The sequence below is a fragment of the Mangifera indica genome, chromosome 2, assembly GCF_011075055.1.
Source record: "Mangifera indica cultivar Alphonso chromosome 2, CATAS_Mindica_2.1, whole genome shotgun sequence".
Classification (NCBI taxonomy): Eukaryota; Viridiplantae; Streptophyta; class Magnoliopsida; order Sapindales; family Anacardiaceae; genus Mangifera; species Mangifera indica.
In genome coordinates, this window is record NC_058138.1 from 14,475,977 (window position 1) to 14,618,727 (window position 142,751).

The 142,751-nt window shown below is 31.3% G+C and overlaps 15 protein-coding genes and 2 long non-coding RNA genes across 34 annotated transcripts; 7 read left to right on the forward strand and 10 right to left on the reverse strand.

Annotated features, from left to right (window-relative positions):
• Positions 1-12,686: 12,686 nt before the first annotated feature.
• Positions 12,687-14,658, reverse strand: LOC123197898 (phospholipase A1-Igamma3, chloroplastic-like). The gene has a single exon (XM_044612405.1). It carries the CDS (start codon positions 14,490-14,492, stop codon positions 12,918-12,920), a length of 1,575 nt encoding a protein of 524 aa, XP_044468340.1. The 5' UTR covers positions 14,493-14,658; the 3' UTR covers positions 12,687-12,917.
• Positions 14,659-21,059: 6,401 nt separating this feature from the next.
• Positions 21,060-25,379, forward strand: LOC123209300 (phenylacetaldehyde reductase-like). Its single transcript, XM_044627289.1, has 6 exons — positions 21,060-21,246; positions 22,078-22,247; positions 22,354-22,545; positions 23,318-23,480; positions 24,244-24,430; positions 25,101-25,379. Exons 1-6 carry the CDS (start codon positions 21,126-21,128, stop codon positions 25,243-25,245), a joined length of 978 nt encoding a protein of 325 aa, XP_044483224.1. The 5' UTR covers positions 21,060-21,125; the 3' UTR covers positions 25,246-25,379.
• Positions 25,380-29,234: 3,855 nt separating this feature from the next.
• On the forward strand, positions 29,235-32,063 carry LOC123209298 (fatty acyl-CoA reductase 1-like). 2 transcript variants are annotated; one of them, XM_044627287.1, is made up of 10 exons: positions 29,235-29,330; positions 29,399-29,502; positions 29,622-29,824; positions 30,019-30,119; positions 30,278-30,470; positions 30,553-30,714; positions 30,834-30,915; positions 31,134-31,400; positions 31,562-31,686; positions 31,800-32,063. In XM_044627287.1, exons 1-10 carry the CDS (start codon positions 29,252-29,254, stop codon positions 31,954-31,956), a joined length of 1,473 nt encoding a protein of 490 aa, XP_044483222.1. In that variant the 5' UTR covers positions 29,235-29,251; the 3' UTR covers positions 31,957-32,063. The 2 variants fall into 2 exon arrangements, with proteins under 2 accessions (XP_044483222.1, XP_044483223.1); XM_044627288.1 differs by lacking the exon at positions 29,399-29,502 and having other exon boundaries at positions 29,272-29,330; positions 29,524-29,824.
• A 4,133-nt stretch (positions 32,064-36,196) lies between these two features.
• Positions 36,197-39,785, forward strand: LOC123208581 (phenylacetaldehyde reductase-like). The gene is made up of 4 exons (XM_044626117.1): positions 36,197-36,355; positions 38,268-38,343; positions 38,530-38,716; positions 39,626-39,785. Exons 1-4 carry the CDS (start codon positions 36,197-36,199, stop codon positions 39,783-39,785), a joined length of 582 nt encoding a protein of 193 aa, XP_044482052.1.
• Positions 39,786-43,231: 3,446 nt separating this feature from the next.
• On the forward strand, positions 43,232-47,439 carry LOC123208582 (probable fatty acyl-CoA reductase 4). Its single transcript, XM_044626118.1, has 9 exons — positions 43,232-43,310; positions 43,379-43,482; positions 43,856-44,058; positions 45,498-45,598; positions 45,756-45,948; positions 46,012-46,173; positions 46,290-46,371; positions 46,577-46,863; positions 47,286-47,439. The coding sequence occupies exons 1-9, from the start codon at positions 43,232-43,234 to the stop codon at positions 47,437-47,439; spliced, it is 1,365 nt and encodes a 454-aa protein (XP_044482053.1).
• Positions 47,440-49,608: 2,169 nt separating this feature from the next.
• Positions 49,609-52,590, reverse strand: LOC123209297 (probable fatty acyl-CoA reductase 4). The gene is made up of 10 exons (XM_044627286.1): positions 52,462-52,590; positions 52,290-52,393; positions 51,968-52,170; positions 51,673-51,773; positions 51,322-51,514; positions 50,974-51,135; positions 50,782-50,863; positions 50,297-50,563; positions 50,006-50,130; positions 49,609-49,892 (listed from the first exon to the last, which is right to left on the reverse strand). Exons 1-10 carry the CDS (start codon positions 52,538-52,540, stop codon positions 49,736-49,738), a joined length of 1,473 nt encoding a protein of 490 aa, XP_044483221.1. The 5' UTR covers positions 52,541-52,590; the 3' UTR covers positions 49,609-49,735.
• A 6,564-nt stretch (positions 52,591-59,154) lies between these two features.
• LOC123196432 (translin-associated protein X) lies at positions 59,155-61,011 on the reverse strand. 2 transcript variants are annotated; one of them, XM_044610465.1, is made up of 3 exons: positions 60,840-61,009; positions 60,171-60,212; positions 59,155-60,063 (listed from the first exon to the last, which is right to left on the reverse strand). In XM_044610465.1, exons 1-3 carry the CDS (start codon positions 60,881-60,883, stop codon positions 59,229-59,231), a joined length of 921 nt encoding a protein of 306 aa, XP_044466400.1. In that variant the 5' UTR covers positions 60,884-61,009; the 3' UTR covers positions 59,155-59,228. The 2 variants fall into 2 exon arrangements, with proteins under 2 accessions (XP_044466400.1, XP_044466409.1); XM_044610474.1 differs by lacking the exon at positions 60,171-60,212 and having other exon boundaries at positions 60,840-61,011.
• A 2,486-nt stretch (positions 61,012-63,497) lies between these two features.
• On the reverse strand, positions 63,498-65,983 carry LOC123201982. Its single transcript, XM_044617674.1, has 3 exons — positions 65,830-65,983; positions 63,914-64,014; positions 63,498-63,827 (listed from the first exon to the last, which is right to left on the reverse strand). The coding sequence occupies exons 2-3, from the start codon at positions 64,005-64,007 to the stop codon at positions 63,685-63,687; spliced, it is 237 nt and encodes a 78-aa protein (XP_044473609.1). The 5' UTR covers positions 64,008-64,014; positions 65,830-65,983; the 3' UTR covers positions 63,498-63,684.
• Positions 65,984-66,615: 632 nt separating this feature from the next.
• LOC123203455 (plectin-like) lies at positions 66,616-69,730 on the reverse strand. Its single transcript, XM_044619811.1, has 5 exons — positions 68,649-69,730; positions 67,931-68,227; positions 67,680-67,847; positions 67,376-67,594; positions 66,616-67,285 (listed from the first exon to the last, which is right to left on the reverse strand). The coding sequence occupies exons 1-5, from the start codon at positions 69,093-69,095 to the stop codon at positions 66,899-66,901; spliced, it is 1,518 nt and encodes a 505-aa protein (XP_044475746.1). The 5' UTR covers positions 69,096-69,730; the 3' UTR covers positions 66,616-66,898.
• A 6,713-nt stretch (positions 69,731-76,443) lies between these two features.
• On the forward strand, positions 76,444-79,890 carry LOC123198104 (aspartic proteinase Asp1-like). 2 transcript variants are annotated; one of them, XM_044612691.1, is made up of 9 exons: positions 76,444-76,811; positions 77,634-77,751; positions 77,845-78,071; positions 78,342-78,575; positions 78,684-78,822; positions 78,927-79,115; positions 79,211-79,283; positions 79,380-79,467; positions 79,562-79,890. In XM_044612691.1, the coding sequence occupies exons 1-9, from the start codon at positions 76,621-76,623 to the stop codon at positions 79,683-79,685; spliced, it is 1,383 nt and encodes a 460-aa protein (XP_044468626.1). In that variant the 5' UTR covers positions 76,444-76,620; the 3' UTR covers positions 79,686-79,890. The 2 variants fall into 2 exon arrangements, with proteins under 2 accessions (XP_044468626.1, XP_044468637.1); XM_044612702.1 differs by having other exon boundaries at positions 76,445-76,811; positions 79,380-79,890.
• A 1,878-nt stretch (positions 79,891-81,768) lies between these two features.
• LOC123208336 (sulfite reductase [ferredoxin], chloroplastic-like) lies at positions 81,769-86,729 on the reverse strand. Its single transcript, XM_044625789.1, has 9 exons — positions 86,402-86,729; positions 84,414-85,190; positions 84,040-84,336; positions 83,649-83,846; positions 82,987-83,121; positions 82,749-82,865; positions 82,500-82,661; positions 82,220-82,418; positions 81,769-82,011 (listed from the first exon to the last, which is right to left on the reverse strand). Exons 1-9 carry the CDS (start codon positions 86,591-86,593, stop codon positions 82,004-82,006), a joined length of 2,085 nt encoding a protein of 694 aa, XP_044481724.1. The 5' UTR covers positions 86,594-86,729; the 3' UTR covers positions 81,769-82,003.
• Positions 86,730-89,370: 2,641 nt separating this feature from the next.
• On the reverse strand, positions 89,371-95,083 carry LOC123207429. 12 transcript variants are annotated; one of them, XM_044624853.1, is made up of 4 exons: positions 93,982-95,083; positions 93,787-93,819; positions 93,654-93,677; positions 89,371-91,554 (listed from the first exon to the last, which is right to left on the reverse strand). In XM_044624853.1, the coding sequence occupies exon 4, from the start codon at positions 91,549-91,551 to the stop codon at positions 89,638-89,640; it is 1,914 nt and encodes a 637-aa protein (XP_044480788.1). In that variant the 5' UTR covers positions 91,552-91,554; positions 93,654-93,677; positions 93,787-93,819; positions 93,982-95,083; the 3' UTR covers positions 89,371-89,637. The 12 variants fall into 12 exon arrangements, with proteins under 12 accessions (XP_044480788.1, XP_044480841.1, XP_044480782.1 ...); XM_044624906.1 differs by having other exon boundaries at positions 89,371-91,559; XM_044624847.1 differs by having other exon boundaries at positions 93,927-95,083.
• A 3,327-nt stretch (positions 95,084-98,410) lies between these two features.
• Positions 98,411-107,567, forward strand: LOC123198182. The gene is made up of 3 exons (XR_006497982.1): positions 98,411-98,598; positions 98,903-99,017; positions 107,118-107,567. It is a non-coding gene; the product is annotated as an uncharacterized LOC123198182 (long non-coding RNA).
• Positions 102,443-109,399, reverse strand: LOC123198187. Its single transcript, XR_006497984.1, has 2 exons — positions 107,876-109,399; positions 102,443-102,902 (listed from the first exon to the last, which is right to left on the reverse strand). It is a non-coding gene; the product is annotated as an uncharacterized LOC123198187 (long non-coding RNA).
• A 2,529-nt stretch (positions 109,400-111,928) lies between these two features.
• LOC123198172 (calcium-dependent protein kinase 7-like) lies at positions 111,929-116,791 on the reverse strand. Of its 2 annotated transcripts, XM_044612825.1 has the most exons (10): positions 116,508-116,791; positions 116,376-116,437; positions 115,593-116,133; positions 114,777-114,900; positions 114,489-114,632; positions 114,048-114,200; positions 113,807-113,922; positions 113,493-113,660; positions 112,981-113,211; positions 111,929-112,409 (listed from the first exon to the last, which is right to left on the reverse strand). In XM_044612825.1, the coding sequence occupies exons 3-10, from the start codon at positions 116,100-116,102 to the stop codon at positions 112,263-112,265; spliced, it is 1,593 nt and encodes a 530-aa protein (XP_044468760.1). In that variant the 5' UTR covers positions 116,103-116,133; positions 116,376-116,437; positions 116,508-116,791; the 3' UTR covers positions 111,929-112,262. The 2 variants fall into 2 exon arrangements, with proteins under 2 accessions (XP_044468760.1, XP_044468752.1); XM_044612817.1 differs by lacking the exon at positions 116,376-116,437 and having other exon boundaries at positions 116,508-116,790.
• An 8,357-nt stretch (positions 116,792-125,148) lies between these two features.
• Positions 125,149-129,438, forward strand: LOC123206075. The gene is made up of 5 exons (XM_044623188.1): positions 125,149-125,306; positions 126,382-126,696; positions 127,508-127,709; positions 128,422-128,650; positions 129,064-129,438. The coding sequence occupies exons 1-5, from the start codon at positions 125,208-125,210 to the stop codon at positions 129,329-129,331; spliced, it is 1,113 nt and encodes a 370-aa protein (XP_044479123.1). The 5' UTR covers positions 125,149-125,207; the 3' UTR covers positions 129,332-129,438.
• Positions 129,439-129,723: 285 nt separating this feature from the next.
• Positions 129,724-135,842, reverse strand: LOC123206081 (nuclear transcription factor Y subunit A-1-like). Of its 3 annotated transcripts, none has more exons than XM_044623210.1 (6): positions 135,709-135,842; positions 134,114-134,426; positions 132,400-132,506; positions 132,147-132,218; positions 130,837-131,001; positions 129,724-130,536 (listed from the first exon to the last, which is right to left on the reverse strand). In XM_044623210.1, exons 2-6 carry the CDS (start codon positions 134,379-134,381, stop codon positions 130,129-130,131), a joined length of 1,020 nt encoding a protein of 339 aa, XP_044479145.1. In that variant the 5' UTR covers positions 134,382-134,426; positions 135,709-135,842; the 3' UTR covers positions 129,724-130,128. The 3 variants fall into 3 exon arrangements, with proteins under 3 accessions (XP_044479145.1, XP_044479135.1, XP_044479153.1); XM_044623200.1 differs by having other exon boundaries at positions 134,114-134,422; positions 135,709-135,836; XM_044623218.1 differs by lacking the exon at positions 132,147-132,218 and having other exon boundaries at positions 134,114-134,422; positions 135,709-135,836.
• Between the last annotated feature and the right edge of the window lie 6,909 nt (positions 135,843-142,751).

A 142,751-nucleotide genomic window follows, 5' to 3' on the forward strand; every position in this document is an offset into this window, starting at 1 on the left:
AATTAAATTATATTTTTACTTTTAACCATAACTACATGTCAATTGGATCTACCCAAACAGAGGCTCGCCCCAAAACATTAATTTAAAGCCTACCCAATAAGGCCTAGCCTAACACTGTAGCATGTCAGGTCTAGCCTATAAGTCTTTCAGACTGGGCATGGGCTTTAATATTAAGCCTATAGGTAAGGGTGGACCAATTTGTTACTATTTAAAAAAATAAAAATTTAAAAAAATTCGAGTAGAACGGAGCTCTCTTGCCAAAGCATAATCCTTTAAGTTTAATTTTTAAAATTATTTATTTATTTATTTTTCTCTATATAAACCAATCAAACTTTTCTTCAGTTTTAATTTCTCTTAATCTCAATTCTTTCATTATATTCTCATTTTCATTTTCTTTCATCAACTATCTTTCGGAAACCATCTAAATTTGCAAATAATAATTCTGTGTGTTTATAATTTCATTTTTATTCCAATTTTATTATTATAAAATAGTATAAATTGATCCAATGTCAAAACAATTCAGAGATTTGGATGTTGAAGATGAGTAGATAAACGGTATAGTATATATATTTTATTTATATTTATAATTTATACAGTATGTAAATTAATTTATTTATATCATATTATAAACTTATAATATTTTTTATCATGTAACTATAATACTCCTCAGTCACAAATGAAATATTTTAAATAAAATGCGAGATACTGTCTTCGGTCTTAATAATTGAAAAAATAATTTGTATTTAAAATTTTAAGTGAATTTTAAAAAAATTGTTTAACTAAGCTGGCCCACAGGTTAGTCCATTTAAGTCCTAGCCCCGACCGACCCTCTATATACAAGACTAGGTTTTGGGCTTTCAAAAATATATAGGTCAATCCGACCTGAAGACCTATTATTGTATGGGTCTAGGCTCAGCCCAACCTATAAACCCAATGGGCTGAGCTAAAGCCGATTTGATCCATTGCCAATCCAATTAAAAAATATTTAGGTTTTTGAAATTTCATAAATAAAAGTTTGGAATTTGAGCAATCATTCGGTGAGAGTAAGTCTTTCGGCCAAAATTTTAGCTAACCGGAGTGCGTCTATGATAATATATTTTTTTTATTATTATATTTATAGGTTGAATTAAAATACCTTTTTATTTTTCTTATAATGACAGAAAGTGTAGCACACGCTCTTGAGCCCGCGTAAGAAGAGAAAAAATCTTTGTGGGGTAGCGGCGGTGGGTTGGTGAGAGAACACAGTAACCTAATATTGCAGTGTGCAACACGCGCACAGCGTGTTTGATTTACTTTATAGAATCTGTTTCCCATTAAAAAATAATCAAATCAAAAAGAATATTAATTATATATAGAATCTTGTACACTATAATTAGAAAATAATTTGTTGACCTCATGAAAAATGACTAAATTATATATTGTTTTTATATTATTTTATGTTATTTTTCGCCATTATTTGTCCATTTTAATGTAATTTTTAATTTTTTATCATGAAAAATGACTAAATTATATATTGTTTTTATATTATTTTACTTTATTTTTTTACCATAATTTGTCTATTTTTAATGTAATTTTTTATTTACATTAAAAAATTTGAGATGTGTGGTCTTTTTAAAAAATTAAAAAATAATTATTTACGTTACTAATTAATTTTAACAAAATAAAAAATTTTACCTAGTTAACTAGCGTATTAAATAATCAATATATTGTAACATATTTAATATAACTTATATAATTTAGCTTATTAGATTAAACAATCATTTATAGTATATTTATAATAATACATGTAATTAATTATTTTTATATTAATAATTTCATATTATCTCTCTAGTAATGCTCTTTAACATTAAGAGCAATGTTTTATATATTCAATTTTAAATATTTAATAAATTACTTGTATAAAGTTAAAAAATTTATTTTCATCCACAAATTATTTTTTTCTCAAGTTTTCATCATTTATCTTTTAAAAACTCAAATATTTATTTTTCTATTGAATTTTGCTATAAGGGACTTAGAATTAAAAATAAAAATATTATTTAACTAAAATATTAAAAAAGAAATCTTATCACATTCCCTCCCTTTAGATTAAAAATATAATAATTTTCTCTCACCTAAAATTTGAAAAATGATAAATTCTCCTTTAGAGTTTTGAAACTATCACAAAAAAGGACAAAATTCATCATCTCCAACTGTCTTCGTCCATAGTTTCTCTCCCTCCCTCCCAAATCGTCTTTATCTCTGATAAAAACAACTGACGATGGAGAGAGATAGATCGAGAGAGAGAGAATACAGTTGGAGATAGCGAACTTCTCTATCTCTAATGACAGTTTCAAAACCTTAGAGGGAATTTATCGCTTTTCAAACTTTAGGTAGAAGAAAATTGTTAAAATTTAAATTAAGAGGGGAAATGTTATAGGCTTTGGTTTTTTTTAATATTTTTAGCTAAATGATATTTTTATTCTAATCCTAATAATAAAATTTAATAGATAAGTGGATATTTTAGTTTTTAAATGAAAAGACATGAAAAATTAGGAAAAAAAGTAATATTTGGATGAGAATAAATCTTTTAACTTTTATACAATATATCATTATGTGATTAAGTGTTATTTTATCTTTAATTTAAAAATATTTAATCACAAATAACATATCATATGGGTATCAATTAAGTAATTAAAACTAAATATATATAATTTTATTATTAATTTTAATCAAATACCAGGGAAAAGAAATACCCCAAATTTCTTAAGTATGAAACACCATAGACAGTAACCTAAATTTGTAGCTACATTCACTTAATACAGATAGTGACCAAAGCACGAGTTCCATAAATCAAATTGCTTTGACTCTTCATCAACACCATTTTTCAAAGTTTCAAATGCCATACTTTTGAATTTGAAGGTGAAATTTTCAAAATTAAACTTAAAAAAGGTATTTATACCTATAGAATATTGACGTTAATATTGAGTATTACTAATATTATGTTGTTTATTATCTTTAACAAATTAACCATAATCATCGAGCTTGGGTTATAAAATAAAATCATATTTATTACTTTGGATTTTAAATTTATAAAGTAATATTCCTCTAAGTAATTATGTAGTGTGTTATAAAGTTAGGCCAATTAATGTATTTTTTTATTGGTGAGTAATTTATTAATATGAACATCCCACGACCCCGACTCCTACCACCTACCCCACATCCATGTGCTTTGGTACATCTAGATCTAATCAACTACTTCTACCATCATATAATGAGAACTCGCCAAAATTTGAAAGGCCAAAAGACTTGTTTCCACCCAAGGTTAGGTGTAAATCCCATCTCACACCCTCTAGCTTTCAAAAATTTAAAATCCCATTTATAAGTAAAATTTTATTAAAATTCTCAATTAAAATTAGAAGTAAAATTGTTATTTAATAAAAAAATTTTAAAAACTAAAGTTTTATTATTTTTTTTCTCACAGTTTGAAAATTTAACAATTTTTTTTTAATTTAAGGTTTGAAAAGTCACTATTAAAATGACATTTTTACCTTTAATTGTAACAGTAAATTTTAACAAAATGATGAGTGTTTAAATTTTTGAAAATTAGTAAGTATGAGTTTGAAAATGCATCAAACCTTGGGTGGGAATAAGTCTTTTGGCCAAATTGAAATAAAGATGACAAAAGAATGTAAATAATTCTATGTTTTTGTATTTATTTAATTATCTTTAGAACAACATTTTAATATAAAGTCTTAGATAGAAAATACATAATTTAATAAACAAAAGGGAAATAAAATAATTTTTTTTCTTTTTTTCTCTCGAAAAAATCTTAACCCACGAACTTGAAATTTGAAAGTCAAATTGGTTGAAAAGAATCAAAACAATATTAAAATAATATTATATTGTCATATATAAGTAATGTTTATTACCGGTTCAAACGAATCAAAACATTATAACAATATTATCAAAACACTAGCAAATAAAGTTGAAAGATTTTATTTATATTATAAATAATGTTATATATATAATTTTAGTATATAAATAATAATATATTATTATATAATTTAATAATTAAAAAAAATTAGTTATATTATAATAAGTTATTATTCATATATAAAATTATAAATATAATTTTATTACTTAATTAAAGAGGTGCAATTATGTAAAGAAATAATACTGAAAATAAAACGACTATGAACGGTGAAGATCTGATTTGCTTTTCCGAAAACTGGGGAATTCTTAGTCAAACCTATGTTCATTATTTTTTTATTAATATTGTACATATAACATAGACAGAAACAAATTTGACTGCCGCCCAAAAAGACATGATGGGCATTTTGACAAAGGCTTGTTTCTCAATTTGTGGACTCTGACTTTGTCCCTGATTTGTTGTTGAAAAGCCAAATAATAAAGAAAGCAAAGAACAGTGACCAAAAAACACAGAGAAAGAATATTCAAAGAATCATGAAAAAGTGCCTAAAAAATAAACTACTAAATTCTCTTTTAATTGTTTGTATAATAAGTTGTATGATTGAGCTGCTTTTATACTTGTCCCTGTTCAAAAAATGTAGATATTTACATGAACTGCGCTGTACATAAAAAATCTCTTGGCGAAGAATGTCCTGGAAGTTCCCTAAAAATATCTACATTGCTTAGAAAATTGGTTAAAATTTGGGTTGCCTCTTCTCTTCACTGTGTGGGTTAGAGACTAGATAACAATTTGATTTGCCAAATCAGACACTTGGCCCGCCCTTCCCAAAATGGAGAAAAAAATTTTTAATAGAAATGAAGACGATGATAAAAATGAAATAGGGATGTGGATTGATGTATTTTTAACTTGTTCTTTTCTTGACTTCTCTCCTTTTTTATATATCCTTTAAATCTTTAAATATTAAAATACTTTTAAATATTTTGAATTATTACAATACACCCTAACATATAATATGTGTTTTATTATTTTTCTAACAGAGATAGAGAAAGAGAAGGTAAGGGAATTTTTCCCGCAATGATGGAGACAGGGAGGGGAAGAGGTTTCCTTTATGGGGATGGGTTTTTTTAGGGTATTCAACCATTTCCCATATTGTTGTCATCTTTACTAGACACTAGAAAATGGAGTCTGTCTTAGACTAGAGCATGGGTTGTGTATCAAGCCTTGGACAGTCCATTGGCTTGGACAGAAACTAAGTACTCCTTATATCCTAAAGAAGACTTAAGCCTCGATATGAATATGCATTCTAGGATTTTTAATTTTTTTCACTTTGTTGTCTTTCGAAGTGGTGATGGTTGTGGGAGCCCTTATTGATTCACCCTTACTCAAGTCTTCCTTGTCAACATATGACTTCAAAAAACTCACATGGAATGTGGGGTAGATCTCTAAGCATGTTGGCATTGGCATAGATTATTTGAGTTTTATGAGAGATTTTCCCCTTAGCCATGAGAGCAAGGCGTAATACCAAGAGTTTTACAAATTCAACGAACACCTAAGGATTGTAGCAAAAGGGCACTTGCGAGAGTCTTCATGAAAATGCCAATAGTAGGGCACACCCGCAGGTGGGTCTTACAACAGTGCACTCATGTTTTTGTATGCATAAAAATGAAGACTGAAAGTTTGTGTTACTCACATAGTCAGAATATCAAATTTCTGTCTCAAACTAGTATGATCATATAACAAGTAAAATAAAGAAAGTTTTTAGAAAAAGTTATATAAATATTTTCACAAGTTTTAAAATGATTTTTAACATATCTTGTAAATCATGTCATCAGAGTTATAGATATTAGTGATTATCTTATATAATGAGAATTATGTGGAAAAGATATCCAAGTCAAGAAAGGAAGCCAAGTATGACGAGAACAAATAAAGACTCTTAAATGGTCTTTTATTTATTGAACATTTATCACTCATTCTTTCCTTTTCTTAGTTTAATTTGTAGGTAGGAGTTTAGCAATGGTTGCACCGGAACTTTGGTAGTGGGGGAGAGGCATAAGAAGGATTTTATCATGATTAACATTAATTATGTTTTCTACACAATATTTTCAGTACAATTTTATTATGTTTATGTTATAACACATTTTGGATAATGTTTTTATTTAAAAATTGAATATTTAAGTTTTAAATAAATGTTTGAGATTTTTGCAAAAGTTTTCGTTTATGATATAAATCAATTAGTTTTGTGTAATACAAGTTTTGATTTTCATATTTACAGACTCAATATATTCCGACATAGTATTAAAGCTCAAAACCTAATAGATGAGTCTAACAGGATAAAATGATTTGGATCTAACAGTCTAACGTGATCTTGGTACCAAATGGTAACACACTTTACCAAACGATAGATCTAATAGTTTATGATAGTTACACTTGAGTAAGAGTATTGAAGACTAAATAAAAGTTTCATATATAATAAAAACAATATAAGTGAGTAATATATAAATATGGTAAATTAGATATTAACACAAATTAATTGATTTTGTGTAATATGAGTTTCAATCTTTATACTTATATGTTCAATATATTCTAAAAATATCCAAGAAAATAACACTTTATCTTCACACATGTATTCTTCTCAAAGAATAACTGTCTAGAAAGGGGTGTTATACTGCCGCCCCCCTTCCTATGTGAAGGCTAATCTTGCCAGAACTCGCCATCTTCGTGTTGACACTAATTGTAGTCAAATTGATCTCTGTTTGATAGGAAAAAAAACCTCCTTTGAGCTGCTATGATACTAGCTAACACAAACTCGTTGCTAAAACAATGCTCTGTGCAACACTTAGTTGTTGTCTCTAAGCTAAGTCAGCCTTTGCCCCTGTTTTGCTGCTAAAAATGTTATAGGAAGGAATAAAAGGAGCAGCGAGTGTTGGAAATTCTCTCTTAATTGTTTGCATAATGAGTTGTACAATTGAGTTGCTTTTATACTTTTTCCTCGGTAAAAAATTGTTAGAAAAATTTAGAAATTTACAGGAGCTGCACTCTACATAAAAAGACTCACGGTTTACAAATATTTATGTTGTCTAGAAGCTTGGCTGGAATTTGAGGAGTCTCTTGTCGTAACTGTATGAGTTGGACACTGAAAATTGAGACTACCCCTTGACTCAGTGTGGGCCATGTGTTAAGATGACTAGTGTTAGATTCAAATCGAATTGCTTTAAATTCAAAAGTTAGTTCAATTCGATTTAGTTCGATTTGAATTTATTTATTTTGAATATGAACTAACTTTGAGTTAAAAAACGTGGTTTGTTTTAAAACTGAATCGAACTTGAATTATAGAGAATTCGATTTGATTTGACTCGTAAGTTAGATAGATAGTTTGATTCAGTTCAAACTTAGTTCTTGATTCGATTCAAATTATATTAAATAATTGTTAAATATCGTTTTGTCAATAAATTACGAATTTAAATAACAAATCTAGATCATATATTTGAGTCATAAATTTAAATAATAAATTTAAGTTAAACTCAGATCAAATTAATTTTTTTTCAAACTAAACTTAAACCAAAGAATATTTAGGATCAATTCAATCATATCTACCCCTAAAGACAACCTATTAGTTCGGTCAATCAACAAGACTATTTTTTTGTGCACTTTACAATATTTGAAGATTAAAAATTTATTTTTTTCCATTTAATTGATTATAAAATTTTCTAAACTCTAAATTTTAGTGGTATATCACTTAGAATATTTCTAATCCATATTATTGTATTGTAGTTTCGGTATGTGAATCGAATTCAAATATTTTTATTAAAAGTTTTAGTGGTCTATTATTTTTGCTAACTCATGATATTCCTCTTAAATTTTATTACTATAATTTATTTTAGGATAATACTTTGTATATAATTTATATACAAATAATGATGTATCATCATATAATTAGATAGTTAAAAATTAAAGATAATATAATACTCAATCACATAATGACACATCATTATTTGTGCATATAATATTATTCTTTATTTTATAGTTATTCTAACCATACTCTTTCTATATTTTAAACCTAACTCCATCTTAGCTCAAAATTGTAAGGTTTGCGCAGGATGCCAATTTTGAACGCAGGACATAAAATTAGCTCAACATTTTATCTTAGTTTTTTAGTATCGCTTGAATGGCTATAAAAACAAAGCTTTTCTTCTTCACCCCTTTTTAATTTTTTTCTATATAAAATAATAAGTAATATGCATGCATGCATGCATGGATTGCCCAGGGCAAAAACCTTAGCATCCAAAACGATCGATAATGCCAATAAGCCCTTGTCAATTTCAATATTTTGCAATTTATCATTTATCAAATGCCTAAACAGTTTCTTCTAACATAACACGCGTCGTCTTGAAAAATTTAGGTCAGGTTTTACTCATCAAATTGGCTTGTTTTTAAAAGCCATAAAGCTGGCTTCACTTTGTTTTTTACGTCCATATAAAGGCAAAGGCATCCATCACCAAACTACCCACAACAAAAATTTATAACAAATTTTTTATTTGTGACGAGTTATTGTTTTTGGATAATCCTTTTGATAATAATTATTAATGATAATAATTTATAACAAAATGATGAATTTATAATAGCATGAATAAAAATAAATAATTATTAATGCATCGTTATTTAAATATTTATTATCGTTGTTTTTTACCCTTTAGATATCCTAATTTATAAATTACTTATGATTTGTTGGATTGGCTTTACATTGCATTCTCCTTCTAAAGGTAAAGACCATATATCCATCCACAAATTTAAAGGCAATGCTTAATTTTATCTCTTCAACTATTGGACCTAAAATAGTATGGTCATAAATTATAAGGTAAGTTTTTGGGCATTTGCCAAGTATTCTAGGCATCGATGTCTCTTTTAACCAATAAACGTTTAACCCTTAAAATGACATAACGAAGATATTGAGTATTATGGTCATAAATTATTGCAATATTGCTTTTTATAACTAAATAATAGCCGATTCAAGAATTCATCAGATGAAGAAAATTATGTTATTGATCGAAACCATGCATCTATATATGTGTATAATATGGGCTCAGGGAAAAAGTTATTTGGGCCTTATGAACGTAAATATAGTATATGCATTCAAACCTGTGGACTCCAGTCAATTGATGGATAAGGCCCTCAAGTGGTACCTCAAGAAGGGAACACATATTTGAAGGCCGTGTTTTTTGCATTCACAGCAGAACAGACACATGCATACGTTTCTCTATGCGTCATGCTTATTACCTCAGGTCCCCAGATTGTCACCAAAATCAACATCACATAATTTTTCTAAAAATTTCGGGAGAGAGAATACGAACATCATATTTAAATTAGCCAGAGATAAGATTGATCAGTTTATTTGATGCCCTCTTTCATGAATTATCGGTCTAGATAGGTTCCCCACGTATCATTTTCTCTTACAAGGTTGATTATGTTGTGTTGATGGAAAAGACTGCCCTCACTTCATATCAGAGAAGAAAGCCACCATTGGTTCATGGAGAGAAGAAAACGACAAAGATTGGGTGTAAATTAAGTGGCATGTCAAATTTTAATGGAGGTTTCCCATCTATAAGAAATTAATTAACGTAGTTATATTTCAGGGGTGTGTGAAAATAAGTCAGCACTCTACAATTCGGGCCAAAACACTGTATCTCATCTAATGTTTGATTGAAATGACAGATTTCTAACGTTAACTTTGAATAAATAATTTTTTTATTAAAAATTTATATTACTAGAAATTAGAATTATATGTATAATTAGCTTATGAAGTGTAGAAATAGATAATCTGATAGATATCATCAAGATGTTGATGTAATACAAAAGTAATAGCATTTTAATTAACATTTTCGAATAGAAGTTATTCCAAAATTATAGGAAACAAAATACTCTATAGATTACGAAAGTTATGGCAGATTTGATTCTTTATATCTTAAATTTTAAGTATAGTTTGATGAATGGATGTAAACGATATAAATGCCAAGACCCAAAATGATCCTATAAAGGTCTTCTAATATTGCACCTTATATTTGACATCAATATCTTCCATCATCTCTTCTAGATGAATATCAGAAGAGTGTAGGTCCATCTACGGCCTTTCTGAGAGAAAGTGGAAGAGTGGAAATTGACAACCAAGAAAAACAAAAAATCTAAGAAGAAGATCTCCATCAGCTATTGCCTGCACGTTGACTAGTGCACAAATGAAGATGCTCGAAATCAAAATGGTTTTGCCTATATTATTATGACAGTAATTAAGAAGACAGCATAACTGTTATTGATAATCTCTTTGTTAATCAATTGATAGCAACTTATGAGGCTCTTTTTGCTTGTTATTTTCAACTTGGGCTGACTTTTCCTACTTCGATTTTGTCATTATAAACTTTAAGATAAAATTTCACAAATAAAATATTACTAATGATAATTAACTACCACGTGATAAAAAGAACTCCCAAATTTTTCTAATATAGAGACGTTTATTATCAATATAAACGAACTCTATTGATATCACTTTTCATTCTTATCTTTTATATATATAAAACATATATATACATATACACACATCTATTATAAGGATAGAAGACACCTTTATCTATGTCACTTTTTATTCTTATTTTTTATCTTTTTGCTTGTTATCTTCAACTTGGGCTGACTTTTTCTACTTCGATTTTGTCATTATAAGCTTTAAGATAAAATTTCACAAATAAAATATTACTAATGATAATTAGCTACCACGTGATAAAAAGGACCCCCAAAATTTTCTAATATATAGACGTTTATTATCAAGATAGACGAACTCTATTGATATCACTTTTTATTCTTATATTATATATATATACAGACATTTGTTGTAAGGACAAAAGACCTCTATCTATATCACTTTTCGTTCTTATCTTTTATATATATAAAACATATATATACATATATATACGTCTATTATAAGGATAGAAGACACCTCTATCTATGTCACTTTTCATTCTTATCTTTTATATATATATATATATAAAATAAGTAGTTTTCTGTTATACAAAGACTATTCAATTATTTATTAATTATCCTACCTTTTATATAATATAACATAAAATTATTTTTGAATTTAAATATAAATTGAAATCATTCCTCTCTCCCTCTCTCTCTCTCTCTCTCTATATATATATATATATATATATAAACTCTTATGAAATATCTCTAGACAATACGACTCTTTTATGATATTTCATTTATAATCACTATATAAGTGTTGTTAGAGTCCTTTTATATAAGCTTCAGACAGTGGATTGAATCACGTTAAAATATCTCTTTTGTATTAATGATTCTCTCTCGTTCTTATGTAGTGGGTAAAAGTTAGTTAATTCTAATTACTATTATTGTAATTTCTATTGTACAAAGTTTAAAATTGTGTACTTCAAATTGATGACATAAATAGCATCAACAAATTTTGTGTGTCATTAGTTTCTGACATACCATTTTTCAGATGTCTTATACAAGATAAGCAAAAAGTAGTACCATATATACAATTTTTGTATCTAACTTTATACATAAATAACAACATAACATTATATAATTGAATAGTTAAAAATTAAAGATAAAATAATATTTAAATACATAATGATATATTATTATTTATGTACATATTATTATTGGATAAACAAAACCCAAAATTTGTCAATTCAGGTGGATTATCCTTCTCAAGACTTCTAGCAAACAGATATCAACAAAGACTTTAAATGCTCTTGTCCTTGTAAACATGCTAGTACAACATATAAGTGACTTATGTCATAAAGATGGAAAAACTCAATGCATATATAACTTTCGAAGTGTAAAGTCTAACTCAACAAAAATCTAGCAACTTACACTGCAATGGTATTACATACATATGGTTTGCATCTAAATTTTGGAGTGAAGAGATCCATTTAGTCTAAATGCACCATTTCTCAAAATATAGACATTAGTCAATGCATAAAGGCTAACTCACATCAGCCGGATGACTCATGTTACAATGACTTCATTAAGTAATATGCAAAGTCAAACTTGCATCATATTGATTGATCAAAAGTGTGTCTATTATAACTCACACCTCATCAGCATCAATCAACGGCTTGTAAACAATTATTTAAAATATTGATTGAGAGTGTGCAACTAACTATTACTGTATAACCAATACCTCACTACAAGTAAATAACCCATATCATAATAGTGACTACTTTAGGCACGCAACCAGCAAGTCACGCTTAAAAAGTAACATCAATCATGTAGTCCCAATGGTAAGATCAGAGAACTCTATCCTTCTCTATAGTTACTTGTAAAGAACATTTCTTAAACAATCATCACTCTTATTTGCAAACAGGAAGAATGATTAGCCTTTCGCGAATTGGGGATCCCAAATCCTTTCTAGTACTTATAAAGTCTTGGACTTACAACGTGGCGCCTATCTAGGGTGTCACGGCTCAATAATTGGGGATGCCACAAGGACATGTCAAAGAGTTGGTCCCATGACATAGGGTTCCCACGGTGAAGACGACAACAGGACACTATTGAGCATAGGACCCAAGGCGCTCACTTGTCTTCTAAAATTAAATGACCTAAGAAATTGTTTATCATCAGGACTACGATGGAATTCATCTTTTAATATTAAACAATTTATTCATTTAATATTGCAAGATAATCTGCTTATTTTGCCTTTAATTAGATTAGCCAATAGAAATACCATTAATATCGAAGAAAAAAACATAACACAGCAAATCAAATCAAATACAGAAGAAAAATATAATTTTATTTATATCTCTAAAACATTTAATCTGAGACCTCAACTTGATCTATTAAAGATAAGATTAAGGGTTTCTTATTCACAATAATTAAAAGAAAAGTCTTAAGCTTCTCCATTAATTAATAAATAACACACAACGATCTTCATGGCAATATGTATATATCATACAAACCCTTTAAGCCTAATTATTTGGAAGTTACCATTGATGCTAAATTATCAGATTGTTCCCAATTGTGGCGAACCATCGGTGGTACTGATGCTTTTGAGTATTTTTTTAAGGTGGTGGGCCGTATCTTCCGGCCGGTGGGCCTCCAATCTCGGCCGGTCCGGCAACACCCAGCGGCCGTCGCTGTTCCTCACCATCCCTTTGTTTTCGTCCTGTCGCCAATGCGGAGGAACACCGTACTCACTCTTCAAAAAATCACAACACTTGTTCACAAGAGCGATATCCCTCTTCGTTGCTAGCACAAATCTCTTGTCCTTGCCATGGTAGCCGTCGATCAAGTGCAGCAGCGCCTCCAGATTGTGCGAGCAGGCGAAGTCTTTGGTGTCCTTCAGAAACGGACTATGCCTGTGGTCTAACGCTAACTCCACTCCAACATGAGCATAACTCCATGGAAATTTCGTTGTTTCCTCTAAATACTTCTGAAACTGAAGCTTCTCGTTCGCCAAAATCCCCGGCACAGTTGGGACTTTATCATGAACATTAACAACTCTCAGCACTTTAACGCCCAGTTCATCAATTCGCTCTTTGAACTTGAGATTGCCCGCCCGAGGACCAGCGAAAGAGTAAACTGTTATCGGAATGTCATTTCTAGTTGAAGCGACGTCGTCTTTCGTGACGTTGAGTCCTAATTCCGCAACATCGTAAGCGCTGATTATGGCCAACGCAGCGCCGAGGCTGTGGCCGGTAAAAGTGATGCTGATTTCTTCTCCGTCGTAGTATTCAAGAAGTCGTGTGATTTCAGCGAGGACTTGTTCGCGAGCGGAGAATGAACAATACTGACAAGAGTCTTCTTTCTTGGTGTACAAATCGTAAAATCCGAGCTCCATTTTGATGGAGGGGTCGTCAGTGAAGTTAGCGGAACAGAGAATATCTTTGAGATCATAAATCCATTCAAGATAAGTAACCGTGCCTCTCCATGCGACGACAATATCTCTTCTTCCCAGCCGTTTGATCTCTTCTTCGTCGATGGCGACGGCTATATAGCCCATCCAGTTTGCATGCGTGCTCCAAACGCTACTGAGCTTAGACTTCTGGAAGAAATTCGGAAGATTAATGTCAGAAGTTGCATAGAGATACCTGCTTATTTGGTAACCATGATTCGCCATATCGAGCTTTTCGAAGAAATGGGCGCCTTGGTATTTACATGTGCCACAGTACTTGGAATGAGGATCAAAATCGAAAGAGTCGTAGCAGGCTTGAGAGAATTCGCCATAGCGAATGATTTCTCTGCGGAGATGAGAATTCATGGGGTCTAAAAGTCCTTCCCAGTTGTTGGACCCTTGGATTTCTTTCCACATCTCGTTTAATGGCTTTTCTTCCTCTTCCTCTTCAAAGTTTATCTCTTCTTCTTCTACTGGTTTCTCTACTTGTGGAGTTCTCAAATTTGAGACTGAAGAACATCTGATGAGTGTTCTAGGGTTTATTGGGGAAAAGAGTTTGCAGTGCAAGGGGTGGTGGCTCTTGGTTTTGTTTCTGGTGAATGATTTTGTCATCAAGAGAGTTTCAGCTAATGGTGGGAAGGGGTATCTGGTAGGGTTGGTGAAAGATAAAAGTTGAGGAGCCATTGAGGGCTTCTACTTCTTCTTCTTCTTCTTCTTATTCAGGTTCAGGATTAATCTTCTATGTGTTGATTGGTGCTGTGAGAGAAAATAAAGAGCTGAGTGTTTGTCTAGGTGGAAACCAATTCACAATATAAAGTTAATATTGAGAGTCTAAAGCCTATTCAATTATATAATAACATTGCCATTATTCAACTTTCTAATAGATAAATAGCTGTCAACTATCATTTATCAAAAGAAATTCAGCCATATGTAATTTTTGTATTTGTTTTATTGGCTAAACCATGTCACCATGTTAGTCCAATGAAGTGATAAAACCTGAGAATTGATGCGAGTGAAATTGTTTCACTCACAAGGCACTATCGCAGTAACAGGTCTCCGTTGGTTGACGTTGGGCGGTGGCTGTGTATTGTCATTGTGCTGTATTTTATGGGAGTGTTGACAAAGTTGATGCACGTGATATTATTGAGCTGTTGTACTCAAACGCAACAAGCTGCCTACCACAGAGATATACCGCCCACTCATCATCCTATCCAGGCAATATTGTACGTCACGCTAGTTTATTTAAGGCTCGAAATTTGTGGTGCAAGTCTATGAAGAACATGATAAAAATGGTATTTTTGAAACAAAACAATAAAAATTAAGAATCCGACACCTTTCACTTTAAAAATAGATTTTAAGAAACAAGATTGATTAAATAAGAATTATTTTATTTATAATGTTTATAAGTAACAAACAATAAAATTGAAATAGAGTAATTCTATTTTGGTAAAATATATCATTTTGTAAACTTGTTGAATTGGATTAAAACGGATCGTGTTTAACCCATTTCCCCTTTTTTGTTTTTCAAATGAAATAATTCTAATCATGTTAAGATGATCCATCTATAGAATTGAAGGTTGAGTTTGAATTGAGTATCTTCTCATGCGAAACACGAAAATATAAGACATTAAGACAATCTATCACCACGAACTGTCAGCTTTGCAATTAAATTATTGAATGCCTCCAAACAAAGGAAGTTTCTGTCATCAAATTATAAATCAGTTTGTGTGTAGTCACAATTAATCTATGAAACAAATTCATTAATTAAATGATGTGATGAGACAGAAGTGTTTTAAAATTTCTAAATCCCAAAGCATATGGTTGTTTCCATAAAAATCAGGTCAAAGGACTATTTCCCACCAAGTTTTAATATAAGGATAAGATCAAAATACCTATTTTCACCCAAAGTATGCAACATATCTAAGATTCCACCGTTTAACTTTGAAAATTTCATTTATATGTCTATAGGTGGTTAAAGTTAACATAACCTTTGTCCCTTAAAATTTTATCTCATTTTCCCCCTAAACCATAAAAACTAAAATTTTGTCCCTAAACCTAATTTTAAAAAATCACATTCCCCCCAAAGTTTTTTTCAATATCCAATCACTCTCTCCAATGCCATCGCCGACCATCTCCTTCCCAATGGTTCTCATTTCTCTGACTATTTGCCTCAACGAAACCCTAACCCCTTCGACGTTGTGTGACATCGTTTAAGAAGATGAATCGTTTTCCCAAACAATGAAGACGAGATCAATTGTCAATCTCGTCTTTGTTTAGGAAGACAATCATCTTCCCAGATGAAGACAAGATAGATAATCAATCTCGTCGTTGTCGTCTAAGAAGATAATTCGTCTTTCCAGACAACTTTGCATGGTGTTAGATAGGTTAGAATTTCGTTAAGACAAATTGATAGAGGAAGGGAAACTATCGAGAGGGAGAGATGGTGACGACGACGCTAGAGAGAGTAGCCAGATATTGAAACTAAATCTTAGGGGGGAAATGTGATTTTTTAAAACTTGGCTTATAGGAGAAAGTTGCTAGTTTTTAAATTTTAAGAGAGAAAAGATGATAAAATTTTAGTTTATTTTTTAATATTACATATAAATGATGATTTTGTCCTTAAAACTAACAGACTTAACAGCTCATGAGTGGGTAAATGAGATTTTCAAAGTTAAAGGGTGAGAATTTGGGAATGCAACATACTTTGGGCAGGAATAAGTCCTTTGGCCTAAAGATAAATACATATTTGTAAGATTTTAAAAACTCAAATGTTCACTCATGATCTAATTTTTATTAAAAATCTTTGTTAGAGTTAAGGGTAAAATCATTATTCACTAAAGAATTTAAAAAATTAAAGTTTTAACACATTTTTTTTCCAAATTTAAAAATATGACAATTTTCCCTTGCCTAAAGTTTTCAAGTTTTGAAAAGTGATTATTTCACTCTCATATCCTTAGGTTTTCTTTCTCCCCTCTTTGACGATGACAACCGTTTGAATACAAGATGGAGAGTCGACAACCATCTTTAGTAGATGAATTTTCATCTTTGTCAATAAAGAGAGGTCGTTTCTTCGTTAACAGAGATAAAGACGTGTCGTCTTCTTGTCGATGGAGATGAAGAGACAACGTCTCTTCGTCTTTGTCAACAAAGATTCATCTAATGAAGATGGTTCTTGGCTCTTCATTTTATCTTCAAATGGTCATCATTGCCATAGAGGAGAGAAAGAAAACCTAGGGATTTGGGGGTGAAATGATCACTTTTCAAAACTTGAAAACTTTGGGTGAGAGAAAATTATTAGATTTTCAAACCTATGATGAAAAATATAATAAAACTTTAATTTTCTAAGTAAATGATTATTTTATCTCTAATTCTAACTAGAATTTTTAATAAAAATTAGATTATGGATGAGTGTTTGAGTTTTTAAAACTCTATAAATGTATACTTATCATTATATTAAAACTTAGATAGAAAATAATCCTTTGGCCTCAAAAAGATGATGTTTGCTTCAAAATGTGGCCACTAACTATAATGAGGTGGGTGGTGGTAGGTGCTTGAGCTTGTGTTTGACATTTGAGACTAAAATCTATTTAACCTTACAGGTATAGTGCATTGGCTTATTATCATATATAGCACTAAATGACCCCACAAGGTTCCATTATATTGTGTAGAGAGTGTGATGTATGCTCTTTGGAGAAAAAAAAAAAAACTTTTATATATAAGTTGTAGGCTTTGATCGCCTGTAAATATCAATACATATATAAAATAAGTTAGTGTAGATAAATATTTTATTTAAATTTCCATCCATTTGGTCACATATATCTTTCATATAAATATAAATGACATGTTTAGTTTATATTACGCATCTTATTAGATAGCAATTATTGATAGTGTTAGGAGTCCTATTGTGGGTAGGTTTAGTTGGAGTTATAAGAAAATTACTTTGGTAATTTATAAAGAATAAAAAATTTTAATAACTTTCTATTATTAATGATGATATAAAAGAAAATATAAGGTTATATTATTATTATATTCATTTTATATATTAAAATATTACTAAAATAATTTTAAATTTATTACCATTTTATCTTTATTTATTAATTTTTTAAGAATAAAAATATTTTATTTTGTATTAATCTAACAAGTCACATCAAAGATATTTTGAAATAATTAAACCTAAACATATTTAATTAGTACAATAATTATTTATATTTATCAAAATTTATAAAACTTAATAATAATTGATACCTAATAATCTTTAAAATAATCAATCTTTATAGTAATATTTTATTTTTGATAATAAAATATTATTCAAACCGAATATACTATTAAAAATTAAATTAATAATAAAACAAATTTTTACAAATAAAAATATTACTAAGACTATTATTAAATGAAAATACTATGCGAAGAGAAAACCATATAGGACCACAAGTACACTAAAATAGAAAAGCAAGAGTGTGGATTTTAAAAATAAAATAAATTGTGAACACGCAACAAATATTTTTTTTATAAGTTATATTATTAAAGTTGATATTAAATTGAATAACCAAGCACTAAGTAAGGTAAAAAAGGAGGATCCTATTTGTTTATAATATCACTTTCTGCCTAAAGCTTTCATATGTGACGTGCTCTTAATGAGAACCACAAGAGGAAGAATACCAACTTTTAACTTTTTGTTTTTATTAGAATTTTTTTTTCATTCTCCTATGTCCCATTAATTTGTAAGAATCTGGAAAAAATCCAAATGAGCCCCACAAGAGACCTCAACAACCAAGTTCATGAGGGACAAGTCACATTGAAAAGATTAATATACAGATAGAAAAAAATATATATAATTCCTTGGTCTTTTTTTAATGTCCAGGAAACCAACCATTCTTCACATGTTCATATTTTATTCATAAAATTTCGCAGGTCTCAAAAATAAATAAATAAATAAAATATTCATCAATGTATAAATCCTTCATAAATTGTATAATTTGCTTGCATGAAGCCATCAGTGATCGCATGCATGAAGTCATCGGTGATCACATGCATGAAGTCATCAATTTCTTTGGCCAACGTTTATAAAAAACTTTCTGATTTCTAAAAAATCCAAATTTTGACAATTATTGGGGAGAGTTTATTCATAGAGCATGAACGGACTCTTCGGTTTTTCAATAGTTAAAAAACAACAAAAAAATATTCATGTGCGAGAGCAACACAGTGCATGCAATTAGGAATTACCTTGAGAAGCATATATTCAAAATAAAATCAAAAGGCCAAAAAACTTATTTCCACCTGAGGATTAGTTTAGTGAAAATTCAAACTCACACTTACTAATTTATTAACACCTAAGAATTATTCACACATGAGTTTTCATTAGATAAAGATCGTTCACCTTTGTCTAAGATAAAAAGAAAAAAAGAAAAAATGATCAAAAGGGAGAAGAGAATCGATAACTGAAAATGTCGAATGATCATCAAAGAAAAGGAGAAAAAAAATCTTAAGAAGAAATGATCAATTTTTAAATTTTGGGTAGGGAAAATTTTTTAAATTTTTAAACTAAAAGAAAAAATATGATAAAATTTTAGTTTTTTTTAATATTTTTAGCAAATAATAATTTTACTTTTAACTATAACAAAAAAAAATTAACAGATAAATAGATATTTAGATTTTGAAAAATTAACAGGTGTGAGCTTAGGTTTATACTAAACTTTGGGTGGGAATCAGTTTTTTAGCCAAATCAAAATAGGAAAAAGCAACAATAAATTTGTGTATATACTTTTAAATATACAATTAAATACATCCTCTTTGTATACAATTATATACTTAAAAAGTGTATACTCATATAGTGATGGTTTAAATTTGCACATAAATTTATTAAATCACAAACAAGCTTCTCATGTTAAAGGGGTTTGATAAAAAAAAGAGAAATTTTCAGAAAGTTGTATTTTCTCATCAAAATGATCTACAAAAATTCTTCAACCAATCTCCAAAAAGAAATCTGAAGGTAATTTATAAGATGTAAGTGAAGAAATCCAACACAATGATGAAGAAAATATGAATACAATTTCAAAGAAGTTGATAGTTAAAAATGATATATAATTCATATAATAAAACTACAAGAGATTAATTAAATCACAAATTTCTTCATCAAAATACCATAACAAAAGAACAAACCATCAATTTCAATGAGTGTTTTGTTGTTTAGATTTGAGAGACAATTGCATAAGAGATACAATAAATTCTGTGGCTAAAAGGCCATTGATTTCACAAAATCTCATAGCTTGAAGATGATGAAAGTTGTGATAGAAACTTGTCAGTCCCCAAGGGAAAGAATTGATTGGATCTGAGGAAGAACGGTTCAAAAAAATTACGAAATTCAAGTAGTAACATTTGGAAAGTTGACAACTATGTCCTCCTTCCTTATTTAATGATAGATTCAAACTGAGATTAGTTTAAATAAGAGTGAGTTTAAACTTGACTCAAATCTAACACAGTTAGTTTGAATTAACTAATAATAATATTGAAAAAAAATATTCATTAGATAAAAAAAAAAAGAATCATGAAAAAAAGAACTTCGGTATGACAATATTGGTGATGCATCAATCTTAAACCGAACTCAAGATCAACAAGTTAAAATATGAGATACTCAAACTTGACTTTATTTGAATTGAAGAATAATTTAAGATCAAGTTTGCTTATACTGAATCCATCGTTATCCTTATACCCCACCATGTCATCCCAGGAGCCCATCCTTGGTCCATACTGGCTTAGGCCCAAGTGTTGGGTTAATATGGGCTATTGCCCAAACTTTCTAGAAGCTAAAAAATTTTGTTCAGCCTAGGGCTTGGGTTCAAATGGACTCTTAGCCCAACATGTTTTAATTGTGAAAATTCTTGTCCAACCCAATATGTGTACCTGAATTGAAAGATGTAGGATATTTTTATCTATCTATTATGGTTTTTTTTTTATATTTTAAATAATTAAGCTCATCATATGTGTAATTTTTATGTATAAATAATAATTTATTATTATATAATTAAATAATTAAATAATAAAAATAAATTAATATCTAATTATATGATAATATATTATTATTTTTATATAAAATTATATAAAAAAATATTATTACGGGTAATTATATCAATCTATTTCACTCATTATTGCATGCGGGATTAGGGTAAAAATAATAGTTTGCAGAAAAGAGGGGTTTATTATTATTATATTAAAAGTTAAGGGTAATTTAAGTGCTCTATAAATAGTGGAAGAAATTTCTATAAACAGAAAATCCACCTCTAACTCCAGGGCGTTACGGAAAAAGCCGAAGAAGAAGAGATGAGCAGTGGAGAAGGGAAGACCGTGTGCGTAACCGGAGCGTCCGGTTACATAGCTTCATGGATTGTGCAGCTTCTTCTTTCTCGCGGCTACACTGTCAAGGCCACTGTTCGTGACCCCAGTTAGTTTTCATTCTGCCTATTTTCTCGTTCATGTCCTTGTTGATTCTTGATTTTTCTAATGAATTTTATTATCCAGCATGCAATGTATGTACATAAACATCTCGTGATTTGGCTGATTGTGTGTTATTTGTTTGGATTGCCTCATTTTGGCCGGTTTCATTGTTTGTTTTGATGAAATGTTGAAGCGGGTAGTTTTGATTTGGTTTGTTTTGGATGTGATGATCTGGTGTAGAAACATTTATTTTTTGATGCCATCTACTTCATTTGGTAATTTTTTTAATGCCTTAGGAAAGAAATCAATATAAATTTCATTATAGAGGACCGTTAATGTACAAGCTTGAAAATAAAAAAATAATTTGGAGAATAAGAAGCTAGAATAGCTATTGGTTCCTTGGACAAACACCATTCCACATCCTGATTTCCATTTTCTTTTTTTGTTTTTTAGAAAATTAGAACCTTGGTTTGCATATAGCTTCTTTCTATGGTCCTTGCATGTTTGTTTTCTTTAATCTTTGGGGCTGTTTAAGTGTGTGATTGAAGAACTGTGAGTAAATTTCTGTGGGATAAAATGTGAGAGTCTATGGATGGCTTTTGTATGGTGGAGAATTGGGTACATTTTTTCTAAAAAAATCTTTCAGATTGTTTTGATGAATGCTTATGGGTTTATGGCTGAAAGTAAGATGATTTGCTTTTGCTTTCATGTTTTAAGGGAATATAAGTTCTGGAAAATATTTGAATGTTCTAATTGTAATAGTATATTTATGGGAACCAATTAGCTTTTTTTTTTTTAAATGATTTGCTAACTGTTTTTATTTTTTATCCTACCGCAGGTGATCCAAGAAAAACGGAGCACTTGGTTACACTTGATGGAGCTTCAGAGAGACTTCAGTTGTTTAAAGCAAACCTATTGGAAGAAGGATCCTTTGATTCTGTTGTTGAAGGATGTGATGGTGTTTTTCACACTGCCTCTCCTTTTTACCATGATGTCAAGGATCCACAGGTTAATTTTCCTTAATACATTAACATATGTATATCCATGCGTAGGCAGTAAAGTATGTGTTTCCTTTTCTATAACAGTTTCTTAAAATTTTAATGTTTATGTTCAGGTAGAGTTAATTGATCCTGCAGTGAATGGAACTCTTAATGTGCTTAACTCTTGTGTAAAAGTCCCTTCTATCAAACGAGTGGTCTTGACATCTTCAATCGCTGCAGTTGCATATAATGGACAACCCCGAAATCCAGATACAGTAATTGACGAGACTTGGTTTTCTGATCAAGAATTCTGCAAGGACTCTAAGGTTTGTCTGTGCACTGTTGTTTTTTCTGTCTTATTGAGATAATATGTTGTGACTCAAGGGAAACTTCAATCTCTCATATATTATTGACAGTAACCTGTACTTGGAATAACAATTCATATACAAACATAAACAAATATAACTGATTGATACTAACAATGTCAATGTATTTTAACTGCAAACAGTTATGTGGTGTTCAGCTTTTTTTGTTTACTCTTTTTTTCTTGGGTGTGGGGGGGCCGCTATATTTCATTTTCCTTGAGGTTTGACCTGTTTATAAATCCCAGGTCAGAAAAATAAGCAAGACCTTCTCTACCAAGGAAGCTCCTGATAAATGCTATGATCAGTTTCCAAAATTTCAGTGGAGGTCTCTGTTTGTATCCCCTTGTTATATTTGGGAAGGGCAGCCTCTATATTTATGATTAGCCTCTGGTGTTTTAAAGAGACATTGAATGACGTGGTATCTGGGAAATTTATAATTCTTGTTAATGGTGATGCTCCGTTGTAAATCATCAAAATTGCAACATGGAATGGGAAAATTTCAGTAATTATAAATTTCTTCCATAATCTGCATTTTGATTTTGGGTTCATGGTTTTCTGGACTGGCTAATGCTCATTATGCAAAGTTATTAACAATTTATTTGAGTCCACTGGCTTTTGTCTTTGTTAATTAATAATGAAGTTATTCTACAAATAAAATTAGACCTTCTTTCTTTTTCTTTTCTTTTCTTTTCTTTTTTTTTAATATTAATTTTTTTGGTTTTTGGTTTTTTAGCTTTGGTATGTGCTTTCAAAGACCATGGCAGAGGAAGCTGCCTGGAATTTTGCTAAGGAGAAGGGTATGGATATTGTTTCTCTAAACCCAGCAATGGTCATTGGTCCTCTCTTACAACCAACACTTAATACTAGTGCTGCAGCAATTCTAAGTTTAATTAAAGGTATTTTTGTAACACTAATTGGTTGATTTTTTTATTCTTTTACCTAAACAGTTCTTCTTTCTTCCAAGTAATTATCTTTATGTACTGAGGGAGAAAAAAAATTGTAGTAATAGCTTTTTATGAGAATAAGTTTGAAGAAAGTGTTACATTTTAACCAAAAAGTTTTGGTGTCAATAGATTTGTTGCACTTCCCTAGCACTCAAGTACATCAGTTTGTGGAATTCTCAGTTGGCTGCTGAGTAGTAGAACTAGGAAATGCAATGTGCCTCTGGCAAATGGCAGTTGACAAACTTTCAGTAGCTTTAGGACTTTTCATTAATAGCAACATTTAGTAGGTTATTCATGTTGCTTTACTTGTTGCTGTCTTTTTATCAATTGGATGGTGGATGCTTAGGCTTTTATTTTGTACAGCACATTAACGCTATGAGCAGAGATAAGGCGACCAACAAGGCATCTTCATGGACATTGTCTCTAAATGGATGTTCCAGTGTAAAAATTATAAATTCTCTGCCTTTGGCAAGATGAGCAATTTACCTGGGTTTCTGCTGACTAATCTTCTACTATATATATATATACATATTCTGAATCATGGAAACTATTAGTGATGATTATTATTATTATTTTGAGTGATACTGATACAAAATCACCTGGATAAAGAACATACAATGCATAAGTCCCAATGTTATGCATTGGGATTGCTGAATGTGTGTGCTTATATCTTAACCTTTCGCTCATTTATTTTTCATTCCATCATTGGATGCAGGAGCTCAAACTTTCCCCAATGCAACTTTTGGATGGGTTAATGTCAAAGATGTCGCAACTGCACATATCCTAGCTTTTGAGGTTCCATCAGCTAGTGGTAGATATTGTTTAGTTGAGAGAGTCGCACACTATTCAGAAGTTGTGAAAGCCTTAAGTGAGCTTTACCCCACTTTCCAGCTTCCTGAAAAGTATATTTTCCTTTCTACTCTAAATTAAGACAGTAAAAAGGATGGTTTATAATCATCAGTTGCAGTAGATGTTCATTTTGCTTATTTTTTTCTTATATGAAGTGAGTTATTTCCTGAATAATTATGTTATAGTAAGTTTTGTTTGACTCAAATCTCTCCTTTTTATTGCATTTCTTAGCTTTCTATGGCACACCAGTCATGCTAATGGTTTTTGTGTTCCATGCTACTTTATTTATTTCACCCTCCGCAAACATTTTATGATGAAGCAAAAATCTGTGATAGTTTTCTCACTGCCATCTTCCATTTTTGACGTCTTAATGTATTTCATTTCTAATATTTGATCATATCAGAAAAGCTCTTGTGATGTTCAAAAACATTTTGAACTTTGACCCTTTTCCTATTATAAAATAGAGAGTTAAATGAAAAACGTTTTCTTTATTTCACTAGTTATGAAATATTTTTTGATGTTTCATAGATAGAGTGCGTCAAACATAGAATTTTGGTATAGAATATTTTTATCAGGAATCCTTAGTTCACATGGTAGATGGTTTTCTTTTCTTGTGTTTTTGGACCATTTACGTCTTGGCAGTTAAACAATCAGTATTGAAAATGTATGATGATACTGGATATAATTCTAATAACTTCAATTTTGTGTTGAAAACCTCTGCAGGTGTATGGATGACAAGCCATATGTGCCAACATATCAGGTGTCGAAAGAAAAAGCGAATGGCTTGGGACTTGAGTTCACTCCCTTAGAAGTTAGCATCAAGGAGACAGTAGAATCTCTCAAGGAGAAGGCCTTTGTTGATTTCTGAATCTGCTACCCATGACACTCAAATAATAAATAAAAGGATCATTTCTTGTTTTTGGTAACTATTTTCTTGTTTCAACACTCCTTAACTTTACTATATTTTCAGTATGCATTTATAAAAGGATCATTTCTTCCCAAGTTTTTGGTTTCTCATCGAAATTGTTTTTTTTGTTGTTAATAATACTATTGTGCAAGGTTGATCATTGGATCACTGTATTTGTAAAACAATTATCTTCTAGTAACATATCTTAAAATTTTGATTAAAATCTTGCAATCCACAAGGACCATTCTGGTTCACTTAGGCCAACAGCCAAGCACAAAGTTGTGGTCGAACCCTTCTCTCAACTGCACTGATAATGAGGCCATAGCCTACCTCTCTACATCTATCACATGTTCTTATTAGCTCACCACAGTTATGAGGCCTTAATCTTCAAGTTTAAAAAGTATGTAAAATTAATGCTAAGGTTCTAAAGCTGGGATCTTATTAAATATTGTAGTTTCTTATATAGGAGCTTATAATTATTAACATACTAAAAAATAAACAGTCCCAATTTCATATTAAGTGGAAAAACATGTTGGTTTATATTTGCAAAACAAGGCATCCACTGCGTTGGGTACATGACAACGAAGTGGCTTGTGAGCTAAAAAGTATGAATTCAAAGTGCAGATATGTCACAGTCACATCAATCAGACAATGCATTACTGAACATGTTTATTTTCACAGGTGAGAAGGTGAGCCATTGGCCGTTGGTAGTTGAGAGCATCTTTTTGAATCAATGGCATTTGATAGATCTCAGATGCTAATGTGAAAGTCAAAATGTATACTTTGAAAGAAAAATATATCTAACAAATTAAATACAATAGTTGTCTGCAATCAATTGCGTTTGCCACATGCGGAAGTTTAAATGGCAAAGGTGGAAAGACCTAACAAAAAGAGTACTATTTAGTAGATCTCAAATGGTGATATGTAACCCAAAATGTATACATTGAAAGTAAAATATATCTAACAAATTAGATACGGTAGTTGTCAGCAATCATTTGCATTTGCCACATGTGGAAGTTTAAATGACGAAGGTGGAAAGACCTAATGAAAAGAATACACGTTCAAAACTCTGAAAATATATTATGATAAAGTCATTATTAAAAACAATAATTGAGAGAAAATATTTATAAATGAAACACAAAACATACAACACAAGAGCACAAGATTATACTTGAATAACCCAAATGGTGAAAAACTATAGGCAACAGTCGGAGAAATTTCAGTATAATGAAGAAGATTACAAGGTTCCAGGGAGAGACTATTTCTTCACTCTTTGTGTATATATGTGTGTGCTCTTAAGTTTTGCTCACCCTCTTTTTGCACTCTTTGACACATACTTTTGTATACTTTAATATAACTTTTATATGCAAACCTGTGTTAGAAATACTTAACGCATGCCTTTGGCCTCTTCCTCGACTAGCTTTCTATGGTTGCACCAACTTTTGCTTGCTCTTATGTCACATTACCACAATAGGTCATACCAACTTTGCAATAGGTCGCACTCTACTTATCACATACTACACTTGTTATATTTGACTACGTGGACATGAGAATGAAACCCTAGTCATTGTACACACTTAATGTTGTGAGAAGTTTAATTGTTGATTTGAGTTATTTATTTGTATCTATGGGTCATCACTATACCATAATCTCCACCTTGATACAATTTTCCAAACATGAGTAAAACTAATATCAAATCTTCAATGAGATTCTCTACCTCTTCCATAAATGACTCTAAGGGCAATTTTTAACACCGATTTCTAATTAAGTTTAAGTAATACTGAAACTTATTAATAGGTAAAGATTAGGTGAACATATAAGTTGAATTGTCTGTTGAGCTAATCTTTTATATAAAAATATCTCCTTTAACAAACATATTCTGAACAAAATGATAATTGACATCAATATGTTTGATTCTCTCATGGTACTTATGATTTTTGATTAAGTAAATTGTACTTTGACTATCATAATAACCAATGATAGAAAAATACTTAAAACGGAGGAATAACGGAGGACTTGTGTGGATGAATCTGGGGAATAACAGAGAAAGTTTTTTCATCCTGGATGGATTCAAGCAGATTTGAAAAAAAAGAGCTTTCAAATATAAGCATGAAAGTTTTTAACATTTTTTTTTTACATGTGTAATTGTCCTTGATCCTAAAGAACGAGTTTTCGTGTAAATTTTTAAATTTATTTCATTACCTATTCAAAATTTTTATGGTTAGAATGCATGAAAAGTACTACATAGCCCTTTTGTGCCTACCATGCCTACCCCATCTGCCCTTGGTTTTTTATAATTTTTTCATAAATTATAATTCAAAATTAGTTCAATTTTTCATACTACCATAGGTTTGAAGTTAAAAAACCATTCTTAAAATTAAATTATTTTAATTAATTTTCTTATATTTTCTCTGTCATATTGTCGGTCAGACCTAAGTACTAATGTTCTAAGACGAAACTGACATCCATTTCTCTATTTACTTTTGTTCTACGACAAATCCTTTTCTGAATCCAATTACTTTCCGTTTTCATTTATTTGAAAAGTACTATACCTCTGGAAATTAAATGCCTGATTGAAACATAATTGATTGGTAAAAATTTAAGTTCTAGTTAAACGCTACAATCTTTAAAATACAAAAAATGAACTCAATATTATTTTTTAAATAAAGGAGATAAATAAATTCAGTAGGCTAAATGCTGAGGCTTAAGAACTCGAATTAAATTCAAAAGATATAAATAAATAAATAAATAAATATATATATATATATATATATATATATATATATATATAGAGAGAGAGAGAGAGAGAGAGAGAGAGAGAGAGAGGTTTTTCATCAAATGTGTAAGTGATAAATTATGGGTGGATATTTGAATGTGAATATATTTAAACAAGGCGGGCTAAAAAAATATATTCACATTCAAGTATTTATTCATAATTTATTGCTTTCATATTTGATAAAAAATCATTATATATATATATATCAACAATGATGGTCAATTAAGAAATGGTTTTACAGTTGGAGATGACTAGTACCAAAATCCTGAGAAAATTATTAAAAATTGTATGGTTTGCACACTAGACATATGTCTCCTGTTCAGTCTCCCTCGCAATGTCTTCCACCAGTCAGATTAAACCAAGTTTGTATTTTAAATCCCAACGTAATATACACCATTCAAGCTAGCTTCCAATCCCAGCCAAGTCTTTCAACTTTCGCTCCGTTACCACCAAACACAATCAATGAAAATTAAAGGAGAGTGAGAATGGATATGCATGCAACATGTAAGCGACAAAAATTATCATGGCCAAAAGATTCATTCCCACCCAAAGTTTGGTAAATCCCCGAACTGAGATATATTAAATATTAAAAATTTAAATTTTTATTCACTATTTATTAAAATTAATAGAATAAATTAATTTTAAAAATAAAAATATTATTTAATCAGTAATTTATTAAAAATAATAAAATTTTATTTCATTTACTTTTATATTTTAAAAAATTAATAATTTTTTCTAGTATTAAATTTAAAAAATTATATTTTTCCCTTATAGGTTGAGGGTTCTCTGACAAAATTCTTTTGCTGCTCTCTTCCTCTAACAACTAGAATCCCTTCTCCTCCTTCTGTGAACAAAATGTTTTCTAGTATGTTTGTCTTTGATGAAGACGAATAACCCTGATATAATAGACATTGTCACTTGAAAAACTTATAAACCAGCTATCTGCAATTTTTGGTTGCAATTGTCCATCTTTCCCCAATGATTAGTCTGTTTTGGAAAAAAAGGAAAAGAAATTTTGATAGTAGTTGTTGATCTTTGAGACGATAAAATTTAAAGAGTTCGTGCTGACAGTCACATATTTCTAACTAATTAATAGACGGTTACCTATACTTTTAAGAGGTTTTTTTTTCCCTTATATATAGTCATTATTATCATTATGCAAATAATTATCATTCAGTTCTCCAATCAATAATGGCATCCATTAGCCCTCTCAAGTTTCTGAAAGATAAAACTATTTTAGTCACTGGTGCCACAGGCTTTCTAGCAAAGGGTAACAATTCTTATTCCTAAAATTTGATGTTACTTTTCATTTTAGTATTAATTTTGTTGTTAACGCAGTTTTTGTAGAGAAGATACTGAGGATTCAACCGAATGTTAAAAAGTTGTATCTTCTTGTGAGAGCACGAGATTCAAACTTTGCAATGAAACGAATTTTTGACGAGGTTTTGTGTTTTGCTTCACAGTTCTTTTATGGATATAATTCAACTCAGCGTTGAACTGGAGTTTGGTTTGATGGTTGCATGCATTCTTACTTGAACCACAATAATACATGATGATACAGGTTGTGGAGACGGAGTTGTTTCGGGTGGTGAGGGATGAGCTTGGTGTCAACCTGAAATCCTTTATATCAGAAAAGATAGTTGCTGTCGCCGGTGATGTTTCTGATACCAACTTGGGAGTGAAAGATTCTAAACTAATGGAAGAAATGTGGACAGAAATTGACTTAGTATTAAATTTTGCTGCAATAACCAACTTTGACGAAAGGTATAAAATTGAGAAGAAAGAGTTATTGGTTCGATCCTCCTTAAGTTTAACTGAAAAAACTCAAAATGATTATTGTTATAAGCCCTAGGAGGAATTATTTAAAGCCGCCAAACGTTACTATATATCGTTTCTTCTCCTCCCTTTATGTCAAATTATAAACAGAATTCTTTTGCTTTTGATTTATTTTATTTTAGGTATGACTATGCTTACAAGGTCAACACAATGGGAGCGTTCAACGTTTTGAACTTTGCAAAGAATTGCATCAAAATAAATATGCTTGTCCATGTTTCAACGGGTAATAATTACTCCTAGCTAGGTTGCTTTTAGTGATTGAATTATATATTTATCATTTATTTAGTATATTTTGTCTTTTAAAAAATATACTAAATAAATACCTACTGAAATAAGAAAGCATTAAAGAAAATAACACCTGAGTTCTTCATAATTTTCTAGCATACGTGTGCGGTGAAAGATCAGGACTCATACTAGAAAACCCAATCAACATTGGTGAAGCTCTCAAAAAAACATGCAAATTGGAAATCACTGAAGAAAATAAATTGATAGAAGAAAAATTAAATCAACTTCAAGCTAAAGGTGCTGGCCAAATTGAGCTTGCCTCAACCATGACGGATTTGGGCATCAAAAGGTTTGAGCTTTAGTTCGCACATTATATTTAAGGTATGAATGCATGTACGTTTGAAAAAATAATTTACCGAATTTTTTAACAGGGCCACGTTTTATGGATGGCCAAATACATACGTGTTTACAAAGGCTATGGGAGAGATGATGTTAGGAGAATATAGAGAGAATATGCCTCTAGTCATCATCCGGCCCACCATGATAACCAGTACATTTGCAGAACCATTTCCTGGTTGGATCGAAGGTTTGAGGTATAATCAAATCATCCATTTCCATTTTTGAGTAAAAAAATCAACTTCACTAGGAACTAATTAAGTTTAAGAGATGTGATTTTTATACTGTAATTCAATTATGTTATTGTTCAATACAGAACCATCGATGGGGCAATTGCGGGTTATGGTAAAGGAAAATTGAAATTCTTGCTCGCTAACACCAAGTCAATCTTTGATGTGGTGAGACTAGTTCTTAGTTCTTTCGAATGAATATAAATAAACAGAGATGTTTTCTGTCGTATTATTACAACACAAAATTTTCACATAATTTTGTAAAATAATTTCGATCCAATGCAATCTGGTGGACGCAATTGGATCAATGATTTAGAATTCATACTACAAGTTTGGTAGTGCTTTAAATTAAACACAAAATTCATTGACATCGTGGATGCATGTAGATCCCAGCGGACATGGTGGTGAATTCAATTATCATGGCTATGGCGGCAAATACACAACAAAATTCTCAGATAATTTATCATATTGGCTCATCTAGGACAAACCCCATAAAGATGACAGATATTCACAAGTTTTCGAGACAATATTTTATTGAACATCCATTGATAAACAAATATGGGAAGCCTGTTAAAGTTTGCAAGGGCAGATTTTTTAACACACCAGCGAGTTTCCACACATGGATCCGTATTAGTTATGTGATGCCACTAAAGGTTTGTATTCTCAATACCTAAATTGCAGTTGTGAAGAGTAAGAGAAATATTTAATATTTCATACATGTATTATTAGTTTTTCTGGACTTTTCATACATGTATTATTTTTTCACATATTACTTATCTTATTACTAATTTTTAATTTTTGTTCTTGTCTGAAGGTACTGAAATTAATTTCAATTTTCAACAAAAGTTATAGAGGCATTTGTATTGATCACGACAAAAAGATTAAATTTGCTATACGACTGGTGGAGCTTTACAAACCCTACATGTTCTTTAGGGGCATGTATGTGTCTATTTCATTTTACAGCTTTTATATAATAAATTATTAAATCATATATATCTTTTAAAAGGAAAAGAAAATGTTTAATTGGTTATTTATGTTTGTCACTTCTACAGCTTTGATGACACAAACTCACAAAATTTGCGATTGACAATGGAAGAGAATGCGCAAGAAGCTAATGCATTCAACTTCAATCCAAAAGACATTGATTGGGAAGACTACTTTATCAACACTCACATTGCTGGACTTGTAAAATATGTTCTTAAGCAATAATTGGTTCTGTTATCATTAGTCTTATGTTACATTCTAAAATAATATCGAATGATTGTATTATATTTAACTATCATATATATATAATTGAAACAATAAAGCACTTTTTATCTCTTGTTGTAAACCTAAATATATGTTAGAGTTAACATACAGCCAAGACTTCATTGCATATTTTTTATATATTTTTGGAATAATATAAAGTGCATTTCTTCTATAATATAATTATTGTTTGATAGTTTGTACATGTATTGAACAGTAAATTCATCACTCTTCTTACAATAAAGGCAAATCAACATCAATATATATCCACGATTTAGTTTCATACAAAATATTATATTTCTCAACATTCATAAAATAACCTTAATTAACATATTTTCTTGACTTGAAATTTTAAAATTATAAAGGAAAGTAATAAGCACGTTTATTCGCATCCTTGAAATATATAGGTATGGATAATAGTAGTTAATTTGATAAATGAATACTTGATATTATCATTTAAAATAATTTTATAAAATTATGCAGAAATAACATCATTGGTTACAGAAGACAACATTGTTAGCAAAACGAAAAATTAAGAATCTGTAGATGAATGTATTTCATCCTTTTATATTCGTAATCGCCCACCTCAATCCCAAATTTTAAACATCCTAGGGATTACAGGAAGGATTTTAAACTTCAAAATCATATTTTATATCTTACTCAACTATCGATAGACGCATCAAATTATGTCATTGACATTTTATGCTCTTGTTTGTGTTACTATATGAATCCATATTATTTGATACATTTTATATGCAGTTATATAATCCTATTCAATTCATTTGACTCCTCTAGGAAGGATTGGTGGAAGAGGCATCATCAAGGGCAATATTTTTTCTTCTCTTGATACAGATTATATGATTGATTTTTTCTTCTCTTGATACAGATTATAGAATTGATTTTTAATTGATTTAGGACTATTTAATTGAGACTTGAGACTTTTAATTGATTTAGGACTATTTAAATTATTGGACATGTCTTTGAATTACTTTCTTGTATGCTAGAGTTACCGCTATCTTCTTTTCCTGAGGATGAGCTTAGATTAATTGTTTGTCTCTGGGCTTCTGTTTATGCAATATGTATACTTATTTACCAAAAACAAAAAAACGAACTCAAAATTATTTTTTAAATTAAAGGGAGATAAATAAATTCGATAGGCTGAAACGTAAGAACATGAATAAAGTTCAAAAGATTACAAATCTTCTCTCTTTGAAAAATCAATGTCAATTAAGAAATGATTTTACAATTGGAGATAACTAGCACCAAAATCTTGTAAAAAAATTGTATGGCTTGCACAGTAGACTAATCTCTCTTGTTCTTTCTTCCTCACGATGTCTTCCACCAAGCGTTTTAAACCAAGTTTGTTTTTAAAACTCCAACGTAATAACACACCATTCAAGCTAGCTTCCAAAGGCTCAAGTCAAGTCTCTCACCTTTTACCATCATACTTAACACCTAAACACAATCAATGAAAATTTAAAAGAAAATGAGAATGGATATGTATGCAATATAAATGAAAATTCGAGCTTTATTTCTTAACATCAATAGGTCTCGTACAACACTTCTTTTTTAATTTTTAAATCTTACAACATCTTTAAAATTTATGTGACCCAATTTAAAATACCAGAATTCACTTGGATTGATTTTAGCAATATTACAAGCAAACTAATTTTTTAATATATAGCAATTGTCGTTAGATTTCACAACTTTCGACGCAAATTTCCCCCCTTCATCAAGAACTTTACACCGGGTTTTTTAAAACTAAATCACATGATCATTATCATATATTTGACTTGTGCTAATGAAATTAGCTTTTAGTTCATTTACAAACAAAATAGCATGCAAAGGAAGCAATATTGAAATATTAATTGATGCTTTACCTAACATTTTTTATCTTTTCCCATCTCCATATGTAACATGTCCATTATCACATGTAGTTGTGTTCAAAATTGGGTAATCAACCCGGTTTGAAGGATTTGTAAACCGAACGAAAATTTTTATTTGAAGAAAATTCTGAATTGAAATCGAACTGATTTTATGTAAAAACTTATTGTTAACTGAATCTGAATTTTTTTTTACCTCTTTTTTGAATGTATGATAAAAACCTAAAGTGTGTAATACCAAAAAGTAATAGAAAATATTGGGAGAGACTAACGAAAATGGAGATTGTCATCACTGTTAGTTGAACTTTCGACTGAAAAAGATAATTGACTGTCGTCGAACATAGATTGTCAGCAAATTTGGAATCATTGAAAAACAGAATAGCTTCTTGCCCTTGATAAGAAAGCAAAAAAGAGAAATAATTTAGAAAAGAAAATCAAATCGTTTTGTTTTGGTTGCCATGACTGATTTTTAGATTAAAAAAACAAGTAACTGATAATATATTAGTGATTGGGAGGGGAAGAGTGGAGCTGAGGAGAATAGAGCAGAAGATAAACCGGCAGGTGACTTTTGCAAAGGAAAGAAATGGATTGTTAAGGCTTATGAGTTCTCAGTTTTGTGTGAAGCTGAGGTTGCTCTTATCATCATCTTTAGCTATGGTAAACTGAACTCTATAAGTTCTCAAGCATTTCCCAGTAATTACAAAGAAAAAAAAGGAAAAAACCTGAAACCGTTGGATAATTAAAATGAATTAAAGGTTACTGAGCAAGTGCAGGAGAAAAAGTATAGAAAATGAGGCTGTCAAGCTGCTGCAACCTGCAAGGGAAATAGGGAATAGAAAAAGTTATGTGGTTTAATGCAAAGAAATAAAGAAGAGAGAAAAGCACAGATGTAACGCCGACAAAAACATTATTGCAATTTGATTTTTCTTTATTGATATTAAATAGATGAATAATATAAAATATTTTTATTATTTTTTCAATTTGAAAACCGGTTTGAATTGGGATAATCAGTTTTCAGATTTTAATAAACCAAAAACCGAATCAAAATTTCAGTTTCCATACTATTTCAATTCGATAACTAAACCGATTTTACGATTACCTTATCTTTTTGGATCAGTTTATGATTCAAATGCCGAATTGATTTTCAGTTTTTTAGATTATTTTAAACACCTCTAATTATACGGCTCAATATCAGAAAGTAATGATTTATTTCTAATCAACTCTTGAAGCAACATAATCAAAAAACCATATGTTATCATGATAAACAGGTGAACAGTTATGTTCAACTATGATATTAACACAACTTTTCGATGCTATAAAAATTTCAAACCATGATAATCACTTGAGAAAGAAACTGACGTAAATTTCAGACTTTGGATGTAGTTTTTCACATACATTTTTAGTTTGAACATTTTAGTTGAATGTGTCCCTTTTCCCACAAAACTGACATACAAGAACAACGTTAGTATTAAACATGAACTAGGTTAGTATCAAACTTATCTGTTGTATCTTTTACTTCTACAAATGTGCACACAACAAAATTTAACGTGCTTGCACCTGGTGTTAAGCCAACTCCCGTTTTATCTCCATAAGATTTTCCTTGGCTTAACATTTCATCTAGCTTTATTTTTCATATATTCAATTTTTTATGGTAGCTTTGGTTGAACCAAACTCCATTTGGCTTTCTCATGCTCTTCTTAAGAAAACTAGGCATAATTCTTGGTCAACATAAATATTTTTCATCATCAAAAACTCTAAAATCAATATTATCAGTTAAGTAGATTCAATAAAATGTTTAAGTGCAAGACTCGTACCAAACTTTTTTTATCCATTCTTTTTAAGGTGAGTTCATATGTCTAAAGTGATCCAATCAATTCTTCAAAATCCATTTTTCTACCTTTTGATATTCTTCAATTGATGTCACCTTCGGAAGGAACCTTTGAATATATCTCACCTAAAGCATAGGATTCATTTGAGATATCACTTAGTTTTGCCTGAAAATAAAAAATAAACTCTAAGCCAAGCATGGTTAGATTTTAAAATTTTATTACGAGTATTTTAAGTCTAGTTTTCTTAACACTCACGGTACCTTCGTTTTTTATCCTATGTTTCTCCATGCTTCTTTAGCTATTTCACAATTAACTAAGACATTCATTTGGTTAATTAAAAATAGCATGAATAGCTTTTGGGCTCTAATTTAACATTTTGAGTTTAAAATTAGTCCATTTTTCTATGGGTTTTTGTTTGAACTTGAATTTGCTCAGCAGATATGTAGGTTCACACGTGACATTTATAGGGAGTTGACTCTTCTTGTTCCGCTTATGGATGATAGTTCTGACATGAAGACAAAGATGGATACCATGCATCAAGGCGTGGTGAAAATAGAGAAAGCTTGCTTTAGTGTCCATGTGAGAGGATCTGAGTATAAACTGCTTGGATATAATGATCCAGATTCGTCCTTGTTGGGGTTACAAGACATTGTATCATGAAGTAACTTTTGCTTTCTGAGTTCCTTTGTTAGACTGGAAACAATTTACAAATATATTTTTTCTTGTTTTGCAAAATGGTGTTTATTTCCAATACACATGCATTTCTCTCTGTAAATTGTCTGGCGTGAAGATCAGGAAATTTTGCATATTCTAATAATAAAAAGTTAGGCCTATGAAATTTCATTCCGTACCTTTACAATATTTTTTGCAGCAACCCTTCATTTGATTATTTGGTCTATAGAAGCATTAGCATTGCATACATCACATTCCAAGTACCGAAACCTGACTATGCATCTTGTTTCTATCGTATCATGTGAAGTCAGATTTACGATTTAGGGTTTAGTATTTAGACAAAGTGAAGAGACAACAGACTATCTTTTTCTGGCTCAATTCTTTTCGTGGATTCTTCCAGGTTGTGGCAAATAGCTAGGGATTCCTTGGAAGTGTGTTGTCCTTAGTTAGGATTCCTTGGAAGTCTGCTGTCTTTGGTTATGTTATAGATTTTTAGCGTGGACAACAGAGAAAACTTCATCGCTTGTGGGATAAAATTCTAAGCAGGTTCTTTCATCCTTTCAGCTTTCTGGATTCATAATTTTATATATATATATATATAATTAAATGATAGATATATATATAATATAATCATTCGACATTATTTCATAATGTAACATAAGACTAATATAGAGAAACCAATTATCACTTGAGAACACATTTTACAAGTCCAGTAATGTGAGTGTTGATAATGTAGTCTTCCCAATCGATGCCTTTTGGATTGAAGTTAAATGCATTAGCTTCTTGCGCATTCTCTTCCATAGTCAATCACAAATTTTGCAAGTTTGTGTCATCGAAGCTCTAGATGTGGCAAACATAAATAACCAATTAAATATTTTCCTTTCCTTTTTAAAGACATATATGACTTAATAATTTATTATATAAAAGCTGAAAAATAAAATAGACACATACATGCCCCTAAATAACATATAGGGTTTGAAAAGCTCCATCATTTGCGTAGCAAATTTGATCTTTCTGTCGTGATCAATACAAATGTCTCTATAGCTTTTGTAGAAATTTGAAATCAATTTCGGTATCTCCAGACAAAATCAAAAATGAGAAATTAGTGATACAATGAAAGTAAAATGTGAGAAAATAGAACATGTATGAACTATTAAGTCCAGAAAAACTTATATGAAATAATCTCATTACATCATCAAAGTAAAGTGAAGTGAAGTGCTTGTTCCAACTTAATATTTTTCTTACAATTCACAATTGCAATTTAGGTATTGAGAATGCAAACCTTTGGTGGCATCACATATCTAATACGGATCCATGCGTGAAAACTCGCTGGTGTTTTAAAGAATCTGCACTTGCGAACTTTAATTGGCTTCCCATCTTTGTTTTTCAATGGATGTTCAATAAAATATTGTCTCGCAAACTTGTGAATGTCTGTCATCTTTATTGGGTTTGTCCTAGATGAGCCAATGTGATAAATTATCCGAGAATGTTGTTGTGTATTTGCCGCCATAGCCATGATAATTGAATTCACCACCATGTCCGCTGGTATCTACATGCATCCATGATGTCCATGAGTATGCAGTTTTATTTTAAACACTAACAATCATCACTAATAGTTTCCATCACATTCAAAAAGTTGACTGAAAAATCAAACTAACCAAAAAGTTTTGGTGTCAATAGATTTGTTGCACTTCCATAGCACTCAAATACATCAGTTTGTGGAATTCTCAGTCGGCTGCTGAGTGGTAGAACTAGGAAATGCAATGTGCCTCTGGCAAATGGCAGTTGACAAACTTTCATAGCAACATTTAGTAGGTTATTCATGTTGCTTTACTTGTTGCTGTCTTTTTGTCAATTAGATGGTGGATGCTTAGGCTTTTATTTTGTACAGCATATTAACGCTATGAGCAAAGATAAGGCGGCCAACAAGGCATCTTCATGGACATTGTCTCTAAATGGATGTTCCAGTGTAACAAATTATAAATTCTCTGCCTATATATATATATATATATATAGAGAGAGAGAGAGAGAGAGAGAGAGAGAGAGAACATACAATGCATGATTCCCAATGTTATGAATTGGGATTGCTGAATGTGTGTGCTTATATCTTAACCTTTTCGCTCATTTATTTTTCGTTCCATCATTGGATGCAGGAGCTCAAACTTTCCCCAATGCAACTTTTGGATGGGTTAATGTCAAAGATGTCGCTATTGCACATATCCTAGCTTTTGAGGTTCCGTCAGCCAGTGGTAGATATTGTTTAGTTGAGAGAGTCGCGCACTATTCAGAAGTTGTGAAGGGCTTAAGTGATCTTTACCCTACTTTCCAGCTTCCTGAAAGGTAAATTTTCCTTTCTACCCTAAATTAAGACAGTAAAAAGGACGGTTTATAATCATCAGTTGCAGTAGATGTTCATTTGCTTATTTTTTTATTATATGAAGTTATTTCCTGAATAATTATGTTATAGTAAGTTTTGTTTGACTCAAATCTGTCTTTTTTGTTGCATTTCTTGGCTTTCTATGACACACCAATCATGCTAATGGTTTTTGTGTTCTATGCAACTTTATTTATTTCACCTCAGCAAACATTTTATGATGAAGCAAAAAACTGTGATAGTTTTCTCACTGCCATCTTCCATCTTTGACATCTTAATGTATTTCATTTCAGATATTTGATCATATAAGGAAAGTCTTTGACCCTTCCTATTATAAAACAGAGAGTTAACGAAAAAAGTTTTCTTTATTTCACTAGTTATGAAATATTTTTTGATGTCTCATTGATAGAGTGTAACAAACATAGAATTTGTTGGAGATATAATTCAAAATCTCTTGCAGGAAAATACTACAAAAATCTCTCAAATTAGTTAAGTTGTTAGCTGATAAATAGGAGTCAAAATAAATAATAGCTAGTTGCTTAATTTTCAGCATTTTAGCCTATAAATAGGCATTGTTATTTGTCTTTAAGTGTGTGTTTTAAAATAACAGCTCTCTACTTCTGCAAATTTCCAAAATTTTTCTTGTTTTTTCCTCAATTATAATTACAGTAGTTTTCCTCTTAAAACAAACATAATTTTGGTGTCAATGACAGCTTCTTTTTATCGGGAATCCTTAGTTCACAAGGTAGATGGTTTTCTTTTCTTGCGTTTTTGGACCGTTTATGTCTTGGCAGTTAAACAATCAGCAGTGAAAATGTATGATGATACTGGGTATAATTGTAGTAACTTCAATTTTGTTTTGAAAACCTCTGCAGGTGTATGGATGACAAGCCATATGTGCCAACATATCAGGTGTCGAAAGAAAAAGCGAATAGCTTGGGACTTGAGTTCACTCCCTTAGAAGTTAGCATCAAGGAGACAGTAGAATCTCTCAAGGAGAAGGCCTTTGTTGATTTCTGTGTCTGCTACCCATAACACTCCAATAATAAATAAAAGGATCATTTCTTGTTTTTGGTAACTATTTTCATGTTTTAACACTCTTTAACTTTATGATTTTTCGGCATGCATTTATAAAAGGATCATTCCTTCCCAAGTTTTTGCTTTCTTATCAAAATTGTTTTCTGCTGTTAACAATGGTTTGATTTGTTGATTTAAAAAAAAAAAAAAAAAGTCAGTGCATGAACCAAAACTACTGAAATAGATTGAAACATGGACATCTAACATTGCAGAAAAAGGGATTAAAATCTTACCTTCCACAAGACCATTCTGGTTCACATAGGCCAACAGCCAAGCAGAAAATTGCAGTCGAAACCTTCTCTCAACTGCACTAATTATGAGGCCTTAACTCCACGTCTAACACATGTTCTTCTTAGCTCACCACAATTATGATCGACAACTACTTGAAGACAGCTTTAAACAATCTATGATGAACTGAAAAACTACGGGCTTTTTTTTTTTTTTTTAATGTGATAATGGAGTTGAAAATTTTCTGAATGTTGTGTACAAAATTAGTTTATTTTCAAATTATTTTAGAACTTTTTCTTAATATCTCTCACCTAGTTATGCGTCCGCCAAATCAAACTTTATTTATAATATTCTTAACATCTCATAAAATTACATTCCATCGAATTTACTATTAAAAATTTGTGTACAAACTTTAAATTAAAAATAATTCATGAAAAATTGTAATAACCATTAAACCATAAGTAATAATAATAAGACAAAATAAAAATCCAAATATCAAGCTCAAAACCCAAGACGTAATTTCATAAGAGAAGGGCAGCAACTATTTCTCTCTCCAAACGCATCAATCAGACGATACATTATTACTGAAGAGTATGTTAACGAGAAAAAGACATGTTCATTTTCACATGTGAGAAGGTGAGCCATTGGCCGTCGGCAGCAATTGAGAGCATCTCTTTGGATCAATGGCAATAAGTAGATCTCAGAATCAGATGGTGATGTGTGAGCCAAAATTAATACATTGAAAGTAAAATATATCTAATAAATTAAATAGGCTAGTTGTCAACAATCAATTTTATTCGCCACTTGAGAAAATTTGAATGATAAATATGAAAATATTCAAATAAAAGAGTACAAATTCGACATAACGAGACGATTGCATTTTCTAGAAGAAAGCATTACTAAAAAAAAGCACTCAAATCATTACTAAAAAAATAGTTGTCTTCAATCTAAGATAAAATAATTTATAATTATTTTGAAGATGGTGACTTACATTTTTAAAAAGGCCAAACGACTATTTTCCACTCAATGTTTGGTGCAAATCTAAGATAAATCACGTCTTTGTTTAGAGATGATCGATCATCTTTATCGATCGATTTTATTAGTCGATGATGGCCACAAATAGAGTATCGCTAAGAGAGAAGCCGAAAGGAAGAGAGGGTGTCATCATCTTAGGGCAATAGCAACATGTTGGACAAACCTAGGGGGCAAATGAAGTTGTTCAAACTTTAAGTAAAGAAAATTTGTTAATTTTTAAACGGATGGTGAAAATGTGATAAATTCTTAATTTTTTTAAATATTTTTATTAAATAAAAATTTTACCCCAATAGTAATAATAAAATTTAACAAACAAATGAATATTTAAATTTTTGATAATTAATAGATGAAAAATTGGATTTGTACCAAACCTTGAGTGGGAAATAGTCATTTGGCCTTTTAAAAAATTTCTATTTATTAACCATTTTGTTAACTATTAAGATAGATTTTTTATAATTAGAATGCATAAAAAAAACCCTACATTTAGCTTAGTCCACTTACCGTGCCTACATCTCCCATCTTGCTCAAAATACTCTTACCCTCAATTTCTTATAATTTTTTTTCCCAAATAATCTTAAAATTTTGGTTCAATTCTTGAAAAAAAAAAAACCAAAAAAACTCAATAAAATGCTTACTTGGATTAAAATGAATATATTGTCGAATGCATTTGCTTTTTAACTTAATTTTAGATAAAATTTAGGATAAAAAAGTTTTCATGCGATTAGGGTTCTTAAAATTATGTGTAATGGTAAATATATATTAATTTAGATTCTTAATTATGTCTGCATTGTCCTCTGTAACGTACGACTGTTCACAGGAAAACTGATGTCCTTTTGTCTAATTCTTATTTGAGAACTGTTAGATCTCGAGAAACTGGAGGTAATTAATATCAATCAGCAACTCACATGCAGACTGCAGTCCTTTTCTCGATCTGCTCACATTCTGTTGAGGGACGTATTTAATATCAATAAAAAACCCTAAACATACATAACCAGAGGTCCAGGATGACCGGTCAATCCCATATTAATTATTGAGTAATAAAAAATTTTAGCAAAATTAATAATCCCCAAGGTAATATTTACTTTCTTTTACTACAAAAAATATTTTACGTGATTTTTTTTTCAGATCAAAAATCATTTTGGAGAGTGACAATTTTATTTAGTTTCCAATAAAAATTTATCAAAGCTTGGATTGGCCTAATATTTAGAAAATTTTAGTTACCATCATCTCGCTTTTTTCTTCTCTTATTATCACTGATTATATAAAATGCAGTAACATGATTAAATGCCTGATTGAAACATGATTGATTGGTAAATGTTAAAGTTCTAGTTAAACTATACAGTCTTTAAAAAAATGAACTCAATATTATATTTTAAATAAAGGGTTTAGGTGCACGTTTATGTCATCGATTTGTCATTTTTACATTCCTCAACATCTCACCTTGATACCAACTTTTCATACATTTTTGTTAATTTCTTTGCTCAGTATCTTAATACAAACATTTGTTACTTATCTTTATTTTGCTCAACATCTCCCCTTAATGCAAACATCTGTTGTTCCCCACAACTCGTCTCTGCTCAACATGTTCCCTTAATACCAACGCCTGTTATTCTTCTTAGTCTGATCCGCTCTAGCAACTCAGAATATAAAGAGATTTTTCAAGCACTGCGAACCTCAAACTTCTTAGCACAATTTTAACTTTAGACTATTCTCACTTTCAAATTACTCAACATAATATAAACTTCATATCACAATCAACGCGAGTTTTATTTCAGTTATCTTTTTCGATTTGTGTAATTTGAAGACGTAGATTGATCTGGATGCATTTATTTGTGGAACCACAATAATGACAATATCCTGATATAATAGACATGATCACAAGAAAAACTTTTAAATTTTCTCTAGTGATGGCCAGCTATCTGCCATTTTTGGTAGCAATTGTCCGTCTTTCCCCGGTGATGAGTCTGTTTCGATGTAAAAATAGATGTTGATCTTTGAGACAACAAAATTTAAACAGTTCGTGCTGATAGTCACATACTTCTAACTAACCAATGGACGCTTACTTAAGAGGTTTTTTCTTTTCTATATATACTCATTAGTACCATTACGTAAATTATCATCATTCAATTCTCCAAGCAACAATGGCATCCGTTAGCCCTCTCAACTTTCTGAAAGACAAAACTATTTTTGTCACTGGTGCCACAGGCTTCCTAGCAAAGGGTAATAATTCTTCTTCCTAAAATTCGATCTTAATTTTCATGTTAGTATTAATTTAGATGTTATTGCAGTTTTTGTAGAGAAGATTCTGAGGACTCAACCAAATGTTAAAAAGTTGTATCTTCTTGTGAGAGCACCAGATCCAGACTTTGCAATGAAACGAATTCTGAACGAGGTTTTTTGTTTTACTTCACACTTCTTTTATGAATATAATTCTATAGATATATGTGTTTATGGTCTATTTCTCCTACCAATATTAATGTAACATGTGAATTTGAACTTCCAAAAAAAAAAATCCATCCATATATAAAATAAAACTATACATGCCCATTTTTTAAATACACAAATGAGTATACACATGATGTTTTATCATGTGATTAGATATTACATTATCCTTAATTTAAAATCATTTAATTACTTAGATGATATCATCAAGTGTGCATCAATTTGCTTACTCAAAATGGGTTTTTAACTCATAGTTGATGTGGAGTTTAGTTTGATGGTTGCATGCATGCTTACTTCGAGCACAATAATACATGATGATACAGTTTGTGGAGACGGAGCTGTTTCGTGTGGTGAGGGATGAGGTTGGTGCCAATCTGAAATCCTTTATATCAGAAAAGATAGTTGCTGTCGCCGGTGATGTTTCTGATACCAACTTGGGAGTAAAAGATTCTAAACTAATGGAAGAAATGTGGACAGAAATTGACTTACTATTAAATTTTGCTGCAATAACCAACTTTGACGAAAGGTATGTATAAACTGGTTTGATCCTCCTTGAGGAACTATTTAAATCCCTAAAGTATCTACATATCAGTGTTTTCAAAATAAACCTGGAGTGGCCGACTAATTAAATCATGAATCCAATCCGATTTTTATATATATTGATTGGTTTGAAATTCGGTCAAACTTTGTAAATCAGTTGAACCAAAAAAACTATTTAAAATTAATAAAATCAGTTTACATAATATTATCTTATTTTTTATTTTACTAAAATCTTAAAAAAGTTAAAATTTGTAAGATGTTAATTGAATTTATAATAAAATTTGTAATTAATTTTTTTCTTTATCTATATAATAAAGTAACAATTTTTTAATTAACGTTTTTGAAATTATCTTTTTTACTTTTTTGAGTATTTTTATTTTACTGAATTAAAATATATATTTTTAAGAAGAAAATATACTTAGTTGTTATTAATAATTATACAGAGTTACTTCTAATGTATTTTATATATTTATATTTAAAAAATGTGACAAATATTTAATATTATTCAAGAAATATATAATAATTGAGGAGTAAATCGAACCGGTTGAATAGATCAAATTGTAAACTAGTGAGACAATCAATTTAATCATCAATTTGGTTTTAAAAATATTGCTATGTATAGCTTCTTCTTCTCCTGCTTTCATATATAAATTAGGAGTGAGCAGGTCTCGGTATTTGTGGAACCAAAATTGAAACCAAAACTGGAACCCGAAACCTACAAGATAGGTTCCTAGCGAGAACCAACCTTGTAGGTTCCAAGCAAGCTTCGATTCCTATCTGAAAACTGTACTATATTTCAAATTTCATTTTATACCTATAACCTATACTATAATACAAATTCGATTTTGCAGAATTTTGTCGAATGGCTGGCTTTCTTGGATTTTGGCTTAACAATATCTATAATTACATCTAATGGCTCTGATGTTACCTTAAAATAAAATTACCAAAAAGTTGACAGGCTGTTCACCCTCTGATAGAACATTAAGACCAGTTCCTACCCCAATAATCATTAATTCAATTTATTTATTTGACCAAAAATATATAAAATAAATTGAGTGTATTTGTTAGACTCTCCTTTCTCCTTGATAACAAGTTTGGCAACTTCTATATCAGCTTCAGTAGGAGAAAATTTTTTATCACAACCTTCTCTTAATAGCGTCATTAATGCATGAACCTTACTGCCTATTTTATATTTAGGTCTTGGTTTAGGTTCCAATTCTTTATAAGATAAAATTAGAATTGGAATTGGAATAGATCAATTCCACAAAACTGGAATCAACATCTACCCATAGTAGATCTGTTTCGAGTAAGATACATAACTGAAAGGTGGATACATCCAGTTTCGATTCCGATTCAGTTTTTTTTCTTACTCCTGATATAAATTATCAACTGAATTCTTTTTCTTTGGATATATTTTCTATTTAGATACGACTATGCTTACAAGGTCAACACAATGGGAGCGTTCAACGTTTTGAACTTTGCAAAGAATTGCATTAAAATAAATATGCTTCTCCATGTATCAACTGGTAATAATTACTCCTAGCTAGGTTTCTTTTAGTGATTGAATTATATATTTATCATTTATTTAGTATATTTTGTCCTTTAAAAAAATACTAAATAAATACCTACTGAAATAGGAAAGATTTAAAGAAAATAATATCTGAGTTCTTCGTGATTTTATAGCGTACGTGTGCGGTGAAGCATCAGGACTCATACCAGAAAACCCAATCAACATTGGTGAAGCTCTGAAAAATACACGCAAACTGGATCTTACTATAGAAAAGGAATTGATACAAGAAAAATTAAATCAACTTCAAGCTAAAGGAGCTGGCCAAAATGAGCTTGCCTCAACCATGACGGATTTGGGCATCAACAGGTTTGAGCTTTTAAATTATGCACATATGTAGAGAAGCTTTTAAATTATTTAAATTTTTTACAGGGCGACATTATATGGATGGCCAAACACATACGTGTTTACAAAGGCTATGGGAGAGATGATGTTAGGAGAATACAGAGAGACTATTCCTCTACTCATCATCCGCCCCACCATGATAACCAGTACATTTGCAGAACCATTTCCTGGATGGATCGAAGGTTTGAGGTATAATCACATCAACCATTTCCATTTTTGAGTAAAAAAATCAACTTCACTAGGAACTAAGTATAGAAAATATGAATTTTACACTATAACTTCATTTATATTGTTGTTCAATACAGAGGCATCGATGGGCCAATTGCGGGTTATGGTAAAGGGAAATTGAAATTCTTGCTCGCTAATCCCATGACAATCGTTGATATGGTGAGACATTCTAGCTTCATACAGAGAAATTTTCTGTCAGATTATTACAATACAAAATTTTCACATAATTTTGTGAAATAATTTCCGGTCATTATCCAATGCAATCTGGTGGACGCAATCGGATCAATGATTTAGAATTCAGACCTTAAGTTTGCTAGTGTTTAAAATTAAACTGCATACTAATTGACATCATGGATGCATGTAGATACCAGCGGACATGGTGGTGAATTCAATTATCATGGCTATGGCGGCAAATACACAACAACATTCTCGGATAATTTATCACATTGGCTCATCTAGGACAAACCCAATAAAGATGACAGACATTCACAAGTTTGCGAGACAATATTTCATTGAACATCCATTGAAAAACAAAGATGGGAAGCCAATTAAAGTTCGCAAGTGCAGATTCTTTAAAACACCAGCGAGTTTTCACGCATGGATCGGTATTAGATATGTGATGCCACTGAAGGTTTGTATTCCCAATACCTAAATTGCAATTGTGAATTGTAAGAAAAATATTAAGTTGGAACAAGCACTTCACTTCACTTTACTTTGATGATGTAATGAGATTATTCCATATAAGTTTTTCTGGACTTAATAGCTCACACGTACTATTTTCTCACATTTTACTCTCATTGTATCACTAATTTCTCATTTTTGATCTTGTCTGAAGGCACTGAAATTGATTTCAAATTTCTACGAAAGCTATAAAGACATTTGTATTGATCACAACAGAAAGATCAAATTTGCTGTACGAATGATGGAGCTTTTCAAACCCTATATGTTATTTAGGGGCGTGTACGTGTGTTTTTATTTTTCAACTTTAAAATAAATAAATTATAAAGTCATATATGTCTTTATAAAGAAAAGGAAAATATTTAATTGATTATTTATGTTTGCCACTTCTACAGTTTCGATGTCACAAACTCACAAAATTTGCAATTGACAATGGAAGAGAATGCACAAGAAGCTAATGCATTTAACTTCGATCCAAAAGGCATTGATTGGGAAGACTACATTGTCAACACTCACATTGCTGGACTTGTAAAATATGTTCTCAAGTGATAATTGGTTTCTCTATATTAGTCTTCTGTTACATTATGAAATAATAAAGAATGATTTTATATATATATATAAAAAAAATATTATGAATCTAGAAAGCTGAAAGGATGAAAGAACCTAGAATTTTATCCCACAAGCGATGAAGTTTCCTCCGTTGTGCACGATAAAAATCTATAACTAAAGACAGCACACTTCCAAGGAATCCCTAGCTATTTGCAACAACCTGGACGAGCCCACGAAAAGAATTGAGCCAGGAATAGACAGTCTGCTGTCTCTTCACATTCTCTAAACACTAAATCCTAAACTCTAAACCTTAAATTTCACTTTACATGATACGATAGAAACAAGATGCATAGTCAGTTTTCAGTACTTGGAATGTGATGTATGCCTTTCTAATTCTTCTATAGACCGAATAATCAAATGAAGGGTTGCTGCAAAAAATATTGTAGAGGTACGGAATGAAATTTCATAGGCCTAACAACTAGTTATTAGAATATGCAAAATTTCCTGATCTTCATGCCAGACAATTTACAAAGAAAAATGCATGTGTATTGGCAATAAACAACATTTTGCAAAACAAGAATAATCTATTTGTAAATTGTTTCCAGTCTAACAAAGGAACGCAGAAAGCCGAAGTTACTTCATGATACAATGTCTTGTAACCCCAACAAGGACGAATTTGGATTATTATATCCAAGCAGTTTATACTCAGATCCTGTCACATGGACACTAAAGCAAGCATTCTCTATTTTTACCACGCTTTGAAGCATGGTATCCATCTTTGTCTTCATGTCAGAACTATCATCCATAAGCGGAACAAGAAGAGTCAACTCCCTATAAATGTCACGTGTGAACCTACATATCTGCTGAGCAAATTCAATTAACCTAATGAATGTCTGAGCTAATTGTGAAATAGCTAAAGAAGCATGGAGAAACTTCGGATAAAAAACGAAGGTACCGAGAGTGTTAAGAAAACTAGACTTAAAATAATCATAATAAAATTTTAAAATCTAACCATGCTTGACTTAAGAGTCTGTTTTTTATTTTCATGCAAAACTAAGAGATATCTTAAATGAATCCTATGCTCCAGGTGAGATATATTCAAAGGTTCCTTCCGAACGATCCTAGCCAAGCAACAAAAAAACAGACATAACTCAAAGATAGCTACAGCCAAGAGATCATAACTTCCAGACCACAGGGGATCCCGACATCCACCATCATCCAACAACCCTGAAATCTTAAATCATTTTTTGTTGTGAATTTATTTATCTCTCTTTTAATTAAAATATAAGTTGAATTCATTTTTGCTTCTTTAAAGATTGTAGAGTTTAACTAGAACTTTAACTTTTACGAATCAATTATCATGCATTTGATATGTTACCGCATTATATAATCTGTGTCAGAAAGAAGAAAAAATATTGCCCTTGATGATGCCTCTTCCACCAATCCTTCCTAGGGGTGTCAAATGAGTTGAATAGGATTATATAACTGGATATAAAATGTATCAAATAATGTGGATTCATATAGTAGCACAATATATATTAACACAAACAAGAGCGTAAAATGTCAATGACATAATTTGATGCGTCTATTGATAGTTGAGTAAGATATCAAAAATATGATTTTGATGTTTAAAATCCTTCCTGTAATCCCTAGGATGTTTAAAATTTGGGATTGAGGTGGGTGATTACAAATATAAAGGGATGAAATACATTAATCTACAGATTCTTAATTTTTCGTTTTGCTAACAATGTTGTCTTCTGTAACCAATGATGTTATTTCTGCATAATTTTATAAAATTATTTTAAATGATAATATCAAGTATTCATTTATCAAATTAACTACTATGATCCATACCTATATATTTCAAGGATGCTAATAAGTTATTTTAGACAATAAACGTGTTTATTACTTTCCTTTATAATTTTAAAATATCAAGTCAAGAAAATATGTTAAATAAGGTTATTTTATGAATGTTGAGAAATATAATATTTTGTGCGAAACCACATTGTGGATATATATTGATGTTGATTTGCCTTTATTGTAAGAAGAATGATAAATTTACTGTTCAATACATGTACGAACTATCAAACAATCATTATATTATAGAAGAAATGCACTTTATATTCTTCCAAAAATACATAAAAATACTTATATCTGGGTTTACAACAAGAGATAAAAGGTGCTTTATTGTTCTTAAAGGCTCTTCAACTATATATATATATATGATAGTTAAATATAATACAATCATTCGATGTTATTTTAGAATGTAACATAAGACTAATGATAACGAAACCAATTATTGCTTGAGAACATATTTTACAAGTCCAGCAATGTGAGTGTTGATAAAGTAGTCTTCCCAATCAATGCCTTTTGGATCGAAATTGAATGCATTAGCTTCTTGCGCATTCTCTTCCATTGTCAATCGCAAATTTTGTGAGTTTGTGTTATCAAAGCTGTAGAAGTGACAAACATAAATAATCCATTAAATATTTTCTTTTTCTTTTAAAAGATATATATAACTTAATAATTTATTATATAAAAGCTATAAAATGAAATAGACACATACATGCCCCTAAAGAACATGTAGGGTTTGTAAAGCTTCACCAATCGTATAACAAATTTGATCTTTTTGTCGTGATCAATACAAATGTCCCTATAGCTTTTGTTGAAAATTGAAATTAATTTCAGTACCTTCAGACAAGAACGAAAATTAAAAATTAGTGATAAGATGATTAATATATGAAAAAATAATACATGTATAAACTATTAAGTCCAGAAAAACTAATCATACGTGTATGAAATATTAAACATTTCTCTTACTCTTCACAACTGCAATTTAGGTATTGAGAATACAAACCTTTAGTGGCATCACATAACTAATACGGATCCATGTGTGGAAACTCGCTGGTGTGTTAAAAAATCTGATCTTGCAAACTTTAACAGGCTTCCCATATTTGTTTATCAATGGATGTTCAATAAAATATTGTCTCATAAACTTGTGAATATCTGTCATCTTTATGGGGTTTGTCCTAGATGAGCCAATATGATAAATTATCTGAGAATTTTGTTGTGTATTTGCCGCCATAGCCATGATAATTGAATTCACCACCATGTCCGCTGGTATCTACATGCATCCACGATGTCAATGAATTTTGAGTTTAATTTTAAGCACAACCAAAGTTGTGGTATGAATTCTAAATCATTGATCCAATTGCGTCCTCCAGATCGCATTGGATAATGACCCGAAATTATTTTACAAAATTATGTGAAAATTTTGTGTTGTAATAATATGACAGAAAACATCTCTGCATATTTATATTCATTCGAAAGAACCAGTCTCACCACATCAAGGATTGACTTGGTATTAGCGAGCAAGAATTTCAATTTTCCTTTACCATAACCCGCAATTGCCCCATCGATGGTTCTGTATTGAACAACAAAAATTGAGTTACAGTATAAAAATCACATCTAAACTTAGTTCCTATTGAAGTTGATTTATTTACTTAAAAATGGAAATGGTTGATGTGATTATACCTCAAACCTTCGATCCAACCAGGAAATGGTTCTGCAAATGTACTGGTTATCATGGTAGGGCGGATGATGACTAAAGGCATATTCTCTCTATACTTTCCTAACATCATCTCTCCCATAGCCTTTGTAAACACGTATGTGTTTGGCCATCCATAAAATGTCGCCCTGTTCAAAATTAAAGTAAATTATTTTTTTAACGTACATGCATTCATCTCTTAAATATAATGTGCAAACTATTTTTTTTTTTCTGATTTTACATTTTTAGAAACCAGTGAATTGTTGTTTACCTTTTCTAATTTCACTAAAAAGCTTCTCTACATATATGCGGATAATTTAAAATTAAACTGAAACCTGTTGATGCCTAAATCCGTCATGGTTGAGGCAAGCTCATTTTGGCCAGAACCTTTAGCTTGAAGTTGATTTAATTTTTCTTCTATCAATTCCTTTTCTTTAGTGATTTCCAGTTTGCATGTTTTTTTGAGAGCTTCATCAAAGTTGATTGGGTTTTCTGGTATGAGTCCTGATCTTTCGCCGCACACGTATGCTATAAAATCACGAAGAACTCAGATATTATTTTCTTTAAATCTTTCCTATTTCAGTAGGTATTTATTTAGTATATTTTTTAAAAGACAAAATATACTAAATAAATGATAAATATATAATTCAATCACTAAAAGAAACCTAGCTAGGAGTAATTATTACCCGTTGAAACATGGACAAGCATATTTATTTTGATGCAATTCTTTGCAAAGTTCAAAACGTTGAACGCTCCCATTGTGTTGACCTTGTAAGCATAGTCATACCTAAAATAAAATAAATCAAAAGCAAAAGAATTCTGTTTATAATTTGACATAAAGGGAGGAGAAGAAACGATATATAGTAACGTTTGGCGGCTTTAAATAATTCCTCCTAGGGCTTATAACAATAATCGTTTTGAGTTTTTTCAGTTAATCTCATGGAGGATCGAACCAATAACTCTTTCTTCTCAATTTTATACCTTTCGTCAAAGTTGGTTATTGCAGCAAAATTTAGTACTAAATCAATTTCTGTCCACATTTCTTCCATTAGTTTAGAATCTTTCACTCCCAAGTTGGTATCAGAAACATCACCGGCGACGGCAACTATCTTTTCTGATATAAAGGATTTCAGGTTGACACCAAGCTCATCCCTCACCACACGAAACAACTCCGTCTCCACAACCTGTATCATCATGTATTATTGTGGTTCAAGTAAGAATGCATGCAACAATCAAACCAAACTCCAGTTCAACGCTGAGTTGAATTATATCCATAAAAAAACTGTGAAGCAAAACACAAAACCTCGTCAAAAATTCGTTTCATTGCAAAGTTTGAATCTCGTGCTCTCACAAGAAGATACAACTTTTTAACATTCGGTTGAATCCTCAGTATCTTCTCCACAAAAACTGCGATAACATCTAAATTAATACTAAAATGAAAATTAACATCAAATTTTACGAATAAGAATTGTTACCCTTTGCTAGAAAGCCTGTGGCACCAGTGACTAAAATGGTTTTGTCTTTCAGAAACTTGAGAGGGCTAACGGATGCCATTATTGATTGGAGAACTGAATGATGATTATTCACGCAATGATAATAGTGACTATATATAGAAAAAAAAAAACCACTTAAAAGGTTAGATATGGTAGGAAGTTAAGAGTAACAGTCTATTAATTTCTTAGGCACTGTTTGGTTTCATGATTTAAATATTATTTTGATAATCTATTTTTTATTACTTTGTTCGGTTTGTCAGTTATAAAATATTAGGGTGCGTTTGGTTAAAGGTTTTTAAGATTACCTTGGTAATCTATTTTTTATTCCCTTGTTTGGTTTGTCAGTAATAAAATATTACAGTAATCTTCTATTACCAATGCTGACGTGGCAGGTAATATAAGTGGTGATCTGATTACCACTTTCACCTTAGGTATTTAAAGATTACTGGGGTAATCTTTAGTTTATTATAGAAAAATTATTATTTTTTAATTTTTTGAGATAAAAATAAATTTATTTTTAATTAATATGACAAATAATATAAAAAATATTTAAAAATAATTATATTCAAGGGCATTTAAGTAAAATATTTTACTAGTAATCTTTTATTACCTTTAACCAAACACAATAATTATTTATACCTATCAAATTTTATCAAACATAGTAATTATTTATACCCAGTAATCTTCTAAGTAATTTATCTTCAAGGTAATCTTTCTATTTTGATAATAAAACATTACCCAAACCAAACGCCCCCTTACAGTAATCTTCTATTACCAATACTAACATGGTAGGTAATATAGGTGATAATTTGATTACTACTTTCACCTTAGATATTAAAAAATTATCAAAGTAATTTTGATTTTATTATAATTATATTATTATTTATTAATTTTTTGAGACAAAAAAAATTTATTTTTAATTAATATAACAAATAATATAAAAAATATTTAAAAATAATTATATTCAAGGACATTTAAGTAAAATAATTTACTAGTATTCTTTTATTACTTTTAGTCGAACACAATAATTATTTATGACTACCAAATTTTATTAAACTTAGTAACTATTTATATCCAATAATTTTTAAATTAATCTATCTTTAAAGTAATTTCTCCATTTTGATAATAAAATATTACTTAACTCAAACACCCTATTAGAAGTATGTCACTACCAGTATGAACGCTTTAAATTTTATTGTCGACCAAAAGACTTATTTCTACCCAAGGTACAGTAAAATCTCATCCTCCTACCCACTAACTTTCAAAAACTCAAACACCCACCCACAATTAATTTTTTGTTAAAAATTTTAATTAACATTAGGGGTAAAATTGTCATTTAACAAAAAATTAAAGTTTCATCACAATTTCCTCCCCTATATTTAAAAACTTACATTTTACCCCCAACCCAAGGTTTGAAAAGTGACAAAACCACCCTAGGGTTTGGTCATCTTCCTCCGGCGTCGATTTCTCCTTCCTCGGCCGTCAGTCGTCCTCCCTTCTCCCCTTATCTTTCCTCTGGTCTCTCTCCCTAGCCTCTCCGACCGTCTTCGATTGAGATGACTCAAATGAAGACGACCGGTCTTCGTTTGAGACTAAGGCCAATCGTCTTCGTCTCTCTGATGAAGATTGATCGTCTCCGTCAGACGAAGACGATGTGTCTTCTTTTCAAACAAAGACAATGTGTCTTCTTTTCAAACGAAGACGACGCATCTTCATCCAGACGAAGACCGCTTCGTTTGAGACGAAGACGATTTCGTCTCGTCTCTAGCCGAAGACGGTTGGAGAGGCTAGGGAGAGAGACCGAAGGAGAGAAAAGGGGGGAAGGGAGGACAGCCGATGGCCGAAAAAGGAGAAATCGGCACCGAAGGAAGAGGAACAAACCCTGGGGGGGTTTTGCCACTTTTCAAACCTTGGGTTAGGGTTAAAATATAATTTTTTAAATATAGGGGACGAAATAGTGATGAAACTTTAATTTTTTTTTGGCTAAATGACCATTTTACCCTTAACGTTAATTGAAATTTTTAATGAAAAATTGATTATAGGTGGATGTTTGGATTTTTGAAAGTTAATGGGTGAGCCTTTGGGATTTCACTATACCTTGGGTGGGAATAAGTCTTTTGGCCTTTATTGTCTCAAAGATCACTGGGGAAAGACGGTCAATTGCTACCAAAATTGGCAAATAGCTGGCTATCACTAGTGAAATTTTAAAAGTTTTTCTTGTGATAATGTCTATTAGATCAGGATGCTGCTGTTAATGTAATGCCAGAAATCAATAAATCTAGATCAATCTACACCTTCCGGTTGCACTAATTGAAAATGATGGTTGATTCAATTTTCAACAACCGTGCTGTTGATAGTGACTTGAGCTGAACAGAAGAGAGACAAGCTGAACCCTAGACGTGCGCCTACATTGATACTGATCGAAGGCCTCCACATTAAACAAAGGTCAAAACCATTTTAAACAATGGAAATCACATTATTGAAAAATATGTGATTGCCTTTCATTTGTGGCTTCATTGTCTAATGATAATTTTTGCCGCTCATTGATTGTGTTTTGATGGAAAGCTAGTTATCTTTAGGGTTGGATTCAAACCAAGCCAACAAGCTTAAGCTCGGCTCGGTTTATATATAGTTGAGTTTGAGTTCGAATTCGAACTCGTCAAGCTCGTGAAAACTAAACTCAAACTCGATTCGAATTCAATTCCGCTCGTTTTTCATAATTAAAACGATATCATTTTAATATATATTGATCAAAACGATGTCGTTTTTTATCAAAATTTTTAATTAAAAAATTTAACGAATAGTTCAAGCTCGATTGAACTCGTATAGGACTAGCCCATTTTGGGTTCATTTGAGCTGAGCTCGAATTCGAGCTCAAACGAATTCGATTCAAATTCAACCCTAATTATCTCCAATAGTAATATATATATATATATATACACACACACACATCCATTGAATCAAAGTCATTTTCCACTTGTTCTTTCTACAAGCAAAAACATGAGATATAAAAGAAAAGCACAAGCTTCCCTAAGCAAAGTTAAAAAAAAAAAAATGTTATCCTGCAAAAGTAAAAGCACATGTTTCATGACAAAATGCAAAATGCAATTTAAGTACGTTCCGTGCCAAAGTCACCAAAGATAATTGATGAAATGAATGCTCCTGCAAACGCTTTCGTAAAGTTACAAATATTCAAATGGTGCTCTATCACACAAGGCCAATTTTTAAAAGTATTCATCTGTAAAACTGTCAAAGTTGCAAGATTTTTCTACAAAGATATTCAATAATTCCTGTAAAATTACAAAAATTCATCTACAAAGGTAAACATGTTCTGCAAAGATAAATATTTTTGCAAAACTGCAAAGATTCGTCTGAAAAATCCAATGATTCTTACAAAAAAAATCAAGACTTGTGATAATTATGTTTCCAAATTAGTTCAAAGTTTGTAATATAAATATACAAAAGTTCTCGAAAGAGAACCAAGTGTTTGTATAAGCTATCTTTTATATTCAATAAAAAATTCTCTGGAATTTTTTTCATTTAAATTTTGTGAAGATTTCGGATTAGTAAGTAGCAAATTTTCAAAGTTTCGATATAATTTTCAATATAAATATACTTGTTTTAAAATCATAAATGTTTTGATATTTAAGATTAAAACATTTGATATATTTTGATCGTCTAAAATTATAGTATTCATTCCTTCAATGCTTAATAATTTGATTTCGATTTGTACTAACCTTATATTGATATATCGATTTGTACTAACATTTGATATGATTTGATCATCTAAAATTTTTCATTGATATATTTTATTAATCAAAATTAACTTAGAGTTTTTCCTGTTAGATTATCTGTTAATTTTTTAGCAATTGATGCATTGGTTTGATTTGTTTTTGGATTCATTTGTATCTATACTGATTTTCTCCTTTTGAACGATTTGTTCATTTTTAATATTGAAGCATGAAGTTGACATTAACTTATCTAAGTGTTTTATATTGATTATTGTTTTGTTTTCTATCCGAGTTATTTTTAAAGGTTTTATCACGATTTCTCACCTATCGTTCTACAACAACTCAATACTAAAAACAATTAACTAAAGAGCAATGTTATGTGTATATAATTTTGGTACACAATTCATATACACAGTGATGTGTCATCATGTAATTAGATTATTTTAAAATATGTGTCACTATATGATAAAGAAATATTCAATCATATAATGACATCTCATCTGTGTACACAAATTATGTACCAAAAATGGGTATACATAGTTTTTATTGTTAACTAAAACAATATGAAAACACATATTTAAGTCACTACATCCTCCATGACTTTGATACCACAGCACTTTGGTACCCAAATTATGTCATTTTCAATAGCCTGTTAGCTTAATTTCATAATTCAGTTCAAGTAGGTGTTTGAAGATTGAATATTGGTGTTAGGTAGTCTAAGAGAACAATAAGTTCATCATCTATTTTTTGTTTGTATTTGCATTTGGTTTATATTAGACATGATAAACCCGTTGGATTTATATATAATTTGTTTATTTGCAATTGGTTTATATTAGACATGAGAGACCCCAAATATTAAACGGGCTTTAAAAAAACAAATATAACATTTAAAAATAGTTTTTAAAATAAACTTTATGAACAATAATTTTAATTATAATATTTATGTTGAAGCTAATTATTTTATGAGTTATGATATTAATATATGATTTTAACACAAAGGAAAGGTTATAATCACAGGTTCTTAAGAGGTAGGCTGAATGGTAAAAAATAATTGATTACAAGCTACATATTCCCTCACTATGTGTGTATCTCTATATGGGTGTGTCCCTCTACTCTCTATGTCTTTATTTATACAATTTACAAGATACAAAATCCTAACAATTACTCCCCCAATCTCTCCACTTTGATTGTAGGAACTGCCACTAATTTCCCCTTAATTTGCTCTTGCATGATTATAGGGATTATCTCAATCACTCCATAATTTGCTCCATCATCCATATATCTTGATCCCAAGCAACTGTCAAGATATATTTTATCCTCCTTCCACACTCAGCAGTTGACCTTAGTTGTTAGCTTACCGTAATTCTCATGCAATCCTTTGAAACTAGGCAATGCATTCCATGTCACCCAGTCCAGCGCGCCACTCCTGGACCTTACATGTAATTTTCGTGCCAACCCCTTTTTTCAGCCAACTAGCCTGTTTTAAGGTGCCTAAGACCTCACTCTAGCACCAAGACTGATGAGAGTTCATTGGGGTGTCGTTAGATGTCTTTGGCAGCGCGGGGAAGCCAAGAAGCAATATGTTGGTTAACTTCAGGGGAGTGTGCAAGAAAGCACACGTGTAAGGGCATAGAGGTGAGAGCATAAGGGCGCGATGTTACGCACACTGAAGTGGCATATAGCTCAGGAGCGGGCATTAGAGTGTGCAGGGAATGTTACTAAATGTGTGCAGGAGTTATACATATGGCATGACGGGTATGTCGCCCTTGATAAAGGGATGGATGTCCCTTTAGCCAATACGGGGGACACTCATTGCATGGTCATTCGATGCAGCTAATGGAGACTGAGGGTATTGTGCAGCTAATGGAGGCTGAGGGTATTGTGCGAGCTAAGCTGAGCACGAGGGTTTGCTCCACTTTGAGTGTGGCGCCAGTGAATAAAATAGTTTTGTCTTTCAGCAACTTGAGAGAGCTAACGGATGCCATTATTGATTGGAGAACTAAAAGATGATTATTTACGTAATGATAATAATGACTATATAGAATAAAAAAAAAAAATCCTCTTACATGGGTAGATATGGAAGGAAGTTGGGAGCAAACATCTGTTAATATGTTGGAAATATGTCACTATCAAGCTAATCACTGGGCAAAGAAGGACAATTGTCACAAAAAATCGCAGAAAATGATAATGTCTATAATATCAGGATGGTGTTGTTATTGTGGTTCCACAGATCAATACATCTAAATCAATCTATGTCTTCCATTTACACAAATTGAAAATGATAGTTGAAAAAAGACTCATTGTTGATTCAATTTTCAACAGCCACACCGTATTCCATTATCCACCGTCAAACCCGTGCCAGACAAGAGAGACGAAACCGAACCCAATATTGCCTTCTCGAGGAAGAAACAAGAGTGATAGACATTTTGAATCAAGAAAATATCTCGACTGTTCCACCTTCTTCTTTTATAAAGACAATATTGCATTTTGAATTAATTTCAAATGCACCATTTTATTCAGCTTGCTTATACTTCTTAAGATCCTCCCTCAGCCAAATTTATAACATAACCAAAGACAGCACACTTCCAAGGAATCCCTAGCTATCTGCCACAACTTTAACGAACCCACGAAAAGAACTGAGCCAGGAATAGACAGTCTGCTGTCTTTTCACTTTCCCTAAACACTAAATCCTAAACCCTAAATCTTATATGATAGCAACAAGATGCATAGTCAGTTTTCGGTACTTGGAATGTGTTGTATGCAATGCTAATTCTTCTATAGACCAAATAATCAAATGAAGGGTTGCTCCAAAAGAAATTGTAGAGGCACGGAATGAAATTTCATATGCCTAGCGACTTGCTATTATTAGAATATGCAAAATTTTCTGATCTTCACGCCAGACAATTTATAGAGAGACATGCATGCGTATTGGAAATAAGCACAATTTTGCAAAACAAGAAAAATCTATCTGTAAATTGTTTCCAGTCTAACAAAGGAACGCAGAAAGCAGAAGTTACTTCATGATACAATGTCTTGTAACCCCAACAGGGACAAATCTGGATCATTATATCCAAGCAGTTTATACTCAGATCCTCTCAAATGGACACTAAAGCAAGCATTCTCTATTTTCACCACGCTTTGAAGCATGGTATCCATCTTTGTCTTCATGTCAGAACCATCATCCATAAGTGGAACAAGAAGAGTCAACTCCCTATAAATATCACGTGTGAACCTACATATCTGCTGAGCAAATTCAAGTTCACCATCTGATATTCGACCGATAGCCAACCGCATCAATTCTCCTGTCACGTCTGAGAGCCCTAAGATATAGTCAAGGACATTAATTTGAAATGGCTCTATCGCTGGTTCACTGAGTTGTAACAAACTGGCATTTATCTCTTCAATATTCAAAAGAGCACCAGTTCTACAGAATTTACAGAATATTGCAGCTTCAACATATTCTTGCACCCCAGGAGAATACGCATGTCTTAGCTTCCAGAAATCAGTTCCTTGCAGCTCTTTCACCAATCGTGACATATACTGATCTGTCACTGCTGCTAAATCTTCCTCTGCCTTTTTTAAAACTTCCTCCTTGTTGCATCTACTAATTCTATGCACCTGAAATATAACCTTTTTGCTATTGCTTGTGATATCCCGACTTGCCTTTACCACTCTCTCACGTTTGTCGTTGCGGTTGTTCAGGTAGTCAGCATATTGGACAAAGGAATCCTTCATGGAGGATTCAGTGCTCATTTCCCTAGCTTTCTTTGATGAACTCCCTGAAGTTGTCCCAGCAGGTTGACAGGGGCGGCAAGATTTTGGTTTTGTAGCCATGAGTGACTGTGAAAACCTCCTGAATGCATAACATATATAAGAAGATACATAAATCATAAAATGATACACAAAAGAAAAAAAAAAAAGTGATTAGCAATCACCAAACAACATCAGGCATCTCCTTACCTTGTGCAGGGCAACAAACCTTTCGTGTTAAAGGCTGTGACTCTACAACCATAAGAAAAAAACAATAATAAAACATATGAATCAATAAGTGATATTTAGTAACATATGGTGATAGAATTTCAAGTCATCACCAAAAATTCATTCTCTTTTAGTGCATATACCAAATACTACAAAATAACGGCAAAAAAAAAAAACTTACTTTCAGTTATCAACAATATTTTCTAACAAACTAGAATCACCCAATAAGATGCTCGAGCCAAGATACACAAATCAATTTGTAGAGCATGCTATACCCAATTGCATTAATAATTCAATGAAATCACTAATTAATCTCACTGGATTCATATTCATATCTTATCTGGTCTACTTATGAAATAATGACATTGTTACATGGCCAAATGAGTTTCAACATTAACCAATCCTATACAAATTATGATGATTCGAAAAAACAGATTCCCCATATTAGCAATAATTTTCTGGGAGCTCAATACTTCAAACTGAACACACACAACAGAAAAAAGGATAACTTTACCTCAATTTTGAAGCTATATTAGTTAAAAAGGGAAGCAAGACAACCATATTCAAAGAGCTCATTAAGAACGAAACTAAACTTGCACTGAAAGAACAAACAAATTCATGAGATCCCAAATAAAAATGGACGAATTTTACCCGATTTTCGTGATACTCGGTTTAAATAAACGAGAGACGAACATGTAAGTGGTGGCGATTTACATGCTACCAAACACTGAAGCGGCGGCGGCGTCGTCTTAAGAAGTAGAGCGAACGAGAATGACACTTGCCGATAAGGTCACAACTTTATTGGCCAGAATTTTAGATATTTGATTGATGAAAGTATTTATAATTTTTTATTTTTGTAGGTACATATTTTAGATTATAAATTATTAAAGACTTTTATTGCAAATTCTAAATCCAATTTTAAAGATTTAAAAAGTGTTTTTAATCATTTTTAAAATAACTGTTTTTTAAATGAATTTTCTAAAAAAAAAAAAATTTAAATGAAGAGCATACCATACCAATAATTGATTTTTGGCAACGATCATCTTCGTTTTGTTTTTCATTCTCATCAGGTTGGTTTTTTTCTTGTTATTGTAAATTTTTTTATAAGTATTCATACCTTATAATATATGATATATATTATATAATATAATCTAAATAAAAAGTAATATGTATCATAGATATATTAAATTAATAGATATAATAGATGTATTATACGATATAAGATTTATTTTATAATATGATACATATTGATACAACTTCTTAGAAAAAAATAATGATATAGTAGAGGTGTGTACAAAAAATTTTAAATTATTAAGAGTATTTGTGATATTTTTTAAAATAATGACATGTTAATTAAAATTTTTTTATTATTTTATTTTTTAAACTCATATTATATGATACGATATTTAATATATAATATAAAAAATTAAATTTTGTATATATAATATGATATGTAATTTAACACCGATGCGTATTTTACAAAGTTTTGATTGTAAATTCCTTTGTTTACCAATCTCTTTGCCGAAAATCATAAAAGAAGAAAACTCATTTTTTATGAAGTTTAAATAGGCCACCGGTGTATTGCAACAACAGTGCCTATATTTTTAGATTGTAAATAGGCCAAAGGACTATTTCCCACCCAAAGTATGATGTAATCCCAAGTTTTTTCTCTTTAACTTTGATAATCTCAAACACCTACCTATGAACAGTTAAAATTAATGACGATAAGGGTAAAATCATTATTTTCTATATAATATTAAAAATAAACTAAAATATAATCTCTTTTTTACCCTCTAAACTTTAAAAACTAAAAGTTTCTCTCAGTTTAAGTTTTAAAAAATAACAGTTTCACCTTAGGGTTTTGTTTTGAAATCTTTGGGAAAACGATCGTCTTCCCAGACGAAAACGACAGCTTCGTCTTTATCTTCATCTTCCCCGATGAAGCTTTTCGTCTTCCATCACTTCTTCAACATCAATCGGACGTCCAAATAAGAGGAAAGAGACCATCAAAGGGAGAGGCCGCCGATAATGGAATCGGAGATGACGTCGAAGATTTCAAAATGATATCCTAGGGTGAAACTGTCATTTTTTAAATCTTAGGTTTGAGGAAATTTTTTGTTTTTAAAGTTTAGGGGGGTAAAAAAAGATTATATTTTAATTTATTTTTAATATTATAGAGAAAATGACGATTTTACCTTTACTACCATTAATTTTAACTATTCATAAGTGGGTGTTTGGGATTATCAAAGTTAAAGGGAAAAAACTTGGGATTGCAGCATATCTTTGGTGGGAAATAGTCCTTTGGCCTTGTAAATATTTACCACTGGTATTAACAGCAAACGACACATCATACCTAATAGAAAATCTAAATTTTCAATTTCATATATTGCTAAAGAAATAGCTTCTTCACCTTTAGGGTCTTCACTAGTTTTTGCTCATCAAGCATCTCTTATTTGTGGAGCTTGAAAATTTTACGGCTTTAAGACTTTCAACAAGACTTTCCCAATGTGTTTGTGATGTGAAATTAGAAACAATACCTTGCAAAAATTTTCATCCTTTTCTAGAAGAATAAAATAATGAGAATATGTGTTTTGTTGTGTCCCTCTAAAAAATGTAATAGCATTAGCATATGAATTTGCCACAAAGCAAAGATCTAAATCAACATTGTGAAAATCACAGTATATAAAGTTTAGTATAGCATTAGTATATGCATTAACAATGGAAAAAATTATTAAAATTTTTACGAGAATTTATTATTAATTCATATCTTAATAGGGTTTGTCTCTTTTAAAAAACAAAATTATCTAAAAATTATAATAAAATGTATACTTAGAAAATTGATTTATTTGTTGTTACTTTAGTTTTCAAAATTTTGTTTATATTTTCTTTAATTATTTATTTCAAAAACAGTAAAAGACAGTGACGTAGGAATCATATTTGATTTTTTCTGTTTCCTTTCCTTTTATATCTATAATTAATCAATTCTTCAACACAAGCCATCCACTTTCTGAAAAGTCTTTTCTCAAGTGTTAAAAGTGCAGATTTAAGAAAATGAAAATAAAAGTGAAGCGACCATTCTCTTTCCATGAACAAAACATCTAAATATTTGTCACATTTTCACTTTCTTTATTGTTCTATGAAAGAGCAATGCACAGCAATTGATTACTTGCAAGATAGTTGTTTCCTTTCTTGCAGAAATGAAAAAGCACACTAAACATAAAAGAGAGAAAATGTGGATGCTTCAGGAAATGGTTTTCCTCTGGCTCTTTGATTGAATTAGAGAATGAGAAATTTAATAAAAGAATCACATGAACAGTAAAACCAGAACAGTTATTGAAATGTCATTAAGTTTGCAGCACTGAGTGTAAAACCAGAAATATTTGACAACACAATTTATTGAGACAGAAAGAAAACTATCTGCATGGCATTATAAGGTCCACTTGTAGACGGAATGAAAACAAAACCAACAACATGAGCCAAAATTCAACCATCAAGTTTAAGGGTTGGACTTGACAATAAAATTCTGGCGACTGATAGGGTTCATCACAACAGGAGGTCCAGCAACACGAGGCCATGCTTGGAACTTCTTGTCAGTCTCTTCCCACCATTCCTTGTTTGATACAGTGCTTGGGGTGGTACCTGATCATCAAATGAAAGACACCGTTTTAAGCCTCGGGAAAACAGGTAAACAAGGCTATAAAGAAAGTAAATTACAGAAGTTTTACCTCCAAATATCTTCTTGTCAGCAATTAAAAGGTCACATACGTAAGAAACGGCAAAGGATGCTGCCACAGCTCCTATGATGTACTTTGTTGACATGTTACAACTGCAATAGATTAGAGAATGTATGTCAGGAGACCTAATACAAGCAAACCAGCAGTGAGAAGCTCACAGAGCTTAAAGAGTTGTTGCACCAATTTGCAGAATCAGTTTCAATTCAAAAAATGAATTTGCAATATAAACTGCTTCTAAAGTTTGTCTGAAATGCTAAGGAATTTGTTTATAACCCATATCATAGTGTTATAAACCTAGTATAGAACAATACAGAAGAATATTGGAGTTATAAACCTAGTATAGAACAATACAGAACAATACACATTCATTCAAAAAATGTGTTCTTTCTGTTTCACCTAAAAAAAGGCAATTATTTCATCTGTTTCACTTCTAAATGTGCTAGATAATATTGGAGTTACAAATAAAATTAAAGAAACCCTTGAATTCTTCAGTTAAATAAATTAAAAAAAGGCTACAAATTAGACAGGCAAAGACTACAAATTGGACAGGCAAAGAAAAAGAAAAAGGAGCCAAGCAGGCAATCACCAAAATGCAACACCACAATTTTGGCGCATACTAATTCCTCCATCCAGTTTATGAAACTCAACAAAAGGGCATACAACTGAAAAATAAAATGAGTTACATTTCTGAGCAGCATCTGCTGTGTGAAAGATGGAGATTCTGTCATCTCACAAACAGATGCACATTCACTCCAGGTATCTCTCCCATCCATTAAAAACAAAAAAAGGAAAGAAAGACTTGGGTAAACAATAATTTTAGAAACCACTAGACCCTTTCCATAATCAATGACACAACAAAAAAAAAATGTAAATCAAGATTTAAAAGTAAAAAAGGAATACAAACCCTTTTAGTGAAGAAAATAAACTCTTCGAAAGCAAGTTAAAGCACTTTAAAGACTTTCCTATTTTTCTCATTCCAACAAGAATCGGGCTATGTCACTGACCAGCTATATATATCCCTAGTAAAAATTATTTTTATTATCCATTATTATGTAATGATTCTTTTCAAAATCTTTCAGAAAAAACAATACATCAAACCTAGTTTTCTACACAATTTATTCTCTTAAATTTTTGCACAATTATCTTCCACACATAAGAAACCTAGCTTAGTGATTAAATAAGCTGAAGGGACAAATGGCCTTCGAAATTTTGGTAGCAGAAAAGCCATTTCTATGCCAACTGTCTAACAAATCTTCTACAACACCAATGGAAACAAACCAAAACATACATTCTCACCAACTGCAATGAAGATTTATCCAACACAAGAACCACTAAAAAGTAAAACACCATTTCCCTACTTCACCTTAAATCAAAACCCAAAACTCTCAAAAGAAAAAGAATCACAACATCCCACAAAAACCATCACCCAAAAAATGCAGGAAAACAAATGAAACAATGAAACTCCTATCCAATATACCTTTCAACTTCCAAATTCACACACCACCCTTTCCATATCTGAATTAAATTATTTTCCCACATTTTCCTACCAACAAAACAGATCATGTACTTCAGAAAAAGCAGCCGCAAACGATTCCCAATAAACCCAATTCAGATTACACGATATAGAGATCAATTAGGAGACTAAAAGCCTATAGAAATATTACAAAAGAAATAGACTCCCAAGTTTCGATTTTTAAGTTATTTTCCCACATTTTCCAGCAACCAAGCAAATAAATTTACTTCAAAAAAAGCGGCAACAAACGAATCCAAAGAAACATACTTCAGATTACACAATATAAAGACAAATCAAAACACCACAACAGCAGATTCGAACTATCCTACACGAGAACATATAAAATATATAGCGAAAGGACTTAATCAATTCGAAAAGCGACGACAACACTCACCGATGAGCTTGGAGGGGGCGGCGAAAACGGAAATTGATGTTGACGACTTCTGAGATGGGCTATTGAAAGACCTAGAAGATAGCTATTTATTGGCGGCCTGCACGCTTGGTTGGATCCGGGTCAAACCATTTCTTATTTATCCGCACTCGGGCCGAAGCTTTCGAAAGGTGGTTTATTGCAAAAAAAATATTCTCACATATATATTTTTAAATATTTATATGAAAATTCTAAAAAATAAAATTTTATTTTTTCATAATTCTAACAGAATAATAGTAAATCAATGCTTATTAAAATTTAAAAAATTAAAATTCATACATAAACTCGGAATATCTTTGACTCATAAAATCAATTAAATTATTTTTGAATAATTATGAATTTGAGTTAGAAATTATGAAAAATGTAAAGAAATTGTGGGTAAGCACGAAGGATGAGTATTGCATCAACTGTTTATAATTTTAATATCAATCTCGTTTCCATCAATTTTCCATTTTTTATTATGAATTCAACTTAGATGCATGATTCTCACCCTAGGCATTTTTTTGGAAATTGGGCGTGAGTAAGCCTAGTAGAGACTAAAGTAAAAAGTTGTAAACTTTTGTAGAAATTGAAAATTCACAATATTATAAGGGTTATTTTGATATTTTGCAAATAGGAAAGAGACCAATGATACGGCACTATTTGATTGGATAATTTTAAATTAAAGATAAAGTAATATTCAATCTTACGGAAACATGTCATTGTGTATATACAAAGTTATCAAAAATACCAGTCATCGGAAAAAAAATCTCAGGTAAAAGCATATCATAAAAAGCTATGGTGAAATACCAATTCAACAAAGGTGTACTGGATAACAAACCACTAATCCATTTCTGAGTGATTCCTCATGCTGCAACTGATTTTCAAAACTTATTATACAGATGAAAATATGTTATTCAGATTTTGTGGGATGTTTGCTACCAAAGCTACAGAAAATTTTAGAGCTGTGATTTCTGTAAAAGAAACTTCAAAGCCCCTTCTTTAGCCAAAAGCTTAAAATTAATGAAGGAAGCATAGCCTTTTGCAGCAGCTCTCAAAACCTGCTCTGTGCATTAGAATGCAAAGGGAAAATGGCTCTGCTAGGTGATTGGTTACCAATATCTTGCAAGGGCAACCGATTTGGAGCAACAAATGCATTGCTCAACGACCTTGCTTTTCTTCTTCCATCATTCAAGGCCTCCTTTGGCTTGGTGACAACATTGTTGGCTCGAGAATTTTCCTTCTCGCAACAGATTAGAACTTGTTTCTCAATTTCATTCTGCGAGTCCGGGGCAGGCGGTGAAGAGGTTTCAGCCCTTAATGCTCTAGTATCTGGTTCCTTTCTCAACTTCTCAGTCTCCTTCTGGAGCATTGCCAATTGTGCTTGTAGTTCTTTTGCTCTTGCTTCTGAAGATAGTGCTTTTTGTTTCCATTCTTGACCCTAATTCAAAAACAACATCACAAACCCAGTTGACTCTGGAACTCTTACTTCCTACCAAAACATGCAATTAAATATTTAAAAAGATCTTACCGCGGAGACTAACAATTGAATCTGATAATCTGAATCTAGTGCACTATCTTCCCAAAAATCTCTAGACGCCTGCAATTCTTCAATCTCGTCCCTCACCTGCTGCAGCATCTCTTGTATTTGAGACCATTGCTCAGTCTCAGCCCGAACCTGTTCTACAATCCTTCTCACTATTGCCTTGCAATGTCCTGAACACTTCTTTTCCTTGTGAGACTTTGCATCCTGCCAAAGAAATTCCTATCAGATTCTGATTAAGAAAAGGGCTAAAACAAATTTCCGAAACATTTTCCCTCCAGCAGGATTATACCTTAAATGGTTGACCGGCTAATGTTGAAGACATTTCAGGAAACTCAATTCGCTTTGAAGTAGAAGCAGAACTGTTGGCTGTGGAAAGAATTGAACCATATTCTTCTTTCATTCTCTCTAAGAACATCCCTTTCGACAAGCCTTCCATTTTCCTCCTCAGAATCTCAACCTGCACACGCATGGTTCTCAGATTAATTAGAAATGAAATTAGGCATCTGAATTTGAACAGTAAAAAGAGTGATTCCTTCTTACATGGCAGTTCTCATTTGAAAAGGAGCTTTCATCCACACTGCAACTTCTTCGGATCGACAAACTTGCTTCTGCCATTTCTCTAATTTCCTTGACATGCATCTCCTCGGATTTTCCTTCAAAATTCATGAGTCGTCTTTGAAGAAGAGATGCTTTTTCATCAAAATTACTGCATTTCTTACCCTCCAGATACTTGATTCTGGATCTCCTTTGCAGCTTCTCCAGTTCCTCAGTCAAATTTATTATCCCACTTTCCAGGATCATGCTCAAATCCTCTCCTGAACAAATCTTTCTCCTCCCCTAGAAACAGATCAGAAATAAACCAGACAATGAACCTCTTATCACTTCGAATCTTCATTTTTCTTTTTCCCTTCCCACATTTTCTCGGCAACCAAACAGAACATAAAATTAACCAAATTAACATCTATGATATAAAAACAAAACAAGTTATTCTTTCAACTATTTGTCAGTATAAATCTTCAATTTATTTTCCCTCCCCCCGTTTCCTGATCAACCAAAGAGACCTTAAATTAAGCCCTCTACAGTTTTAATTACTGAGAAAATAGAGACAGATGCAGTGATCTAATCAATTCAATTAATCCTAAAACAAAGAGTCATAAAATGAAGTTATTTTTTTAATTATTTGCGAAATTTTCTCAGCAACCAAACAAACATTTGAATCAAAAAGAAAAAGAAGAATGTGAAAGAAAGAGACACTAACAGATAAAAGAGTTTGAATGGCAGATCTCAAGATCCTCTCCACTTGAACTCTTCTCCTCTCCATTTTCTTAACAGCAATTTCTCTCTCAATCCTCAAAAGATTACACTCAGCTCTCAACATCTCAGCCTGAAACCTCCACTTCTCTTCCTCCACCACCGCCATCCCCCCTCCTCCCCCACCACCACCACAAATCTTATCCACTCTCCCTCTCCTTTCCTCCTCACTCACCACCACAACTTCCCTTACAACCCCTCTAGAAAACTCCCTCTCCTGATCAAACAACACCTCAAGCCTCCCCGTTTTCTCCCTTCCCCCCAGCTTCCCACCACTCTTCACCATCTTCTTCCTCGGCCGCCGCGGCAGCTGAAGAATCCTCGGCGTCTGCTGCGTTAGTGGGTACTGCCATTTAGGCCTCCTGGACCCACCGGGCACCGCCACTCTCTCCATAAAATAAGGACGTTTCAGTACTTTCGGTTACACTTTGACTACTAGAGCTTCACCATAGCCTATTTATAAATTATAAAGAAAGTAACGGTTCAAAGAGTTTTCAAAAACTCAAAATTCTACTTTTGGGTAAGAACCAACGACAAAACTACAACTGCATGAGAGTTGTTGTATCAAACAGAGGAAGAGAATAATTTTTTATAGTAAAAAATAAGAACCTGGTTACTATTATAATATGGGAAACAGAGCTTTCATCGGTTAAAGAACAAGAGACAGAGAGGAAGAGAAAGAGCTGCAGAAATAGTAGTAAAGAGGAAAGAGCGATAGGCGTGCAACCTCGTGAAGAGGAAGGAACAGAGATTTTGAAATGAAAGGTAAAGCGAATTTGAGTTAATTAGTTGGAGTTGTTGTTTTGTGGGTAATTTAATTGTTCCGTCTGGGACAATGCTTTTTCATGGGAAACTGATCAGAATATCTTCATAAATTAATGGTGAGTTTGAGCTTGTGGTTGCTTCAATTTGCCATTGCCATTGCCAATATTCATTGCTATTTATTTATCAATGGAGATTTTGTGAAAAAGCCAAAGTAAGTAAAACCAACACACCACCAGTTGATCTTCATTCATTCATTCATTATTATTAATTATCATCACAGAGAATTTGCAAGACTGCACTTTTCAGCTGGCTCCATTAATTTTGAATGAATTGTCTCTCTGTACAGTTAACTTTCATGGGATAGTAGTTGTGCGATCGATCATCAACTCTAAAATTTGATAATTATAAGATCAGTCATTTAATTTAAAATTTAGTATTTATAGAATCGATCATTATATTCAATATTTGATAGTTATGGGGTTATTAAACCCAAAATTTGATAATTATGAGGTTAACCACTAAAATTGGATTTGGTAGTTGTGGGTCAGTCACTAGACCCAAGGTTTGTCATGTATTGAATTGAATATTATTTTATTTTTTATTCAAAATTATTAAATCATATAAAAATATGTTACGGTCAATGTTCATTCTCTGTACACATAATTTTATTGTCACCATGATTTGCTTAATATTTAGTCTTTAGTAACGTTACTGGAAACACTTACCTTATCCGCACATTCATCAAATAAGATTTAGTCCGTGGTAACTTTAATGAAAACTTGACCTATATCACATTTGTTCTTTGCATTTATCTAATAATACTTATAATATACCATACTTTCAAATGGATTCAAAATTTAAAGACTTTCTATAGTCGATTTTTAAAAGTTTTACTAATAATATTCTCTTAAACTCCCAACGGTGAAGATGGGTAATTTTTTTTTTTTCAAAAGACTTATTCACACTCAAGCTTGAATTAATTTTTAAATTTTAAAAACTCAAATAATTACTTAATATCTATTAATTTATACTTCAATTTATAAAAATAAATTTATACAATTTATTTATATACATAATTTTATTTTATTTTTCAAATTCATACCTGAATAATAACTTATTTTTATATTTAAAGAATTTTCGGGATATTATGCCTACTTTCCATTGTTCATAATCCGGTCATTAATTGGTAGAGGGAGAAGTCATTTGTCAACATTGACAAACACCAATGCAGAAAGATACCCGTTGAAGGATAAGTTACGGGATTTGGAATTTAACTTATTCAGGGTAGTTGATTTAATTGAAAAGAAAAATCTAATTTGAATAAAGTTTTTGTTTAGAAAAAAAAAAAAAATCAACCCGCGTATACGATATAAAAAATTGACACTTGACGCCACAAAAGTATTCAAAAATTGCATACTGCGTGCCGTCAAAGTAGTGGCATTGCAACCATGTTGACGCGGAGAGGAGAGAATCAACTGCCACCTTGGAATTTCGAAAGCCAGCAATGGCACCCTGTCCCTTGTTTTAATGTTTGAAATGGAAGTACGAGCGCCAAACAACAGGCCTATTCCCACAAATTCCCACAAAAGGGTGAATGCGTATTTATCTTTAATTTCTAAGAAACATTTAGCAATGGCAAAGGATTTATTCTCACCTAAAAGCATGTTGTTTTTTCATATTTTTATTTTTTAATTTTCAAACAACTATTTACGAAGAATTAAGTCGGTTAATTTTAAGAATAAAATTATTTCTATACTATTAAAATTAATTAAAATTTAATCTTCTTTTTTCTTCATTAAACTTTAAAAACTAAAAGTTTTCTCTTAAAATAAATTTTAAAAAATTGTATTTTTTCTCCTAAAACTTAGTTTTCAATCTTCAGTGTCATTATCGATGACAAAGAGTTTCTGATATATCATCATACTCCAACAGTTTCTCTCCCCTCCTTTGGAATTTCACCCAACGAAGATCTCATCTTTATCTTTCCATACGTCTTTTTTGGAGAAGATGATCGTTTTTTTCTAAATAAAGATAAGATCTTTGTCTTTATCTGAAAAGACGGAGAGTTTTTTCTTTCCAAAAGAAGTCTTCATCTATCAAAGTTTTAGAGGAAAGAAGAGAGATCGCAGGAGTATGGTGATACATCGAGGATTCTTCGTTGTTGTCGATGGCATTGAATTTGACACGGAAGATTGAAAACTAAACCCTAAAAAGGAATATATCATTTTTTAAATTTGACCTAAAAGAAAAACTTTTAGTTTTTAGAGTTTAGAGGAGAAAAAAGAAATTAAATTTTAAAGGATTAGAATTTCAATAACTTTAGCAATTCATAGATAAGTGTTTGAAATTTTTGAAGTTAAAATGTAAAAAGTTAAAAAAACAACCAACTTTGGTAAGAATAAGTCTTTTGGCCTTTACCAATAGGTAAGAGCTTTGACTAATAACCTCATTCCTCTTGAGGTTTCCTTGTGTTGCAGTTGTCTGCTAATTAATTGATTTAATTTTGATTCCTTGTCCTTCGATTTTCACGTATTGTTTTTCAAATTCAATTATTTACAAAACCCTAAGATGCTTTCTTGCTTGAATCTATGGATTTGTCATTTCTCAATTATCTCCCATTTTTTATACTTAAATTTATCAAATCTCAGTGGCTTTATTTTAATTCAATGTTATCATTACATATTCAATTATTTATGGTTTAAGTTAAATTATTGTTTTTATTTTTTATTAATATAAAAATAAAAATACCTTCAATATTAAATATAAATTTTAATTATAAATGTATTTAATTTTATTAACATTGCAAAAATACTTCTATTTAAAATGGGAATTTAATTGACAAATTTATATTCCACTCATATTTAATTTATCAATTTATCACTTAAGAATTATAATTTTTTATTTTTCTAAAAAAAAAAATCTTCTTTTCCTTTTTTTATTTGGGATATTGACCACCAATTGTATCTTTTTTTCTTTCTACTTATTTCTTATTCACCAAGAACACCACCATTCATTATCATTTTTCATGTCCTATCGTCTTCACTATTTATATCGACCATCATCTTTTTTCTCCTTCCATCTTCATTGGCAATATCACTATCGCTCATCCTCTTTCTCTTTTCACTATCTTCGTAATCAATTATTGACTATTTTTGTACTTCTTTATCATCTTCATCAACAACACCATTGTCGACTATTATTCTTTTTCACCACTGACCATCATTCTCATTCAACATTTTCACCATCAGTCAACCTTTTCCTCTCATCATTTTCACCACAATTCTTCCATTTTTTAAAATAAATACATTATTGTAGCAATCATCTCTCATAAAATAAATAAATAAATATATAATAATATTTTATGTAATTCAAATATATAATAAAAAGATTATGAATTTATAAATAAAAAATAGTAATTTATTTTATATAATTATCCAAAACAAATTACCACTTCAAGTTGTAGTATTTTATTTTTAAAAATACAAAATTATGTATTAAAAATCATTTAATTAATATTCAAACTAAATGCATTTAATCAATTATTTTAGAAACAAAGAACAAGTCCGTTCTCTATAGTAGAGCTTATGTTGTTGTGATGTCTCCTCCAATAGCTATTGTGTTTAAATCATATATTTAAAAAAAAAAATTATTGCTCATAAAAATATTGTAATAATTAATTTTTGACCAATTAAATTGCAATTGAGCAATGTTTTGTATATCTATTTTTTAATACACAAATATATACATATATATGATATATTATTATATAATTGAATATTATTTTATCTTTAATTTAAAATTATTCAATCACTTAATAATATATATCAAATATATATTTATTTGTATATATAAAATAATACATATAATTTTATTAATTACAGGTATAAAAAAAAACCATGTTTGGACATGAAGAATCTATTTGTTCTCATGTTTGTTGTACTTTTTTTTTTAATAAATTAAAATTTCAATTTTCTAAACTACAGAGTATCATTAGTAAACAATTATCAACATGTCAAAAAATATATTTGAAAATAAAAGAAATTTGGTGTTTTGCACGTGACTTTGGTATGGGAACTTGTTGTGCAGACGTGTAGGACAATTCTCGACGTTTTCTACGCCGATTGTATCGGTTTTTTGCCATCCAATTATTTGAGAAAAGATCCGAGAGGGGAGCGGATGACGTGAATATAATAAAAAGTACCCAATAAAAGCTGAATTCTCTGGCTTGTGTTGGATGCACCAATTGGAAACGATGACGTTTTAATATCTAAATGTCAAAACGGCATTGTTCTCACCAGGAGTGAACGGGACACAGCTTCGTTACCTTTAAACAGAATTATCGATAGATTTGAACAAATCCAAAGCTTATTGGGCGTTTGATCGAGGGATAAAAGATTTTGATAATAATTATCTATTAAAAGATTTTTAAAATTATATCTTTATTAATTTTTTAACAAAAATAATGTTATTTTTAATTAATATATCAAATAATATAAAAACTTATTTTCAAATAATTATATTAAATAAAATAATATAAATATGTTTATTAATTTAAACAATACATAATAATTATTGATAAGGTTATCAATTTTATATATAAATATGTTTATCAATTTTATTAAATTGTATCAAATATAATGATAATTTATATATAATAATTGTTAATAAGGTTAAATTCGAATCGAACTCGTTCAAATGCAAGCTTGAGCTTGGCTCACACAAGCGTGAAATGTGCCAACCCTAAATGAGCTCAAGCGAGTTCAAGCCTGTAACTTTGAGTTTGAGTTATTCGTCAAATTCACAAATTAAAAATTTTAATATAAAACAATGTCGTTTTAATCAATATATATTAAAACAATACCATTTTAATAACAAATTAGTTAAAACTCAAGCTCAAATCTAGTTCAAATTGAGCTAAAACTCAAAATAAGTCGAGCTCGAACTTATTTGTAACAACCTTGCCAAACCTGAGTTTAAACTTGAGCCTCATTTTTACAAATTGAATCAAATTCAAACTCAATTTAATTCAAATTTAATCTTAATTGAGATAATATTTTAATTTTGGTAATAAAATATTTCTTAAATTAAACATTTAGCTTAAAAAAAAAAAAGTGATTCACCAGGTTCAAATTTGGGACCTAAATCAGGTCAGGTTTAGACAGAAATGTCGTTAAAAAATATGAAGTGCGACTGTGCGAACAAGTCCAAAATCAATATTCTTCAAAGGACAAGACAACTCATGCAATGACAAAATCCAAATCTAGATTTAATTCAACTCCCACTCCTTCGGTCAGCCTTATTCACGCGAATTAGTTTTCTTCTTTTTATTATAGGCCTAATGGCTTATTCCAACTCAAGGCTGGATGTAAATGTAAACTCTTGTTCATAAAGTTTCAAAATTTTAAATATTTATTATTTTTTTATTAAGATTAAAAATAAAATATTATTTAACTAAATATATTAAAAAAACTAAAATTTTCTCATATTTTTTAATTAAAAAATTAATAATTTCTTCACTAAAATTTGAAAAATTATCTTTTTCTCTTATAAAATAGTGTTTAATTTGGATAATATTTTATTACCAAAATAGATATGTTACCTTGAAGATATATTATGTAGAAGATTATTGAGTATAAATAATTACTATGTTTGATAAAATTTGATAGGTATAATAATTATTGTGTTTGGTTAAAAATAATAAAATAATACTAGTAAATTATTTTACTTGAATATTCTTGAATATAATTATTTTTAAATATTTTTTATATTATTTGTTATATTAATTAAAAATGAATTTATTTTTGTCTCAAAAAATTAATAAATAATAATAAAATTATAATAAAATCAAGATTATCTTGATAATGTTTTAATAACTAAGGTAAATGTGGTAATTAAATTATCACTTATATTACTCGTCACATCAGCATTGGTAATAAAAGAGTATCGTAATATTTTATTACTGACAAACCAAATAAGATAATGTAAGTAATAAAAGATAAATTATCAAGATAATTTTTAAATTCTTGGAACCAAATGACCCCTAAGATTTGCCTTTTTTTTTTTCTCTCCTATTTTTCGAATGCCTAGAGTCAACCAACTACTATATCAACGTTCACTTTCATCTCTTGGAAAATGATGAATCATCAATAAATCAAAAGTCGATTGACAATTTATCGATACAGATTTGTATGTCATATAGATCTGTTTAACCAATTTGTACATCAATTGACACACAGATTGATCGAACGAAGAAAACCAAACCTTGGGTTGGAATAAGTCTTTCGACCTTTATTTTATAAATGCCCTACTTCCTTAAGGCAACATCTTGAAATTACACTAATATTGTACCAATTCCAAACTTAAGGGAGATTCAAATTCGATTTAAATAAAAATGTTTTAACTTAAGTTTGACTTATATTTATGAGTTGTGGTTTAAGTTTACGACTCATTGACTGAATAAAACTATTTTACCCAATAATTGATAAAACAATATCTTTTCATAAATAAGTTATGAATTTGAATCATTAATTTGAGTTACAAATTTAAGTTATAGATTCAAACCTTGAATTCAAACCAAATTCGAACTACAAATCTAAGTTATAAATTTAAATCGAACTCGACCCTAACACCCCTAATTCAAATTTGACTCAATTAAAAAAATAAATGGACTCTTTCAACTTAAACCTGATTTAAATTTAAATTAAATCAGGCTAAACAAACTTTTAAAACCAAACTAACTTAATTTAAGTCTAATCTCATTCGTTATACAATAATCAAAAGTTATAGGAAACATAGAAGTATTTATTATTTTGCAAGGCAAACTAACATTGTTACTTACAACAAAAAAACAAACATGAGCCAATATTAGGGTCAAAATTGTCATTACCCCAACACTTACTGTTTCTCCGGAGAAGATTCAATAAATCCATGTAAGCCACTAGTTTTCTCCTTATGAATTCTCAAAAACGACAGCGGCACACGTGGACGGTTGCTTGCGTAAATGGCCAGCCATTGTCAAGGAGGTCGCTGACACTTAATTTCAAGTCTATTAAATAAAAAGCATTTTTGGTCTTTGATCAAAATCCTCGTATTATTCCTTTCTCTGAGGCCAGAGAAAGAAAACGTCAGTGAAAAGGAAAGATCGAATAAAAAAGATGGAGAGAAAAAGCAAAAGAACGATGGTGGTGCTGTTGCTTTTACTGATCATGTTTTCAGCTACTTTTCAAGAGTGTTTCTCGGATTCAATTCAGCCGCCAAGCAAGCGAAGGTCAACCCAGTCAACGCCTGGTCGTCGTTTTGGCTCCACTACTGTTTTTCCTCTTACGGGGAATGTTTATCCTCTTGGGTATGTTTGTTTATACTTTTGCAAGATTGTTTGAATGCTGTTTCCGTGAAGTTTATTGCTGATATTTGGATCTTTTTATTGGGTTGTGTTTATATTATTAAAATTTGATCTTTTCTTGGTTTGTTTTAGTGGGCTTGTTTCTAGCTTCATTTAGTATGAGTTGTTAATAGTTTTTGTTGTTACTATCTATCTTCTCTGGGATCAAGGCTTTGTTAAGTTTGAATGTCAAGTTTTTGTTTGTTGATTGATCATTAATGTTATGGGTTTTCATGAGTTTTGTATAATCTGTTTTATTGTTGGATAGTTTCCTTGTTATAATCTCCCTTACCTTTTCTGATTTGGCTGCTTGGGTTGTTTTTGGGGGAAATTTTGAGGGTTGAATTACAGGGTATTTGTTTTTCTTGACTTTATGTGCTCTCTTTCTTCTTTCTCTTTAGAAGCTTCGCTTTTTATAACAGGTCGTTGGAACAGTATTTACCCATTTCCCATAACATTTTTTGTTTTTAGTTGGTTCTTTGGAACATTATAAACCCAATTCCCATTACATTTTTAGTTGCAGTTGCTTGGCAGAAAGAGTAATTGGTTCTCATTTTTTTATATTGCCACTTATAGTTTGAATTCATTCATTAGATAATTGGGATTATTGCTACCCCTTTGCATTCAAAATTTGATCTTTACATTGGAATTTTTAAAATTTTACTTTCCTATACTATATTTTCTTTGTTCTTTCAAATTTTGGTTCTGCATTCTTAGTTTTGACTTTACAGTGACTTTTCTTATCACAACTTGTCTTACAAATATATGTTTGTTTTCAATCACCAGGTACTACTCTGTGTCTCTTAAAATAGGCAACCCACCCAAGATCTATGAGCTTGACATTGACACTGGCAGTGACCTCACTTGGGTTCAATGTGATGCACCTTGTAAAGGTTGTACTAAGGTAAATTTGTCATTAAAAAACCATAGCAAGGCTATGTTTAGCATTCAACATATTATGCTCTCATCTCATGTTTCCATAATGGTTAATGTACAGCCTCGCGATTCTCTCTACAAACCCAGTAACAACCTTGTCTTGTGTAAGGATACCCTTTGCAGTGCTGTTGACTCACCAGCAATTGTCCATTGTGAAAATCCAAATGACCAGTGTGACTATGAGGTTGAGTATGCTGATAAGGGTTCATGCCTTGGAGTGTTGGTCACTGACTACTTTCCTATGAGATTCACCAACGGTACTGTGCTTGGCCCCCGTTTAGCCTTCGGGTGGGTAATTTCATTGTTCTTTCTATTGCCAACCTCTATAATCATATTTCTGCAGATGGTTGACAACAATTTTGACTCAATATAAACTCCTGAAGTCTTTAGGCTCATAATTTTTATTCTAGACTTTGTGATTTGGTAGAGAATTCCTAGTTAATGACATTAGAAATGGATTGAGCTTGAAGCAAAAACTTTAGTTTTTAGAACTTGCTTCTTGTGATTAATTACATTTGCATCCATAAGTGCTCATTGTAAGATCTGATTTTTCTGTAGATGTGGATATGACATACATAATCCTGGTCCAAACCCTCCTTCACCTACAGCTGGGGTCCTGGGTCTCGGCAATGGTAAAGCAAGCGTTATATCACAACTGAATGCACTGGGTCTAACACGTAATGTGTTAGGACATTGTTTAAGTGGGCAAAGTGGAGGTTTTCTATTTATGGGAGATGATCTTGTTCCTTCTTCAGGCATTGTCTGGACACCAATGTCACACAATTCATTGGAGTAAGCACTCACAAGCCTCTCTCATTCTTGTTTCCTTAGTCTCATTTCTTGCACTGATATTGTCCTACTGGCCTCCTGTAATAATGTGGTTTCCATATGCTATTTCAGGAAATACTACTCATCGGGACCAGCAGAACTTCTGTACGGTGGTAAGGCTACTGGTTTAAAGGGCCTTCAAGTAATTTTTGACAGTGGCAGCTCCTACACTTACTTTAATTCCCAAGCTTACAAAACCACTGTTGACACGGTGAGAGGAGATGTAGATGACCACATTCCACTATCCTTTTTAGTTGTTAACATTATCATTTAGCAAAATTTTGGTACAGAACTAATTACTTTCAAATATCTCAGTTGAAGAAAAATTTGAAAGGAAAGCCATTAAAAGAGACAAGAGATGATCAGACCCTCCCGATTTGCTGGAAAGGTCCAAAACCTGTTAAAACTGTCAGGGATGTCAAGGACTACTTCAAGTCTTTGCAGCTAAGCTTCACAAAAAATGTCCAGCTGGATCTATCTCCCGAAGCTTATCTCATTGTTACAGTGAGCATATCTATAGAGTTGTTCTACTATGATTTTTATCAGAAACATTTTAGAAAATAAAAAAAAAATATACATAATGATCTTCTCTTTCTCAGAATCATGGGAATGTGTGCTTGGGAATTCTGAATGGTACTGAAGTAGGGCTGAAAGATTTCAACATTCTTGGGGGTAACTAACAGGCTAGAAAACTATAATTGAAGCTGCTCGTTTCTTTCATTTTCCTTTTTACAATCTAATTTCCTTTTTCACTACTTTGCTGTTCAGACATTTCTATGCAAGACAAAATGGTGATCTACGACAACGAGAAGCAGCAGATTGGATGGATTCCTTCAAATTGCAATAGGCTACCCAAGTCCTGAGCTATTCTCTATTACTTTCTTCCTTTAGTGTAATAGCAACTGGGAGTTTCTCACCAGCAATTTTTTTCCCCTCCTGTTTATTAACAGTGTAGATCGTGATTACAATGAAGGAATTCGGCATTCCTATGGAGCTGATTTCAGCGTCTTACAAGACAATTACTTGATTGCTTCTAAGATTGATGCACATGCTGACAGAAAATCTGAACTCTGATGCAAATAATCGATAGACACTTACAGCTTATACTGTTTATATATAGAGAATAGGTAACATTTAATTTAAGTCATAGATTTGATTATAAATTTCAGTCATAGATTTGATTATAAATTTCTGTCCTGCATTGTTGTAGAAATTTCTGTCCTGTATAGCATTATATCCTGAATATCTTTGCATATATTTCTACCTCAAGTTAGCTGCAGGAGTATTAATATAATACATTAATATTAGATCAACGGTTGAAAATTAATTGTCATTAATTAACGGTATAAATTTGTTTAGAGTGTAAATAAATATAAAGTTGACACGTAAAGAGTGAAATAATCATTTAACACCAAAAAAAAAATCTTCAAATAAAATAATCAATATTTTGGAATTTTCTTTTGGATTGTACTGTATTTTTTATTTCTTAATATTAAATATTTAATAACTAGTTTTTTTAAAATTTTTTAATAGAACATTGAATTAACAAAGGACTTTCAAATGAATTTAATAAAATATAAAAATAATAAACAAATGATACTCCATTATCGGAGATCTTATATGTGCATGTTTATTAAAAGATGAAGGTAATGATGTGAAAATGTATAATGAAATTTGTGTTATGGGTTAGTTACTTAATTATATCAGTAAATTATAGTAAATTGGTAAATTGAATTGATAAATTAATCTTAATTGTATGTTTAAATTTCACCTTTTATATAAAAGGTAATTTTATGCATTCAATTAAATAAAATATAAATATTAATTTATGGGTGTTTTTGCCGTTACATTATAAAATGGTAAAATTTGAAAATTGGCAAAAGACACCAACAAAAATAGATGACACTATGATAGGTGGGTATTTAGTTTTTATGAAATAAGAATTTATCCTTTTAATTAATAATAAAATTATGTGTATATATATATATATATTTATAAACAATTTGAGTACACCCATAATATATTATAATGTAATTAAATAATTTTAAATTAAAAATAAAATAATATTTAATTATATAATAATATATTATTTATATATTTAAATTATATAAAAATATATATTCATATGATTATTCTTTTCCTGTTGAGTGGGTAATAGTCTTTCGGCCTTATCCAAATACATTGACATAACATTATTCTTTCCCTGTTGAGTGGGAAATAGTCTTTCGGCCTTGTTCAAATACAATGGCTCAAACTTTTGCAACCATTGAACATATATCCTCAAAGAAGTGCACAAGCTTGAAGCAATAGCCACAATAAGTTTATAACAAAGATAAAGAGCACATGTGGCAAAAACCCATTAGCTTAAACATCACAAAAGGATAAGAAAATGAATGATGAATTCGTGATGATCCTTCAACTCTGTTATAAGAACTGAAACCCCTCAACAAAATTTCACAAACACGCTAAACAAAACCCTCAAAATTCTCTCTTTCCATTTCAACCCGAAAAATGGCATCAATGACAATGGCAGCAGCAGCTTCACTGCTTCCAAACTTGACCAAAACCCAGCTCACGTGGCGGCGGCCAAGGTGGCATCAAGAGAGGCAGAGGGGGAGAAAGTAATGAACTTGGAGATGAAGAAAAGTAAGGAAGCACAACAAAGCAACAACAGCGATGGAAGGAGAGAGATGGTGTTTGCAGCAGCAGCAGCTGCAGCGGCTGCTTCCATAAATCGCCATGGCAGCTGAGCCAAGCCCAGCGAATCAAGAAACTAAGAAAGATAAAGCTCCCAAGCGAGAAAATTTTCAATTTACTTTTCGTTGGTTAGTGTGTTAAATTGTGAAGTGTCTCGTTATTGGAGAAGTCTTGTTTATGTCTTATCTCCCACTCTTGGTTCTGTAAATTCAGTCACCCTTTCAGCTTTGACTAGTTCTTGCAAGTGAAAGTTCACCTATTTTGCCTTCTCGTTGGCTATAAGGCGTTCTGTTTAAAGCACAATGTTTAGTTTGTTTCTTTTCTATTCTTCATATTCCGTGTTCATCCAAAAAGATGATAGGAAAGATGTTTTTTTAAACTTATTTTATTTCATATATTATTTTCATAAAATGTTTTAAAAAACAAAAGCACGAAGAAAAAAAATCCCTAAAATTTAAAGTTAATCACTAAACAATTTCTCTCAATAAATAATTTACCACAACATTACAGCAAAACTGCGTCAAAGTTTTCACTTAGAACTCAATTGAGCAGAAACCAAACTGGAAAAGAAAGTAGAGCTTACAAACTTGCATAGAAGCTACCTGTGAAGAATCCCAAGAAGCTTTTGCATTCCGCAATCTACCACTACTTGTCATAAAATGTTCTCAGACTGGAAACCGAAAACAAATTGATGATCAAATACCTGAAAAAAAGATAATGAGAAAAGGAAAACATGGTACAATGTTCGGGTACAGGTTTTGTACTTATGGTAATGACAAAACAAACTCGCAAAAACTTGTAGGTTCTGTTATCAATCAATTCCCACTGTTACCAACGAGTAACTGTATGGAGAGGGAGAGGGAATGGGGGGAGGAAAGACAAATGAATTCCGTAATGGCTATCTCATTCACATTTGCCATTTTGCTGGGCGGCAACAAAATTGCGAATAACTTCAATAGCCAACTGGTGGGCAGTCTTATTCTGTAGCTTGGCAAGGTCATCCAAGGCTTCGTAGGTCTCCTTATCAGCAAAAGGTTTCAGGTTGTATCTTGATGGTGCTTTCTCTGGGCCTTCCCATTTCTCAACCAGCTCTTGGAGCTTTTCAAATCCCTGAAAACACAGTCCACATAAATGTTTGGCTGTTTTTATTATAGCACAAAATAATTAGAATGTTGTAGCTTTACGGCTTACCATGCGGTTTGTGAAGTCGCCAAATGATTCATCTTTTGTTTGCCGTTTGTGTTTCCAGTGGTAGAACAAAGGCTCAAAAACTTTTTCCAACTCTTGAACCTTAACTTTATTCATAAAGCTTCTTGCTAACGACATTTGATTGGGGGTTCCACCAAGCCATATCTGTTTTTAAAACAAACAAAATGTTCCATTAGTAATTGCATTTTGATAAAAGAGAGAAACAGAGAGTTAATTCAGTGCTTAAAATACCTGATAGCTGTTTGGACCATCACCAACCAGTCCAAGTTCCGCCATATATGGTCTTGCGCAGCCATTAGGGCAGCCTGTTACCCTTATGGCCACAGATTCATTGTACTTGAGACCAACCTAATATAAAAAAGGACATGGCTGTTAGTTCATCTTGCACTCCAATATACAAAAATAGCAATTCACCATCGATAATAAGTACTAGGCTAATTCTTCTAAACAAGAATCATAAGTTATATACCTTGTCAAATACAGCTCTAACCCGCTTGAGAATGTCCGGTATTCCTCGCTCAGCTTCAGTTATTGCAAGAGGGCAAAGTGGTAAAGCAGGGCATGCCATTGCAGTTATGTTGAGGGGGTCTACATATCTAGGAAGCTGCACACAACCATATATAACCAAACTCTAATTAGAATTATAAAGCAAACCAAAAATTGAATAATAGAAAACCCAATAAACAATGTCAAATGTTACAATTGCCCCTAAACACATGCAAGTTTCTTATTCATCCTCAAGCTTAAATTTCAGTAGAAAAGAGAGCAGCTGAAAATGAAGTCAATTATGATACATCAAGCCAATATAAATAGAAAAGGCCATAAGAAATGGAAGTACTTGTCACGCTCATATCTAAACTTCAATAATTTAAAGCATCATATCTGTTAATGCCTTATTCATGTGCAGCAAGATTCCCAGGTAATTTTAAATTAATCCAGCTCAACCATTTAAATCAGAAACTTGGAAATTATATGACTTTATCTTACATCCTTTCTCAATTAACATATGAATCATGTGTTCCAAGCTAGTAACAAAGTTGACCAAGTTCAGAGGGTTTTGGTAAGATAAGAAAATTGCATTGCATAATCAGACAATGATGTAGGCATCCAGTGCATATCAAAGAAATTTACCAGCAGACCAGCCTGAGCAAGAGTTGTGGTGATGGGACGCTTCCATGCTTTGCGAATATCACACAATATGATGTTCTGGTTTGCTGTAATACGCACATTTAAATTATACTTCTCTATTATCTCCCTCAATGTCTTTTTCATTTTTCCCGCAATACGGCCACTATCAACATGGAGTCCACAAAATAAAGCACCATCACCCTGTTCACAATACTTAAATGGTCAGAAAAGCCAAAGCAAAGAGGCAAAGGAAAATTTAATTTTAAACAAATGGAGTTGGGAGGTGATTCTGAGAAGAATAGTCTAAATTTCACTTTGCAAGAGTACCATAACATTAAAATCTAACGACAGACAAATGAAATTATGATAATATGTTTGTGCCAATAAAATAAACCTGCTCATGCCATCCCAAGTAACTTTTAAATTCCCACTCAGGAAGTTCACGGAAAGGCTCAAATTTCTTTCCATAATATTGCTCAACGACATTTCTAAACTTCTCGATTCCCCAAGAGCTGATCAAATATTTCATTCTACCATATTTACGATCATCTCTCCTTCCATGTTCTCTTTGTGTAACAACAATAGCTTTCACAGCATACAAAATGTCCTCTTTTGGCACATATCCCAAAGGTTCTCCCAGGCGAGGAAATGTGGTTTCCACTCTATGTGTTCTTCCCATTCCTCCACCAACCTGCACCAGAAGTCATAATTACAACCACAGGACAGAGAAGTAGAAATAAATTTTGTTTGAGGTCATGTCCATCTTACAAATATGTTGAATCCTTGAGGCTCTCCTTTTTCATCCGAAACAACAACAACGCCGATATCATTAGTGAGAATATCCACTGAGTTATCTGTGGGCACAGTTACAGCAATTTTGAACTTTCTTGGCAAGAACTGAGTTCCATATATGGGCTCAGGAGAATCAGGGAAATTTGTTCCATGAGAATTATCGTTGCGTGCCCTCACCACTTCAGGTGCTTCTGCTGTCATTATTTGCTCTCCATCCACCCACATATCATAGTAAAAACCTGACTGAGGTGTGAGGAGTGCAGCAATATTCTCTGCCGTTTCCTGTGCAAATAGGTAATCTTTCCTTACAAGAGGAGCAGGAGGAGCAAGCACATTCCTATTAAGATCACCACATGCTCCAAGAGTTGATCCCATGCTTCTAATTATGCTACTCATTACAGTCTTGAGGTCCTTCTTCAGAACACCGTGGAGCTGAAATGTTTGTCTGGTGGTCAAGCGAAGAGTTCCAATACCAAACTGATCAGCAAGATCATCCATGGTTAGATAGAGTTGATTTGAAACTTTTCCACAAGGATTCTTAGTTCGAAGCATGAATGAGTAAGACTTTGCACCACGCTCGTCTCTGTTATACTGTTGATAGCTCCCATGGAACTTGATTATTTGTGTAGCAGACTCATTTATATTAGGAGCATCCGTTAACAATTCCTCATTAAGTGGGTACCTTATGTAATTACTTTGCTCTTTGATTATTTCCACCTTACTACGCTTAGGTTCAGTCTCGGGCTTTACTGGCTGCAAAAAAAATAATGTTTAGTTAAAATGAAGATAAGGCTCCACAATATTGTTTTGATATTGATTGTGTCACCAAGATATTATAAAAATGATAACTATAGCAACAAAGATAATTGCTGAACTGGATTCTTTGATTAGCATGAGCTCAGATGACCCTTTCTGCTAGCGAAAATATTATAAGCAGTTCATTAGGAAATGGATAGCTTAAAAGCTTCACCACAGTTCAGGTAAAAGGAGGTGGGGACGGTCCACCCATCTCAGCCATTAGACCGCTTCCCATTCCTTCTAGGAGTTGATCCAATAGTTGATATGAGCTATTAGCATTATTTCCCTGCGATACAGCCACTCCCATACGGTATATAATCTTGGGTATTGTATAAAATGACCAAGGCCAATTATCTATCTTTATTATATGGCAATACTTTTATACATATTTCATAGTCTATGTCATGACGTCATAAAATTAGTAAATGTTATAAGTATCCCATTCCACTTTATAAAAAGGATACGCAAAATGCATTTCACAAATTCATTGTGAATTTTGAAAACGGGCCAGCCACTTCGAATGACAAGGATATATTTCACTCATTAGGCATGATTATTCTGTAACCTTGTAATATATTTGACCTGACCATCAACATCTTTGATCCGAAAAACCATTTTCAATTCAAGTTCAGCAAAAACATTCTCAAATCCTGAAAATATAAAATTCCTATGTGCGTACTCATTTCACGAAGCTATTGTTTACAAACAGTTTGGCAAAACGTCACCGTAATCTGAACATCAGTTCCCATAAAACACATAAAGCAAAAGTAATGCCATTCATTCTCATCAACCGAACACAAACTACATAACAGACTCCACTGAAAGCAAATTTCAAATTTGTTTAAAGCGCCTAATGTCAATTCTGTAATGCTCGGCTAAAGTTCATTTTAGCAAAGCATTTTTTGGATCGCAATACAATGCATTGTTTGCCTTTTTTATTTTTTTGAAAAAAAAAAGTCTCGGAACTATCACAAATTTTAGTGTTAACATTATTATTGTTAAAAAAAAAACCACACACACACACACGCACCATAAACGCTTTTAATGAAAACACTTTATGGAACGCTTTTAGTCGAAAGAGCTTTCAAACACAAAGCTATCTAAACGCTTCACATAAACACATCCCAAGCATAAGTCTTTTAAGAAAAAAATGAACAAAACATCACCGTGGAGACAGCTCTAACGAGCGAGGTAGTAGTTCTGGAGGAGTACGGGGCGGGGAAGGCACGTAAACTCTTGGAGAGAGCCAGCGACTGCGACGATTTCAATCCGGTGAAGCTCCGAATCCGGAGCTTCGAATTCGAATCACTCGGTATCACGGTGTTGGTAGCTGCTGCGACAGACGCCGTCGAAGTCATGGCTTCAGTAGAATGATAGTGAAAGCTTAATCGGCGAAAGTGCAAAACGCAGCGTTGAGGGAGTTGAGAAACAGTGAAAGAGAGAGGAGAACTAAAATCTGATGGCGATTTTTTGTTGCGTTTTGCTGAATTTGGGTGGTTATGAAGGACAGGAAAGTTAAGTTGACAGTGCGTCTTGCTAAGGTGCGCCACCCTCACGTGCCTGACACGGGCTTTGTTTGTTTGTTTGAGCTTTGGCCTCTTTGAAGACTAACGGGAGCGAGTGAACGCAAACGCCACGCGTTATTTTTTTTAATAGAATAAATTCATTTTTATATGTCAGAGTATTAAATTCATAAATAACATTTAAAAATATCAATTCAAGCCACCAAATAACTGAAAAAAAGTAGAAATTCTTAAACTAATTACAATTAAATTGTATATCCGAATAAGAAAATGGGAAAGTGAGAGCCCGTGTATGGATGCGCGTGGAAATTGACAGAGAGACATGAGGAAGTGAAACTAGATTCGCATTCTCTAACATGTTGAACCTGGACGCAATTACGTCCGCTCTTTTGGATGGGGACCGCCTTTTGCCATTAAAATATTAATTAACAATGAGGAGTGATGATTCCCTGTGGCGGATTCTATGATAAGAAATACACTTCCTTAAATGGCTGGCGGCTAGCTATTTGAGCATTTTATCACTGCATCCTTATTTTAATATATTATGTATATTTATTTTAAATATATAAATAAATATATATTTATATATATTATTATACGATTAAATATTATTTTATTTTTAATTTAAAATTATTTAATCATATAATAAGATATAATTTAAAATAAATATACATAATTTTATTATTTTAATTATATTTTATTTTATATATATAAAAACTTACAAAAAAAAATACATTTTATATTGATATTATATTACTTGTATGATATATTATCGTATTTTTAAATTTTTTTAACAATAAAAAAAATACCATTCTTTTAGAAATCAACAAATAAGTGTTATTATATAAAAAGGACATAAAACTCAATCTACGTTGTGTTCTTTTTTTTCCAAATAGAAAACATCTAAATCTCACATGGGTGACCCCGTAAAAAAAAAAATCTTGAATGATAGATTTTTCTTATTATTACTTAGCTAATTTTATATTAGAATTTTTTTTTTTCTCTATCCTCAGCACCACCTTGTTTTCCCACCTTTTATCTTTATCACCAAATTTCACCTCTATCATCACCATTACTTTCTCCATTTACATCTTTACCTCAACATCTTTGTTGTTGCAACCATCACCATCTCCATCACAATTGCAATCTTCTTCGTCATTTTCTTTCTGTCACTAACAACAATTTTGATTTGACTTATCAAATATTGTTGACAAACGACAACTTTTTGGATGGATTAAAGATTAGTGTGCTTTATAAGAATTAAAATTATAAAAGATTAGGATTGAAATTGCATAAGATTTTGATGAATTTGATGTGGTAAGAAACTGGAGTGTAGAAGACTTTAGGTGAGCTTGGTCAAAGAGGGTTTTTTTTTAATAAATATTTTTAGTGAGATTATTGTTTGATACCCATAATATTATTTTTTTCAAATATAATTAGGTTTTGGGTAATAATTGTGATTGATATATTCAATGGGTGGAGTGGAAAAGTTTTAGTCACCCTTTGTTGAAAAATGATTAGAAGTGCATTTTTTTAGACTTGTTATATGCAATAACCATTGCTTCTAATAAAATATAAAGTTTTCAAACACATTTGTTAGTTATTTAGGACAAATATTATAGAGATTCGATAACAAAATATACAAGAAATTAAAGAATAAGTAAATAAAAGATTCGTAATGGTTCGGATTTCATAAATGATATCCTATATTCAATGTAAAGGATATATTCTAATCAAATATACAAGAATACTTAAAATATTAAACAAATCGATACAGAGAAATACTCAAACACAACGAAAATTGCAAAAAACCCGAGAGATTCACACACACTAACAGAGCAAAATAAAGAAACAGTCAATAGAATTCTCTCGACTAAATAACTCTGGGTTTATATATTCAAGGTCATTTAATATGTAAATAGAAAAATATTAGTATGCCCTTGTCATGGTAAATCATCACAATTCTGCTCTTCACTTCAGAAGTAGACAGGCAAATCCCACAACAATAAAAATTGAAAGAGAAGTTGAGTCTTACATTTTAATTGTATTTATGTCTCATGGTTGAACGAGGGAAAACAAAAGAGATGGCTAGGTATAGGACTTACACAACAACAAATATGTAAGATAGAATGCTGGTAAACTCAATCACCTGGAAGCCAAACAGATTTATATATGTATGAGAACATGACAATAACAGAAAAAAGGAGAAATAATTCTTTCCTTTATCCTAGTAATCCAGCATGGAGATTCCTGATTACCCAAGAAACTTACACATTATAATTAAGACCAAATGTCTGTTTTCATGCATTTCTAATTCTGATAATTGTTGATGAGATTTTTTATCACCAACTTAAGTACACAATTTCAAGTCTTGCACTACTTATTAACGTAAGAAGTTTGTACAAAAATATAAGGAACTGAAACACATGAAGAAGAATCAAATCCAGTTTCCCTTTGTTTACTATAGCAGGAAAATAAGAAGATAATCATAAAAATATAAGTTCAGGCAGAAACTGAAAACTAGTTCATGAATGGACTTTGAAATCCATGATTTAGAGTTAAATCCAGTTTCTCTGTAAAAGGATTTGCCAGAAAACCAAAGTTGCCAAAAGTTGGAGAAAATGATAATCCATTTTCAGAAAAATCCCATAAACAGAACCAAACAACTTAAAAACAATAGCAGTTGCAACTTTTCAATGTAAAAACTTGATCTTATCAGGAAAGGTCAAAATGATAAAACATTGGGAACAATCCAGCCACTTAATAACATCCTTCTGAAATTGAGAAAATTAAACCTATCCTTTTGGGGTAAGTTATGGAGACCTACTCTGTTGCTTTAAACTGTAAGAATTCCTACCAAGGTTTGTTTCCTTTGGTGGTTAGTTGCTCTTTGTCTTCCCTCCTTTCACTGCTTTCTTGCTGGCTGACTTCATCTCTTGCTTGCTTGCTTCTTCAGGTTGATGCTTCTCTGATTTCAGGTCCTCCGGCAGAAGATCAGCGTTTCCTTCTTCTGGATTCTTTGGCAAATGCAACTTGCTGACCGCAATGCAGGCAATTTCAGTGGTGAGGCTGAGAGCTGACTTCATCTGGGTTTGCTGCATATCAACATCTGTGGCTACTTGAGCACTGATTTCTTTGATTGCTTCCTCAACTTTTTCTGTCGGAGGCAGATCCTTTGTCTTGTCTTTATTGGTACGAAAGCTCAGCATGGAACTTATTACAGCATCTTCTGAAGCTATTATGTTCTGTGGTTCCACCTGCTTTTTTTCATCCTCCATATCTCCATTCACATTACCATCTTCCAAACTTTCTTTGTTATTCCCAGCAACAAGAGCCAATATGGTAATTTGACCCTGAGCAGACTTTTCACCAACTTCTTCAAGAGATTTGGTCTTCTGATTGTCTGTTGGATGATCAACTTCCATAGCTTTTTCAATGTTGATATCAGCTTCTAACTTGATCTTCTTGACTTTTTCTGCTGGAGGCAGATCCTTTGTCTTGTCTTTAATGGTATGAAAGCTCAGCATGGAACTTATTACAGCATCTTCTGAAGCCGTTATGTTCTCTGGCTCCACCGGCTCTTTTTCATCCTCCATATCTCCATTCACATTACCATCTTCCAAATTTTCTTTGTTCTTCCCAGCAGCAAGAGCCAATACAGTGATTTGACCCTCAGCATACTTTTCAGCAACTTCTTCAAGACATTTAGTCTTCTGATTACCTGTTAGATGATCAACTTCCATAGCTTTTTCAATGATGATATCAGCATCCGACTTGCACTTCATGACTTCACCACCTGTGTTCACATCAACCTTCATCTTTGCATCCACTTTCTCCATTTCTGGAGCCGAATCCCACTTAGCTTTGGTACTTTTCCTTTGCAATCTTGAGCTCCCACTTTTGCCCACCTTCTTCGACACATTTTCCATCTTTGACTCTAGAGTCTTCATCACTTCTTGAGATTTGACATTCAACGCTGAACTCTCAATCAATTCTTTAGAATCTTCAACCTTAAATGCTGCCTCTGGCAACATAAGTGGACTCACCGCATTAGCATCCAGTCCCCTACCTTTCTTTTTGGAACTGGAATCAGCTTTCAAGTTGAAACCCTCATTTGGCAAAATTTCAAGCTCAAACCGCTCCATCCTTAGATTCAACAACTCCTTGTCACCATCATCATACACAACACTGTGCAGCCCCTTCTCGGCATTGAAAGCTTTGATGTGCCCAGTAAACCATTTCCGAGACTCCGGCCAATAAACCTTGATTCTTTTCCCAACAATTCTGTGAACATCATTCTCACCCAAATCCACCATCCGGAAAATGGGCACCTGTCTTGGACGAAGCCTTGGTGAACTTCTATCATGCAAATGCAATGACAAATAAGCTAGAATCATTTCTCCGTCCGCACCCCTCTTCCGCCTCAGAGTTATACAGTTCTCATCAATGTTCATCACAGATTTTGTTTCTCTGCCTTCTTCTTCCTTCTTAGACCAGCCAGAATTGTTTTCCTTTGCCAATGGCTGCTCTACCTTAGAAGCAGAGTTTGGATTTGTGTCTGCCACCACTTCTCCACCAATTATCTGCATCCCATCTCCCCCATCTCCTGACTTACTTGGTTTTGCCCTGATCTCTCGATTATGCCGCCCACCAGCTAACTTCCTAGCTATTTCATCTTTCATAGCCCTTATTGTCATATCATCACCGGCAGCAATTTCTTTTGACATGCTTTCACCTCTCTTTTCCTTCAAAGTTACAGATCTGGATCTGCTTCTGTACACATTCACTGCCATCTCCTAATCAACAATAAGTACCAAATGAAACACAAATCATGCAAAATAATAGAATACTTAGAAGAATATACCAAAAAAAAAGCAAGCCTTCATAACTCAGCCTAGAACAAAATCTTAAAAGCACAATATTTAATAAAGCCAGCATTTTCAGTTCAAGATCACAGAAATCATACAAAATCTAGAAATATGAATTCCCTATACACCATATTTCAAGATCCCTAAAGGCAAAGCCATGTAACTCTGCCAGAAACTTAGAACCTTTTAAGAAGGTTAAAACAAACCTAGTTTGACCAGAGCAAAGTCTGGAGAATATGATTTACTTCACCACATCAATTAATTCTCACTCTCAAACTGGTCATCAGATAGAAAAGCCATATGATGGGCTGGATCTGATCTTGAAAAGGTACATTACAAAAGCACTAGGGACGCTAGACTCGATTACTGCAGCACAATAAATGTTATGCAAGGATATCTGGAACAAAGAAGGGAACTATAATCTATGCAAACTCTTTATAATATCCATATTTTGGAATATATCAACAATAAAAAATTCATCAATCCAATGCTATAAGTTTGGCACAGAAGTTAACGATGAGAATGGCAGAGTTATTTTTACCACACTAGTGCAAGGGAGAATGATTAGCAAATGCTTTATCTGATTGATTCATGAAAAAAGATTTATATTTTTAAACAAAGAAGAGTAGAATCGGAGAACTTTGTAAAACATGAGCAATCTAGACAAAACTTTAAATCCTGATACTCCAAGTACAAAATTAGCAAAAACAAACCACCACAATCCCATAAATCACAGTATTAATCTTTGCTGCATGAGAACACCCACATTAACCAAAGTAGTCAAGAAATTTTACAAAACTTGGAAAAGAAAACCAGATTCAATGGAAAACTCAAAAATCAGCAGAATCTAATGATTTCCCACCCAATGCCCTTTTATCTTCCAAAATGCCAGAAAAACTAATCACCCAAATTGATCAGAGGAAAATACAGTCAATTGTCAAATCACATTCAAATCGCAAGCTGTTAATCAACTTATCCTGCCCAACCCCATCATATAGACTGTTCCATTCATATTTGAGTGTGCAAGTGAATTTCAATTCATGAGTTTTGGAACTGTTTGGCAGTCACTGTACTGGGGTACAACTAAGGCGCAACAAATGCAAGAAAAGCATTTCGGAACCACAACAAACAGCCAAAAGAGTATTAAAAAAAAAAAAAATCCAATGCAACAAACGACAGCCATTATCAATTAGAGATCATTCTGCCTGTTTGGTGTAAAAACCTGTGATGTGATGAAACAAAAACATTACAGAACACACGAAATTTGACCTGACTAACAAAAGGGAGCTATATCAAACATACTGAAGACTACAACTTCATGCGTGTTCAAAGACTTGGTTAAATTTCTGTAACCATGTGGCCAGATACGAAACCCAATAATCCTTTCATGAAGAAATTGGTTGGTTAGATCAAGACCACAAAATTGAAAAAAAAAAAAAACAACCTTAATTTTGATACTTCAAACCCCAATTCAACAAAACTGAAGACAGTAAACTCGAAGAATCAAACCCTAGATATCAGTCAGCAAAAAATTAAAGAAACCAGACACTGAAGAGGAGCCCAGATACCTTAAAGATGAAAACTTGAATGCCGATGTGAATAGAACCCCTTCACCAACCCAAGAAGTGATTAAATTTTCTTCAAATTGTACAATGGTACAGCACATTTGACCAGAAAATCATGAATGTGAAGAATCAATTCAAAACACAAGATATGAAAGCATTGGAGAGAGATTCAAAAACCAAAACGACAAAGTAAATGCTGATGTCAGAACGCAAAAGTGCTCTTCTTGAAAACCTCAAAAAGCCACATGCAACCCAAAATTGACAAGACACATCACAAACAGATCATGATCAAATCAAATAAACCAAAAACTCAAACAGAAACCAAAACAATCGGCCTTCATAGATCACCAATTCATCACAAATTCAAGACTATAACCAGCATTCAACCCCACAAACATCTTTACTTTGCGAAAAAGGAAATCTAAACACAACGAAGAACAAAAAAGGGAAAAAAAATCTAACCTTTAAAGGTAGCAAGCCCTAATCCTGCAAGAAAATACCACACGTTAAGAAACCCAATTCAACAACACTACGAACTACATTCAACCCAGAAAAATAAAAACTTTAGCTAATCAAAACTTCAAAACAACTAAACTTGATTGGTAGCAGCCAAAAAGGGGCATCAACCCTGCAAGAAAACAAGAAAATTTACAAACCCGAGAAAGGAAAATAGACTCTGTTGAAAATTTGAACTAGAATGAGGCAAACAAAGCACTGAAACCGGAGAAACCGTACATGTACAGTGAAAGACAATACTCGGTAAGCAATTTATAGGCAGAAGAAGACAAACCACAGTGCGTGCAAAGCCTTGTGCCAGAGGAGATTTGACAGTGCGCTTTGCGAGTTCTGAGTTGGGTTTTTAATAGGTGCAGTAAGTGTGTAGTGTGCAGCGTAGTTACCAAGTATGGCCAGAAGATAAACGCCATGTCAGCATGGAATAGTGGCCGGAAGGTTTCTGGAAAGCGACACGTCAGAGCTGAGTCAGAGACTTGTGTTATTGAACTTCAACAACCTTAATTTAGGCTCAACACCCTGTTTAGGAATAGAGATTTAACACTACCTGTATGTATGAACAAGAAATGAACACATAATCTACTAATCTGCAGAGAAAATCAATGAGCTACAAATATTCTTATTTATATATGAGTGACTTATCTTTTCCCACACAAGGCTTGACTTAAAAACAGTTTTCTATCAACTGAATAAATCAATCATTCCTTTAGTTACCCTATTGCAAAAATACCAAATTGATAATTAAAGACCGAATTTAGAAATATACTTGCCAAAACCTTTGTCTGTCTCTACTTCTTCTCCCTTTCTCTTCTTCCCCTCTCTGTTAATTTATCTTTCACTTTCTTCGTTAGTTCAATAATTTTTATCCCTTTTTATTGACATTTTAGACTCCTCCCTCTATCATCTTACCTTAAGACAAAGTCAAAATTAAAACAAAAGAAAGCTAGATTAAGGAGGGAAGCTGAGCAAATGAAACACGGCAAAAGTGTAGCTGTTGGTGGCAATGGCCATGGGCACCATCCAACAACATATACAAATAAAAATAGCTAGCATCCATTATAGCACCAACAAAACCAAAACCAAAAGCAAAACACTACAAAAACAAATGAAACATGACTAGCTATAGATTTCGGAACGGCGTTGTCCACAGAGGCTAGATCGACTACACTGGACGGGGCCATCTTGATCCTGCCACGAAAGAAAAAGGAGAAGTATTTTTCTTTCGCGATCTGGCCAAATCTCGGCCCGGCAGCGCCCAGGCGGCGATTGGCCATATCGCCAAAGAAATAGGACAAGCAAAAGATAGAGAAAGAAGGCAGGAGACGAAGAAGAAAGTGAAGGACGATAGAAAGCTAACATCCAAGGATACTTTAGGCATTAGACAAAATTTAGGTCAAATCTTAATGGAACAACATCTACACCAAAATATCCCCACTGATTTTAAATATTTAAGAAACATACTCATAAATATCATCAATTTTAAATATTTAATCGTATATTAAAATAATAAATATTATAAATTAATAATAAAATAATATTAATTACATTATCAAATATTATTTAAATACTGAAACTGGAAACTTAAAAATATTGTACGTATCATTATATCATTGAAGTATTTATTTGAATAAATATCATATTTCTTCATCATAAATAGATATGTGAAATAATCAATAAAAATACGTAAACAATTTTTATTGAGAATTATTTTATCTTTAATTTTTAATTATTACTTAGACATAATATTACCCGTAAAACAATAGATATGCATTCAAAGTTATATTTTCAATATTCTATTTGTTTAGGCAATTCATTATTCACATGATTTAGAACATAAAATATATTAATTTGCATGAAAATATTGCCGTAAATATGCTATTACATAGTTTCACAAAGCTATTCAAAAGTGTTTATATAAAGTTTTAGAATTTAAAATTGAGGATAATACATGTCTTATGTGTTTCCACTGTATAAAGAATAAAGGGTCGTTTGGTTTAAGGGATTGAAAAATTATTTTTGATAATTTATCTTTTTTTATTTGTAATATTTTGTTTAGTTTATAAATAATAAAAAATTTTAGTAATTTTTTATTATTAATGGTAATATGACAGCTAATATAATAGTTATCTATTACCAATAATGATGTGACAACCATATATTTATTTATTAATTTTTTGATAATAAAAATAATCCAATTTTTAATTAATATAACAAATAATATAAAAAAAATTTTTAAATAATTATACTTAAGGGTATTTAAGTAAAATAATATATTTGTATTTTTTTATTGTCTATAGTCAAACACAGTAATTATTTATAGTTACTCATTTTTATTAAATTTTTATTAAATTTTATCAAATATAGTAATAATTTATATTTAATAACCCTAATCATGAAAACCAAACTTTTGAATTGATTCGAAATGACCTATCACTTTAACTTATAAAAAAAAAAAAAAATTGTGTTGCTCTCTAGCCCCCATTGTCCAATGGCATGGAAGGCCCAAAAGCAATTTTTTTTTTTTTAATTTTACAAGCTACAGTGTGGATTATGTTAGGTTGACCTACAAACTTGATTTTTAGACCTAGACACAATCTACAAGTCTGACCTGATCTGTAATTTCACAATCCTACGATGTGTAATAGTAATTTCAAATGGCTTAAACTCAAGAAAATGCCCACAAAATTTCAAAAAGAGTCAATCACATTTTTCCACCAAAGGTTTGGCCTAATAACACTTTTCTATCCCTAGTTAGCATAACTAACACTTTGCCACATAAAATCAAACTTTGTTTTAAAATAAAACAAAGGTATAAGGGCAAATTTGTAAATTGGTCATCTATTAATTTTGAAAAGAAATAAAAAAACATAGTTTTTATCATGCCCAAACATTTTAAACATCACAATTTAACTCTTAAAAAGTTTGAAAACATACAAATCAATATTTAAAATTTTTTCAAACCCCTATATATTTTAAAATTACTATATGATCCTAGTAGTTGTAATATGATATTTACATCTATAATTTGTCATATTTTATTCAATTTTTTAAGGTTTTAATTGTCATTTTTTAAACTATTGAGACAAAGTAATATGTCAAAAATTTTTAAAGATCCTTAAACTCTTTTTGAATTTTTAATAACCCCGTAAAATTTTTCAAAAAGACTCTTAATATTTAAAAAATTGCAATTTACTTTCATGATGTACGATTATATGATAAATATACTTTTATTGATAGAAAGAGAGGAAGAAGGGTAAATGTGAAAGGAAAAGTAAATAAAAGACTACTTATATAATTTAGATATTTACAAAAATATATTTAATTTTTGTTAATTTATAATTATATGATAATTTTAAAAAATACAATAATAGAGATAAAAAAATAGTAATTTTACTTTTTAATATTATTGTTTTATCAAAGAAGTTTATTTTTGATAGAAAATTGTTTTTTATGTTTGATTTTGAGAGAAAAAAATATTATTTGTACCTATTAGGGGGTGAAAAAGTTTTAAGGCCAAACCATAGGTGAAAAAATGTAATTTACTCTTTCAAAAATGATTAGACATCATCCAAGTTTGAGGTATAGGTTAAAAACAAACACTTTTACGTTCCTCGATAATCAAAAATTAAAATTTACAAAGTTGTAAAAATCTTTGTTGCAAAGTATATATGAACATAAAGAGACGTTTGATTTAGGTAATGTTTTATTACTAAAATAGAAAAATTACCTTGAAGATAAATTACTTAGAAGATTATTGAGTATAAATAATTACTATGTTTGATAAAATTTGATAGGTATAAATAATTATTGTGTTTGGTTAAAGGTAATAAAAGATTACTAGTAAATTATTTTACTTAAATGCAATTGAATATAATTATTTTTAAATATTTTTATATTATTTGTCATATTAATTAAAAATAAAATTATTTTTATTTCAAAAAATTAATAAATAATAATATAATTATAATAAAATCAATATTACTTTGGTAATCTTTAAATACCTAAGGTGAAAATGGTAATCAGATTATCACTTATATTACCTGTCATGTCAGTATTGATAATAAAAGATTATTATAATATTTTATTATTGATAAACCAAACAAAGGAATAAAAAATAGATTATCAAGATAACCTTTAAAAACTGAAACCAAACGACATCTAAGGGTACTTTGGTAATTTAAATTATGCCGGCGAGAAATATGTTTAGTTCTAGAGATACTAATTTTCAAAGCACCGCAACTATAAACTAATGTTCCACAAGTAATTCTAGAAAGTTAAAACTACCTACATTTATCATCAAACACTTATTTGAGTATTAATAATGTTATGTTATTACATAATTAGGTAATTTTGAATCAAAGATTATGTAAAATCTAATCATATAATGATACATAATTATTGATATCAAATTGGTACTGATGAAAAATGTACATAAGATTGCTCAATTCAAAACGAGTTATATTATATGTATAAATAAATTTTATTAATTAAATAATATTATATATATCTATTTTTAATACACATATAAATATGTTATTATATGATTAAAACTTTATCATTAATTCAAAATCATTAATTATATTTATTTATATATATATATATATATATATTAAAAATATATACACATAATTTTATTATTATTAATTTATATATGCAAACTAATATGATTACGATTGAGTTATTTTAATTGGAGGTAAAAATATACAATTGCATTAATCAATGAACCCATTTCAATTGTCGAACTTATTATTCCTTTACAAATGTGGCAATAACCTACAAGAGTTCCCGCTAATTTTTTAAGGAGAAAATTTTAGTTAAAACATATTGAAAGTCTTTTACAAATGTGATCTCACCAAGATGTGTCATCTAGGGTTTATCTTTTCAAGTCTTTCAGGTTTGTTTGTTTGTTTTGGCTTCAGTGTTTTTATGGGTTTAATATCTTTATTGTTTTTTATAATCCTATTTTATTGTAAAATTTTCTGATGGGTTTGGTTTAGGTTAAGTTCATAAATTTGATATATGGGTTCTAGTATATTAGAGTTGCAAGTGTTCCAAAAGTGAAGAAATTTAATCTTTATGAGGCCTGATGATGAAAATGTGCAAAAAAAAATAATGATAATCTGGAATCATAATGAAATTAGAGAGTGATCGGCTCCATGAAGTAGCTGCTGACACTAAAATTCTTGATATTTTGGAAGGAAAATTGAAGTTTATGGTTTTTGATCTAAAGACAATGTATCCAGTAAAGAGCAGCAATGGTTTTGAAGGCGAAAAGGTTGAGATCGGATGAAAGTCGAACAATGCATAAATCATGTGAGTGTAGTTTCTATAACAGAAGATTGTATGGCTGAAATGTTACTGAATATTCTTTGTTGCTTCTTTTACGTTTAAGTATTTTGTTTGTTTGTTTGTTTGTTTGGAGGGGGTAAAGTGGCTTTCATTATTAGGAGTTTCTTTAGATTTAGTAATGCATGAATTGCTCTTGATGGTAGAAAGGGTTGGATGGGTTATATTTCAAGCCATTAGATTGATCTGATCCCTAACACATGAGATAATGCTTACTTGTTTTGACTTGAAGACTTAGTATATCAAATAAAGATAATTCATTTTGTCATTCTAGATTTTGTTTGCTAATTGAGTGCCTTTTAATTATAGTCTTTGTTGGAGTGGACGCAATTAAATTGATTGGAATTGGTTAGCTTTTCTATATGAATCTTAAGTGTATTTAAATTGGCAAATTTGTGAACTTAAAATGTACCCTTTGAACTTGTGAAAACATAAACAAAAATACTAGATATCTGAAGACTAGTTAACATATCAATAACAGCAAAAACAAAAGTATACAACAATCCTACTTGAACTTCAAGCATAATAGGTAACATAATGCACCAAAATCAGGTAGAGTTGATAGATGCATACCTGTGTTGCTCTGAGATCATAAGAAGTGAGTTATCCTGAACACTTTGAAGTTCTAAATTAGTTAAAATAAATATAGTGGAAGAACTTACTGGAAACTCCTGCTATGGTTGAACGTACATTGACTGGCTAAATTACTCACTGCAAATCTTCTTATATGTTTGATCATATAACCTGAAGATCTTTACCTGGTTTTAACACTACTACAAAACTTCAGTCATGTTATAAAGGGCTAGGAATCGACAAAATGCTTCCTGTTTGGCTCAATGCTTCAAGCTGGACATGCCGAATTTTTATTAAGTAGGCATCACAAAAAATAGGAGGGAAAATTCTTCACATATGATGTAACTGATTTGATAAAATCAAGGACAACTCATTTAGAGAATGGGCAAAATAATCATTAGTCTTTTGATAGATTATTTTGTTATCTAAATCCTTTGAAATGATAAAACAAATCATCAAACAATTTAATTGAAGACAGTGTAGATCAATGGCTTATACAAGATTCACCAACAATACACCAAAAGGAAATTTGAAAAGAAATCGAATAGAGTCAATTAAAATAGAGATCAATTGAAAAAGTGATCCAATTCAAAGAAAAACCATATGAAAATGGGTCTAGTTAATCTCTAATCATGATGAAGGAGAGAAAATTAAAGAAAGAGATACTAGAGAAACTTAAAAAAAAAAGCACATATATGCAATAAATAGGGGTAAAAGTACTTATCTCTTTAAGTTTGGGGAAGAGGAAGAGTATAAAAATTGCGAAGAACACAAGGTATGTTTCAACTTCTCATTTCTAGGGTTGTATAGATAGCTCAAGTTCTCGAACTTATCGAAATGAATGTCACGTGACCCTTGTTGTCGATATTTTCAAGGTTTCAAGTTGCCTTAAAAGGTGTGGTGACAGCATTTGTGAATTTGGCATTCATACACGTGGCATTACAAGCGGAATAACAACTTGCCTATCATAAGAAAAACAATTTGGCAAAAAATTTAAGATCTCTTGATTTGTTTCAGGAAGCATTTTAGCGCAATTGTAAATCCATAAAACTCATGAAGTTCATGTGTTAGTTGGTCGACTTTATCGACACTAATTGTGAGTTTGTTTTCCTTATTTGGGTATCACTAAGGATGTAAGGTGAATATCACCTTATATATTTTAGGTTAATTATGGACAAGTCAAGCTGGTAAGCTTTACAAAGAAATGTTAAGTCGTCTTTATGTAAATGTAGGCCTATCGTTTCAAGGCTAGATAGAAAGAGCATGATTGTTCCAAAGATGTATATGAGGACTCATAATCAACATGAAAAAATGGTAAACTGAAGCGGTAAAGTTCAAACCAATTAAGAGAGAAGCATTAATTGTTAATTGTATCCTTTAAAATGAATGTAACAAAAAGCATTGTCATGAATAGTGCTGCTGAGATTCAAAATTAATTCTCCAAACTAGTTAAAGAATTGAGAAAAGTTTAACTGGTTGATTTTAACATAACTCTAGGTTTAAGTGGAAACTGTGTTGTAGGAAAAAGGGACTAAGTAAGAAATTTTTGTGGTGCTTGACATGAAACCTATCAATACAAACTTCAACTTGAAAAAATGTTGCAGAGGAAAATATTAAATGAAAGAAATAATGTCGTAAAACATTTCATTAAGTTCAATGTTATTATATCACTAGTCTCTGCAATTCTCACCATGCTAGGGTCATGATGAATCTTGACTCAAACCTTAGAGAAACCAGTGTTGAAACATTTTCCTGCACATGAAGAAATTCTAGTCTCAAAGAAGTCTCTGGTTTTAGAGATGAAAATTTTAAGGAAGAGGTGTTTATACTTCTAGCAATTTAGAGGTTTAATTGAATATGAAAGTTAAGAGGGATCTCATTTAGAGTTGTTAATAAAAAACCTTGGTCTATTCAAGTATTTGTATAGATAATTAGACATTTCAAGAAATTGAATTCCTCCAAGGGTGGTGGAGATCTTCTGTTCTTGCTAAAGATCTGAATTGATCTATTTTCATTAACAGAGTCTGGACAAACTAAGCTTGCTAATTTTATCCAATTAGTGATACAAATAAGCTAACTAAAGAATATATAAAGTCACCAATATATTGACAGTTCATCCTCACAAGATTAACTGACAGGAATTCTAGATTAGGAAATGTTAAAGAAAAATATTCAAATGTAAAATTTAATATTTTACGGATCTGCAACTTTGTGTTGTACCAAACAAAATTGTAAACATAATTGGTAGGTCAACAATTCCATTTCACCTGGTAGATATGTATGCTTAGTTTCTGTAGAAACTAAATTTGTAGAAATGGAAAGAAAACTCTCCTTTTTAGTCTTCTAGACAAATTTGTTTCTTTGGTCAGGAATAAACACTAGTTTCCATTATCAGCATTTATGATCTTCTAGATATTCACTTGCAATGGGGAATTCAATACCAACATTACTTTCTGAGCTCAAATTTGAACCTAGATAACTAGGAGTCTAATCATCTCTCAACACAAACGACTTGTTTTGCATATCCTTATTAAAAAATTACCCAGAAAAAAAGAAGCTCAATTTAAATAATAGTTTTGTCAAATCAATGGCTGAAACAAATTTTCTTGAACTTAACTTCAGCCAATGTGTGGATGTGTCTCCTTGCTTCCATTTAGTTGACAGATCACAGTTTTTTGTATAACTTCATTGCATCTCTGGGAATGTTGTAACCGTAAAAGCATTACATATTTATCTGGATAAAGGTCATTTCTGTCATCACAAGTCATAGTTATTCAAGTCATTTCGGGCAAAAACAAAAGCATGCAATTTAGAAGCTATTAGACTAATAATCCTTTAATAAAAAAGGGCTGGTACGCCTAATTCAAAATGTACAATCACCAATAGTGGTTCATAATAACAATCTTTCCATCTCTCTTCAAAGAGTTCCTTTTTCTTTCCTTGAAACTACATAATCATATAAATTCTAAACACTTTAAATACTTAAGAAACTTGAGACCAAGCCACCCTAATCCTAACTAGACATGGGAATAAATTGAAACAAGATAAAAATAATTTCACGGAAACAAAATTAAATATTTTCTTTCTTGTTTTCCCCAGTAGATTACTCTGCCTTTCGGATAACTTTGATCCTTAGCCAGCTAACTGTAATGATCCATCCCTTATCAACTTCAAACTCAAACTGTTGAATCTTTCCTGTGAATTTTGCCGGGATGCCTTTCTCCGGTCCGTACCAGCCTTCATCATCGTAGGAAACTCCTCATAACTTATGTGACGATCCTGCCACACAAAAATGAAACAAGATTGAGCTTCTAATGTAAGCAAAATTAAGGTTTTAAAGCAAAAACTACACATTGTTGAACACGACCATGATCAGAGCTCATGACTAATGTCAACAACTTCATTCCCTAAAACACTAATTTTAATGTTAAGCTTTTTCATAGGTGGGGTGAATGGTTGATATTATTTTCACATTGAAAAAATTGTATTTTCAATAATCCACTCCACTCACTACAAATAAACATTCAACCTAATTTTTATTGTCTCATATTGGATGAAAGAAACATTAACCACTCAACCAACCCTTTTATATAAATAGGTTTAATATTTCCATTTTTCATCATATTTTTACTTTCTTCCATCTTTTCTAGACAGAGAAAACATAAATTTAAAATAATTTTTTGTAATTAAAAAAACCTTTTTTTAGCTTGAGCTCAATAATTTTTAAAATTATGACTTGAGCTTGAGACATGACAACTCATTTCAAGTTTGACTAAATCGAGTTAGCAATTGAATTCGAGTTAGTTCGGTTCAAATTTATCTCTATTTTAAGTAAACAAAAATAAACTAATACTTATTATCTAAATTCTCTACACTTAATTAGCATCTTGGCTCAAAATCTATCCTATCATGTGAGTACACAATTGGAACTACTCTATGTATTAATACCATGAGCACCCTTATGTATGCTTCCGTGTTTTATGAAAATATGTGATTGAACGATATAGTTATACAGAAAGTAAACTTATTTTAAGTGTTAATTAATCACTTAAAAGGCTTCTAGGGTTAAAATGTAAAGATTTAATGTCAAGGGATGTTGTTTTTGTTACATGAAGTGCGATGTAAATATATAATAAGTATGGAAGCATAATAAGAATTTAACATTTCACATAACAAAAATTCTATTTTATTCCTTGTAAGATTATGTAAATTTATAAAAGGAAATCCAAAATGGCACAAACAGCAAAGCGCCCCAAAATTTCAAAATAGTGAATAACATTTTCTCACCCAAGGATTTGCTTTAAAACCTGTTTCGCCCCTAGTTAGTATAAATAATACTTTTTCTTCCAAAATCAAAACTCTGATGATTATAAAGCCTATATGGTATGGACAAAATAGTAATTTTAACATCAATTGATTTTGAAAAAATTTTAAAAAAATCTCTTTATTAGAACAAAATGTTTCAAACATGATAAGTTAACATTTAAAATGTTTTAAAATTTACAAATCAATTTTTGAAATTTTTTCAAACCCTCCTATATTTTGAAACTACTATAACCTCGATTATTATAATATGTTATTTACACCCATGATTTGTTACATTCTATTCAATATTTTAAGGGTGTAATTATTATTTTTGAAACTATTGAGCAGCGTAATATTTCAAAATATTCCAAAAAAGCCCTAATCTTTTTTCTTGAACTTTCAATAACTCTTTGAAAAATTTTAAAAGACTCTCAATATTTTATAAAATTACAATTTACCCCATAATATATGATTTTATGACAAAGATACCTCTATTTATAAAAGGAGAGAAAGAAATGAATAAAGGTACAAAGAAAGGATTTAAAAAAAAAAAAGTTTCTCATACAATTGAGATACTTAAAAGGTTATTTTTATCTTTTGTTAATTTAGAGTTATATAATCATTTTGAAAAATGAAATAGTAGGGATAAAATGGTAAATTCACTTTTTAATATTGTTATTTCATTAATAAAGTTTAATTTTGGGTAAAAATTTGTTATTTATACTTGATTTTGAGTTGGAAAATGTTAGTTGTTAGTTACACCAACTAGAGGTGAAAAAAGTTTTAAAGCAAAACCTTGGATAGAAGAATGTAATTCACTCTTTCAAAAATGCTTGAACATAATCCAATTTTGGGTCAAAACAAATACTTTGCATGTTCCTCCATATTCAGAAATTTAAACTTACAAAGATTAAGGGTCCATTGGTAGTTTAAATTATGTTGGGAAGACATGTGTTTAGTTTCAAAGTGTAGTCTTTATTAATTTTCAAAACATTGAAATCATGGATCAGCGTTCAACAAGTAATTCTAAACCAATAAAACTCTGTACACTTATAAGTGTATTAATTTAAGCACTAATAATGATATGTCACTATATGATTAAATGATTTTGAATTAAAAATAAATTAAAACATTTAATCATATAATAACACATCATTATTAGTACCCAAATTAGTATTCATAATAAATGTACATAGGATTGTTCAATTCTAAACAAGTTATATTATATGTATAAAATTTTTTTATTAATTTATTTATAAATAACGATGTGACAAAATATTATTGAGTCATTTTAAAGCGAGAAAAATACTAAACAATCATATCAATCAATTCTTACCCAAAGTTTGTTGTAACCTCATACCAGTATCATTGAAACCCAAACTCTTACTTTGGCTGTTAAAATTAACAGAAATAGTTAGTTTCAAAGGTAAAATCGTTATATAATTATAATATATTAAAAATATTAAAACTTATCTCATTTCCTCTTTTGGTTTAGAAAACTAACAATTTTTCCTATGATTAAATTATGAAAAGTTACATTTCCCCCATAAGGTTTCATTTTCAACCCATCTTCTTCGACAATCAAAATTCAGTCATGACTTCTCATTCTCTATTACTGACGGTCTCCCTCCCAATGGTCGTGACTTTTCTTCTCTCTAATTCGGTGTCTTCGTTTATGGATGAATACATTGTCTTTATTAAAAATGAAAATGTTAAACTAGAGGGAAGAAAAGTCATGACTATTGGGAGGAAGATTGTCAATATTAGAGAAAAAGAAGTCATGGTTGGATTCTAGCTGCTAGAGAAGACGAGTTGAAAATGAAATTTTAGAAGAGAAATATAACCTTTCAAAGTTTAATTTTAGGAAAAAAATGATTAGTCTTCTAAATCAAAAGAAAATAAGATAATTTTTATTATTTTTAATATATTACAATTAAATAATAATTTTACCTTTAGAACTAATTAATTCTATTAATTTTAATAACCTATAGGTAAGAGTTTGAGTTTTTAATACTAGTTTAGGTTTCAACATACCTTAGGTGAAAATAAGTCTTCCGACCTTTTATTTATGTTGGAAAGAAATGTGTTTAGTTTCAAACACTAATCTTGATTAATTTATTAAAACATTGCAATCATGGACTCACGTAGAACAAGTAATTCTTAATCGGTTGAACTATGCACACTTGCAATAGTATAAATGCGATTATTAATAATAATATATCATTATATGATAAAAAAATTTTAAATTAAGAATAAATTAACACTCAATCATATAATAATATATTATTATTGATATCTAAATTAATACTCATATTATATGCATATAAGATTGTTCAATTCTAAACCAGTTTTATTATATATACAAAATAATTTTACTAACTTATTTATTTATACAAATACAATAACATATGATTTTAAAGTGAGAAAAATAATAAACAATTACATCAATTAATCTCATATTGAAATATAAGTTTATATGAATAAGTTAATAAGATTTGTTTGTATATATAATTATATTCATTATAAACTTAGTATACATTTTATTCTAAAAAAATAATACTATTTATATAAACAAATTATACAATTTTATTTATAGATACAGAAACATTTGACCGAATAATCTTAAAGTGGGTAAAATAGAAACTAATCATATCAATCCATTACAAACTGTTTTGTATAAATAAATTTATATAATATATTTATTCACAGTTTTATATAGCATTCAAAAACTAATTTCTTATTACTTTAGAAACGTGGCAATAACCCAAAAGGGTTCCCGCTAATTTTTTGTTAAGGAGAAAAATTTGGGTTAGAACATGTTGAAAGCCTTGCTAATGTCATCTTTCCAAGATAGGTGATCTGAGGTTTATCTTTTCAAGTCTTTCGGTTGTTTGTTTGCTTTGGCTTCAGTTTTTTAATGGGTTTAATATCTTTATTGTTTTTTATGATACTTTGTTATTGTAAAATTTTCAGATGGGTTTGATTTAGGTTAAGTTCATAATTTGATATATGGGTTCTAGTAGACTAGAGTTGCAGGTGTTCCAAAAGTGAAGAAAATTTTTTCTTTATTAGGCCTGCTGATGAAAATGTGGAAAAAAAAAATAGTGGCAACCTGGAAGCATAATTAAATTAGAGAGTGATCGGCCCCATGAAGTGGCTGCTGACACTAAAATTCTTGATATTTTGCAGGGAAATTGAAGTTTATAGTGTTTGTTCTAAAGACAATGTATCCAGTAAAGAGCAGCCATGGTTTTGAATGCGAAAAGGATGTAATCGGATGAAGCCGAGCAATGCATAAATTATGTGAGTGTAGTTTCTATTACATGAAGATTATATAGCTGAAATGATAACTGAAAGTTCTTAATTGCTTCTTTTAAGTAGAAGCATTTTTTAGTTTGTTTTGAGGAGGTGAAGTGGTTTTCCTTGTTAGGGGTTTCTTTAGATTTAGTACTTCATGTATTGCTCTTGATGGTAGAAATGGTTGGCTTTGTGTCATAAAGCAAGTTATAAATTAATCACAAACCTTGATGGGTTGTACTTCTAGCCTTTAGATTGATTCGATCCCTAACACTTGAGATATTGCTTACCTGTTTTGATTTGAAGACTTAGTATGCTAAATAAAGGGTATTCATTTTGTCATTCTACATTTTTTTGCTAAACGGGTGCCGATTAATTGTAGAATATCTTGGAGTGGATGCAGTTAAATTGATTGGAATTGGTTAGATTTTCTATATGAATCCTAAGTGTATATTATTATATTGGCAAATTTGTGAACTTAAAATGTAGCCTTAGAACTCGTGAAAACTTAAACAAGAACTACTAGAAATCTGAAGACTATTTAACATATCAATAACAGCAAAACAGAAGTATACAACAATCCTATTTGAACTTTAAGCATAATAGATAACATAATGCACCAAAATAAGGTAGAGTTGATAGATGCATACCTGTGTTGCTCTGAGATCATTAGAAGTGAGGTATCCTGAACGCTTTGAAGATCTAAATTAGTTAAGATAAATATAGTGGAAGAACTTACCGAAAAGTCCTGCTATGGTTGAACATCTAAGATCAGGAACTTACTGGAAGAACTAAAGTACATTCACTGGCTAAATTACTCACTGAAGTCTTCTTATATGTTTGATCATATAACCTGGAGAATTTACCTGGTTTTAACACTGATACAAAAATGCAGTCATGCTATAAAGGGCTAAGAATTGACAAAATACTTTGTGTATGGTTGAATGCTTCAAGCTGGACATCGCAAATTTTCATGAACTAAACGTCACAAAAAATAGGAGGGAAATCCTTAGTCTAACGATATTATGAAATTTAATCAAAAGCTTGTCAATGTATATGTCTAAATGACATTCACATGTTTATTCACATGTTTATTCATATAGAAAACTAATGGTATTGTTGCCCAACAAAGAAGCTTTTTATTTTTTTTTTGTTGCTTAATGTTTATCAGAATTTATCATAAGAACTAGCTTGATACAAATGAACTTCTCTCTAGATGAACCAAATCCATGGGGTGAGTTTCTTGATATCATAGATCATGTACTTAAATTGATTAAGAAATATAACATTCTAGTTAAAATTCTTCACATACATATGATGTAACTGATTTGATAAAATTAAGGCCAACTCATTTGCAAAATGGGCAAAATTCAGATGGAAAAATAATATGAAAAGCAATTGAATGAGAGCTGTAATAAGAAAAAGGAAAAGCTTGTTAGGTTATGAATGATTGAAGAGTAACCAAACAAACAGATCTGTGCTCACATAATTGGACTGATGGTCAAACAATAACAAGAAAGCAAAATTTCAAATGAATTGAATATTAGTTTGGAAACTGCAAGAAGAATCAATCTGGTAAAATGATAAGCAAAGTTGCAAATATGCCTGTTTATTAATCATTAGTCTTTTGATAGATTATTTTGTTATCTAAATCTTTTGAAAAGACATAAAAAGAGATAATAAATACAGATCATCCAACAATTGAATTGAAGACAGTGTAGATCAATAGCTTATACAAGATGCACCAACAAAACACCTGCAAGGAAATTTGAAAAGAAATCAAATAGAGATCAATGGAAAAAATGATCTAATATAAAGAAAAAGCATATGAAAATGAGTCTAGTTAATCTCTAGTCATGATGAACCGAGAGAAAATTAAAGAAAGAGATACTAGAAAACTTGAAAAAGAAGCAAGTATTTGCAAAACTATAGGTAAAAGTACTCATCTTTTGAAGTTTGGGGAAGGGGAAGAGTATGAAAACTGCAAAGAACACAAAGTATGTTTCAACTTCTAATTTCTAGGGTTAATATAGCAAACTCAAGTTCTCGAACTTATCGAAATGAATGCCACGTGGTCCTTGTTGTCGATATTTTCAAGGTTTCAAGTTGCCTTAAAAGGTGCAATGACAGCGCTTGTGAATTTGGCTCTCACACACGTGGCATTACAAGTTGAATAACAACTTGCCTATCATAAGAAAAACAAATTGGCAAAAAATTTAAGATCTCTTGATTTGTTTAAGGAAGCGTTTTAGCGAAACTATAAGTATGTAAAACTCATGAAGTTCACGTTTTAATTGGTCCACATTTATGTGTGGACTTTATTGACACTAGTTGTGATTTTGTTTTCCTTACTTCGGTATTACTGAGGATGTAAGGTAAATATCACCTTATTTATTTTAGGTTAATCACATACATGTCAAACCAGTAAGCTTTACAAAGAAATGTTAAGTTGTCTCTAAGTAAATGTGGGTCTATTGTTTCAAGGCTAGATAGAAAGAGCAAGGATATTTGGACTGAGAAGCGATTAATGAATTGTCAATTAAGGTTGCAAAGTGAATACAATGCTTCCTCTATTGGCAAAATGTTTTCCGTGTCTTTAAGAATCTTAAATAAAAAAGGTTTAATGAATTGTCCATTTATTCTCCAAACTAGTAAAAGAATTGAGAAAGGTTTTATTTGTTGATTCTATCATAACTCTAGATTAAAATGAAAGTTTTGTTGTAGGAAAAGGAAATAACAAAGAAATTTTTGTGGTACTTGACATGAGACCTATCAATAGTGATTCAAACTTCAACATGAAAAACTGTTGCAAAGGAAAACATTAAATGAAAGAAAATCTTTCATTATGTTCAATGCTATTATATCACTAGTCTCTGCAATTCTTACCATGCTAGGGTCATGATGAATCTTGACTTAAACCTTAGAGAAGCCAGTGTAGAAACATTTTCCTGTACATGAAGAAATTCTAGTCTCAAAGATGTCTGGTTTTGGAGATAAAAATTTTATGGAAGAAGTGTTTATACTTCTAGCAATTTAGAGGTTTAATAGAATATGAAAGATAAGAGGGATCTCTTTTGGAATTTGTTAATAAAAAGCCTTTTACAAATAGTTTCCATCAGCATGGTCTATTCATTTATTTAAAAAATTGAATTCCTTCAAGTGTGGACATCTTATGTTATTGCTAAAGATATGAATTGATCTACTATTTTCATTTACAGAAACCGGACAAACTAAGCTTGATAATTTTCATCCAATTAGTGATACAAAAATGATCTTACATAGAATTGAGCTAACTAAAGAATATATAAAGTCACCAATGTATTGACAGTTCGTCCTCACAAAAGATTAACTGACAGGAATTCTAGATCAGGAAATGTTAAAGATAGATATTGTAATTTTGTGTTGTACCAAACAAAATGGTAAACATAATTGATAGGTAGGTCTACAATTCAATTTCACCAATAGACAATTTTACAACCACTGAATCAGGTAAGTCGTCAAATGACACTTAAACCTATGTTTTTTTTATATATGAAATCTTTTTTTTTATCATTCAGGTTACCATTTAGGGGGTGAACAATTGTTTCTTTGGCTATAATAAACAGTTACATATTTGTTTCCATTATTAGCTTGAGTGGCCTTCTAGATATTCACTAGCAATGGGGAACCCAATACCAACATTACTTTATAAGCTCAAATTTGAACCTAGATAGCTGGGAGTCTAATCATCTCTCAAAACAAACGACTGTTTTACATGTCCTTATTAAAAATTTACCCAGAAGTTCAATTAGCTAAAGATTATGAGACAAGATAAGTTTTGTCAAATCAATGGCAGAAACAAATGTTTTTGAACTTGACTTCAGCGTGCGTGGATGGGTCTCCTTGCTTTCCATTTAGGTGTATCCTGAACGTACAATTCTAGACCACGGTTAAACTGTTTGGTCAGCTATGCTTTCTACGTTTGGCTGTCGTCTAACAGTTTTTGATTGTGGCATGCCAGGGCCTGACTGCAAGGATGTGCACCGTCAGTTTCCGTGATCTGAAATTCAGTTTTCTGTTTGGTTGGAGAGGTAAAAGAGTTTGACAATGTTATCTATTTGATTCAAAAGATCTCAGTTATCTGGAAAAGAGAAAACATTAGTGGCAGTGGGAAAAAATGGTCAAGTTTTGTCAAACACTTATTTTAAGTACATTTCAAAGGAGTTTCATCAAGTCCACGTTGAAAATTCCATTTATATTGTATGGTAAATCACATGCATGATGTTCATTGCTATTCCATGGTAAACAACCATTCTTCATTTAGTCTGATTTTGTGCAGAATATGCTTTGAAGGAAGACATCCATGAACACACGCACCCTGTTATCATACTTTGACTCACACTAGCAGAAGTCATACCTGGGACAGACACTCTATCAATTGGCTGTAGTTATTTGCAGGAAAAAGAGTGTTAACAGCAGCCATACGTGCAATTGTAGACTAAGCAGTGATTTGTTATGTACTCCATTGTATAAAGAAATCATGTCATAAGAACCACGAACGACTTTTGCAGACTTGCTGGAAATTAAATCGGTGTTTTGTATAACTTCATTGCATCTTTCAGAATGTCGTAACCGTAAAAGCATTACATATTAATCCAGATACAACTCATTTCTGCCACCAAATGTCATAGTAATTCAAGTCATTTCTGGCAAAAACAGAATCATACAATTTTAAAGCTATTAGACAAATAATTGTCTGATAAAAAAGGGCCAGTAAGCCTATTACAATATGTACAACCACCAATAGTGGTTCATCATGATAACAATCTTTCCATCTCCCTTCAAAGAATTCTTTTCTCTTTTCTTGAAACTACATAATCAGATAAATTCTAAACACTTCAAATACTTAAGAAACTTAAGTACAAGCCACCCTAATCCTACCTAAACATGGGAACATATTGAAAAAAATAATAAAAATAATTTCATGGAAACAAAATCAAACACTTTCTTACTTCTTTTCCCCATTAGATTAGTCTGTCTTCTGGATATCTTCAATCCTCAGGCAGCTAACTGTAATGATCCATCCCTCATCAACTTCAAACTCAAACTGTTGAATCTTTCCCGTGAATATTGTCGGGATGCCTTTCTCCAGTCTGTACCAGCCTTCATCATTGTAGCAAACTCCTCATAACTTATGCGACCATCCTGCAAGACAAAAATGAAACAAGATTGAGCTTCTAATATAGCAAATTAAGGTTTTAAAGTAAATACTATACATTGTTGAATAAGACCATGATCAGATCTGATGGTTAATGTCAACAACTTCATTCTCTAGTTTTACAGTGATACTAACTTAAGACAATTTATGCATTTTTAGGAGGCTAGACATAAAGAACATATAAAACTTTTTTTCTATTTCTCCAAAGTATCATACTGGATGAAACTAAAAGAAACAAGATTAAAAGCTTTATCTAATCTTGAATGGAGAATCCAATTTATTGTTCCAATTTACAAAACAATTTTGCAAAACATTACCAAGACTGAATAGAGTTCTAGTATTAGAAACAAGACTAATTCATACGAAAAAGCAAATATGCATCAAGATAATGGAAAATAAGCCAAAAACAAGTTACTTTATTATGTGCATGATTCAAACTACTAGATAAGGAATTATCTCCAGCAAAACTAAGGCTTTACAGCGAGAACTACTAGACTAGGATAAAAATTTTTTTATTGAACATGACCTATTGTCACTGTAAGCAAAGCAGACACTAACCTTGTCTGTATCAACATCATGCATAATGGCATTGATAACATCTTCACCGTTGGCCTCAACTTCATCATATAAGGCTTCTCGTAACTCTTCAATCTCTATGTAACCGGTCTGATTTTTGTCAAAGAAAGCAAAAGCTTTATGCAAATGTTCATCATTACCCATCTTCCTAAGGTGAACTGAAACTGCAACAAACTCTCCATAATTCAAACTTCCATCCCCATCAGCATCAGCCTGTAGAAACCAGGTTTTAGTCAATTACCAAGTAAACTACCAATAAAAAAATCTAATTCTGAGACTTTTTTCAAACAAATGATTAGTCAAATCAGGAAACCTGTCTCCAGATTGGGAGTCAGATTTTTCTCCAATGCACTTTTTCTTTTAAAAAAAAAAAATTTAAATCATTGTTTTTACCAAAACTTCATGAATGTATTACCATACTCAGTTTAATAATATCCAATTAATGAATCACTGTGAGAACTTGTCTACTATTTTTGGAAAAGAATAATGCTTACAGCTTCCATTAGGATTTGAAGATCTACATCTGGAATGTTTTGGCCAATATTTTGCAGCCCAGCTCTAAGCTCCTCAAGGTTTATCTTGCCTCTCTTGCTAGTGTCCATCATTTCAAATCCCTCCTTTATGCCAGCCACTTCCTCCACAGACAAATGCTCAGCCACAACCTGCAGAAAAACCAAAATTCAGCCATCTTAAAGGAGATTACACCGCAGGGAGAGCAGTCATTTTTATTATCACAAGAGGATTTGAGAACACCTCTCATAATTGTAAAAGAAGGGCTAAAAAAATGTAGCAGAAATTCAATTAGTACCCTTAGAGCTCTTTTTTTCAGTTTGTTCATTACAGAGAATTGTTTAAGCCTTGCTTTCACAGTCTCACCAAGTGGAACATTCGGAGCTTTCTTGGCATTTTGTAACCAAGTATGTTCTGCATACAGGAGGGATAGTTTTTTCCGTTAAGTCTCAACACATCTAAAAGCATAAGGAACAAACTTTTTTGAAGAGTAAATCAATAAATAAGCAAAGCATATTAAATAATATTACAGAAATTACCCAGCACTTGCTCAGCTGTAAGCCTCTCCTTGGGGTCAGGATTAAGCATCTTCTTCACAAGGTCCTTTGCATTGTCAGAAACTTTAGGCCAAGGGTCCCTTTTAAAATCAATTACTGAACGAATAATTGCCTGTGCTACACCTTGCTCAGTTTCTGCATAAAGAATACAATAATCTTAAATGAAGCAAGTGCAAATACCAAATATGAAATACCACACACATAAATATGATATGCATATGCATGCGAAGAATTCCATCAGAAAAATATTAAGAAGCAGAAACAATGAAATGACATAATTATAATTTACTCCTTTTCTAACACTCAAACCAAAAATGGATTCCGCAGACCTTAAAACTATAAAACACTCACCAGTCCAAGAAAAAAGGGAGAGAGAGTTAGCCTAACCTTATTAAAGTCAAATGAGTAGAGAAAAATGTTAACCTGCCCAGAAAGGTGGAACACCACAAAGTAGAATATACAAAATAACTCCGGCACTCCAGACATCAACCTCAGGACCATAATTGCGCTTTAGAACCTCTGGAGCCATGTAATATGGACTTCCCACAATCTCATTAAATTGCTCACCTGTAGAAAAGGCCATTCTTCGGGTAAAAACTGTATATAGAAAGGTATAAAGGTTGCATAATAGGCTAAAATGTTGGATTTCCAGCTAATTTAAAAATAAAAACACATAAATAGGTTGAGGCAAGGTAGGATATGGTGCTTTACCAGGTTTGAAGAAGACTGACAACCCAAAATCAATTGCCTTCAAGGGAGAAGTTTCCTTCTTATTTGCAAACAGAAAATTCTCAGGTTTAAGATCACGGTGCATCACTCCATGCTTATGACACACCTAAAAAGGGGCAATTACATGAAAAAAGAAAATTAAGATTATGGTGTAAGAATTTCACAAAAAAAATGAGAGCCTGCATAATGAGAATCACTTAAGTAAAAGCAGAACAAGATTAAGTGAATATAATGGTCCAAAACATAAGCATGCATGCACACAAACACAGGAATATCATAAATGTCAAATAGGGTTAATTGCATGATAAGTGGCTCAGACATTAAACATTTAACCTTTATAGAGAATCCAATTGCATAATGACTGAAACAATTGTTCTGCATCATCATAAGTATTAAGAAGTTTGGGTAGGTAATCTCTAAAAGATGGGAAAAAGACGTAAGAGTTAATGAAAACAATTAATAAATCCCAGCAAGTAAAGTGCTAGACAAGGAAAGGGGAAAAGGATATCAAAAAATTTGAAGAAGTGTCAGTATATAAAGGAAACTTGATTAAAGACTTTCAATGAAATGCAATCCATCTGTGTAAAATCCAACTTTCACAAACAAAATCCTTATAAAGAATTTCCAAAAGGACTGGAAGCAACCAAAACAAAAGAACAGTAGACCACGAATGTCAAAACCACATCAAAAACAGATTTATGCATGACAAGATATGAAATTCAGTAATTGAATATCCTACTTAAGGCTATAAGTATCGAAATCATAGTGAAAATTCAATAATTTAGAAATAATTTGAACCTGCACAATTTCAACGATGGTCCGCATAACAGCAGCAGCTGCCCTCTCCGTGTAATGTCCCCTCGCAACAATCCTATCAAATAACTCTCCTCCCTCACACAACTCCATCACAATGTGCACGGCACTATCATCCTCATAAGTATCCTTCAGTGACACGATATTTGGATGCTTAGGCAAATGCTTCATGATCTGCACCTCTCTCCTCACATCCTCAATGTCCACTGCAGTCCTAAGTTTCTTCTTTGAAATAGACTTGCAAGCAAACTTTTCGCCTGTATTTACATCAGTACACAAATATGTCACACCAAACTCCCCTCGGCCAAGCTCATGACCCAGATCATACTCCACTGAGATATTATGACCCGTGGAATCTTTTAGTACACTTAGCCTATGAGTTCCAGATATATTGCTTACTACATAATCATCACCATAAAATGGATTTGGTTTGTTCTTTTTCCCTTTTGTTTTCTTCTGAGATGAAGAAACAGGTGTTGTACAGCAATTTCCCATGACTCAAAGCTTCAAAATTCTCTCAATCTCCCTGAAATTCAAACAAAACCTGGTTAATTATACAAGATCAGAAAAATCAAACTTTGACCTTCCTATAAAAGAAAACCACAATGCCCCAAAATTCAAAATTTGATCAACATAACATCAATTCCCACTCAGCAAAACAAAAATGCTTCCCAGAAAAGCTCTTTCCTACGAATTTGGAAGGTTTCAACATTTAAAAAGCAACCATCACACACACACACACACAAAAAAAAATCCAAAACTATTAACCTCCCAACAGGGCCAGTGCTCATACAAAAATTCAATATTTCTTCTCTTCAAGTCATAAAAACCTACCAAACCAATAGAAAAAAATTAAAAATTATCAAAATAATTAAAAAAACAAAAACAGAAAAAACCCACCGGAGATTTGCAAGAGCCTTTGATGCTAAGAAGGGAACTTGGAGAAAAATAAAGAAAAAACGAAGAGGTTTGCCTTAAAATTACACCAGAAATTAAGGGTTTTGAGGGGATAAATAATAGAAATCAATGTGAAATGAAATGGAAAGAGTCAAAGCCAAGGGTGCATTTGCAGTCTCTGTAATTAAAAAAATAAAAATTATGTGAAATTTCGAAGTGTTTTGTTTTCTTAGGATTCAACGCAGGAAGGAGACAGAAGAACAACCCTTCTGTCTTCCCTCTTGTTTCACTGGTTTTCCCAAAATACCCATCAGTCCAAAATTAATAAATAAAATAAAATTTTGCCAAATTTAGTTTGGATTTTAATCCAATTTATTTATTTTTTTCATATTGTGTTAACAAATTAACAATTATATTATATTATATTATAGCAATCTTATTTATATATACATATTTTTAGCATATAACTAAATACACAAATAATATATTATCATATGTTATATATTACTTTATTTTTAATATAAAATCAATCAATTTTACAATGATACATAATTTATGTATCAAATTATGTATTCAAAAATATATAAATAGTGCATTATATAGTATTCCATTCTGACTAATAAAGGTAAATTATCGTAGTTTATTTAAAATAAGTATATAGATAATATGTTATCATACGATTGAATGATTTAAAAATATAATGATATATCATTTATATATTTATTTTATATATTTAAAATATATATGCATAATTTTATTATTACTTAAATACAAATAAAATGAATTGTTTTAGTGTTTTTTTATTTATACAATGCCATTGTTGAAATTATTTTTAATAATTTTTTTTTTTTTACACTATTGTAACTTATGAGTGGAGATACAAATATTTTTAGAAAACCCTTTTAATTTTTTTCTTTTTGGAAAAAAAAAATTAGGTTTCTAGAAAGACATGCGCATCGTATGATAAATATCGTATAATAAATATGATTTTAATCTATAAATAATATAAAAAATAAAATAATATAAGAAAATAAAAGGTGAAAATATCGTTGGCCCCTAACCAACCACAATTAAATTATGAAAGTTGAGAAGATCAAAGATCAAATGCTTTGACATTAGAACTTTCTAGATTATGCTAAAATAAAATCAATGTGCCTTTCCTTGAATATTTCATTGACAGTCAGAAGCCCATTTTCTACCCAAGATTTAGTAAAAGAAAAATTCCCATTCGTTAATTTTTAAAACCTAAATATTTACTCATTTGTTTAAATTTATTATTACGATTAAGAGTAAAATTATCATTTAGCTAAAACTATTTAAAAAAACCTTAAAACTTATCATATTTTTTCTCTAAATTTAAAAATTTAACAATTTTCTCTCATTTAAGGTTGGAAAAGTCACTATTTTTCTGCTAAGGTTTTTTCTCCTCTTTTCAGCTACCGATATTTTCCTTTCCTCCCGACTTCTCTCTCCCTCTAGTCTCTCTTGTCGTTGTTTCTTGTCTCCCTTGTTGTTGACAAAGATAAAATCGTCTTCGTCTTTAATGAAGATAATTTCATTTTTGTCAATAACAAGAGAGGTATGGAACAACGACACAAGAGATCAGAAGGAGAGAGGCGCCATAATGGAGAGAAAACGTTGGCGACCGTAGAGAGATGTGGTCATCGGAGAGAGCAGAAAAAAACCTAGGAAAAAAATGATGACTTTTCAAACATTGGATGGAGAAAAAATTGTTAGATTTTAAAACTCGTAGAGAAAATGTATAATTTTTTAATTTTTTTAAAATAATAATGAATATTAACAGATGGATGGATATTTTAATTTTAAAAGTTATATAAGGTGAAAATTTGTCCCTTCACTAGACCTTTGGTGGAAAATAGTGTTTTGGCCGTAATTGACTCATGAAATCATGTCCAATTTTGCAGACCTTTGATTTGGAGATTTTCTTGGCTTCTGCCAAGTAGTATTCTTCACTTTAATTATATTTTTGTCTTATCTATTATATGTAATCAAAATATAACTTAAAGTTATAACGCTTACAAAAGAAGGGTTTATATTTATATAAATTATTTTTAAAAAAACTATATTTTAAAATTTTAAATTGAACACTCTAACATATCAAATTTATAGTCAAATAACTTAGCTGTTTTATCGAGAATTTAAAAAAATTGATCAATGAACTTTTGTAACTGACTTAATGATCTTTTTTAACAGTCAAACAAATTGTAAATCATAATTAATTAATAATGAAATGATGGATTAGGCAGTTGGTTCAAGTTTGAAATTTGTCCAATTCGAATTGTTTTTTTAGGTTGAACTTTCGAGCTTTGACTTGCCCAATTCAAAACTGACCAGCCTAATTGTTGCATACCATTCAAAACTACTGGGCTACACTGAATTTTTGTGAACCTTAGGGGTAACAATGGATTTAGTCCTGATAAATAAATAAATAAGTTTGGACAACCCAACAAAGGGTCATTGCTTTTTTTTTTTTTTTTTTATAAACAATTGTCACTTGAATGTAGTCGTTTTGCCCAACAAAATAAATTAATTAATGATTTGAATTTGATAGTTCGATAAATAATATTATTTTCATAATATGACTCTTGATCATGTTGAAATACTTATTAATACGGCCGCCCAAATAGTTTCATAGATTTGAATTGTTTGGTGATTGCAGGCCCCTTGATTTTGAAGGCCAAATTTAATATATTTAATCATTAAAAAAAAAAACATGTTAAAGACGAAAATTAATTTAATTGACCCTAATAAACAAAAGATTAAATGCGATTAATGAAAAATAGAAGACAACAATTTCCAACATAAACTGTGGCTGCAAACAAAGCTTCTGGGTTTTCTGAATTGAAATTTAGGAAAACTTTTGAAAAAGAAAAAATAATTACCTGGGATTTATTTAGCATGTTTTATTTTGGAGTCGCATTATTTTGCACGTGAAATTGATTTAAAACATGAATTTAGGGATTTCAGGGTTAATACGAGTTAATCATGAAACAAGCCATTGTATCAGGTGAACTGTTAAGATTTCTGAATGGCAACAGACAGCTTTATAATTTAGGGTTGACCAAATCCTTCCTTGGGTAGGAGAACAGCCGCTGAAGAAGGGGGTTCCGATACATTATCAGGTCCATCTACAGCAGACTTTATTGTAAAGCATGGTGAAGATAGAGATTGGCAGTGGACATATAGGCCGACTTTGATGTGATCCACCATGTTTAGAGATTACATCAAGTCTAAACCAATTCATTAAGATTGAAAGATTTGCGACAAGGCCCAAAACCTCATTGCGCTTTGCCTTCGTAGGGTTTTAATGGGTTAACCCGTGTATTTCTATAGGTCGGTATATCACATTATAATTTTAAATTTTTAGATTAATTTTAAAGTTTTAATATTATATATGGGTGATAACAGACCAGTCTACCACTCATATCCAAGGTTGTCATGTCCATTACAATAACAAGTCCTGTCGGTGCCTAAAAATGGGGTTTGGGCTTTGCCATGGGCCAAATGATTATTTCCCACCCAAGGTTTGATGTTTTTTTCCAGTTTTCACCATTTAACTATGGAAACACCAAACCCCCACCCATGGCCAGATAGATTTAACAAAACCCTAACTCCCAAAAATTTAATCTCATTTTTCCCCCTAAAATTTTAAAAACTAACATTTTTTCCCTAAGCTAAGTTTAAAAAGATCACATTTCCCCCCTAGGGTTTATTTTCAAACCCTTTCACTTTCTCCGGCACCATAGCCGACCGTCTTCCCCTCCTGACGGTTTCTCTTCCACCAACGGCCCCCCTTAACTCCACCCCAACGCATCCGACGTAAAGAGAAGTCATCTGGGAAGAGAAATCGTCTTCCCAGATGAAGACGACTCGTCTTCCCAAAGGACGACGAGTCGTCTCGTCTTCGTCTGGGAAGACGAAGAACTTCGTCTTCCTCAACGAAGTTCTTCGTCTTCCATGTCTTCTCTGACTCCGATCGGGAGTCCAAATGGGAGAAAAGAGATCACTGGAAGGAGGGAATGCTTCGGGAGGGAGAAGTCGTCGGCAATGGAGCTGGAGATTTCAAAACGAAACCCTAGGGTGAAACTGCGAATTTTTAAAACTTAGGCTAAGCGAAAATTTTAGTTTTTAAAGTCTAAGGGGGCAAAATTATATTCTATTTTAGTTTATTTTTAATATTATAGAGAAAATAACGATTTTACCCTTACCATCGTTAAGGTTTTGTTAAATCTAACCGATTATGAGTGGGTGTTTGCTATTTTTATAGTTAAAGGGTGAAAATTTGAGAAAACATCAAACCTTGGATAAGAAATAGTCATTTGGCCTATGCCATGAGGCCAGTACAATCCCTTGACATGTCTAGGCGAAGACGAGGCAAGCAACAGTATTTGCAAGGAATATTAACTTCATTTGACTGCAAGCACGTTTTGGAAACTTGGGGAGAAAGACACTATTCTGAGATTGAAAATTAGTCCTCTTTGTATCACCGATATGATTTAAATAAGTTTTTCTAATCTTTCAAATTTATTAAATATAGTCTGGTGTGAAAATTTTGTGAGGTTTGACAAAATTACAACAAACTGTAATGTGGATGTTTGTGTTATATTTTTGATCCAATGCTTACACATGAAGCCTGAGTCTTCTTCGAAAATCGGTTGCTTATATAGTCTTTTCATTGTGGAAATTGAGACACAATACACCAGCAAATTGACAGCAAAAGGAAAGAAAAACAGAAGCTCTGCTTCGCCTATCGTTTGTCTGCTCTGTTCAATATGAAGTTACATTTTACACACCAATTACAGATAACAAGTTACAAGCTGCTTAGCCAAAACAAAAAAGTTAACAAGTGAAAATCAATTTTAAAAAGCCAGGCTGGGCAACATTAGATAAGGCCAAAAGACTTATTTCCACTCAAGGTATAGGGAAATTCCAAATACATATTTACTAACTTTAAAAAATTTAAACTCCCACTTATTACCCAATTTCTATTAGAATTTTCTATTAAGGTCAGAGATAAAATCATTATTTTATTAGTAATATTAAAAAATTATAATTTTATCCTTTTCCCCCCTAGGTTTTAAAAACCAACAATTTCATCCCCTCTCCGGTTTTGAAAAACAACTTTTTCATTTCGAAATCCCTAGGTTTCTTCCCTTCCTCTTTTGTTACCATCCAACACAGCAACAACTAAGAGGAGACGACAATAGATGTCTCTTTGTCACCGTCCAAGAAGAGGCAAAGACGATCTCCATCTCTTCCTAGATTGCAGCGAAGGGACGAAGATGTCTCTTTATCTCTGTCGATAAAGAGACGTCTTCGTCGATGGAGACAAAAAAACATCTATCGTCGTCTTTTCTTAGCTATTGTCATTGCGTTGGATGGTCATTGGAGAGAGAGGGAAGAAACCTAGGAATTTAGGGATTAAAAAAACTACTTTTTAAACTGAAAAAATTTTGAAAATAACGTGAAATTATTGGTTTTCAAATCCTAAGGAAAAAAATGATAAAATTATAATTTTTTAATATTACTGTTAAAATAATGACTTTACCTTTAAATCTAATAAAAAATTTTAATAGAAATTAGATGATGAGTAAGTGTTTAACCTTTTAAAAATTGACAAATATGTGTTTAAGATTTAACTATACCTTGGGTGGGAGTAAGTCTTTTGGCCTTTAATTAATCATGCATTGCTGCTGCAGCACAAACCAGAAACGTAATCACACAACGATGAAAACTAATTGAGCTGATAAAAAGTACCCTTCATCTTTGGAGTTCTAGATTGTTTTTTTTTTTTTTGGAGAGGGTTTGGAGTGCTGGTCGAGTTTCGAAGGGCGGCTTAAACTTTACCTGGGTCAATCTCAATCTGGTGTGAATCTTTCTGTAGTGCATTAACAATGCAGGCCGAATAAGCGCCACCGAGACGGAGAAGTGAGTGTTTTAGGGTATTAGGAGATGAAATAGAGGTGGGAAAGTGACGAGGAAGTGAAGAGAACATTTGAAGGCTGGCAAATTCAGTGCAAAACTCTAAACCTCAGCCACTGCAACAATGGCTTAACCACAAAAACTGAATGGACATTCTTGTCGCATAATAATAGATAGTATCTAATCCAAGTCTTAATGAACCAAACCCTAATTAGTCCAACTACTTCCCTGTTCTTTTCTCTGATCAAACACATAATTCCTAAAGCCACCATAACATGGATCTGGACGCATATCATTAGCTTGACCGTAAAAAATTTTACCATCCTTGAACTTACCCTCACCACCCGAAGCAATCAACACAAACTTCATCTCATCATCAAAGTTCTTCATGTCATCTATCTTTATCTTCAGCTGAACAAAACTCAGAAAACGAAGATATTGAAGGAGAATAAGAGTGGCATGTTAATAGCTAGGTCACTCTACTAAAAGGTAAACCAGAGAAGAAGACACATTGGTGGCTGAACAATAGATCTAAGTACATAAACAATATACATAATTTTACGCACATCCAATGACATGTCACCATATAATTGAGTATTATTTTATTTCTAATTTTAAATTATCCAATTATATAATGACATATTATTGGTTATGTATAAAGTTGTGTACATGATTTGTATATATAACATTAGGGCTAGACCCAAATCAAGTTGACTCAGCTCGGTTCAAATTTGTTTACTTTGAATATAAACCGAGTTCAAGTTAAGAGGTTCGACTCATTTTAAAACCGAATTGAACTCAAGTTACAGAGAGTTCAGTTTGCGACTGGATAGATGACTCAATTCGGTTTGAATTTGGCTCGTGATTCGATTCAAATTATGTTAAATAATTGTTAAATTATATCGTTTTATCAATGAACCACAAATTTAAATCACAAATTTGAGTCACATATCCAAGCCATGGATTTAACCCATAAATTCAAGTCAAACTCGAATAAAATTTGAACTAAACCATTTTAATTCTAATTGAATTCGAACAACTTTTAATATTAGTTTGATGAATTTGAATTAAACTTAAGTCAAACTATTTTTTATTCCAACTGAACATGAGCTAAGAGGTGTTTGGATTTGACTCAGATCATATCCACCCCTACGTAACATTGCTTGTGGTTGAAAGATTAGGTGAGACTGAGTTTTTTTATTTTTGTTTGGGAAAAGGACTATTTCCCACCCAATTTTTAATCTGATCTCAAAAGCATACCCACGCCTGATGAAAAACTCAAACACCCACTCATCTTTAAACCACCGTTAAATTTTTCGTTAAATAGAGAGGTAAAACTGTCATTTTATTGTTTACAGTCTAGTTATATAATTTTATCGCATTTTCTCCCTCCGATTTTGAAAATTAACTTTTACCCCCATCCCTGAACTTTGAAAAGTGACTTTCAACCCCCAAATCCCTAATTTTCTTTTTCACTTTCCTTCGGCCACCAGCAATGACATGACTGGAGGGAGAGTGACGAGTGTTGTCTAGATCTGGACAACGCTCGTTGACCTTCACTGGACGATGGAGCGTCATCCATTCTTTGGACAACGCTTGTCATCCAGAATGGACGACAAAACGTCGTCCATAGTGGATGACGCTTCTTCGTCCAAAGATCTGGATGACGGTCGTCCTCCAGAGGTGGTCGACCTCTGGATGAAAACTTCTCCGTCGTCATTGGAAAAAGTGGTTGCATTTCAGGAGAGAAAAGTGAATTTTTTAAAACTTAATTCAGGGGACAAATGTTAGTTTTTTAAATTAAATGAGATAAAATTTTAATTATTTAATATTATTGATAAAATAATGAATTTATTCCTTAACCCTAACAGAAAATATGTGGATGAATCCAAACAGATTAAACTTTATGTGAGTATTTAAATTTTTCATCAGGAGTGGGTATACTTTTGAGATAAGATTAAAACTTGGATGGGAAATAGTCCTTTCCCTTTTTGTTTTTTAAACTATTCGGGCAATGTGGCAGGTGAAGTGGCATCTATCACATCAATTGTTACAAAATGTTAAATATTGGTTTCGTTTTTAGTTGTATATAGTTTTTGTTGATGGGAAAAACCCCTCCATTTTTAACATACAAACAGATTGTAAGAAGAAAGTTGTTATTTAATAGTTTTGTTTATTTTAAATATTAAAAAAAAAAAACACATTTTCTATTTAACTAAACGTGATACAACTACTATGCTAAACGGTAAGTTGTTATCTTTAAAGTTGAAACATAACATCTTCCTACCTTTCAACAACAAGTACAATTAATTAAATTTTTTAATTTTTATTATATACATATTGAAAAGGAAGGACTAAATCAATATCACCCCCAATTTATTCAGAGAGTTTTCTGTGGTTCTTATATTATCCGAATTATCTATTACTATCAAAATTTATTTTTTTATTCTTTATATTTTTCATGAATTTAGTATAATTTGAATATTTTAAAGTATTTTAGGAAAATTTTTATCAAAAAGTCTTTTTAAAGGATAATACTGTAATTTATTGGTTAAAATCAATAAAAACTCAGTTTTAACGGAAATAAACTAACTATAAGGTAAATAATAAATAATTCGGATAATACAGGGATCTTTGAAATTTTAAAAGACTCAGGGTACTGACAGGATATAGTCCGTAAAAAAAATAAAAATAAAAAACGAAAACGAAAACAAAAACACAAAATTTGAAGAGGGAGTAGTCACAAAATAGATCAGAGAGATGAAGAAAGCAGGGGCAGCTGAGAAGAAAAGGGTCCGGAGATCATCAGCAGTCTCTCAAAACGGCATCAGAGATCCCAGCAATGATACCCCACCTAGGGTTTCTCTCTCTTTCTCTGTCTCTGTCTTACTTTTTTGTCTGAAACGATGCGTTCCCTCATTTCGTTTCGTTGTTTTTAATCTATTTCCTGATCTGGGATTTCGTGTTCACTAGGCTTTATGTAGGTTTAAATGTTGTGTTATGGTGGGCATTTTTTATCTGGTGAATAAAGGTTGTGTTTTTTTTTTTTTGGTTTAATTGTTGTGAAAGTTAGGCTTTTGTGGGAAATTTTTGTGTTATTGTTTTGATCCCTTTTTTTTTGGCGTTTAGAGATTGAAAGAGCGAAAATGCGGGTAATTATTGGAGAATTTTTTATGTAATCATGCATTGTTTCTGTAAATTTGTGGATTGTTTGTGTGTTTGGTGGTGTTTTTTGTTTTTGTTCTCAAATTTTTGTTTTTTTCTTCCGGGAAGTAGAGGTTATGGTTTTCGTTTAGTGAAGAATTGGATCGTTGTAATGAGTGGGTTTGTTGCCATTGATAGATGGTAGATGATAGAACATTACTAAGTGAAAGAAAACGTATTTTGCTTTATATTACACTTGTTCAATGTTATAGTTTAGCTAATGGGTATTAACAGTTACCCGAAATTGAATTGATTTTGTGTTGCTCAGTATAGCTATCAAATTGGGAACATGAAAGCTGGTAATAGCAGAATGGTTGAGTTTTGGATTGAGATTTAGTGCTTCAATATTTTTGACACACAATTTGTTTGATATTTTTAAAACTTTGTTCTCTTTTTCTTCTTGAACAAATGGGTCACAAAAAATTCATTTTATTTGTAGAATTGCAAATAAGAGGGAATGCATGTGTACAAATTCTTAACTGTTTTTGCCATCCCGTATGTATCCTTATTTATGTATTATCAATCTTAATGTCATGTCTAATTGATTGATATTAATTTCTGTGCTGCCTTGTTTAGACTAGATGCTTATCTTTGTCTAAATTTTGTATACCGTTATCTGTGCAGAGATAGTTTTACATGTTTCTGATTTTAGTATTATGAATTTCTTTTTGTTGTCTTATTTTCCTCTGCTTTCTAATTATTTTCATGTATGTTTTTACTTTCTCTGTAGAAACAAGCTGCCAAGAAAGATGTTTACCAGTTGTTTGCTGAGAAGGTTAGAGACCATAAAGAATTGGAATCTAGGTGGGCTGTATTACAGGAAACTCGAGTAGAATATTTTAGAGGTAAGGATTTTGTAAGCTTTTTGAGAAATCATCCAGAGCTTAAAGAAATACTAGAATCAGAAAAGAATCTTGAAACTGAAGATATTGCCAATGCTCTATTAAGAAAGAATCTCTTGGTGCGCTGTGATCGTGTGGTGAAAACTGTACGTCCTGGGAAAAAGAAATTGTCCACCTGGCCAGCTCATTTAGAGGTCTTCCCTGTAAGTCATCACATCCTTTGTAAATTCTGCATAAGATTGATACTGTGAAATATTTGATCGGTGACAATCTACAATAGGCTTTTAAGCCGCTTGAACTTCTCTTCCATTTAGATTTATGTATAATGATTTATTTGTACGATGAAAAAGTTAAGTTCCAACAATCTCTTTCAAGTATGTCCTGTTGGCTTGGACCAGATATTTTTCCTTAGGGGTCTCATTTTGTGCCTTTTATTTGTTTCGTAGAGATGAAAATAGGCCTCCTTACATTTTTTCAGTCTGACAGGATGCTTAGAGCCTGAATTTGTGTCTGGGTGTAGTGGTTGTAACAAACTGCCTGCTCATTTTGCAGCTTAGTTAAGGTGATCTGCTGAGCTTGTAGTGAATAATGTGCACTAAAACTTTTAATGCTTTTTGTGACAACATGTTACTTTGTACACTTAATGAGATACTATTTTTGAGAAAACACATTTTTTATAATGTATGTCTTCTTTTTAGATGTAATTTAATAAAATTCTATTGTGTTGTTCCATACATTTTGACCTCTTCTTGTGCTGGCTTTTATCCATATGATGTCCAACTTATATCTTGCAATGTTGAAAGCATAAATCTTATCCATTTGATAATTGTTAAAATAGGTATATGTGCTCCTGAATCAAGGGAAAAAAACTTGAATGAACCATGTGAAACTCTTAAATACATCCTTTTGTGGGTAAAATTATGAGCATTTTGAAAGCATCTTCATTTCTTCTTACCAGGCGCTTCATTCTAATTAATTTTTTCCTTGTTCTAATGCTGTGATTGTTAATTACAGGAGCAAATATTTTCTGATAATGATGCTTTTTTTGCATGGACATTTGTGAAACGACGACCTTTGTGGCAAACACTTCTCTCATTTTGCTGGCCTTTGTTGACCCTAGCAATTTGCTTGTTTCCTGTTTATCCACATCGATGCAAGCTATTAATACTTTATTCTTGTGCTGGGGTCTTGCTGGTTATCCTGTCTTTACTCCTGGGTAAGCTCTATGGCCTCATTGTATTTTATGATTTTTTTTTTATAGTATCTTGTACCCTTTCTATATTATTTAGCAGCTTACATTTGTTACATTTTTCAGTCTTTTTGCCTTCTGAACTAAAAGGATTCAAATTTTATCTATGAAAGCATGATGGATTGAAAATTTTAATTGGGTTTCATTGTGCTCAATGATGGGTGCTAGTGTTAATTATAATGTCAATACCTTGCTGATTAATTTTCACATCTACCAATTGTTTGATGATCCACAAGTTGCAATTTTTTTGTTACGAATTTGCTATGTTTTTCACCACATACTCGTTTTCTTGCTACATCAATTTGTAATTAACTGTTTAATTTAATTTTGGTTTCTGAGAAAGTGGAATGATAAATTTCTTTCTTTTGTGTATGTTGATGGCCAAGTGCAATTTCTGTCTTCTAAGCATTTAAATTCAAAATGCTTTTTTGGTTCAGTCCCAAGGATTTGCACTTCTATTTAGATAATGATAAGTTAATCTAACTTTCATATTTGTGTGGTCACAAAAACTTTACTGCAGTTTTATTGCCTGTCTCTGCTTTAGTAAGTGTTGTACATCGCCACTTTTGGTGTGTTTATTTAGTATTTAATTCCCTATGTAATCATAACCATTTGCTGTATTTGTATATTCAAACTTTTTATTGACATTATTTTTTTTCTTTGGTTGGTTAATTTGAAGTGAGAGCTGCAATATTTGGTGCTATATGGATTCTTCTTGGAAAGCGTGTTTGGTTTTTCCCGAACATCCTTGCTGAGGAAGCAACATTAGGGGAACTATTCCGTTTCTGGCCCAAGAAAGATGAAGAAGAACGGCCTAAGTGGACAGCAAGACTTTTCTTTGCTGTAGTAGCTGTGCTGGTAATATTATTGCTGAGGCACCATGCCCCTGATGAAGCTGCTAGAGCCAGGTTAGTTGCTTTCATTATCCCTCCTGAATAAGTGCTGTTTGCCTTTGCCAAATGCTGTCTTAAACTTCTATAGTTTCTCCAGGGAACAACATTAGTTCAAATGTCTTGAATATGAAAGTTTGGTTCTTTTATTTGTTATATTACAGCCTGTGAATACGGTTTACATCTGTTGTTCTTGTGAGGCATTGAGATTCCGTCATTTTAACCATGGATGATTAGTTATTTGTTGTTGGATAAAACTGGTGATTGTGAATTATTTGATTGCTGTGTAGGTTGTTATGTTTATAATCTCTTTAGTGGGTCTTACTTTATTGTGTATGAGCTCTTAGAACTGTCTTTCTAAGAGATTTGGAGAAACCTTTTGCTGGTGGCCTCAAGAAGTTTGGTCTAAAGTGCCAGTTTTACACTTTCAGGTATCAGAAGCGGATGTCAAACATAATCGATGATGTTCTTGAGTGGAATCCAACATTGGCACTGTCTGGGATGATGGAGAAGCAGCCAGATGTGGCAAAAACAACAGAGCCGAACAAAAAAATTTCAGAGGAAAGCCAAACAAGCTCAGAGAAGACAGCCCCTGCTGATACCAGTGCAGAAACCATTTTAGAGCAACATGAGAATGAAGAAACTGGAAACACACAAGGCTATGATCAACAGCAACAGCAACATCATGACAGTATATGATAATACCCGCAGATGCCCGGCACACAGATCATTGTTGTCTTCTTTTTTTGGCGTAATATTGAGTGTAATACTATCAAACATGCAATAAAGCAGTTGAGTTTTCAACAGATTATGAATATAGATTATAAGGCCTACTATAGGATTTTTATTATTGATAATCTACTTCCACCGAGATCAAATAGGCGTAAGCTTTAGCGTGCAGCTCATTTATCTTTTTTGTTTTTTTGAGAGTTTCTATTGTTGTCAGGCTTTGATAAACGACAATGGAGTAGCCGGCAAAGCTTCACTTGCATCATTGTGTAATCACCGTAGGATTCTGTTGCTCATTTAAACGAGGATAAAATACTACAAGAAAAATCACAGATCAGATTTTGTTATAGGGGAAGCTCCAGTAGCAGAAAGGTAATTTGATCAAGTCACCACCACCAATGCCACACGAATTCAGTCAATGCTGTCACCCCATTAACACTTTGACAACATTTTAAGTACAGAGGATAAAACCTTTTGTTTTAGTTTCACTAAAAAAGGATTGCTGTTTGCTTGTTTGTTCAAAGTTACTCCACAAACTATTTCTAGTTGAGTTTCATCCAACATTATCACTGTACAAAACAGAAGCATTCATCTCTTCTCCACATTCACCCACAATCCATGCCAAAGAACAAAGCCAAGAATGAATTGCCGCCTAGCAATGAATAGCCAAGAGTGGTCACCAGACAACCAAGAAGTTACCCTTCTCTATCTTATATCAGTGGGGTCTAAATCTTACATCTTGGCACCCACCTTGCCCGCAGAGGGTTTCACTGAATGGCAAGAGGCCTCTGTGAAGCCTCGTTAGAGGAGATGCTTCCCCATTGCTGGCCTGAACAGTCTCCATCATCCCCTCTATCGCTTACACGTGAATGGTATGTCGACACCTGCAAGCCACCACTGTTCTGGTAGCAGGCATTGCCAGTTACATGATTTTTAGGTTCATGAGTGTCATGTACTTGGGACCCTCTTGCATCTTGTTGACTTGTAGCAGAGTCAGATGGCAAGTGTTCAGATCCTGAAGAACTTCCAGACTGAGATGATCTAACTGGCCCTGAACAACTACTCTTCTCTCCACCTGCCTTGGAATCATCAACACTAGTTTTCTTTGCAAAGCGTCCTCCAGTACTCCTTGCTCTTCTTATGGCATGCTGGTGTCGAGACTCATGAAGATATGGCTGTAAAATATAGAATCAATTGATAAACTGAATTCAAAATGATGAATCAACACCAATTAATCCCTAATGTATATAGATAATAAAATACAGCAGTAGCACATGATTTACAATTATGTAATAATTCATAAATAAATCCCTTATTATTCAAAGAATAATCTTTGAGGTGCATATTTGCAGTTGCAACTACACACTAAGACGTTGGGCAATTCCCACCTAAACATGAATGCTACTCCATATTTTCTTTCTATAGTAGAAGGATGAAATATCCTGAAACTAAAAGAATGAAATATGCATATTTACCTTTCTAATTTTTATCAGCTTCCTTTCAAGCTCTGCCTTGGCACGTGCCTGTCTTCGCCTCAGAATCCCCTGGTATTGCTTTGCATTCACATAAACAGGTTCTTGGGCCATCTCGAGGGGCAACGGCATTCTAGCATGAGCCATTCCCACAAAAGGAGGATAACCCTGGTAATTACAAGAGTTGATTAAACAAATTCCAGGTCGTACAATGTTCAAAGATAAGAAGCAAAGGATGTTACAGTTAAATTCTTGTTAAGTCTCTAACTGTTCTGTCCAGAAAAGGAAAAAGTAAATAAAAAGACTGAAAAGGAAGTCCTCACTGATCAAGGACTAGATATTGAATGCAATGATCACCCTGACACTTTGCTGGGTCATCAAATTTAAAGAATTTATACCATCCATCATGACTGTAAAAAGGTTAAAGATTGCACATTCTCTCAAACAGGTTTTGCGATCTAGGAAAAAGGATAGAGAGACCACTAGAAATATAATTCTATCCCAACATAATTTTGCATTCCAACTCCTTAATGCAGTTGTTAAGTTAAAGAGAAAGGGAGACAGCAATTTGAGCTAAGTAAGCACTGTAGCATTCAAGCTCAGCTCACTTGAATATTGCTCCATTTGCAGGGAGAACTACCAGCCAACTGGATCAGTTCAAGCTCAAATCAAAAGCACTATAGCCATACAAAAGTGTACATACTACAATGGTCATTCAATTTCAATTACCTGATAAGAGTATACAATCACAAAATATACCAAAGGTTCACTCAATTCCTCTACATATTAAGCTTAAGAACCACCCTAATTTCAAGCCAAATAGGAAAAACAAGTTCAAGACATGAAACAAGAAAAAAGCAGCCTCATTTGATTTCCAATTACCCAAGATTTTCAGAAAGAGAAGAGAAAAGAAACCAAATTTAGATGTTTTTTACAGAAGAATCAATGTCTCTCCACTTCTCATCAGAATTAAACAGGCTAAAACAGGAACATTTTTCTTCTTATGAATATCAATATTAGTAAGACTTCCATTACATAATAATCTGGCCATACTACTAAATCTTACATAGAAAGGAATTTGTTAAAACTGCAATCCAATCAGAAGAAATGCAAGGTGCCAAACATAAACATAATTTTAACTTCCCAAGAAATTAAAATTCAACTTTCAAACCACAGATTTTTGTGAAAAATGATAGAAAAAGAATAAAGATCATAAAAGTGTACAATCCACAAAGATAAAGCTAACCATTAGGCATAATCACACAATCAAGCAGACAAAAAGGTATCATGATAAGCAACGGGTATGGACATACCATAGGTTGATGTCCATAAGCTGCCATCATTCCGGTATAATATGGATCCTGATAAGGATTTGAAGCACAAGCCTGCCAAAAAGTTGCAAGAAAACTAGGAATTCCTTCTGTTCCAAAATAAGTACAAGTTTTTCTACTTCACAAATTACAGGAAGTGAAGGCTTAACCAATTCTCAGTGATAGAAGCTAAAGAGCTATTTATCAATAATACCAAGCAATAAAGGTGTATCACAGACAAAATGAAGGAGCTTACAATGGAGTGACCCACAAGTTCAAGCTGCGGAGGCTGTTGGAAGCATTCATTAGGCATTGTAGGGATAGTTGATGCACCTTGCTGCGTATTCTGGTGCTCTTGTCCAACTGAAATTCAAGACAAGATTTTAACTAGTCTCCTAACCAATGAATTTTATGCTTCAGCTAAAACCAAAATGCACCATATCAATATAAGTTCGAGACAATAAATATAACTGACACAGCATATGAAAAAACATAATTCAATTAAACACATTTTAGGCTACAAGATTATATTATTATAATATTAAGGTGATGTTGACAAGCTTGCTTATGAAATGCGAAAAAGAAAAACAAAACTAAATGGAGGCTGTCTAACACATTAACCTTAATCTGAAGAGAGTTGACACAGCAACTAAGATTGATGCAAAAAGATCCTCAGGCTTGAATCAGAGCTAATTAGATTAATCGATGATAGCAAATAGTAAGGATTGAATAGCTAACATCAGGTGACTATGTCTCAATCCCAAGAGACTTTTCACACCATAAACAGCAATTGAGGCTCAACAATTCTTCTCTGTTAAACTTCTTTCCAAAGACAATGTTAAAACCTTATCTATAGCTCCTTGCATGTCACTGCACACACAGCATTGACAGCTCAGAAAATTTCTCTGAACTTAACAAATGACATGACACAGTAGAATTTGTAGCCTATCAAAAGAGGTACACATAATGGTGATGTACTTCAGAGCTATGTTTATGCAGCTAGTAGCTTACAAACTGCCAATAAACAGGTGACAAAGAAATAGCTTTCTAGTAACTAACAGACAAGAAAATTTATGTTCAAATCTAACATAAATATATCCTTGGAAGAGTGAATTGTCGCTTACAGGACAAAATTAGAGGTACATGATGACAATATATATATCTGTGCCTGCAGATATATATAACAAGAAAGTTCTTTTGGGAACTTGATGGAGAACAACAATTAATAATTTGAAAAGTATTTGTTATCCAGAATGCATCATCACCAAATTCTTACCATAAAACAGAACCACATACTTCTGTACAGTGCACATTGTTGTGACAGTAATTAACGACAGAATACAATCAGTTGAAACTTCAAAATAGGCAACTGACAATTAAATGAATCCTTAAAACTTTAAGAGTACAAATGCTAATACAGGCCTACAATGTCAGGATATTTACAAATGCTAAAAAAGAACTACAACTAAGGTGCCCAAAAAAAAAAAAAACATAAAATAAACTGCAACAGGTTTCAGTTCAAAGTTTCAAATATGAGAAAGGAACCACCAAAATTTTACAAGACAATCCCTATATACCTATGATTTCATACATCTAATTGGTTCTACTCTTATTCATTCTGGCAGTTAACAGACAGGTCAACAGAGCTTGCATTGTGACAACAAGAAAGGTTCAAATTCAATGTCAACAGCTATTTGTTTCACATATCCTTATAATACCCTATTAAAATCCATTTCCAGGACTAAAGGCAGCAGGAGCTAGTAGTATGGCCTTGGGTCTTTGAGTTTGTGATGGTTTATCTTCTGTTGCCAACATAATGTTGATGTAGTGCCAATTTCAAGACTCAACTTAATCTACAATACAACATTAATAAATGTATAAAACTTATCCATTTTCTTCAAGGATCAACACACCATTGATTGGCTGATAACTGTTACTCAAACCACTAAACATAGTATTTTGTTAATTACCTGATAGTGAAGATGCAGTATTTTGTGATTCCTTGTTAGCATCATCATCTTCCTCATTCACTCCATCATTGGACATTGATGGACCATCATTTGACTCTGAACCATTAGGGCCTTCCAATGAAGATGTATTCGATGGATTCACCCCAGCCCCAGCTGGTGGGATTGTATTATATCCAGTATTACGCCACCAAGGTTCACAATAAGTCCCTGGTGGAATGGTATGTGGATCAGGCTCCAATTGATTTGAACTTTTAGGCTTTGCCCGCATGCCTTTCAATTTTCTTCAGACAGCAGTGAATGACTTATTTCCTGACTTACAAATACATACACCACAGTATGCAAACTCTCAGAAAACAAACTGAATACATAAGATGTGTGGCTTCCATAAAAATAAAACGTATACATGGCAAACCAAGTGCACATAACACTAACGTGCACGCACGCACACACACAAAAAAAACCAAGCTTGCACATACACACACATACTCTCACCGCTAAGTAGAATGGCAATAAAAAATATAACAGGGAATTACAAGAGAGTACATTGCACTAGCTATACACACACATATAAATAAATAAATATATATATACACACACACACACACACACTCTCACCATTAAGTAGAATGGCAATCAAAACTACAACAGGGCATTACAAAAGACTACCTTGCACTAGCTAATAGAAAATCCCTCCCCACAAAACCCCCAAAATTTGAGCAAGGCTACTATCTATTCCTGAAACAGATTGTTTATAATTATTCATAAGAATCCAAAGTCACTTAACAAAACCTCTGATACAAACAATCCATATATGGAAAAAAATTCCTAAACCAAACAGATTTTAAAAAACAACGCTTTTGGGAAAAACAAACTGAAAAGTCTAGCCAGGCATTGCTTTAATTGCTAAAGGATCTTACTCTTGCTGAATTTAACCCAAAACAAGAGAATGAACCCCGCAAAATATCCTGCATGCAAAGTTAGGCTCTTCCACTTTACATTTCAATATCTTCCAAACACAAAAATTAAAAAACAGACCTCCAAAATATTTTAAAGTAAAGTCAAATCATCGTAAAAAGTAAGCAATAAACCGAAAACAAAATAAATCTACTTACCAAAAAAAGAAAACAAAATCAAGATCATACAACCACTATACCAACCACATAACCTTATAATTCCCATTCCTTCTTCTCTTCCACTCTTCAAAACCTACCCATTAGAGTACCATTTAAACTAAACCACAACACTCATATAAAGCTCTATGAACCAAAGTTTCTTCACTTCTCCACATTTTTTCAGCAACCAAATAAAATTCAATCACCAAAACCTAAAATTCATCATTCTCATCTATTCTTCTACCGAAACAAAACCAAAATTCCCAGCTTCAGCCGACTTTTCCCAGAAATCAAGCACAATTCCACCACCAAAACCCACAATTAAACGCAAAAAAAAAAAAAAAAAACTAATTCCGGAACCCCTATAAACCATCACCGTGACATAAGAAAACATGCAACCAATGAATCACGAATAACCAATCACAAAATCAATAATTTAAAAAATCAACAATTACAGGAACCCAATTGGACAAAGTCACTTACTGGGTGTTGAATTGGGAGGAAAGTAAAAGGAAATTAAAAACCCTAAGAATTGGGGAATATTTAAAGCTGAGGTTTTTATCAGAAAGACTTTGAGTGAAATCGAATGAGAAAGTCAAGCCAGTTTCTATCCAATTATCTCATTATTATTATTATTGTAGATAAATAAAATATATGAGTAATTATTATTTTTATTATTTTATTAATTTTAACATATTCATTATTTTATTATTTTTTATAAGACTTTTCATAGCGAAAGTCTTTTAGAGGTGAGTTGTGATTAAAACACCGACTGTTACAGTTGTCATGAGTCTGATACAAGGTTTTACTGACACGTGGCCGGTCAAATCGCTCCTTGCTTACAATAACACCCATTAGAATTAAGTGAATGACAGGTATCTCCCTAATATTTCCAATAAAATAAAATTATACGTATTTATTTCAAATATATAATTCGATATATATTTAATATATATTATTAAATAATTAGATATTTTTAAATTAAAAATAAAATAATATTTAATTATATAATGATATATTATATATATGCTTATTAGTATCTCTAAAAATAAATACATATAATATTACTTAATAAAATTTCTTAAGTATTAAATAAATCTAATAAAAAAATTAAATAAAATATTCATTTACTTATAAGAATATAAATTATATCAATTTTTTTTGTTAACCGAAATAAAATATTCTAACAATTTAGTGATAACAATCTAGAGTATTTTTTTATTTAATTTAAAAGCAATCATATGTATATTTATTTTGAAAAAATAAATGGATAAACACTTATATATATCATCATGTGAATAAATGTTATTATATTATTAATTTAAAATTATTAATCACATTAATACATATATAAAATATATACTCAAAATAAGTATATATAATTTTATTATTAATTAAACTCTGTAATTCAACAATGAACTTGTTATCGAACTTTTATTATGATTTGTAATTAAAAAATGAAATATTGTATTTATAGTTTTCAATTTTGAAATTAATATATTTATTATAAAATTGTAATATTAAATTTTATTAATAATCCATATTAGTTTTTTGAATCATATAATAATAATATAAAAATATTTGTAAAATTTTCAAATGTTTTGAAATTATTTTAAGATATCAAAGTGTATCATTTTACCTGCACACAAATATATGAATTATCATGATGCGAAATTTTATTGATAATTTTATTTAAATTTTTATCTCAAATTTATCACTTAGTTTAATTAAATTAAATAACCTTTGAAAAAAAAATGGAAACTGGTGAAAGCCGGTTACCGGTGGAAGTGAAAGAGTAGGTGGGGGTGACCTTAACGTAGCGCATTCGGAATATGGTAAAAACGGAGGCCCACGTGACACGCACTTGCCGGGCAGAATACGGGGGACGCGTGGCTCAAGATGTGGAACCACGTGTTAGTGTAATGACAGCTGACATATGACACGTGTTAGATATTTTATTATTATTACAATTGTTTATTTTAGTTTTTCCGACCAAGAGCTTGGGAGCGTTACATGCGGTTGAAACCCCTAAATGACAGCCAATAACAGCATATTAATGATCAGAGTAATGAGTTGTGGATAAGATGGTATAAAAAGGCTTTGAGGATGGGCCAATGGTGGTTATATTATTATATTTATAACAAATAAAAAATCCGAACACTTATCTATAAACTAATTATTATTATAATTTTTAATTATAAATAAAGGTCAGAGTACTACTAAACTTTAAATTTTGAAAAGTTAACATTATTTTCTCTATAAGTTTTAAAAACTAACATTTCACCGTATTATCAAAATTTGTAAAGTTTATATTTCATCTCAAAGGTTTGTTTAGCTTCTCCGGCCATAACCATTTCTACTTAGGGCTGGATTGGAACCGAACCAGTTTGAACTCGAGCTATTTGTCATATTTTCTAATTAAAATTTTTGATACAAAACGACATCATTTTTATCAATACGTATTAAAACGATATCGTTTTGATAACGAAAAACGAGTCAAGTTTGAGCTCTACTCGACTCGAATTTAACCCTACCTGCCATCAACCAACGCTTTCTACCTATCTATCCAGATCAATGATAAAGAACAACCATCCAACCATTATGAAAGACAACACTTCGTCGCATCGTCTAGGTGTAACAAAGGACGACAAAGCATCGTCCTTTGTCTCATCTTCCAAACATGACCATGACGGTTATCATCCTTCAAGGTGGTTGGGTGACTATCCTTCATTGTCGAATCTGGAATATAGGTGAAAAGTCTTAACCCATAACTAGAATGGTGATGACTAGAGAAGCTAAACAAACTTTAGAGGTGAAATATGAACTTTTCAAACTTTGAAAATTAGATAAAATGTTAGTTTTTATAACCTAAAGGGGAAAATAATATTAACTTTTAAAAATATAAAATTTAGTAATGAAATGACGATTTTACACTACTTATAACTGAAAATTATAATGACAATTAATTCACGAATGGATGTTAAATTTTTTATCTATTATAGATATATTTTTGAGATGTAAAACTTGAGTGGAAAATAGTTCTTTGGCCTTTTTTAACATATGCTTTAGAATTACTATCAGTATTATTGACTTTATAATTATTTGATTAATTAATTTTTTTCCATTCAATTAAACTTTTTAAATTCAGTTGTAAATTTTGATATGATATATTATAAACCTATACCATAATAACCTAAAGGTAATTTTGTCATTAATTTAATAATAATAAAAGAGTAAATATTTAAATGTTTAAAAATTTAAGAATGGATTGTGGTTAAAAAAAAGTCTTTCAACCAAAAAAAAAATAATGATTTCATTTCTATATATATAGGTTTTAATTTCAATACATATATAGAGCGAGAGAGAGAGAGAGAGAGAACTAGCACATTAGGCCTGCAAAGCCCATAGCCTGAGGAACATGTTAAGGGTCAATTGGGCAAATTTATGGAAATGAGCTTTTAAAATGTTCATTTATTTTTTGAAACTTTTAATAAAATCCGTTATATTTTTTTTATAAATTACTATAATAACAAAAAAAATCCTCAAATGTAAAACATTTAATCCCAAAATTTTATTAAATAATTTTTGTGCCTAATTTTTGCTAATTTTAATTAAAAATAAAAAATTACTAATACAAATATATATTAAAGTGTCAATGACGTATAATCTTATATTGGAAATAAATTATAATTTTAAAAATGTTAAGGATATTAATGAATATTTTATAGGGTTTTGGAAATTAAAAAAAGTTTAAGGTATATTTAAAATTTTCTCGATAATTAAAAAAAATAGTTATATCCAAAAAATAAACAAAATACAATAAATTAAGGGTGTAAATGTCACATTATAAACTATTAGACTAAAATATATTTTCAATAGATATAGGAGTGAATATGATTATTTTGAAAAACAAGGTAGGGGAATGTTCATTTACCCTTAATAAGTTTTTAAAAAAATGACATTTACATACTTATAATATTGTTCACAATTTAATCTATCATAGGCTTTATTGGAATTGAGACGAAATAATGAGAAAGTTGCCTTCAACTAGGTGGATGAAGGCATGAAACCTAAGAAATACAAATTCAAGGTGAATGAAAAATAAGAGTCGTAACTATAGAAATGACTGAAGAAATCATGATGAGACACTTGTTATGTACAATATGATATAAACATTTAAAAAATGAGTTGATGTTGTGTGATCTTCAATACGAAAGGATTTAAAACGTATCAATCTTGTGTCATCTTTGGTATGAAAAATTTAATGCTCTTGCTTTGTGATATGGAGCAAGAAATTAATTAGCTCTTGTTGCGTGATCTATGACGAATTATTGAATGCCAATATTGTGCGAACTTTGGCATTATTGGATTATGTACTAAAGTTGTGTGATCTTTAGCATGATGAGATTAATGTCATATGATTTTTGACCTAGGTTCAAAGTTACTATTTTGTGATCTCTAACTTGCGAACCCAATATGAAAGTATGAAGGTTATCACGTGATACTTATGAGATATTTTATATAAAAACCTATACGAGTTCATTTGTAGTTGAAGGTGTCAATTGAACAATTCACTTAAGAATTATGTGTATTAGAAGAATTGTATAATGATTCTTCAAGTGATCAGTGTGATGTTTTATATATACGTTCACAATAAAGACCAACTTCAAGTGGCTTTTGAGCAGTTCACTTATGAATAGGAGAGCATAGAAAAAAGGAATGTATAGTTATTTCTCTTATAGTTAGGACATCTTCACCTATGCAAACTAGTTCAATAAAAACATTTGTGTACTATTAAAATGGTTGAAAATACGTTAAAGTTTTTATGTTTTCACGAGATTTATTCAAATAGACAACACATTTATTTGACTTTTATTAAATTAAAACACGATTAATGTTTGCCCATATTTAGAGAATCTTCCAATGACAACATGCGTGCATGCATACAAATTTTCCAACAATAACATGCATGCATGCAAGCATGCAGATTTTTCTAGGTCTACTGAGATATAGCTAGCTTTTTCATTTGGTCTCTTTACAGGGTAAAAAAAATAATCCTGTAATCTATTTTCATGGCTTTGATCATTGATCACATTCATCGACCCATGCTGTGAGAAATCAAAAAGGATAAAAATCTTAAAGAACAAAGTTCGGTCAGTCTCTGCAGATTTATTTTTATTCTCGTACGTTGGGGAGGCTTTCATTCCTCCAAGAAGATTCTGAAAGCTTTTCATTTCGCATCTTTTGATAACATATGCCTTCTTTAATTTAGTTAAGTCTTTACTTGCATGGATTGAAGCAACTCGCTCTTCTTTCGACTTCTCTAGCTAGCTAACTAGCTCTTCTTCTTCTTCTTCTTCCATTAAAGCTTGCCAAATCATAAAGGAAGTTGAATTCTGATATTACGGCTTTATATCATCTGAACAAGAAAACTTTCCCCCTTATGTTAAGAACAAAGATGGAGAAGAGCCTCATGTAAATAAAATATAGAGAAAACGAGAATGATTTCAATCACTCATACTTGTCACTATACACGTATCATTAGATCTGCATAAGCTCTATCAGGAAAGGACCACTCATTTTCTTTTGTAAATATAAAAATGGCAGGGTTACAAGATTCTAGGTAAAGGGTCTGAATTTAAATTACATTGATCTCATGAACAGTAAAAACCTTAATTACAATTTTATTTTTATTTATTAATTTTTTTAAGAAAAATATCTCATTTTCAACTTATAAAATAAGTAATATGAAAAATATTTTAAAATCATTATATTCAAAAATTTTAGTAAAATAATATCTTAGTATTTTTTTTATTACATGTAATCAAACGCAATAATTATTTATATTTATCAATTGGTATCAAACATGATAATAATTTATGTGATAATTTTTTATTTTTTTAAAATAAAAAATTACCATAACCAAACACACTGTATTTAGTTTGGATAATATTTTATTTAAAAAATAAAAAATTATCTTAAAGATAAATTATTTAGAAGATTACTGGGTATAAATTATTAATATATTTGATAAAATTTGACAAAAATTTATAAGTGTAAATAATTATTCTGTTTGGTTAGAGATAATAAAATAATATTAAAATATTATTTTACTTAAATCCTTTAGTATAATTATTCATAAAATATTTTTTATAGTATTTGTTATATTAATTGAAAATAATGTTATTTTTTCTAAAAAATTAATAAATAAGGAATAACAGTAACAAAATTAAAATTATCTTAATAATATTTTAATATCTAAAGTGAATGTGATAATCAGATTATCTCTTAAATTACTTGTCATATCGTCATTGATAATTGAAGATTAGAAAAAAATTTTATTACTTACAAACTAAACAAATTTTTAATACTTTATCAGTTCAACTAATCCCTAATGTTTAGAGCAATGTTTTAATATCATTAATCAAACATAACTTAAGTGTTACGTATGTTACCACTGAGTGTTGCCTTCGTTACTAATGAAGTATGATTCAACAACATATTGAGCATTATATCAACTTCACCCATAAAAATATTGATATTAATCAAGAATTTGTGTCCATATAAATCTACATTATCTCAACTTTATGATCTGGGTTAACAATGAATGTAAGCAAAATCCAGGACAAAGAAAAAATTTGATGGAATCACTTTCAAAGGATCATCAAAAATCTTTTTAGACATTCGAGATTTATTCCATAACAATAATTGACAAGTAACAACATTATAAAAGGATCTGTCTAAGCCAATATAATGTAAAGTATTAAAATATGATCACAGAGATGGATAGATCAGATGACAACGAAAGCAAAGCTTAGATTGAATATTGAATGGAATCCTGCAGCAGTCTAAAGAGCCCCCCCCAGAAATTACTTTTCAAAAACATTTTGGACAAACTGGAACCATTGCATTCCTTAGCCTGCCCCATTCTTGCTTTGATTTTGCTTTGCTAAATTAACAAAGCAAAGATAGAGACAAAAGCTGGCATGTATTATTCCAGATCAATTCATCTTTGTATGTTGCTTCTGATTCAACTTGCATTTATCAGTACTGGACTTCATCATTTTTACAGAAAAAGGAGAAGTATATTTCGGAATTACAAAAATTAAGTACAAATTATTCTGGTACATGAAAAGTACTTTGGAACAAAAATCAAAAATTTTTTTTGGGGTAAGTGTGTAGATTAGATACTCCTGCTAGGGAGAATAAGAATATCATAGACTAGCCATAAGGTTTTCAATTTAACAAATAGGATTATAATTATTGAAAAATAAACATTGATACCCTTTTGTCTAATTAGACCCTCAAAATTTAAAAACTCATTTTCATACCTATTTACACTAACTCCATTATAAATAAAACTATATGTATAAATAAATTTATACAAACTGATATGATAATATGTAATTAGATAACGTAATTATTTTTATTTCTCATTTTAAAATCACTTAATTAGATATTATCACCTTAGTTTTACGTTTATATAATTTATTTATATATCTAGTATTACTTTTCCATTATTACAT

Coding starts and splice junctions, on each gene's coding strand:
- LOC123198104 (XM_044612691.1), top strand. CDS start 76,621: ATGGAGAGAAAAAGCAAAAGAACGATGGTGGTGCTGTTGCTTTTACTG. Junction 78,072..78,341: donor GGCCCCCGTTTAGCCTTCGG/GTGGGTAATTTC, acceptor ATTTTTCTGTAG/ATGTGGATATGACATACATA. Junction 79,468..79,561: donor AATTGCAATAGGCTACCCAA/GTCCTGAGCTAT, acceptor GTTTATTAACAG/TGTAGATCGTGATTACAATG.
- LOC123198172 (XM_044612825.1), bottom strand. CDS start 116,102: ATGGGAAATTGCTGTACAACACCTGTTTCTTCATCTCAGAAGAAAACA. Junction 113,923..114,047: donor TACAGCTGAGCAAGTGCTGG/GTAATTTCTGTA, acceptor TCCTGTATGCAG/AACATACTTGGTTACAAAAT. Junction 113,212..113,492: donor TTCAAATCCTAATGGAAGCT/GTAAGCATTATT, acceptor TGGTTTCTACAG/GCTGATGCTGATGGGGATGG.
- LOC123208581 (XM_044626117.1), top strand. CDS start 36,197: ATGGATGATAGTTCTGACATGAAGACAAAGATGGATACCATGCATCAA. Junction 36,356..38,267: donor TGTTGGGGTTACAAGACATT/GTATCATGAAGT, acceptor TATTTTGTACAG/CATATTAACGCTATGAGCAA. Junction 38,717..39,625: donor ACTTTCCAGCTTCCTGAAAG/GTAAATTTTCCT, acceptor AAACCTCTGCAG/GTGTATGGATGACAAGCCAT.
- LOC123206081 (XM_044623210.1), bottom strand. CDS start 134,381: ATGCGGGCAAAGCCTAAAAGTTCAAATCAATTGGAGCCTGATCCACAT. Junction 132,507..134,113: donor TACTGCATCTTCACTATCAG/GTAATTAACAAA, acceptor CTTGAATTTCAG/TTGGACAAGAGCACCAGAAT. Junction 131,002..132,146: donor CTTATGGACATCAACCTATG/GTATGTCCATAC, acceptor TGTAATTACCAG/GGTTATCCTCCTTTTGTGGG.
- LOC123209298 (XM_044627287.1), top strand. CDS start 29,252: ATGGCATCCATTAGCCCTCTCAAGTTTCTGAAAGATAAAACTATTTTA. Junction 29,503..29,621: donor TGAAACGAATTTTTGACGAG/GTTTTGTGTTTT, acceptor ATGATGATACAG/GTTGTGGAGACGGAGTTGTT. Junction 30,471..30,552: donor ACGGATTTGGGCATCAAAAG/GTTTGAGCTTTA, acceptor ATTTTTTAACAG/GGCCACGTTTTATGGATGGC.
- LOC123206075 (XM_044623188.1), top strand. CDS start 125,208: ATGAAGAAAGCAGGGGCAGCTGAGAAGAAAAGGGTCCGGAGATCATCA. Junction 127,710..128,421: donor TATCCTGTCTTTACTCCTGG/GTAAGCTCTATG, acceptor GTTAATTTGAAG/TGAGAGCTGCAATATTTGGT. Junction 128,651..129,063: donor GATGAAGCTGCTAGAGCCAG/GTTAGTTGCTTT, acceptor TTACACTTTCAG/GTATCAGAAGCGGATGTCAA.
- LOC123196432 (XM_044610465.1), bottom strand. CDS start 60,883: ATGTTCGTCTCTCGTTTATTTAAACCGAGTATCACGAAAATCGG. Junction 60,213..60,839: donor CCGAGTATCACGAAAATCGG/GTAAAATTCGTC, acceptor TTATGGTTGTAG/AGTCACAGCCTTTAACACGA. Junction 60,064..60,170: donor GGTTTGTTGCCCTGCACAAG/GTAAGGAGATGC, acceptor TTATGCATTCAG/GAGGTTTTCACAGTCACTCA.
- LOC123197898 (XM_044612405.1), bottom strand. CDS start 14,492: ATGGCTCCTCAACTTTTATCTTTCACCAACCCTACCAGATACCCCTTC.
- LOC123207429 (XM_044624895.1), bottom strand. CDS start 91,551: ATGGCAGTGAATGTGTACAGAAGCAGATCCAGATCTGTAACTTTGAAG.
- LOC123208582 (XM_044626118.1), top strand. CDS start 43,232: ATGGCATCCGTTAGCCCTCTCAACTTTCTGAAAGACAAAACTATTTTT. Junction 43,483..43,855: donor TGAAACGAATTCTGAACGAG/GTTTTTTGTTTT, acceptor ATGATGATACAG/TTTGTGGAGACGGAGCTGTT. Junction 46,372..46,576: donor CCATGACAATCGTTGATATG/GTGAGACATTCT, acceptor GGATGCATGTAG/ATACCAGCGGACATGGTGGT.
- LOC123209300 (XM_044627289.1), top strand. CDS start 21,126: ATGAGCAGTGGAGAAGGGAAGACCGTGTGCGTAACCGGAGCGTCCGGT. Junction 22,248..22,353: donor ATGATGTCAAGGATCCACAG/GTTAATTTTCCT, acceptor GTTTATGTTCAG/GTAGAGTTAATTGATCCTGC. Junction 24,431..25,100: donor ACTTTCCAGCTTCCTGAAAA/GTATATTTTCCT, acceptor AAACCTCTGCAG/GTGTATGGATGACAAGCCAT.
- LOC123201982 (XM_044617674.1), bottom strand. CDS start 64,007: ATGTCAACAAAGTACATCATAGGAGCTGTGGCAGCATCCTTTGCCGTT. Junction 63,828..63,913: donor TGACAAGAAGATATTTGGAG/GTAAAACTTCTG, acceptor TTTGATGATCAG/GTACCACCCCAAGCACTGTA.
- LOC123208336 (XM_044625789.1), bottom strand. CDS start 86,593: ATGACTTCGACGGCGTCTGTCGCAGCAGCTACCAACACCGTGATACCG. Junction 85,191..86,401: donor TCGTTAGAGCTGTCTCCACG/GTGATGTTTTGT, acceptor TTTTTTTTGCAG/CCAGTAAAGCCCGAGACTGA. Junction 82,662..82,748: donor ATGGTCCAAACAGCTATCAG/GTATTTTAAGCA, acceptor TTTTAAAAACAG/ATATGGCTTGGTGGAACCCC.
- LOC123209297 (XM_044627286.1), bottom strand. CDS start 52,540: ATGGCATCCGTTAGCCCTCTCAAGTTTCTGAAAGACAAAACCATTTTA. Junction 51,774..51,967: donor ATAACCAACTTTGACGAAAG/GTATAAAATTGA, acceptor ATTTTATTTTAG/GTATGACTATGCTTACAAGG. Junction 49,893..50,005: donor TACATGTTCTTTAGGGGCAT/GTATGTGTCTAT, acceptor TCACTTCTACAG/CTTTGATAACACAAACTCAC.
- LOC123203455 (XM_044619811.1), bottom strand. CDS start 69,095: ATGGAGAGAGTGGCGGTGCCCGGTGGGTCCAGGAGGCCTAAATGGCAG. Junction 67,848..67,930: donor TTTCAAATGAGAACTGCCAT/GTAAGAAGGAAT, acceptor ATGCGTGTGCAG/GTTGAGATTCTGAGGAGGAA. Junction 67,286..67,375: donor TTCAATTGTTAGTCTCCGCG/GTAAGATCTTTT, acceptor TTTTTGAATTAG/GGTCAAGAATGGAAACAAAA.